At 39.8% G+C, this 103,779-nt stretch overlaps 2 protein-coding genes across 2 annotated transcripts; one reads left to right on the top strand and one right to left on the bottom strand.

Annotated features, from left to right (window-relative positions):
- Nucleotides 1–27,060: 27,060 nt before the first annotated feature.
- Nucleotides 27,061–65,353, top strand: COL6A6 (collagen type VI alpha 6 chain). The gene is made up of 37 exons (XM_010222920.2): nt 27,061–27,148; nt 28,165–28,764; nt 29,429–30,052; nt 30,753–31,304; nt 32,112–32,660; nt 33,088–33,672; nt 34,595–35,170; nt 36,402–36,751; nt 37,791–37,869; nt 39,310–39,455; nt 39,548–39,640; nt 40,178–40,231; nt 42,306–42,377; nt 42,531–42,557; nt 44,484–44,528; nt 44,766–44,819; nt 45,071–45,133; nt 45,474–45,539; nt 46,540–46,593; nt 47,576–47,611; nt 50,809–50,871; nt 51,676–51,738; nt 52,084–52,146; nt 52,697–52,759; nt 53,209–53,259; nt 54,226–54,261; nt 54,371–54,433; nt 54,635–54,697; nt 55,304–55,339; nt 56,170–56,206; nt 56,716–56,727; nt 56,853–57,340; nt 60,502–60,592; nt 61,239–61,910; nt 62,643–62,736; nt 62,973–63,241; nt 64,932–65,353. The coding sequence occupies exons 1-37, from the start codon at nt 27,076–27,078 to the stop codon at nt 65,102–65,104; spliced, it is 7,035 nt and encodes a 2,344-aa protein (XP_010221222.2). The 5' UTR covers nt 27,061–27,075; the 3' UTR covers nt 65,105–65,353.
- Nucleotides 65,354–81,087: 15,734 nt separating this feature from the next.
- On the bottom strand, nt 81,088–102,536 carry PIK3R4 (phosphoinositide-3-kinase regulatory subunit 4). Its single transcript, XM_088521119.1, has 19 exons — nt 101,795–102,536; nt 100,401–100,534; nt 99,639–100,221; nt 97,709–97,843; nt 96,699–96,920; nt 95,781–95,954; nt 94,818–94,963; nt 92,679–92,882; nt 91,675–91,876; nt 90,992–91,191; nt 90,188–90,398; nt 88,222–88,387; nt 87,359–87,523; nt 86,014–86,225; nt 85,612–85,743; nt 84,347–84,447; nt 83,274–83,362; nt 82,705–82,813; nt 81,088–81,727 (listed from the first exon to the last, which is right to left on the bottom strand). The coding sequence occupies exons 1-19, from the start codon at nt 102,522–102,524 to the stop codon at nt 81,557–81,559; spliced, it is 4,086 nt and encodes a 1,361-aa protein (XP_088377245.1). The 5' UTR covers nt 102,525–102,536; the 3' UTR covers nt 81,088–81,556.
- Nucleotides 102,537–103,779: the final 1,243 nt, after the last annotated feature.

Raw genomic sequence — 103,779 nt, 5'->3', positions numbered from 1 at the left:
TGTGTGCCCCTGTGCTTCTGTTTCAGGATGAATTCCTGCAGGGTGGGAAGGCTGACCTGGTCTGACAGCTCTTTGTATGTACATGCTCTGAGAGGAGTGTCTTCAAGGCAGTACCCTAGAATAGTTCTTTCTCTGAATTCATAAACTGTATTTGAAGGTTTGAACTAGGTTAGTCTCTATTTTAGGTGGTATTATGAAAGCTTACCTCTGCCTGATAACACAGGCTGTCACATACCATTGTTTTCATTAGATGTAAAAATGATGCCTAGAAACTCACTCTGAAACCTGTCTTCTGAAGCTTGTGTCACTCTTTCACTCTTTCTGTGCTTCCTGAATAGGAATTCCGTAACAGTAGATGTCCAAATACAGAAATACACGCACACACAAAAAAGGGGATTTTAGTATCTAGAGCTAGTGTTATCATTCTATTTTATCTTTCTTTTCCTCTATGCTTTAGGGACAGTACTAATATCAAGTGTGATAATATTTTGAATTAAAAAAAAAAATATTACTTTCAGAGACATGCTATATGGGCTGTTCTTGTAAGCTTTTTGATCTCTGCTTGCTGTTGTGCGCCTGAGAGGTTGTATTTGTGTTTTTTTTTCCAAGTATGTTTTATGCTACTTATCTAACAGCAAGAAAAATACAAGTTATACTAAAGGTTTTTTCTCAGTGAAGACATTCTTGTTCAATATTCATTCAATTGCTCCATGAAAATGAGCAAGGAAGTTGGTCTGCTTCAATGTGATATTCAGACATAGCAGTAATGACTAACTCAGCTTAAAGTTGATCTGTGCATCATGGCTTTAGATTAAACCATTAACAGTAAAATGAAAATCTGAAATATTCAGAGTGAGATGAAGCATAAAAAAGGAGACTGAGCTATACAGAACAACTCACTTATGCTATTAACTTTAAACTATGAGTCATCAGTATATTGCCTTGTATGATTTTTTTTCTTTTTTTTTTGTATCTTTCACTTAGAGATAATGGTCTTTATGTAAATATAGATGCCAGACATGCTCGATAGCTGAAGCTAAGGTATTTCTTTTAGTTAAAAAGGACTCAGAAGTTAGTTTGGAACATTATTATTTTCCAAATTTACCTTCTTTCCAAATTTCCAATTTTCCAAATTATGTTCTTTCTCAGGGAATAAATGACCTGTATGCTTCTGCCTCTTTCTAGTCCCCTGTATAAGTCTACAATATGGTGTTAAATGTGTAAGAAGTGGTATGAGATAGTCAAGACATCACTACGGGCAAGAGTTTACCTGCAGCTATTGATTTTTTGCCTTTTGGTAGCATTTTAGTTCTGTAGCCAGATGGAAAGAACATACTTAGAAGCTAAGAACAAAGGAAATAATTTTTTCTATCAGTGTCAGTAAATTCGAGACATTTGAATTCTTATGTCTCTAGTTTGTTATCTTCCATGATACTATACAGAAAATGTCTTCCAGTTACTAAAGTTATTAAATATCACATGAGGTTGCTATTTTTGTAAGAGACTGTAATGCAGTAATAGTATGTTGGCAAAGTTACTAGAGCTGGCTGATGGCGAGGAGCACCATTGCTTCAGTCATTAAAAAATAGGCTCAAAGAAGAGTTAAATATTGGGGTAATAATCCATTCATAAGCCAGAGAAATGCTTTCCAAGAGGCAAAAATCTGATTACTGCCAGTGATGCTGACTGGTCTCTTCTGTCTCTTGCTGGGAGAGATGCATTACAGTTATTGGGCAGTGGCTTGCTCTAATAAATACTGGGGGATGTTGTTCCTATGTGCTTGTATGTGTTCAAACCTGCCAGTCCACCCTGCTGTTTTGCATTACAGTGTTTTCTTCCTATTCACTTACATCCCCTACTCTTGTTATAATTCCTATTTCTACATTCCCAGTAGGTCTCCTGGACTCCTTTATTGCCCTATTTTTCCTTTCACTGGCATAAATACAGAATGCATGTTGAAGTCCTGTGCCTCGTTTTTTACTGCCTCTGGTGAAACTTGTCCCGAGTTTGCTCTTCCCCATCTCCTACCACTTTTCTTATTCCTGTCCTTTCTTTTATCTTCCTCCCCTCCTCTTCCTCTTTTCCTCCCTCCTCAGGATTTTTCTTCTTTGTGTCTGCCTTTACTGTATATGATGTCTTTGTATCTTGCTCCCTCTTGCTCCTGCCTTTTTGCAGAGGCAAATTGAGAAGAGAGAATCTAGGTGGTGTTTTTTCTTTCAGTTCTTTGCTATTAATAAGACTGAATCAGCGCATTATCATTTGGCTTTTCTCTTTAAGAAGCTTCTGAGGCTCTCTTCCTGAGGTTCTCTTCCTACCTTACTTGATTTGCTCTTCTCACTGTGTTCTGCACTCATGCTGGAATCGTAGATACCTGCATATTGATGGTGGTTCTTACCTTAGTTACACCAGGTATGGCAAAGTACAGCAGGACCATGATATTTCACCACTGTAACATAATAAATTATTTGGATCCCTTTTTGATATTTCATGTTATTATTGAATAATCTTTTATTCTGAGTTGAGACTGTAGGCTTATAGGTTGTCCAGCTTGACAGGGAACTAGGTAGAATTCTTTTATACAGGTGAAGGATAATATTGGATGGATAAAAGATCTGTGCAGGCTTTTAGACCTCGAAATGGGCACCAGAGTCACAAGTTAAAGGAACTAAAACAGTTCTTCAAACCACGAGTGTCTGTTTATGGTTCAGAACATTGCTGAAAATAAATGCTTACTTCAACAAGATACTTAACCACATGCTTGCCAATGGTTAAATTGATATCGCAGTAATTTACAGAAATTTCACCTGTATTTTCATCAGCTGTGTAGGAGCAGCTCCTTATATCTGTGTTTGTGCATCTGCTTTGGTTGAGTTGTTCCAGAATAAATTTGGTTAACTGGTGATTGGAGTTTGTGTGTGTTCCCTAATGCATAAAATGTTGTCCTATACAGCCTACGGGGTGTATTACCAAATAGTTGCCTAGCATTTATTGCATTTTCAGGGTTGAATCATTACCTTCATTATATTAAAGACTTTTCACTTTCAAAAGAATTTTTTCTTGATCGAAGGCTTGAGAATCAGACCACATAAACTTCATTTCTACTAATGATAACTGTATGAAATGAAAGTTTTATTTTCAGCTGTTCTTCTAGTGGCTTCTTTAAGTGTGCGTGCAGGATCGTAACTATTAATGTACTATAAAGTACTTTTATTGGTAGAGCTTTGAATATCTGAAACTCCTTCTGTTGCACCACTAGATGGCCCTCTTGTTGTAAGATTGGATTAAAAACTTTTGCCTGGTTAAAGCAACACGAGTTAACAATTAGATTTTTAGTTTGGGTCTGGTTTAGTAACTGCTGTGGCTGAAGTCCAGGTTCATTTCTGTTTTGAAGTTTTGTAAGATACGGAACAGAGGCTTAGGGTTGTTTTTTTTGGAGTCAGAGTGGGTAGAAGATTTGGGGATTTCTCATACCCCCAAAGAATGGAGAAATGTCAGCATGAGAAAATCATGTTAATTACTTAATTTTTGTTTTTGTTTGTTTGTTTGCTTTTTGCAAAGTACTATGATTCTGTAAAAGTGAAGAGTTCCTCTTTTTACAGTTCTGGGTTACTGGCTCAGAAATATCTTAAGAGGCTGTAATTTTGTGAGTCTCATTGGTCCTGTTAAAAGCTTATGGTTATAACTATGCAAAAAGAAAATAAATGTTGGATAAGTATTTGGGTGGAAAAGTATTTGGACATAAACAATATTCTTTACCTGCAGTTGTTAGTAAGTACAGTACTTTTGGGACTTGCTTCTGCAGATTCTTTTGACTCTATTACCTGGGAAATAATAATAATGAAAAGGAAGACTTACGTGAGTCTCATGTGAGATACACTTTGTCATGTGAGTAGTTTTAAAGTGAAAAGCACAAATGATGGTGTAGGAACTATTGCATTAATTAAGAGAACTTTATGTATTGCTTATATATATGTGTGTGTGTATGTATACATATAATATAAAAATAGAAGGCATGGATCATTTCAGTCTGATAAAATCTTCTAAGAGGTTTTGCAATGAGTCATAGCAGGGTTGTATTCCTCAATCTAATCAATTTAATTATGTTTAATCATCATAGAGTTGTAGGAAAGCTGTCGAATTCTCAAAATTTTTGTAGTCCTCTCCCATCTACTTATATTCTTAAGATAAATTGTATTTTTTTTACAAAGAACCCTCAAAACTCAGTTCATGTGAAATTCAGTAACATTTTAAGGAAATGTACTGTATTGACCAAGCAGAACCAGAATTGATTTTATGCTTTCTAAATGAAACTTATATAAAAATATTACAGACTGTAGTAGAAGGAAGAATAAAACTTCTGCTCAAGGGCTCATACATATAAGCTATTCTGTGTTAAGACGGCATGAAAGGAGTATTGAATTCAGGTGAAAATGAGTCTGAAGTCAAGGGCATTGTTGCTGTTGACTTTGTCAGGGACAAGACCGCTTTCTGGAGGCTAGGAAGGATCCTGGGAGTGATACAACTGCATTTGGGAATCAAAAGACTGGTTGGAATCATTAACGCTAGAACAGATTGATTAAAGGTATTTCTTGGAGTGTTTCGTGCCATCTCTGGTGACAACGGAGTTTTTGCAATATAAAGGAAATTTTCATTCCTGTGTTGTCTTTCATTTACTTATGTTCAGAGATGATCGCAATGATTCTGATCTGCACTAGCAGTTATAGTATGCTGGTGAGTGTGCTCTTTTGAGTTTATTGGCATGAACTTTCCTTCAACTTCGTTTTTGATTGCACTCAATGTCTGCTTTTCAATGTTAACTTTCACCTTCCGGTAACTGGATTACAGTAGATCTGTACGTGCAGCAGTGTCTTCATAAAAGCTAGATTGTTGCCTAATGGATACTCTATTCTGCATTTGTTGAATTAAGCGCTCATGAAGTGCTCTGGAGCAAAACCTAGGTTCAGTGATAGGTTCTTACAATTTATAACCCATTTTACTTCTAAAAATCATCATAAATACTCTTTTTGACTTATTTTTGACTGCTTTCTCTTGACAAAAAAAACAAAATAAGTGGAGGTTCAAATGCATTTCTAATCTATTGAAAAGGATTTTCCCTAAGGAACACAGGGTTACTTACAGGATAGGAATTTCTTTTTATCAGAAGCAACTCATAAAGTGTTTATGTTGTCTGGTGTCTTGGAAGAAAAATAATGTGATAATGATGTATGCTTATTTCTGGAAAAGCTAAGGAAATGAAATAAAAACTCTACAACAATTTTCTCAAGCGCTGGGTTTATTCTTCTATTCTCAGGAATAGCACTTTGTTTACTGAAGATCATAGTTTGAAATCATTTTTTGTGGGAAAAAATCCAGGACAGTTCAGTAACTGTTCAAGCAAAAGCACACTGTATTTAGATTTTTAAACATGAGAGTTGGTACCTTCCCTTTAAACAGGACATTTCACAGTCGATGTTGACTTGGTGTCATAACAATGTTAGCTTAGTTCAAGCTGAGCACGTTTGAACTGCTTCTGAGTAGGTCTTCTCATATCTTTGACATGCATCTTTGAGTTCCCTAGCTCCTGAAACTGCACTATGCATGGCTGCAGCTCTGTGCTTCTAATTCTGAAGCCTCATTTGTTTTATATTCACAAGTTTGCTCTTAAGAAAAGACAAAGCCTTAGTAATAGGTTTTACATGCATGGCATTTAAGGCTGCAGTAGATAAAAGAGATAATGTGGCTTGTCTAATTAGAAGACCTATGAATTATTCACATGACTTAACCAAAACACAGTTAGAGTAGTTGATGAAATTTAAGATTCCCCACTGGCCTGCAGAGTTGATTGAAAACTCTAGTTACCAAAATTTATAGGACTTTTTCTTAGGAATTTGTTTGTTCTTATTTGAGGCTCTGTACCTCTTTATGTATCATGAAAGCATCTTTTACCTTATTAAGTAAACCCAAACCTCTGCTTCTGTATATCTGTTCTCTAACTTGAAGTTCTGCAAGGTGATCCTTGGTGATCTCCCCTTAGAAGGATTCTTAGTTAACAATAATTTGAATAAAATCTGCATAAATTTGAATTTAAGCAAACAAGTTATTCAGTGAAGTTATTGCTGAACTGCAAGACTTACACTTGTGAGGGGCATGGCACTCCAACCTTTTTGTGAAGATTTAGAAAATCATACAAATGAAAGGGAGAGTTTGAAGATACATAGATATTAGATTATTAAAAATAAAGGAAAAAATATTTAGCCTCAGATTTGTTAGAAGGCAACTGACTAAAATTTAGTCATCACAACAATGATTATTCACTGATTTTGCTTTAGTATCTCTAGGTGGATGTTCATGCTGAAGGTTCTGCATTGAAATAGCACCACTTGCACTTCATACAACAGCCAACAGTAAAAATAATGAGGCTGTAGTGGCACAAATGTGGATGGGATGGTGGACTTTATTCAGCTGTTGCATATAGCACACTTTTGAATAATAACACAACATTCAAGAATAGTTGTTCATGTGCATAAGTGTTTACACAGCTGGAGCAAAATAAAAAAAAATCCGTGCACTTCTGAATCTCTTAACCTAATAATAACTCTTCAGCTATTAATAAAACAAGCATGCCAAAAAAAAAAAAATCCAGTCAGTTATTCAGATGAAAAGCCAGCCACAGCCACCATTCTTTCCTTCTGTAAGGCACCAGAATCTCCCTTTAGTCCTATGGGACCAGTGTGCAGCATGTGTGATAAATTTTACGCAAGGCTGAATCCAGTATGTAGTGAGTTTTATTATCTTTCTCATGACAGGGTTTCCACTTCAAACTGCCACTGAATTAGTAGGAAATATTTAGTCTTCTGAGCATAAAATGGAGCAGTACAACAGGAATTAATTAATAATGAGAAAACCTTACCTGGGAGCATCACTTCCAACCTGTCTGTCATCATCCTATAGCTTCTCCACATGGAGATGATTTGCATATTTTTGTTGCATTTCAAGTTCGCATTCACTATTTAATCCATTTGGTATATATTTGTCTTTCAGTGACACATGTCTCTTCCAGAAGACTGACTGTACAAAAGGCTGATCTGAAAATGCCCATCTCAGCTAAGACAATTCCTGCACTTTATTTTCTAGGTACTGCAAGCAAGGAAGATGGAAGAGAAAGTAGTCCAGAAACCAACACAGCACCTCCATCCTTGTTGGTAGATGATTGTTTCTTTGTTTTACTGCCTAGAAACAGACAAATTGAGGGATGTTTATATGCATTTTAGAGGTGGAACAGAGCAATCTGGAAGGTATAACAGTTGAAGAGAAAATCTATAATTTTCAGTACAGAAAATAGACTTTAGTACACTGTTTTATAAGTGCCTCTTCCACGTGTTTTTATAAATTAGGTGCATATTTGTGACAGTGGGCATAGCTTTGAACTCTCTGCAGTTATCTTTCTTTACGCAAGTTGCAGAAGAAATACTTGTGTTCGTGATGTCAATGAATTTGATCCTTGATTGATCATGTATTGCTGTTTAAAAAATATATTTTTTCCCTTTCCTGAAAATCTGTGTGGGCCAAGTGCTACTACAAAAGCTGGTCTCCTTAGGCAAGTATCAATACCATTTCATAAAAATGGGTGTTGCTCTTTTGCAACTCTGCAAAAGAGGCAACTCTTGCTTTTCTGAGGCAATCAATTAAACAAGGATGCTGCAGTAGAGCTGTGTTTTATCCAGAGGTTTGGGTGTCTTGCTTACCTTCGTGTCACACTTCTGGCATTTGGATAACAATCTATAAAAGTGTGACTGTATAAAAGATACAAAAACAAAGCAGGATATTAATACTCTTTCAGAGTTTTCCCATTCTCCAGCAGCTCATGAATGAGGGACTCTTGCAGCCAAAAGGTGGCATCTCTGTCTTTAATGACCTTTGATATGCTTTAGTAGCAGTTTGTCCACTTGTCACTTGAGCCTTTCTGAACTATTAGCATTCACAGCATCCTGGTAAAAAGAGTTTCTCAACTTAACTACACAATACATGAGCCTATGTTTTCTTTGCTGTTAACCTGCCATCAGGTAGCTTCATTTGATACCGTATCCTTGTGTTGGAAGAAACATTGTTCCCAAGCTGCTCATTGCTTTATAGATGTCTGTCGTATCTTTCCTCAATTTTTTTTCCTTTTTTTTCTCTCTCCTGGCTCAATAGGTTAATGTATGTGATTATTTTTCATTTAGAAATATTTCTATATCTTTGATCAGCCCTTTTGCCCCTCTCTGTGTTTGAGTGATCTGTTAAATCACTGCCACTCTTTGAAATAACAATAACTTTGCTCCACTGGGAACATAGCAACTTGATGACATAGGAGAAAAAAGCAAAAGAACACATGGGCTTGGTAGATCTGAGTTACCAGGTTATATTCTTCTGCGAAGAGACAGCTATGTAAACATATGCTCTCTCTGTTTCTCTTATAGCTACCAAAGTGTTCTCTGACACCCTGTGATAAACTTCAGCTCTTCAATAGATCGAGATATTCAAACCAAAAATGTGTCACAAGAAGGGAAATAAAGAACAAACATACTCTGTGGTTAGTTGGATGTTAGAAGCTTATAGAACAATAGGGGTAAATCAAAAAAGAAATTAGGGTGCACAATTCTGAATGCTTTATTTACTTGATTAAATCTCATATTTATGCATTAATTAACTGGGAAGTATTTCAGTTTATATAAGGGAGGTCAATAAATCACCCATTCCTAGGAATATGCAAAGGTCACTTTGCCAGATGTTTCAATTTCCTTTCTTTTGTACTAAAACCAGTATTTGCTGGAGGAGAACGAAATGTTTCTGTAGACAATGAGGGGGATTTTTCTTTCTTAATAGCATTCTCTGGTTATAAATCCTTATTACTGTCACTAAATTCCAAAAAGTGTGACAGTAATGTTTAGTTTCAGTAATTACCTATCTCAAAAGCTAAGAGCTAAAACAGGATGTATAGCCTTCAATTTCAGAATATTTCTTTAGCTGTTCAAATTATAATACTTTTACTCATGCATTTTCTGGTTTGAAATACTTAGACTTGTTAACATTTGTAGTAGGACACAAAATAAAATAGAGATGTAGTTTTTTAGATCAGTGTATGTGCCTCTAGATAGTTCATTCACACATTCTGACCAAGACCCAAAAGACAATCACATACTCTGTGGATTTAAATCTGTTGGAGTGAAAATGTAATGATAGAGGGCTATGCTAGGACACTGCATAGGTAAAATGAGATAAGTTTTCCTCCTAAGCTTGAATTTGATCCCTTCACAAATAATCACTCAAAAGCTGTATTGGGCTCTAAACCTAAAATGCACCCTGTCCCTTCCCTCCCAAGTGCCTGTAAAATTTAAAAGCCAGTCAGGTGCATTAGGATAAAATCACAGTAAGTAGTCTAGCACCAAGGCTTTCCTAAGATAAAATTTCATGAAAAGGCTTGAGCTGATGAACAGTTTGCTGCTGCCAAAAAGAGAAGATCTCTCTTCCTGCTACCTGTTTCCATGTTTTCCATTTGATGGCTCTGCCATGTGCTGTTGTGCTGTCACCACTTACTTTGTGCCAACCCTTGAACTTGTTACAATGAGCTACTTTAACTCACTAGAATGAGTGAGAGAATATGAAGATTGCCAGACTTTTTTCTTTTCTCTATTAGCAAATTGAATTGCTACCTGTGGTTGCAGGTGAACTAGTGCTGGTGAGTGTATGGAACAGAGTAGAGAGTGGAAATGAGTTCCCTCTATTTTAAGGACATCCTAAAATCTGGCTTGACCTATCTGTGAAACCATACCTTCATTGTTTGGACTGCCTATTGCTTCCCATCACCACCACCTTTTTGCTTCCAATGAAGTAGATAAAGGAAACTAGGCTCCTAAGAGATCTAGTGTTATAAGCAAACAATCTTAGCAGCCCTGTAACAGGATTTTGTGTTTTTTTTTTTTACTCTTATTTGAGAAGTTAAATGACTTTAGCATAATCAACTAATGAAATTAGATCATTAGCTCTAATTAGATCATTCATTTAAATGCCAGCAACCTAGTGTTCTGCACATAGATATTTTTCCCTTCTTCCTCCTTATTTTGACAATGCATATTCTCCGTTGGCACTACCATGAGCCAAACAGTGCCAGTGCAGGGAGGGAGATGGTGGTGTTTGTAGGTGACTCAAATCAATTTTTCTGATGTGTTTTTATGCATGTACTTTTTATTTCCCTCATCTTCCCTTACTTGACTTACCAAATTTGGTTTTCCTAGTGATTGAAGATTTCATGTCCCCACAAGATTAAGGAAGCACCTACATTTTGTCCTGCCATTAATGTGCTTCTGGATGATGGTAGTTCAGCTTTTTTTCAGGGCTGCATGCAAGTAGAAATGGTTTAAATGTTCACTGGGAAGGGTAAGCATTTAGCAGTGCCAGTCCAAGACACTGATGAGGGACTAGCAAAACGTTACAGTATTGGTTACCCCAAATCAGTTGTTCAAATAAAAAGTACATTAAAATAGAAGCAATCCAAAAGTGATTATTTAGTCTTTTGCAGCTAGTGATAGATTCAACTTTAGAGAAGGATTGTGGATGAGCCTTTAGTATATTTTGGGACAATGGAAAGTAAATGGCAATGCAACAGGCTCATGAAACAAATCATCATAACCCTTTCAGGTGAGAAGTTTGCCTAACAGGAATTTTTTTGATTGTTTATAGTTTTTGGTGTCAAATTTATTTTAAAAAGCTTTGTAGCTCACTCATGTTGCCTGTTCAGATCTCTATTGCTTCCCTTATTGTTTTGTAGGAGACTCTGGTATTTAGTGAATAATAGGAATTTGTGCAGTTTGTTTCTGCACTCTTGACTGTGGAGAGTCAAATGACAGTGTCTTGTCATTTGTAGCAAAAGAGGAAGATAGCTTTTCCATTATCATTTAATTCACTCTTTTTTTCTGTTTTATGTTTAGGGGTTATGAAATGAGATGAAACTAATTCATGGATTAGGAGCTATAGCACATGGAGTTTATTAGCTGAGCTTAATGTCGCAGCTCTGACTAATAAACAGCTACTCTTGGAGATGTTTATTTCATATTTAGATTTAACTGCCTAAAACAATGTAATTGTGGCAGACTAAAAGAATCTGCCTTCACATGGCATTTGTACTATTGCACAGTGTAGATGTAGAAGTTGTTGAAAGTCATGAAATATTTAAGCTGTGCGCATCTGTGCTTATTGTCAGGTGCCCTCCTGTGCAGATCTCTGATGGGAGCAGGGATAGATTCGCCAGGAGGGGTGGGCTTTTCTACTAAATCTCTTTTCCAGTGAAAGTAAACTAAAAGATCTCTCTAGCACTGGGAAGTAGTGTGGCCGGTAGGCTCACTCTTGTAATATTTGATCATTGCCGGTAGCTGACCTAGTATGCATAAGTTTTATTTTTTCCTTCTAAAAAAAAGGAGATTACGGGAAAGATTGCAGCAAAAACCGTTTTAAAAAGTCAGATCATTATCCACAAATAACTGTGGGATTGAGGTCAGTGCTGTTTTACTGCTTCATATCCCCAGAGACATGTTGGATAGGAAACAAATTGCATAAAAAGCAAAATTGCTGCCTCTCTTTCTTGAGACAGCTGATTGCTGTAAAACAGAAGGAAAAAAAAAAGAGTGGGTTGTCAGACTGTATGATACATGGAGGATTTTTCCCGGAAAAAAAAATATTACACAGCTGTAAGTCACAGAAAGTTGGAAAAAAAATTAAAAACTAGAGAGGTTAATTCAAGGTTTTTCCTTCTTCTATACACTGAACAAATAGCATATTCAAAGAGAATGTTCTCATCCTTTTCATGATTTAAGTCAGGATCCCCTGCTAGCCAGTCTTACAGATTTATCAAGTAATCTTATACATAGGATTTAAATAACTTTATATTCTACTGTAAAACAAGCAAACAAACAAAAACTTTAAGTAGTGCTAAGTGATTGAAAACAGGCTTATTGTGAACCAGGCTTATTGTGAAATTCCAGAACTTTTGCAACAAACAGTTGAGATGTGGATTTGCTTAGAAAGTAGGAAATATGGCAGGTTATCAGATGGCAGATCCATTTGTTTTTTTGCAGGTCTGCAGTGTGCAATTAACCATCTCATCAAGCTGTTGTGATCTTCTACAGTAGTTTTAAGAGTCCTGGTTTCTGGCAAGCATATCTTGGTATGTAGAAAGTTCCTAGTGACTAAAGCCTCAGTAATTTTTAATTTCTTTTGAAAAGAAATTACAGTATATGTAAGAAACCTATATTTTTTGCATGTGTGTTTTCCCCCTCACAGGTGCCAACAGCTCCACATATCTGTATCTTTGAGTGTGTCAATACATAGTGCTGAGTGTATTGACTTATACTCAGAGGTTGCTATTGACAGCACCTGGGTGATTCTTTTTTCTTTTTTCTTTTTCTTCTTTTTTTCTTTTTCTCTCCAGAGCTGCATGACATGTTTATCACTTTGTAGAGAGCCACAAGCCACATCCGAGGTAGCTCTGAGGGGAAGAGTTCTGTGAGTGAATGCACAAACTCTGGCTTACTCTGCCCTCTAAGAAGTGAGGTTGTTGTAATTGCAGTCCCACCCCTGTTATCTGGTACATTTCTGTGACTAGCACCTGCCTTTCCCTTGTCCCCGGAGCTGGCTTACTTGACATGCTGAGTGTTAAGCTAACCTTAATGTTCTCTCAAGATTCATGAACATTATTCAGGTGGCTGGTGATTTGTTCCTTTGAGTTGTGGGTATGTATGATATATGAGCTGTCTGCATTGGAGATGATGTAGCTAATTCTCAGTTGATAATGCTTTGTGCAGCAGCTCCGGGGACACCTGAATCAGTGGCTTCCTGATGAAATAGAGAGGCCTCGCATGTCCCATGCTTTTCTCTGGTGGTCCTTCTCTCTTTTTCTACTTGAGATCACACAGTCCTGACCCCTTTCCCTTGCACTGACTCTAGCATTTGTCAGAGAGCTTGTCATGGGAGACAGGAATGACAGTACCTATCAGAAGCCGTGAGATGTTGACACCATCTGCCTTCAAGCTGATCTAAGTAATCTCTGTTCCCCAAACCGAACTGCCTCTGACAACTTGTTGTCTCAGGGTTTTCCCCTTTGTAGCTTGGCAGCAAACTGGCTCACGGAACTGATCAGGTAGGGGAATACTTTATGCAGAAACAAATGTGATGTTTAACTGTGAGGCTACATGGTGCAGCTTTCTGTGTGGCTATGTGAGCACTTGTGCTGACATAGCTCTTGAAGACAGAAGTGAGAAGGCACAGCTGGGAGTGGGAAGGGAGGAAGAAGCTATTTAGATTAGCACTGCCCTTTGAGATGTCGCTTGTCAAGCAAAGCCCTCCAAATTGTTTCCAGGAACCAAATCTGTGGATGAGAAATGCACCTTCCACAAAGTGTTCATGTAGATTAGTTTATAATTGGGAAGGAGGAGAAAGAGGGGCTTAATGGTAGTAGCCTTCACAGAAGTTTGCAATTGTAGTGCCATCTCAGATGCTCATGTAATCTTAACCAAACAAGTCTCTCCTATTGTTCAACCTGTATCATATTTTTGTTCTAACAAGATTCCTTGCTTAACTACATGATTTTGAGAGGGGCATAGACTGATTTATTATTATTATTATTATTATTATTATTATTATTATTATTATTATTATAGTGGGAGTCACAGAGGGTTTGGTTAAAGTCTCCGTTTTTCAGGTATTGAAAAGTTACACAGCCTTTCATTCTAGTCCAGTGATTGTTCCTTAAACAGGCTACCATCTTTTCAAGTTTCAATTTGATGCTAAATTGGTGGGACTAAGGTCAGACATTATTATGGAGTTGAGTGAACTTTCAGTCTTAGATCTGACTTGGAAGAGACCACCAGTGAAGTCAAGGAGACTGGTGTTCTTGAAATGATGCTTTCTTGAACACATTCTTAGAATTTGTAGTAATTTGTGTTACTTTGGATTGTGACTGTGGTACAAGAGATGTAAGAGCTGAGATCAGAATAGATCTTCTTGCACAAATACATAGAGTAAGAAATCAAAATAATGGCCCTAGTCTTGCTGGTCTTCATAGATATCAGATATTGTGAGCATAAATCATGACTGATTCTGAGTTAGTGGCATCAGAAATGACTGGGAACATTATTGGCAATAGCATGGCAAGATTATTTCGTAGTTGTGCTAAGTGCTGTTCATGTCATTCTTAGAAGCTTAACGAGCACAGGAGGACTTCCAGAAAAAATCTATGCAGGAGCCTTCCTCAGCCTATATGAAAGCTGTATACTTTAATATTTTATGACAAGGGAACACTGTCCCCTGCTTTCAGGATCCACAGATGCAAAACGTTACGTTTATACGGCTGCTGAAACAGGCATGTGTTCAGTAAACAATTATTGCGCATGTTTATTACTAGAACAAGAAATAAAAGCAGATCCTTTCACGCTGCCTGTACAGCACTGCTTTCTGATACCCCAGCAGCAGAAGAAACAAGATTCTTCTGAAAATTTCCTATAGAATAGTTGCCCCAAACCAAAGGCCTTCCTATCTGGAAAGAGCCCCTTTGCAAGAATGGTCTGACAGTGTGCTAAAGCTACCCAGCAGCACAGTCAATCTCTGAGAAGTGCTGGAAAAACTCTGAGGAAATGGTTGGAACGGCCATGTTTTTCTGACTGTTTTATAAAAATGTAGCACTGAAACAACTCCAAAACTGTCCTCCAGTTCATTGCTTTTATTTCTGCATATTTTGGTTAAGATAATATTTATGCTTTTAAGTTTTTAGGATACAGTTGCAGAGCTCATGTGTTCAAGTAGTTGAAAGAATAAGTGACACATGACTTCTATCAATGTAAACAACAGATGAGCTTGTGTTGAGAAAGCTAACCATTTTTAGTTTAACCGTTTAGGATTTTCACATATTCATGCAAGTCATGTATCTCTTGTGTGTGTATATCTCGAGGGACACACATGAAACTATGGGAACATAAACTCAGTGCTTCAATTCTCCTATCTGCTTAACTTCTTTCAGGCATTGTGTTTTTAGAAATAGATAATCCTTTAATTCCCTCCTAAAGCACTCAAAGAGTTTTGAAACTCAGGAATACAATGCATATTTTGGCTGCAAAGATCTGGGCTTTCTTTTATTAGCTGTTGATAACCTTATTATTTCTAGAAACGTTCTGTGAGCTTCAGTAGAACATAAGCAAAGCCTTCTTTTCTGTGTTACTCCTGTGGGAGGGTTGCTTTTGTTTTGTTGCTTTTTGTATGTTGCAGCATGTGGCTAACACATTCTATCCTGAGACTAGAATAACTAAATACGGAGTGGCATGCCAGGAAATCTTTTTCAAATGGAATGTTTGATGAGTATGTTGTATAAAGTTGATGCGGGACAACAGAACTCCTGTGAAAATGATTCTGAAGTGTTGAATCTATATCAGATTCCAGATTATGGAATCTCTGTGCTGACTCATTGAGAATATGGATATTGCATTCACATTTTGGGAGGCAGATCTTTTCGTTTTCCTGACACATGAAGAGCTAGAAGCATTCCTTTAGAAGCCCTTCTGCAACTGAACTGGACCAAGCACCTCCAGAAGCAAGAATATAGTGTGTAAAGATACTTGCTTGTGTAAAAATTCTCGTCAGTAAATAAAGACATATCATAAAGTCAAACAGAAAGGTTGGCTTGCAAATTGTAGCAGTGCTCAAGGGGGAAATAGTGATGCTATAGTTATTCCTTTTCTGTGTGTATGTGTGTGTGGTCCTAAGGAAAAGTTTGCACTTTTTGTAAATGGTGCTGTAGAGACAAAATTACGTGGTTGGCTCCTTGTGAATATGTAGTATAAACCAGTGTTTAATTCCATTATCTCAAAGTATCTTCCCACACAGCTTTTTGACTATACAAGAAGAGCTGGCTTTATGGATTAAAAAAGATGTAGCAAAGGAGGTTATCTCTACAATTCTTCCCTGAATTATGGTGAGAAAAGGAGCAGGGTTCTGAATGAGAAGAAAAATCATCATCTCAATTGCTGCCTCTACCAAGGTATTCCCATGTAACACTAACAAATCACATGACAGACTTTCCACAGGAAGTTACCAGCTGTGTGCTGTCCAATTTCATATGCTGGTATCTGGCTTTATTCAGCTGATGCCAGTAAGAGATATGCTTTGAGCCCTATTTACTCTAAAATGACACATTCAAAGTTGGACGTATCAAATTAGCAGATATTTTTGTTCTTAACATCTTGGTTCCTTCTCCTCCCTCTGCAAAAACGGAAGGAAAAACTTCCTTCCATTGAATTGCTGTTGTAAAGTAGCATTACAGAATAGCCTGCAGATGCGTTAATAATGTCTCATTTTGGGCAGGATTTGACTAAAAAAGGCCTAAAACCACTCACTGAGCAATGAAAAGAACATATTGAACAGTAATTATGCTGCACCTGTTGTAAGTACTCAATGAGATAAGAATCTTGCGGAATAAATGATCATGTCATTAAAGAGAATATCACAGTGTAGGTTCACAAGTTTGGGTAGTAAACTAAGCCTAACATATTTGCAGCATTTCAGCTGGAATGTGTGACTTAAGTTTTGCATATATGTGTTTCACATTTTCTAGGTTTTCAACAAAAGGAACCTGGGAAGAAACAGGAATTTCTGGAGTATAATCTGTGGCCTTCCCATCTCTCTATATGGATTATTATCATCACAACCATTTCACAGAAGAAAATAGAGTAAGTTGGAGCCTAATGCTGGGCCATAATATCCTGTATAAACAAAATGCTCCTGGGAGAGAGTTGCCCATACTTTGACAGTAGGTTTCACAGGACATTTCCCAGGTGCAGAAGAATGGGGAAACTTTGGTGTCTCAGGATCCATTCCAGCCTCTTGAGACACTTATGGTACAGGTTTGATACCCTTTTCCCAGGCTTTTAGACAATTTTCAGTTTAAAGACTCAGTTTCAGTTTAAGACTCAACAGGAGGAGGAGAACAGGAGTTTACCCCACTTACAGCTTCAAGAGATATGTTTCAAGCTGGCCACAGATGTGATTGCTTTCTGGCACTTTCTGTATTACCTCTAAATTATGGCTAGAACCACTGTTATTCAAGCCGTGCTCTTCATTCCTTGGTATCATTACTACCATTAAGAATTGGTTGCAGGAAGACACACAGAGAAAGTGCTATGCGTACTAAAAATTCTTAGAACAAAGGGGAATACCATGTAAGCAGCTCTGCTGCTCGTGACTGAGGACAGGGTGGGGAGATGTTTTAAGTAATTACCTCTTATTACAAATTAGAATTTCCAGAGGACAATTACATCTGAACATTTACAGGAAAATTTTGAAGACTTTACAGATATTACAAAAAGATATATTACCTCTAAAGCCATCTACCGTAGAGGAGGGCCACAAAACAGTAGGCATTGCATTGTGCGTGTTTGTTACCTTTAAAATGAAGGAATTTCACAGATCTCAAACATAGCACTTTATCTGTTCTGTGGAGAATAGAAACAGTGTGTTTCACTGGTGTCAATTTTGTCTCCAGGACAAATCACTGCTTCAGATACTGCATTTGTAAAGCATTGCTGCAGATCCTTTCCCTTCCTAAAAAGGGAAGGAAACATAGGAGGACATTCATGTAATGTTAAATATTCACATCAATAGCAAAAGAATGTAAGGCTGGAATTGTGGGATTGGTATTTTTGGCAGTTGAAATAAAATAGGGCTGGCATGAAGAAAGTTTTTATTCCTAGAAAAGTATTCTGGATTTTCCTGTGAATCAAAACTGAAAGTCTAGTTTGTATCAGTGGCCGTAAGATGATGTTGTCTTTGGCTAGCAGTTCAGATGTTGTAAATCACTTGCAAAATCTTATTTTACATAAGACCCATCTTGTATTATCTTGTATTTCTGTATAGAGCTCTGTATAATAAACTTGGAAATCTCTGCACAAAGTATAGTATATTAATAGTGTATGCATTTTGACATATGCATTATCTCTTATATCTAAACTGTGCAGAATCCTTCTGGACTGAAACAAGAGCAGCAGTATTTGGATAGAGCAGTCCGAGGGTAACAAAACTTTAATGCTGTCATGCAGCTGTGTGTCCCAAGGTTTTGACCTTAGAGCAGTGTGCACCTAAATTGCAACACAGCAGGGACTCTGTGGTCAGTTTATGCTTCAGATTTCTGGAATGTGGTTTTGCAGCCCTATAAATAAGGAAAAATTATCATATATACTACTTGGATAGTGCTAAACAGTAAAATCCTCTGACAAAGTCTAAATATTTGTAATGAAAATGTTTAGTACAGAGCCATTAGATTATAAACAAGAAGGAGGAAAGGTACTGAATATAACTTGTATATGTGAAATAATTGGAGACAGTGAGGTATGACTGCATTAATCATACTGACAGGATACTCAGTCTGTTGTCTGAATCCTCTTCTGTATATTCACTGATTCAAATAATTTTGCAACCTGCTATTCAAAACCTTATATTTAATAAACCCAATGAGAATCGTGAACAAGTGGACAAATCTTAGTTAGATTAATGCCATGCTGGTTTTGTAGTTAGTTACAGTGAGTCACAGTTGTGTTAAATCCCCGATGAAGTGCACTTCATCTAAAGAGCACTCCACCATCATAAAGACACTTCCATGGGTCTCGGTAGGTCTGATTCCCCAGCTGATCCTGCCATAAGAAAGCCAGGGTCTAGCTCCTCAGCACCGAGGAGGCTTCTCAGAGGCTTCTTGCTGCTGCTTGGAAACCAACTGTGAAACTCCTATAGACTTTGAAAGGGAACAGGGAGGAGTCCCAAACAGCCCAAACTGAGGTGACTTCTCTGCTTTAAGCCTATCTCTGGGACTCTTACTGATCCTTACCTTTTCCTAAGGCTAACTTCCTGGCTTTGAGTTACCTTACTTTTCCTCCATCATTTATGAGGCCTTTTGGATAAACAAAAGGTGTTCAAAATGGTTCAGACTAGAACATGCACTTCATGATATTTTAGGATACCTCAGAAATGTGTATGTCTTAGGTCTAAAACCTCTGCTTTGGGGATATTGCAAAGATGTTTTATTTAGTAAGAAATAATGAGTTTTAACTAATTACACATGACAGGGACTGTGAAGATGGTCTGTGGTCAGGAAAGATAGGATGAGAACTGTTGTTGTTTCAGGTATATAAGAAATACTGCAATGAGAAAAACCCTAGGGAATTTCAGTGGGCACCTTAAGACAAATAACATCTTAATTTCTTTGTTTCTTATTAGAGGATAGATTTCTTTCTTTTGTTGTTGTTTATTTTCTTTTTATCTCAATGAAAGCTTGGTTTAATTTTTAGTTATTTTAAAAGATCTCTTATAACCAGTGCCTAGAACAAGGCAGAAGGGAGGAGATATAAATCACTTCTGTAATCACAGAATAATGGCTTTTCTTTCTTTTTTTTCTGGTCAGATCTTGTGAATTTTTTAAAGCAATACTCCTGATTCTTTTTAGCTTAATGTCTTTCTGCTATGGACAATGGTAGAGTCTGGTAAAGCTATGCATAATTTCCAGCATTAGAATTGATAAAATAAGGTTCTGTTAACCACGTGGTATAGCTGAACTTTTGCATACATGAGGCTTGTCAAGATAACAGTTTTCTTACTTAAAACCTTTATAAAATGGGAACCTGCACCCTGCCACCAGCAGCTGAGACTGCTGGAGTCCTGTTCCAAAGGTATTTGTATTATATGTTAGTGGATAATGTATTGCTGGTTCAAAGTCTTCTGTAACATTAAGCATAAACTGGGCTAATTGTGAACTGTGTGCCAGTGTTGCATTGCACTATTTCTCTTCTAAAGTAAGGCTTTTTATCAAAACAATTTATTCCAGATGAGGCTGGTTTAGAATGCTTATTCCTGTGCATAGGATGCTTTCCCACTCAGTATTCCTGGGAGTGGGAGAGTCACATCTGCCAGTTCTCTTAAGCACTTTTGGCTTTGATGAGAAGGTGCTTTTATGAATGAAATGCTTGTCCTTAGTCCACTTAATATCCTTTTCTAAATGAGTCAGTGAAGCACATGTAGGTAAAGTTCATATTCTTAGCCTTTATACCATTCACATTTGTCTACTTTCCAGTCAAGCAACTGGGTAGGATATTACAGATTATTTTTATCGTCCTAGGGGTTTAGCTGACCTATTTTACAAGCCCTTTCAAATGGCTTTAGTTTCCTGCCATAAAGCTTTTTATTGGACACCTTTCTACTCTTTTCCATAAGCAAACAAACTCAATCCTTGGTATTACCACAGTAGTAAGTGTTTTCTTGCAAACTATGTGCAAAATCAGGGCTAAAGCTAATAACGGCGAAGAGCAAGAGGAGCAAATACATGTCCTGCTCCATAAGGACTTTCTGATTTTTGGAAACTGCCTCTCATGCCAAGGAGCTACTTTGAATTCCCTTACTTCCTTCTAACAAATCCCTCAGCAGCAGGTACGTATTTCTCCAGTCATGATCACGAGAGAAAAGAAAAATGTGCTTGATACATTCATTCAGTGCACTGATTTCAGGAAGGACTATATAGATAAAGTTGTATCAGATATGGAGGTATCATAATCAGCTGGACGATCTGTTAGACCCTTTGGGTTTACGGGATCCTCTTGACCAAAGAGGTGACCTATAATTTTAATATTGGAGTAGGTAAGAACTCCATGAGGTTGTAGAAAATCAGGGTTTATAGTTTTAACTAGGTTGACCTGTGCCTCTTGCAATTTGTGCTATTTGAACCAGCAGGAAAAATACAGATATAATAAATGTTTAGTACTTGCAGAAAAATAACATGCTAATCATTAAGTTCTATTCAGAAAAGAAAACAAGCATAAAAAATCTGTACCAGATACTGAAATGGAGGATCACTGTGACCATACCTCTATGCCCTGCCCCTCAGAATCTGGTTGGCAAGTAAACGTTGATCCCACTATCTGTCAAAAAGACACCAATTCTGAATGATTTTTAATGTCAGTAAATTTTTCTAGTTAGGTTTGGGTGTAGATAATTCCGTGGAAGGAGGGGAGAATCTCATCCTCATAGGCACATCCTTTCCAACTTGTCTTTCTCTTGTCTTTCTGGACAAGCATCTTCTAGATTGCCTGCAAACTCGTGATGTTTATGCTGAACTCCAAAGACAGGTAAATCGCCCACTTGGGTGAGTTTGCTTTTCCTTGGAACTGCAGTTTGAGTCAGTGTCTGGACACGTGGGTGTACTTGGAATCATTAGGAAACTATGCTTTCCCCGGAGATACCTGGCGTGGGTGAAGCTGCAGCTTTCTTGCTGAGACATACCAATGCTATCAAGAAAGATAATGTAAAGAAAAAATCTCACTAGAGGGGAAATCTAACTGATAAAGATGTCCTCATTTACACCTGGCGTGGGTGAAGCTGCAGCTTTCTTGCTGAGACATACCAATGCTATCAAGAAAGATAATGTAAAGAAAAAATCTCACTAGAGGGGAAATCTAACTGATAAAGATGTCCTCATTTACACAGATTGCTAACATGTGGAAAATACTTTATTTACTTTTTGTAATCACATTTGTTCTTCTTCTGGTATGAGTGGCAAACGTTCAATACATGAACATATGAGGAGAGTGGTGAGGTCAGGGGCGGAACCAATTTCTCCCGATTTACTATTTGGTAAAATGGGGAGGTCACACGGGAGGAATCCGGACTTTAAATTTGCTTTAGTGGGAGGGAGGGGGGAAAAAAGAGCAATAACTAGCTGTGAAGTGTGGGCTGACGCTGTCTGTTGTACTCCAGGGCTCAAACTTTTCCAAATGACTTCCTGAAGAATGAAATCTGCATGTAAAAGTTGAAGAAATCCAACTGGAGTGCTTCAGTAGGTAGGACAAAGCTACATGATCACATTTATTTGCACCAGCAGAAATAGAATTGAAGAACTCTTTTCCTTGTATGTACACAAACAGAAGAGGCAAAATGTGCACACAGATGGTATACAGAGTGATGCTACTAGTTGTATGCATGCAACATATTTCTAAATTATAGGTGAAAGAGTTATTTCAAAACCTGCATGCTTTTGATAGCGTGCCTAAGTATATTAACGTTTGACTGTGCTTTTCCTTCTGGCAGCAGAATGGCTCTTGCTCACATGCATAAAGCACTGAAGCAACTGAAGGCAAAACAGGGACATTAGTCCTTTTTTTCTTTTTTTTTCCTTTTTTTTTTTTTAAAAAAAAAGGAAACAAGCAGTCCTCATGAGCATTTAAAGAATATAGGAATGCTGCTGATGTGTTTCTCCCTTTGAGATTTATTGTATACATATTAGCATGTCTCTGGGAATAAATAAGAAGGAAAAATGCTGGCAGTAAAATGGCTGTGGAACCTGTATACTGTTTCCTAAGGGCTTTTAGTAATTATCCTACTGCAATCTCATAGAATATCATTAAAATAGACTTAGATTTTTGAAAAGTGGTATCTTAGCTTTTACGTGTATCTGTATAAATAAGTGTAGTTATGCATATTTAGATAGTCTGTGACAGAATCTTGCATATACTCTGTATGCAAACAATTTTTGGAATTAACAGGTTGTTACTGTAGTAGGTAGAACTGGTAATCCTTTGTGACATGGCATATCTTTTCTGAGTGGATTATTTAGGATTTCACCACCATATCTGAGATATATGACATGAATTTTCCATTAAATCGTTTAGTTTAGATCAGAAAATAATTAAGAATCCAGGTAGGAAGCATAGTTATTCTTGTTTATGCAGTATGTAATGCCTGCTTGGATGCCCCTGTGGTTCCATGAAGGTAAGGCAGAATAAATGCTGTAAGTAGAAAGCTTGTCTGCATGTGTTTTAAAATTTCGTTGTACCTGTATATTTAAAGAAGCTACCTGAAGCAAGCTAGTGTCATCTGCAGCTATGGAAGGGAGAAAATCAACAGCTAGCTAGTATTACATTCATGTCTGCAACCACTGTTTTGGAAGAGCAGATTTGTTGTAGGTGTTTGGTATCTGACCTGAAAAGTGAGGGGACATTCTGAGCCATGAGATGGGAAGAATCTGAAGTAGACAAATAGGGACTATGTTAGGAGGCACAGAAGTAGTTGCGTAGCTCAACAGTCACTGCTTATTGTGTACAGAGTAACAGTAGGAGCCAGACTTGGTACAAAATTTGACTGTGTATGTTACTGAGGAAAGTCTAGCCCCTTGCTAGGACAGCAGCTGCATTTTGCACATATGAGGGAGCAGCCACATGCACCCCTGAAGCATAATGCACTGATGATCTCTAGTTTTGTTGCACTCGTGGTGTTTTGCTCCCTGCATGGGATAGTCTCTAAAGTCTCTTGTGCATTTTATTCTTTGAAATGTTGTACTCCTCTGCATCGCCACAAGAAATAGTCTGTTATTTTAGTGGCGGTAATGGGTTTGTATTCCTGCTGTTTATCCAGGCAGTGCTTCTAAGCTTTTAAAAGTTGCTTTCATTTTCCAGAAAGTGGAGCTTAATCACAGACTTTCAATTTTCATAATACTCATTGCTTCTTCCCCCTTTTTCCTCCACTATTTCATTCAACAAATCATTATCAGCCTTTATTATTTTTTAACATGTATTTTAGGCATATTATAGCAACCATTCAGTTAAGAAGTCCAGATTTGTCCTATCCTCCTCTGAGTTTGCCTTCCCTCTGATCTAGTGTATAGCTAAGATATTTGGCATGACTAAATTGCTAACCTGAGTCATTCTTTCAAGTTAGGTGATTGAATGTTGCTGTCTGTGATGTTTATTCTCTAACAGTGCTTCCCTGAGAGGAACTGGAAGTATCAACACAGCTTTACAGTCTTTCCGGAAGGACAGTGATAAAATGCCAGCACACCTGCACACATTCTTAACATGAAATGCGAACCCTCCAGGGCATGGCCTTCAACTACAGTATAAATTCTCTCCCTGGATAGGATGGGGAAGTAGGGAGAGAAGATTTTTACTTCCATAATTCAACACACAACAGTGATGACTTTTTTCAGCACATTGTGAGAATAAGCATATCCTTATAATTTGTCATCCTCAACCTGCTGCTGATTCCTGAGCCATCATGCAGTTCAGATATATGTGGTGCATCTTTAGGGCCATATAAAAGGCTACTGATAAGCACAAGACATTAATATTGTTGAGGCTCTGCTTTGGCTGGTTTTGAGAAAAGCAAAACCCCACCTTCACCCAGACCTTGAAAATGTTTCCCCATGAAATTTGAGAAGAGGAATGTGTGCATTAACTTGTTATGCTGTAGCCATGGCTTGAATATTCTTCCTCTCTTTAAGGATTCAGTTGTGATCCTTTCCCAAGAAGAAGAACTGGCTGTGTCTGAGCCTCTGGTTGCTTCTGAGAAGGATGCTGATGGATCTGAATGATTGCGTCCAGCAAGTTGCTGGGAGGATCGCTTGGCTTATTCTTGCCTGCTGTGTAATTTGTGCTGGGTTTGCCTAATTTTGAGACAAGCGTCTCAAACAGGTTCAAACCACAATCTGAGGCAGATTAGCATTTGGATTTCTCTGTATTATGGTAGCTTCAAGAGTGCTCTGTGCAAAATTCTGGTTAAAGCAAGGCGGTAGAACATGAGGATTGGTAACCACGATCCTTCCAGCCTAATATGTCTCTATCGTAGCCAATATATTAGAATAAGATTATTAGGGTAAATGCAGCAGGATGTCTTTTCTGTCACTGAGTCATTCAGTGGCAGTTGAAGATAAAGTCCAAGTTATTTCAGGTGTCTTGCAAAATGTAAGGCCTGTCCCCTGAAGTACAATCTGGGGACTAAAATAGATATTCTTTTGAACATGCCAGGTCATTGCTCAGTAGCATTAAAAAATAAACAATTGTTACTTATTTCTAAGAAAGGAACGGGTATTGAATTGAAGACCTCCATCACGCCAGCTTTATATTCCTCAAAAGCCTCAATCTTGGAAAGGTCAATTCAGAGTAGTTTAGCAATGGAAAAAGCTTCCGAATTTAGGACATGTTCAAAGACCCTGTAGCCATTTCCAAGCTGGCTTGCAAGTTGAAGCTGCACAAGTTTGCATCACTGTCTGATTCAAGAAAATGAATGAGGTGATCTTCCGTTTAGGTGCTCAGTAGTGATTTCACAGGATAAACTGAAATATCTCTGTGCTGCAAAGTGAAACAGCTTACCTTGATACCTGAGCTCCTTTCAACCGTATTTTCTCTTTAGACCTACCCTTAATATATAAGTCGTTTATCTAAAAGTCTTAGCTTACTTGCAGCCTCTTTGTTTGCAGCATAGTTTTCCACCATCTTGTGCAGTCCTGAGGGATAACCTTCATTGGCAGATGTTCCTTGAACCACCAGGCAGCAGTCAAATGGTATTCGTGGTTTGTCCAAACAGTCTCAGTTCTGCAACTTCCTCAAAGCTGTGTTAGGAGAAAGTAAAAATGAATTAAGCAAACAGAAAATGATTCGCAGGGGACTAGTTACAGCACTTTGGATAATAGCTTCTGCACTAGTCTGCCCATGCTTGAGGAACAAGAAGGTTGTATTTCATAAATGCTACAGGCTTTAACCATGTACTGTTGTGCAGCAGCCCTATCTATGCTATATTACAGAGTAACCAGTATCATCACCTTGATGGAGCTGTGAACACATTAAGACCATTTGGGAAAAGTCTTTCATTTGCCCCAGCTTTCAGTTGGTGCCACGAGTGTTGTATGGACCAAGTCTGGACAAAGAGATTTTAGTGGCAAAGCTGTACCCCTAGAGAGGGTGATAAGGGCTTGCCCAGGGTTTTGAGCGTAATGCTAAGTGCCTCACGTACTGCCCACAAAGTTTTGGGAGCATTCGTGCACCGTGGTGGGAAGCCTCCAAGAGGGAAAGAGGGGGCTTCAGGCTGTCCTCTTTGTACAGTTCCTTTCCACAGTGCCCCTCAGGGTGAAAGAGCTTTAGTGTATAAGAGCCTGGCATCCGGGCTGTGGAGGAACGTAAGTATCTGGGGAAAACACTTCTTACATCTGTCCCAAATGCTGAATTTTGCTTCAGCTTCCTAAATGATTAGTTCCTCAGCCTTTCTCCCTAGCCTAGTTTTTGCAGAATCTCTGCTCCCTATAGCAGTGTTCTGGAGGCCTGAGGAAGAGATTGCATGTGATGCTCAACAGCAGGACCTCTGATATGCACAACCACAGAGAAGAAGTCAAACATGAATAACATCTATATCAAGTTATTCTTTCCTGTATAACAGGGGGAAAGAAAGAAAAACATCCTCAGATGCTCAGCTAAGAAGACTTGAAATGCAGCAATGGTATATTTTACTCATCTGTTTTATGTACTTCAGTAAGTGAAGGACATAGAATTAATAAGCACTACACTTGGTTTTGTTTTCCTCCCTGCTAGACAAACACAAGCAGTCTGCTGCTTTGCTACTCATGTCACCACAGGGAAGCATTGGCCTTTGTATTCATGGATTTTGTCAAGAGTATTTCCTTCCATCTGGTAACATTCTGTGCTTTGTGCTGCACAGCTCCGTTTTATTTGGGACAGACTGTGAGGGTACAATTAGGGGAGAAGCAGCTGGAACTAGTCAGAGAGAAGAGAGAACATCAGCAGCTCAGGGAAAAACATATGTAATGTTTTTATATTCATCTATTCCAGCATGCTCAACCTTCAAGGCTCTGGCTCATTATTTCTTTTTGTTCTTTAATCTATTTAGTGTACATATGTCCTACAATTCGATAATTTCAGCTGAATTTTTGATCATGATAAATATACCTGTATGAATCAGTGAAAACAGAGCGTATTTATGTGAGAACAAAGCATTAACAGTTCACTTGGAGTACATTAACATAGCGTTAAGCTATAATGGTTTCATGGTCAAAATCTGTTACACACTTAGGGAAGAAAATATGAATTTAAAGTGCTGTGTTAAATTACATGCAACTAGAAAACACCAATGACTAAGATGCATTTACTCTTTTCCCCCACAATTAAAAAGTTCCTTTTAAGAAAGTTTTGCTCTGTATTTCTCACTGGATTTGTTTCTTTTCCTAGGGATATTCTCAACATGATTGACTGGAAGCCACTAATTATTCTTCTCTTTGCAATCACCTGTTGCTCTATAGATGCACAGCAGACTGGTAATCCACTAAAGAAATGGCTCTTTTTTACATTAAAATCAGTAGTAAAATTACTTTTTTTCCATTTATACCTAATGCTACAGTAATATGAAAAACTGGTAACAGTTTATTCTTTGTATCATTAGAGATGCTATGAAATGTTTTTAGGAAATATATATTTAAAGTAGAATAAGAGAGGTGTCCTAAACACAGCAAAATTAACTGGAACAGTTCATTATAGTTTTTTGTTCATACATGCTGATATTCTGTATTTTCAAAAACAATGAAAAACTCTTAAATACTTCTTATTGTCCTCTCTAAAAGCTTTGCAGACCAAATCAGGCCTTATTAGGAAGACTGCCAAAAGGTGATACTGGACTCACTATTTTGGTAGTCAGTTTTGGAGAATATGCTTGAAGTACTCTGTCCAGTTGTAGAGCATTTTCTGCATGTCTGTCAGTTCAGGGAAAATCACGACCATTTCACTCTTGTCCAAGTAACGTCATATACTTCTAAGAGGTGTGGAAATGTGATACCACTATTTACTATAAGCAAATGTGCTTAGTCCTCATGTTCAAGCCAGTGTGATTTCTTTTCCCAGCCAGTAAATACTAATCATGCATGGTTGCAGTGCATGAGTGTGGAAGTTGTGCTCATGTGAATTCAGTCTCTCTGCCTAAGAAATGGGCTTGCAGATGGACGTAGTCTCAATCCTTCTGTAATATGAGTGGAGGGAAAGGATGAACTAATGAATACCAAGAAGTTACCAGTCTAGATAGAAAAATAAACAGGAGGCAAAATTACCTTTTTCAGGGAACAGGAAAGTTAAAGCATGTTTCTTCAGTCTGCAGGGAAGCTTCTATGGCAGACATCATATTCCTCATAGATTCATGCTGAAGTGTAAAATCGAAGTTTAAAATTGTGGAGAACAAAATATTTGCAATTGTAATTTAGCTTATATTCAAAGCCAAGTATGAGTATAGGTTGACAGTATTTTTTTCTGCAACTCATTAATAACATTTGTTCCCTCTCTACAGCATTTCCAAAACAATATGCTGATGTTATTTTCCTTATTGACTCTCCTGAGACTATGACGTCTTCAGCTTTTGAGGAAGTGAAAGATTTCATCTCTGAGATAGTCAGCCAGCTAGATGTTGGGCTTAACAAGTACAGCATTGGCCTTGCCCAGTTTAGTGGGGTAGGACAGGTGGAGTTTGTACTGAACACATATGAAAATAAAGAAAAGGTGCTTGGCCACATACAGCACATCACTGCGTTTGCTGAAGGCTACTTGCAGACTGGAAGTGTCCTGGAGTTCTTGCTGGAAACCTTTTTTGTGGAGGGTGCAGGAAGCCGGCTCAGAGAAGGCACTCCACAAGTCGTGGTGTTCATCGTACCCTCTGGATCCAGAGATGATATCACGAAGGCAGCTTGGGAGCTGGAAGACATGGGGGTAAAAGTTGTCACAGTTGATGCTGGAAACTTTGGTCAGAAAGTACGGTTGGGAGCCGCCCCCTCCATGACTTACGAAAAGACTGATGAAATAGAGCTCACTGTTCCCAGGCAGCAAAATGTTGTCACCGATATCGAAGTCTCTGTTCAGAAGCTTTATGAAGTTGACTCGACTGGGCCAGCAGGTATGGTGGATCATCAGAGAAAAACCAGCAGCCTGAGTAACTTCTAACCCATTGGTAATCCAGGGCAACTGTTCAAGTAGTTGTGAGGGAAGACCAGAGTGAGAACAGGTGGTGATTATACTTTACAAAGTTGTTGGATTGACCAAGTATTTACCACCTTTTGTTGTCTTGAGGCAATACTTGCCCATGCACAATTTAGCATTTAGCTATTCTAACCGAGAGGTACAGCGCCCCTTTGCTCCACTTGCAATTGCTTTGCTTTTGAGGGGTTGGCTGTGGTGAAATTGCAACAATTTTGCCTAAACTCTGTTTCGAGAACATGGCCATAGGAGAGTTTGTATTTAATGACGGAGGAACTTCCTAAGTGTCCTGGAGTGTTTTGATTAGCAGTCACTCTGCAGAAGGGTGAGAAAAATTATTTGTCTTGCAGAATTCCTTGTAGTGTGGACAATCTAGCATTTATTTCATGACTGTCTTTTACCATAAAAACATAAAAATCTCAGCTGTTAAGGCAGGTAGAAATTCAGATTTTGTGCCTTTTTGTAGTACTGTTCTGCATATGGTCCTTTTTTTTTTTAAAAAAAAAAAAAACCTACTCCAACTGTACCCACCAATTATCCCACAGTGTGATCTACATTAATTTTATCTTTCACTTTGCTTTTAGCGTGCTCCAGTGCAACTATTGCAGATATTGTGTTTCTTGTGGATGAATCCAGCAAAATTGGGTCAAAAAACTTCCAGCTCATTAGGACCTTTCTGTTAAAAGTTGTTAATGCCCTGGATATTGGCTCAAGCAATGTAAGAGTTGGATTAGTGCTATACAGTAATGAACCGAGGCTAGAGTTCACCCTGGACACATTCAAGAATAAACTGGAAATCCTGAACTACCTGAAGAACTTACCCTATCGAGGAGGACAGCCTTACACTGGACGAGCTATTGAATTCCTGAGAAAGATGGTTTTTACTAAAGAAGCAGGTAGCAGGCAAAAACAAGGAGTGCAGCAAATTGCTGTGGTTATCACTGATGGCCGGTCCTTGGATAATTACATTGAACCAGCATCTAAACTAAGGCGTAAAGGTGTTACTGTCTATGCTGTGGGCATCCAGAATATCACAGAGAGTGGCAAACTTGATAAAATTGCAACTTATCCCCCAAACAAACACGTCTTCAACCTGAAGTTTTTTCTACAGCTGTCAAATATTGGATGGAAAATAAAAAAACGACTTTGTAATGAGATTCTGACAAAAACCTTTGTAGCCCCATCACAATCACAGAATCTGAAAGAAGGTAAGAAGTACATAATTCCCATTTAAATATATTGTGCTGCCAGGTTTTGTGACAAGTGAAATACATTTTTATCTATCTCTTTCAGGAATAGCTGAGCCATGCACTTATTAATAGTTTGGGAAGCTAGTCTCATAATGATATTCTATCTATATAAATATAAATATTTATTTATTTTAGTCATAACTAAATTGTATCCTATCTGACCCCCAAAAGCCTATCTTACCATTCTCAAAGTAGCTATGTTTTCAACTGTGTTTATTCCTTTTTCCATTCTTTTGTCTTTACAGGCTGTTGCATTGTTACCATACCTCACCATGCTTACTTTTATTTCTGTTTTTCTTGAATGTTTCATACCATTTTATATCTTTATTCCAGTCCTGATTGCTATCCCATCATGCTTGTTATCTTTTGTTTGTTTGTTTGTTTCCTAATTCCAGCCATGATAGGTTTCATTCTTCCATTTTCTTGTCTGGATGCATTTTATTGGTATAGAGAAGTCCGATCATCTTTAATCTCTCAAACACCCAAGATTTTACAAGCTTTTAGGCTGATGGACTTTTCCCAAACCAAATGTTACTTTTCGTGTTTAGTGACTTACTTGGAGATTGGAATGTAATCGATTAAATTTCTTACTCTTTCTTGAAGTGTCAAAAGTTCTGTAACTTTTTAAACTTTTTTTTGTTTTCTCTCCGCTAATTAGGTTGTAAGGAAACAGAGGAAGCTGACATTTATTTCTTGATTGATGGCTCTGGCAGCATAAATGTATCTGATTTCAGGGACATGAAAACCTTCATGAATGAGACCATCAGAATGTTCCAAGTTGGTGCCAACCTGGTTCGCTTTGGCGTTGTTCAGTATGCGGAAGGGTCAAGGACAGAATTCGTGATTGGCCAGCATAACGATATAAAAACCTTATCGGAGGCAATTAGGGATATTTGGCAAATAGGTGGAGGCACCAAGACTGGAGATGCTTTAAGGTCTATGAAAAGTCTGTTCAAAAAGACTGCCAGGAACAATGTTCCACAGATCCTGATAGTGATTACAGATGGTGAATCGCAAGATAAGGTGGCTCAGTCAGCAAAAGAGCTGAGGGAACAAAATATTGTTATATTTGCCATTGGTGTCAAGAATGCTGTTCAGAAAGAGCTGGAAGAAATAGCAGGGAGAAAAGACAAAGTATTCTTTGTGAACAACTACGATTCCCTGAAGCTTATTAAACCTGACATTGTACAAGAAATCTGTTCAATAAATGGTAAGAGCCTTTCCTCAATACAACTGGATTCCTTCCAAGCACCTAGTGTTAGAATGTGCTCATACAGTTTTGGTTATACTGAAGAGGATGTTGCTACATAAACAGAAATAACTAAAAATTTGTGTGTGAGTGAACTCAGACTGCCAGGTCAAGGCAAGTTACCCTCTTCCAAGGTACAGTTTTTACCAATCACTCAACAAAATGAAATTATACTAAATGACAGCGGTTGAAAGTCCTTAATGTACTCAAGTATAGTAATCTAAGTACTTAATTATGGCATTCACCGGTGCCATTTTGTGAGAACAGATATGGAACACAGTGATAATGCCTCTCCTGAATTGCCTGCAGTCTAACACGAGCATCCTTGTGGTTTTAAACAGATAAATAGTTTAAGCATTACAGGACTTTTTCTTTCGTAGGCAGATAGATTCTAATTTTCAGTACCCAAATCATGGAATTATTTTCTGACGTGTGCAGAATACTCTTACTCTGGGATCATGTGCATACCCCACTGCATCACATACTCACTGGCTTGGAGGAGGATGACCATGCATCGAGTGCCAGAATTCTCTCTCCAAGCACATTCACTGATTCAGCAGGGGGTCATATATGGTGAACAAAGGCATTATCTCCAACAGTCTTCAGCCTTTATTTATATGTTAGCTGTGTATTACCTAGATTTAATTCTCTTTTGGGCAGGCCCATCTGCATGTGCTATCATTCCCTTTGTTTTGGACATTGATACAACTAAGATGTTAAAAGTGCAATTAACCTGAATTAACCTGCTTTTTCTCCTTTATTTCTTAGTTTGTAAGAATTTCAGGGCCGACATAGTTTTCCTGGTGGACAGCTCAGGGAGTATTCGTCCAGCTGAATTTCAGAAGGTGAAGGATTTCACGCAGTCAGTTATGAGCAGAGTGGAGGTCGGGCTCGATAACGTTCGATTCGGCTTGCTGCAGTTCAGCTCTGAAGTCAGAGAAGAGTTCCAGCTTGACAGATACAGCAGCAAGCCTGACCTGCAGAGAGCCGTCCAGGAAATGCGACAGATGAAAGGAAAGACATTTACCGGGAAAGCACTGTCCTTTGCTGCCTCTTACTTTGACCGAGGCAGGGGAGGGCGGCCTGAACTGAAGCAGTACCTCATAGTGATCACTGATGGGAAATCCCACGATCCAGTGAAAATCCCAGCCAAGGCCCTACGGGACAAAGGTATCACCATCTATGCCATTGACATGCTGCAGGCAAACAATTCGCAGCTTGTGGAGATTGCTGGAACTCAAGACAGAGTGTTTTTTGAGAATAACCTTGACTTCCTGGGAAAGAAGATTCTCTTTGAAATTTGCAGTCAAGAAAATTGTAAGTGATGGTGGTAACCCACTTTGTATGTTCTCTTTAGTTCAATTTTGTCATTTTTCTTGCTAAGTCTTCATAAGGACAGGTTTTGCTTTCCATATTTATTATGGAACCTAACATCTCCTCACTCCTCCTGGTGATATTACGCAGTTACAGTGACACAAAATGTGCTATTAGAACATGGGCTTTTTTTGTTTGTTTGATTTTTGCTATAATCTCATTATTTTCCTCATGAGCAGATAGGTAAATATTTTCCTTTTTTGTTCAGGAAGACACCCAAGCATTTCTGTTTTGGTTTCCTTCGTGTCTCTGCACTTTCTGGTTTTGGTTGGAATATGGGAACAAAAATCCCTACATAGGAATGGGGGAGGGAGAGAGAGAATTATAACCTTTTTGTTGTTGTTGTTTCCTCTGTTTCCACTTATAACAGTGTGCAAAAGGGCAGAAGTTGCTGATGTCATGTTTGTAGTGCATGCGTCATCTGGCATTACAGCCCTGCAGTTCAAGAGTGTGCAGCGTCTCCTGGAAGCAGTGGTCAATGGCTCAATGGTCGGAGCGGACAAGGTCCGGTTTGGTGCCTTGGTGTATAGCTCCAAACAGAAGGTGCATTTCTCACTTAATTCGTACTTCTCCAAGGCTCGGATCAGAGGGGCAATATTCAACTTGAAGCCTCTGCCAGGCCAGCCCTTCACAGCAAGAGCTTTGAACTTTGCCAGGCAGAGATTTGGTGCGAGCTATGGTGGGCGAGCATCTTCTCGTGCCATCACCAGGATCCTCATTCTTATCACTGATGAACCGACTGCTCTATCGGATAGAGCCAACCTTCCTGCAGCTCTAAGAGCTTTGAAGGAAGATGGAATCAACTTAGTTGCTGTTGGAGTGAGCACAGCAAGCAAAGCAGAATTTCAGGAGATTCTCAAAGATAAAGAAAGATTATTCTTTGCGCAGAGCTATGATGCACTGGAAAGCATACAGGAGAACCTTATGCAGATAGTGTGTGAGAAATCTAAGCCAGGTAAAAAGAATTTTTAACAGAGCTATTATGTTTTATTCTACATCTGCTGCAGCATGTCCAAAACAGGAACAGTAATTAAAATTGCCTGTGGAGACAAGGGGAGGATGGGTGGAAAAGTTTAGAGACAGTTCCCTGTTAGAAATGCAAAGTGCCAAGATTTAATCCTAAAGATGCCTACTAATGATGTGCTTCTATCAGTTATTTTCAAAAGGTGGCTTATACTGGTAATTGTAGTCGGATGTCATCTAAATTTTCTTGAGTATTTTTCCTTCATGCATAGTGGAGACTGTTCCTTATAAATGCACTTTCCACTTCAGTGGGAACCTGTGCCCTGTCATTTTTTCTTGCTGCACAACATAGAGTATCGGCTTCTCTCTAGGAAAGAAACAATATTTCGATCCAATTAAGTGTCACTCTGATGTCTTGAGTAGAGGCTACCAATTGAAATGTTGGGTAGATCTGCTTCTGCAGTGAAAACAATAGGTGACGACTCCTTCAGCTTCAAGGGTACTGTTTTCCTTCGTGATAGTCAGGCAGTTCCAGTGATATTTCCTTGAAGTGGCCATTCAGGCAGCAAGAGGATAGAGCGCAGTGAGTTGGGTAGTTAATCTGACTTTACTTCATTGGTAGGTAAAGTCTGACCCTCCTGAGCTGAAGGTTTGACTTTAGGCATAAGTTCTGTCTTGTGCTCTCCCAGCCTTTTAGAGGCTGCATAAAGAACTGATTTCTGCTACAAGTCAATACTGAGTAAAGGATGAAGGGTTGAAGTAAGATAAATGATGGATTGGCTTTGAATGGCCTGCCTGTGAATAGCTGATGTCACTGAAGTTTTATATGAAAGAGCATAAGTAAAAGGCTAAACACTGCCAAGGTTACATCCTTCACTAATCTTTTTCTTTTCTTTTTCTACTTTTTCCCTAAGTTTGCAGCCATCAATTGGCAGATCTGGTATTCTTGATAGATGGGTCAGAAAGCATATCAGAAAATAACTTTTCTGTCATGAAGGATTTCATGAAGGAAATTGTCGACAGTTTTATTGTTTCGAAAGATGATGTACATATTGGGGTAGTGCAGTACAGCCAAGACCCCCAGAAAGAATTTTCTCTTAAGGACTTCTATACTAGCACCAGCATAAAGGAACAGATCGACAGCATCGTGCAGCTGAGGTCTTCTACGTTCACTGGCAAAGGCCTGAGGTTTGTCCGGAGTCTTTTTGAGCCTGCCAACGGAGGCCGCATTAGACAAGGAGCCTCCCAGCACCTGATTGTGATTACAGATGGGTATTCTGCTGACGAGGTGGACGATGCAGCACTGGCTTTGAGGAATGAGGGTATCCATGTCTTTGCAGTTGGCATAGGGACCATAAACTCTTTTGAACTGCTTCGAATAGCTGGTGGTCCAAAGAGAGTGTTCACAGTGGAGAACTTTGATGCACTGAAAACCATCAAGAGACATATTGTTGAAGAAGTCTGTGAATCTGGAGATCCTCCTAGCAAGGGTAAGCAACATAAGCCTTTTGTTGGGTATATATGAATGTGCATCCAAATGCATACGTATAGTCCTTGGCAAAGGCACCTGACCTAGCTCGGAAGCAATGCAGCTATTTTACCAAAGAGCTCTGCTCTGCTTGCACAACTTGCAACTTTATTGGCTCACACCTTCATTCAGTCAAGAATTATTGCGCTTTTTTTCTATAGTAAGTGGCTTCTGAGCTGAGACAGTCCTCTAACGCTCATGTCACAGCTCCTCAGTGTCTAAAGGCAACTGGTTATCTCTTATGTGTTTTCCTTGTGGTAACAGCAGTTTGCTTGCTGTTCCAAGGATGCTGCACAGACTGGAAGACTCTCAACTACAAGGGAAATAAAGGCTCAGATATGCCTTTCATTAATGCAGGGACTTTTATCCTGTGTCAGATGCTACTGTACTGAGTTTAATCTGACTTGGTGCTGCAGCATCAATCGCCTTCTTCATGTGGAAGATTGGAGCAAGAAACAAACATGCTCTGGTCTTTAAAATTCTACTAAAATTCTGCATAGCTGCACTGTGTAAGGAGTGCGCTGTTTTTCAGATGAAATTGCATGCCTCAGACTTCGTTGCAAAGGTACAACAGTGATTAATGATAATGCAGCTAGACAAACAAAACAAACTTTAGCATAAAACATGAAGAATCAAGGTAGAGAAGAAACTAGACAAGTAACGTAGTTGCTTGGCCAGTGCAACATGATCCAAGGGCAGGGAAGTAACCACGCTGTCTTTGTTTTCAACAGCTGTGCAAGCAGTTCCATAACTGAGGTAGCCCATACTTTACCTCAGCTGTTATTCACAGTGGATACATGATGTTGCATTCTGCTTCTTCCTCTTAGGTTTCTTTGGCCTGTTGCTTTCCATTGCAACTGAAATATATATTGCACATTCACAGCCAATAGCAAAGCCCATAGAAGCATTTGCAAAGGTTATACCTTTGGTGCGGGCCTGATCTGTCAGGCTGTTTTGCCATGTGGGTCTGTACTTATGTCAAGCAATAAAAGTTCAGTCCTCAGCAGCTGCGGGTCGTAGAGGTGCACTGAAGGTGGTGCTTCAATAGCAGTTTATGAAAAGTCTGGATCTCTCAATCTGACTTCTGCTTTTGTGTCTTTTCCTACTGAATCTTGTTCAGATTCCTCAGTTCTGACAAAAGATAATAAATAGCGTATGTTGATGGTTTCTGTTTTGCTCTGCTTTTTCCACAGAATGCGACATAGATCTTTCAATAGGAATTGATATTTCAGGGCACACACAGCCAGTATCCACACTGCGTCTGAAACAGAAATTAACAACGTTCCTCCCCAGGCTTTTAGTCCAGATGAAATCACTGCCCAATATCAGCTGTACTGCTGGCTCTCCACCCAACATTAGGTTCAGGTTTCAAGTGTTGTCACAGACCAATCAAATTATCTTTGACTCTGATTTTGAAGACTATAATGAAGAGATCATCCAGAAGTTCTTAGATGCACAAACTTCTATAGACACCTACCTTACTGCAGACATCTTACAGGCATTTGGAGATAAGTTCTTTAGTGTCACCTCTGATAAAGTGAAGGTAAATTTATGTGTGAGTGTATGTGATTCTGTATTAAAAAACTGACTTTAGAATGGACATGAAATCATAACTTAATCTTCATGAGCAATAAGATACCTTTTCTATAAATTTTATCAGCTATAAAGCCCATCAGTTATAGTGATTATTCTGTTGTTTGCATTTCTTTTATTATTTAATTTTCAGTAAAGTATTTAGGCCTATTTGCAGCATTTTTGATAGAACAAGATTCAAATGTATTCCAGCAAGAGCTTTATATAAGTAAAAACTGTAAATGTGTGTGTGTATATATACACATACATATATAAAATGAGCTAATACCCCTATCTTTTTTTTTCTCACTGTATTTTTACATTGAAAAGATTGCCAGAAAATCACCAAATCCAGATCTACAATTTATTTTTTCCAGCAATCTGTGCTATGTTTGCCTGCTGATGGTGCAGTTCTCCATTGCAAATACAGAGGGTCAGTGTTAGTACCCTTGTTAAGTGAGCTAAGTCTTGTGGCTTAACAGGAAAAAGTCTACAGAGAATGAAGCTGGATAGTGTGGGAAGAAGTAAGGGAAGCTACAAGTCTGTGGTGTAGCTCAGATCTCATATCCCACTGCAGGCTTCAGAATGGATTTTTTTCCAGAAAGGGAAATTCTGCTTGCTCTAAATTCTTGTCTACATTCACATGTAAGAGAATGCCTATGCCATAAGAAAAAAATACTTGAAGGTGTAAGTCAGAACAGAACTGGCCTTCAGCCTAGCACACTAGGAAGGTGGCAGGTAAAATACAGTCAATAGCAATGCTAAGAACTGGGGTCGGCTGGACAAATCCCTCAAATGAGGGTGCTCAGGGAGAAGATGGTTTGGCGTGCTGTTCTCCTTGCTCCTCAGCACTTCTCCTGTCATGCACCCCTTGGGCATGTAATGTACAGGGTGTACTCTATTTTGAACTATCCCATAGCCAGTTTTCAATGCAAATTTTAATTTTTTTAGTGACCCCATTTTTTAGTAACTCTTGCCAAGTGATTTGGTGTTGCTGTTTTTCCTGCCAGGTTCTGTTAATATTTTCGGATGGGCTGGATGATTCACTGGATAATCTAAGAAACACAGCCACCTCCCTTCGCATCAAAGGTATTGTTGCCCAGTGCTGACTTTCCAACCTCCTACTGCCGCTTTGGCTGCTCCCCCACTGCAACTTTTCCACATCTCATGACTCTCCAAGATCTTGGCAGTGCTCAGGTGTCATTGGGAGAGTGCTTGCTTCTCCGTGTGAACTAGTGTTCATGGTGGCCCATAACCAGTGTCTCTTTCAGGTATTCGGGGATTTTCATCTTCAGTTGTACTCTTTGAGCTAGTATTTTTTTGTATATTAAATAAAGGCAGATGCCTTTGTTTTACTCCTGCAGTTTATTTAAGTTGTTTTTCTGATTTGTGTCAGGACCTTTGGCAATGCTGACCTAAAATGAAAATAAAACAGGGACAAACCCTAAGCTCAGGGCAGGCAGAGGGCCTCAGGATGCAATGGGACTTCAAATGAATTTCACTCCAAAAAAATGACTCCTTTTATTGAGTTCCTCAGGCTTGAACCTTTCTGATCATTACCCATCAAACAGAGGCTGTTGGTTAGAGACACATCAGTATATGGTACAAAATTCCTACTGCCTAGAGTGCAGGAGGTGGAGAGCGGAAAGAAAAGGAAAAAGGTTGCCACCTAATAGGGAAAGGGGGACAAGGGGAACAGAGATTTTCTTATGAAGAGAAACAGCTGTCAAGGAAGGGAAAAACTGGCCTCACTTTGTAATATCTCAAGCACCATTTGGCTATTTGTTCTGCTCTTAGGTTTCCATGCCCAAACCCAATTTCTTGTGAAGATATTTTTCTCCAGTAGCAAATATAATATAGACGTTTCAAAGATTTAACTGCATTGAAAGCAAAAATTTAAAAAGTGATTAAAATGCGTTGCAAAAAATATTATAATTCACTTATGAGCTAAAGTGAAATTGTGTCTTTGTTGCCAAAAAAGGTCAAATAAATGGAAACGTAGGAACCCTGAAATCTACTTCTGTAGACATGTAATTCAGTAAATAAAGGCAGACAGAAATCCTCTGAGTCTGTCCTTCAGCTGAAGAAATGTCTTAGACCAAGTGCAGAGCTCTGATTCCCTATTCTTTCCCTACTTATTTGTCTGTAGTTGGGAAGTGGTGCCAGAAGCAAGCCCAAACTTGCAGAGAGCCTGCGATGGTCCCAGGCTCTGGTGTGCCAGTAGCAGCTGGGACAGGCCCTGAGTCAGACCCACCTCTGGCTTCTGCAGGAAAAAAACAACCATCCTGGCACTGAATGAAGTTAGCTCTGAAGCCAAGATTGCAGTCAAGTATAACAACTGGGAACAAATGAATTGGGAAATTATTGGTCTAGATTTGTCTCTCATATGATGTTCTCAATGGCTCGATTTCATTCAGCATGCTCAGTTGAAGCCGTTAGGAGTCTTTGAGACCTGCTTTCATATTTAATCCTTATGTCAGTTAATAAAGTTTGAGCATTCAGTAATTTAAATTTATGCTTATTTTGAAGGCCTTGATGCACTTTTAATAGTTGGTGTGAGCAATACGCAGAACTTGACTGAACTTCGGGAAATAGAGTTTGGCAGAGGGTTTGGATACAACGAACCTTTGAGTGTTGGATTTGCAAACATTGCAAGCACCTTGAAGAGAAACCTTGTAAGTCTATATATAAACGAAAGGAAAAAAAAAGGGAAAACTTGTTTTGTAATTTATTATACATAAATGAGATACTGCTTGTCATTTTTCAGGATATTGTTGCAGAAAGGAAGTGCTGTAATGTTGTTTGTAAATGCCTTGGAGAAAGTGGTAGTCACGGTGACCGGGGATACCTTGGAATGAAGGTAGGAGAGCTAAGATACACAGTGCTTAATTGCTTTGTTTTTTCAAATATTTTCTTTTTTCTTATAAAAACTTGGAGTGAGTATGCAAGTGCTCGCAACCTTTATTAGGACAGACAATTAAGAGACATGCTCTACAAACATTTATCCGCTGCATATTCTATTGTACTACTTAAGTACTATTAAGTTTTTATAGCTTCAGCTTAGAATTTAATTACAATGTATTACTTCCTTTTCCAAGCCCCTAGGAAGGCTATTTAATATGAGTAATATCCCAGTGAGCTCTGTTAACCAGACAGTTTCCTGAAATAGTGTACTGAAATATTATTGATCATTATGTAATTATTCTTTTCACAGTCATGTCAAGGGTACAGGACTGTCCATGGTGGTTGCATAAATGCAATAGGTGGAGCCTGCTCTTCCCAGCATAACCAGATCTAGTTTTCACCAAACCTTTTCTGTCTGTAGAGTAATCTGATACAAAGGAAGCCAGCATGCTTGGAGCGCAGTGTGACTTAACTCTGATTTTCCTGTCTGCAGGGAAGTAGAGGTTACAGAGGATCTCCTGGCCATCCTGGTGAGGAAGGTGGCATTGTAAGTAAACACTGTTACTTTCTGCTAAAATGATATTAGTTGGTGCCTGAATCTGTCTGCACTTACTCATTCAGGGATCATCAGTAATAACCCAAAGTGTGTCTAAGCAGCATGTATCTGAAGGTAAATATATGGGCTCAATTACACATGCGTCTGTATCTCACCATAGTTAGTGATAGCCCCTATTCCAGAATCAGAATTGGTTAGACAGAATCATCTTACAGTGTTTTATCTGGTGTATTTACGGCCAACTCCTATACTCATTTCTCATGACATGCTGTAGCCAGATTCGGTGCTGACAGTTCTCACAGAAACACCATCCCTTTGCTTCATAGCATGAATGCATATCTTATAACTGGGTAGCAAAGTTAAGTTTTGTAGCATGTGATTATTGTTTTGATGTGTTTCCCAAATCCTTTGCAGTGACCTAATCCTGCCATAAACTTCAGCATAATGTGTGTAAGCCAAACTCCAAGCCATTGGGGATATTTCTTCCTCTTTTGCTTCTAGAAGAAAACAAGCAAAGAAAATTTTTCCGAAGAATAAGAGGCAGTTTCCTTAGCAAAAAACACAGAAGTAGATTACAGTACTGCAGTCTATAACTTGACCATCAGTCCTGTATGCAGGGAAAAGGCCTGCAGATGAGGAACAAGCCTAGGATTTCCTTCTGTACATGAGTATCCGATCCACATTGCAGTGATCCCTGTTCTCCGGGTAGATTGGCAGCTAACCCAAAAGTGTTCTGGTGAAGTTGCTTGGGACAAACCAGCTGTCTGTTCAGAAGAAGACAGTAGTGAGAAAGGACATTTCTCATGTGAGATTCTCAAGGTAGCACATTGTGACCACAGTTTAACACTTTCACTGGAAATGTGTTGCTACATGAACTATTTTCACAGAAAACTTCTATTTTTAACCAGGGACCAAATTTGCTAACTGACATAATGAAGTTTCATACAAGTGATTTCCAGAATAATGTAAAAATATTTGTCTTGCTTACTCAGGAACAGAACTGCTTTTACAATCCTTTACCAGATAAGAATGCCATGGCATAGTTGAGAATTAAAGTTCAAACTCTAAGATTTTATTTATTTATTTATTTTAATGTAATTTTTTGAACACATTGAAATGCATGTGTCACAAATTTTTCACCACTGCATTTTGACTTGAAAGAAGATTCTAATTCTTTTTGCGGTGTTTGAGTTGAAAATAATTTTGAGTATTTGGCAGGGGGAGGAATTGAAATTCTGATTTTGGCATTCTGAGAATGTAGGACAATCTCGTGCAAGAGATTCATCAGCAATGTTTCTGTCATGTATTTTCTGGTTCCTTCCTCTTGCTTCTCATTACTGTGGAAGGATGAAGAAAGAGAAGTCATCTCCACACTTCCAGAAACTTCCTTCAACTTCTGGAAGTGAAGCCAAAAATGAATTTCATATCGAACATTTCCCTATTAAGGGCTAACTTTTCTCCTACTGAAAGAGTTTGAAGTGCCCAGAACAATCGAGTGTAATAAAATACATAACAAAAAGTAGACTTTGCTGATAATAAACTAGAAGATAAGAGAGATTGAGGGAACAATGTTTGATGGTGTTGGTTTATCATGGATTAATACTCGCCTAAGAAATTCATATTCCCTACAGGTTTATCTTCTTTTGCATATTCTACGGGTTCTTTTAGTGGGATCTGAAAAATCCTTTCAGCTGCTTGGAGATGTTGCTCTTTCTAGTGCTTTTGGAAGTTTCAGTCCTGAGAGACAGGGAATAGAAGCCTTCAAGGATCAGTGAGCAGAGGGAAGGCATTCAATATTTGGCTAAAAACAAGTTACTGAATTGTCATACCTTCAAGCACAAACATTTCCTTCAGAAACTGAGCAGACAGCCACAGAGCAGCTCAGACTAGTGTGGAGTAATCTCTGCAGAGAATAATTCGAAGTCCTTTAAAACCAGTATAAAAATTCCCTGTTATTTCCAGGTGCGTCCTTAGTGTATTGAATGGTGATACTTAATCTTGCCTTAATCTTATAATTAGTGAACAGCTTTGTGTGGATGACTTAATATTCTTACTTGCTCTTCAGGGAGAGAGAGGTCCAGTCGGTTTCAATGGGACTCAAGGAGACAGAGGATGTTCAGGTGTCAGAGGTTATAAGGCAAGTGTGTCATTTAGAAGAATGTTTTGATCTTGTTTCCTGTAAACATGTTCTTGGTACTGAGCACAAATCACTGTGTCTTCCTGGAGGGTGGATAGGGAGTTGGACCCAAGCCTTTCACCAGATTTCATCCATGTTTTATTTTAATTTCAGGGATCCAGAGGCTATCATGGAAGCCAGGTATGCGATCTTTAAATGTGGCTAATTTTCTGTAAGGAGAACAAGGCTCTGCTCCCTGCTGAGTTGAAGTGTTGAAGAGACAGAGCAGAAAGGGAGGAAAAGATATTGTGACTATTATTTATTGTGGATTTGGGCATCATTTTCACTGAGTCGTTATTGACACTTTTTTCTTACTCAAACTTCTGTCAGCTATTTTTTGTTAACCGTAGTTCTTGCAACTCCACTGATTTTACCTTTCAAACATATCTGCTCACCTAAAAGTTGTTGTCAATAATTTGTTAATACAATGTGCAGTCTGGAAGAGAAAGATCTTAATAACAATGTTGGGTTGCAAGCCAGAGTAGTGAAAATAGAATTGGCATTATATCGTGTGTTGATGACAAAAACCCCCCTGAATTTTTGAGGCTCCTAAATTTGTCCTAGACAACATTTTCTCCCAAACCTGAGCAACTACACATGCAGGAAAGTTCAGAGAGCATTTTTCAGTTCTGTTTGAAGCACTGCCCTTTACAGACTTCATAATCTTCTCAGGAATTTACTCCATCAAATTTTATTTTCTAATCTTTTCCCTAACTAATTTCTCCTTTAAGTATCTGAAACAGAGCAAAAAATGCAATACTGAGCTTTTAATACTATGAAGTTTGGCCCAGGTTTGCTGAGGTTTGGAAAGAGGGAGGAAAATTTAAGACTGGAGCAAAACTCATGATTGCGTACTAAGTGTTCAACATTTTTCTGGAATACTTAATCAAAAAGTGCTTGTTTGTGAACATCAATATCAAAATGTGCAGCCAGATAATTTTTCTGGCAGTACATTCAAAACTCTTGTATATAAATGAAATTTCTCACAAAAACTCTTGCTGGGTATTTATGTCCACTTCAATTTAGCATCAAAAATTACAAAACCGTTGTTATCTGTAGGCTCTGTCAGAATAAGACTCCAGTTGATTTAATTGCCATTTAGAACACAATCTTGTGCCACTTTCAGTGATTTCTTAATCCGGCTTTTGGACACTAAAATGGTTGTTGTCCATGCTCATTTCATTCTTTATTACAACTAAGAACATCACTGTTAATTCTTCTATTTTCATCCTGATAGAGAAATACTTCAAAATATCCTGAAAAAATGAGCAGTATTTGGCTATGTCTGAAACATTTTTTGGGCATACATTACTGAAATAAATTTCTCACAGCTTCGAATCTGTTCAAAAACCTCTTTCTTCATTTGCACAACAAGTTAACATCATAAAGTGGGAGCTCTGTGAGAAACTGACTTCTGATGGTTCAGCAACCATCGTGATTTGTTTCTGCAGCAAAAGGAGAGGTCAGCAGCCTGTTAGCATGGGAATGGGGACTGTTGTTTACACGGCACAAAAGGCAAGATAGGCTGACTTCATTTTCCTTCCTCCCTTTTCCTAGATCAGCTAGAAGTAGCCCTCTGCGTTTTATATTTCGTGTTTGCATTCCTAATGTTGTCTTCTCACACATGTGATCTCAGTACTGTAATAGGTACTACACTGAATCCAGGAATAGTTTGGCTAATTGGACTTTGTGTGTAACCTTTGGAATAACATTGTTCTAGATTGTGAATGTCAAAATCAGTCCTGGTGAAACCAAGCATCACTTTTCTGACGCAGTAATGGAACTGAATTTAAAACCTGGTAGAGACCTATAATTTTAGTAACCACTGTTCCTAATATTACCTATTCTTTGCTCAGAATTATTTTAAAAGTCAATAATTCTTTACAATTTCTTTTTTTTTTGTTTAATTATTATTCTTAGCTATTCTTGCTAGCCATTAATAATCACTTTCCTTAGTGAAGTTTCCAAAAGCAGGTGAACATTTTTCCTTCTCTATAAAGACTTTCTCCTTGTTCAGAGAGACCAGTTTCCTGATGCTAATAGGATGTTTCTTGCATATTGCGACAGGGTGAACATGGTGAGGATGGAATCGATGGCATTGACGGAGAACAGGTAATCTTTGCTTCAAACATGCAATGCAATTAAGGAGGTTTACCTCAGGGGTTCAGAAGTACAGATCGTGGTGCCTTTGAGTGGACTTTGAACCAGAACAAAATTCAGTTGTTTAATGTTTGGAATTGTCTATCTGGCAGAAACTGGATCCTGATGGACAATTTGGGAACCACATTTGTAAGAGGGAGCGTACGTTAATTATTTATGTTTCTGTTTTTTCACCCTTTGTGAGTCTAGGGAGAACGTGGGTCTCCTGGTGCTTCTGGTGAAAAAGGCAGGCCAGGAAGACAGGTAAGTTATCCTCTATGGTAATGTTTAGATCTCATGGAAGCCACTGTCATCTTTCCAAAATATAATGCCAAGTCTGCCTTGTGACTTGTTTCTACCAGATGCCTGTCCTCTAAAATAAAGTGGCTCTCTGGTATAAAACAGTGTAACTCCATTGCCTTAAACATATCTGTGTTCACTTCTCTGGCCTTCCTGTACTCCAGATACTGTCTCTACCTGTACCCTAATTGCTTGTGCTGTCTTTGTGACTTAAGGGCAGGAAAGGCCTCAAAGGAGAATCTGGGGAGCGAGGAGAGCCTGGTCTAAGAGGAGATCATGTAAGTGTGCTCCTGCATTTTTGGCAGACTGAAAAGACTTTCACTGCAACAAATGCTGATTTCTGCCTTGATTTTTGTCATGGGCTTACCTGAAATGTGGTATGTTTTGAAGAGTTCCTCATAATCCTGGGCAGCACAGAACTTCACAAAGGGTATGCAAAAGGTGCCAGGAGTTTTGAGCTCTCTAGCTGCAGATGGGCTGATGTTTTGATACGTTGCTTGGAAGCAGATGTTTAAGCCAAAGTTGGCTAAGTTGGCAAAGTTGGCTGCTAGTTGTTTCCTGATTTTATTTTATTATTTTTAAAAATAAAATGCTGAGCTTTCTGCTTGACTTTTCCAGGGGGATCCTGGGATTAGCAATAATGTTCGTGGTCCCATGGGTGAAAAAGGAAACCCAGCACAGCAGGTAAGCATGTTGTTCTGCATTACGAAGACAGAGGATTTGGATATTTGCTAAGTTTGCAGGATGGTGCATTGCTGTCCAAAGACCAAGCAGATCTTTTCTGTGATTTTGTGCTCTTTATTTAGAGCACACATGTCTGCAACACAGAAAGTTTTGAGAAATCCTTGATACTGTAAAATAAATAATTAAAAAAACTACTGCAGTGAAGGCTATGTAAGTATGCTGATGAGGTAGACTGACAAACTGGGTCAGATCTAAGGGAAGATATGTTGCAGTTTTTGCCTGGATTTGGTAAATATGGATATTGTTTTAGAAGAAATTGGCATCAACAGATTAAGTGGCTTCTAGTCGTGGATTACAGGGATTTTGTTGAAAATGTTTTTGGAAGAAAATGCATTGGATGTTGACACGTTGTACATATTTTATTATCTAACTACTCTTTCCTTGGAGGAGCAGATGAACTCTGTTCTTGCCCATATTAGAATAAAAGAACTGTTACATGTGCTGTCTGAATTTTATGAGATGTTTGAACAGTATTATAAGAAAAGAAATATAACACAAAAATCATAGCCCATTTTACTGTCATACTTAGCTTCAGAAGAAGAAAAACAAAAATGATATGCAGTTGAAATATAGTATGCAGATGACGCTGGAATACACTCTGGCAGTGCACATCACTGCTTTCTGGTCTGTCTGTCTTGAGAAGTGCAATTGAAAGACTGAAGTCAACAAATGTAACGCCCCAAAAGCCTTAGCCAAATATCAGATGTTAGTATCTGATGGGTTAAAAATTTAAAGCAAGTTTGATCTCTTTAATTTTTTTATTTATGAAGAACTTGCAGCAAACAAGAATCAAATGCTTAGCATAATACAGCTGATTGCAGTGAAATTACTGAGAACTATTATTAAAGGAAAAGAATCAAAGAATCCTAAAAATGAGATTGTGCAAGTACAAGAATAAGATAAAATATTTAAAAACTTTGTTCATTCCTTTGCTTTGCAGGGGGATCCAGGACCACCAGGACTCCGAGGAGGGCCAGGTGGTGCTGGTGTTAATGTAAGAACAATATAGCATGTAGTCAATACAGTGTGCAAGTAACCGATCCAAGAAACAGTGAAGTTCCCATTGATAAGACCAGCTTCCCCCCCCCTTTTTTTTGATACCATAGTTAAAATAGGTGAAATGACAGGCAAAAAATCTAAAGTTCACGAAGCAAAAAATATTTGGCTTCAAGTTTAGCAGCTTGTGTGTATTGCAATGGATAATTTTCTAATCAGGAATATACTATCAGCAAAAAAAATCCAAGTCTGACTAATGTGGAATTCTAAGTCCAAAACTTGGTGATGAGCCAGCCTTTTCTGTAAGCTTTAATTGCTTGAAGATTTCAGCATAGGTAAATCTATCCCCTCTTCCTTTCTGCATCTCTTAGCAAGTCCATCTGAGTCTATATAAGCTCAATGGCTGCTGAGCTGCTCCTTTTAGTTTACTAGAGACTGGGAAATAGGAAGACACCTTTTGTAGTGCTTTAGAAAGGATCCTAATGCTAATGTCTGGGATGCTGACCACTCCACAGCCAGGCTGCAGAAACATCCTAAAAGACTCTAGTGAAGCTGAGATTTAACAGTCGTTTTCACTAGTGTTGCTGAGCAGTATGTGAGGGAAGTAGTGCTGACATTTTGACTCGGAGGGAGGAGAGGGCTCTTGTTCTGCTAATTTTTCATTGCCGTAGGGGCTGTGGGATGGGTAGACACTTTCCAGAATACTGTTGGGAGCCTATGGGTGGTTTGGAGTAGGAAAGTTCCTCTGCACTTTTTAAGGATCTAAAGATTTTTGTTTGATAATGGTACTACTTATTCTAGGTTTTATATCCCCAATTCACTGTTTCTTCATCTTTACCTTAGACAAATGGGATTTTTTTCCCTTTGTTTGAAAAGGACATCTGATTTCCATGAACTGAATATATATTCATGGCTATAAGCAGATGTTGTCCATATTGCTTGATGTTCTGGTTGTAATCTCTTGTGCCACTTCCTCCTAGGGTGCAGAAGGTCGAAGAGGCCCTCCAGGCGTAAAGGTGAGTGGCTAGCACTCACGCTCCTTATCTGCATGCAACTACATGGCCAACCTGAGCTTTTGGTCTTCTTAAATGGGAAATCTCAGTTTGATGCAAGATACTGAATTCAGTCTGATTTAACAATCAAAAGTTAGTTTCAAGCGAAGACACCTTTTTCATCTCAAGTGCATGTGCTAGAGAGCCTCCTGACTTGGCAGCTTTAGAATTGGAAAGGACAATAAAAGCTTGCATAGTTTCTTTTACCATTAAGGCAAATTTGGAAACATAAATGGAAAGAGATGGTCACTACTGGAGAAAACAATGAGCAATTAGGCTCCATTTCTGAAGCACAAGGCTGAAAGCTGGAGAATTTGCTCCTCCTTCTTTACATGCAGATGTGCAAGGACACAGACCCATATATGCTAATACTCTTTTGAAGACAGTTTACATTTATCATTACATTTTATATTTTTAAAAAATAGCCTTCTGATATTTCTCAGACTGTAGGTTCAGTCCTGTGTGGTGGTAGTATAAGAGAGAGGAAGCAAACTGCAGAACAATATTCTTAGGCAAAACAAAACTTATGCTGACCTTGATTTTTCAGAAAACAAGAATTCACAGAATTTGTCTGGGTTTCACAACAGGGACGTTTGCAGCATTCATTGGAAATTATGACTTGTTCATATGCAAAGGAATAATGCATATAGACTAACACTGTTCAGCTAAAGCTTTTTTCCCTACAGCTTTTCTTCAGAGGATTAAATCATGTGATTACTTTATGCTGTCTGTTTAGTTCTAAAAAAAATAATTTCCAATTAAGAAATATATATTTATGAAAGGTGGATTTTTGTGACTGAGAAAAAGGAAGAATGATCTTATATTTTAGGCTTCTTAAATCCAAACAAAATCAATCCAGATTTGTGTGATGTGCTTTGCAGTATCTTTGTCCCTGGAAAGTCGTGCCCTGTGTTGGAGTCTGGGGAGCGGGCAGAGTTGTAGCTCCTGAATAAATGTGGAAGCCAGTGGTCAGTAGAGCTCCCGCACAAGCAGTCAGGGCTAAACTCAGTCTAGATTTACAATAGGTTAAGTCCCTTCTTTCAAGTCATACTGATGCAGTTCCAGAAGTCCTGATACCAAAGACAAGACAAGATGGAGTGCACGCAGTCCTTGTCTCTGACCTCAAGTTGTAATTATTTCAAAGTCTGAGCCAAAGCTCTGTGGCCTTTCTCAGAGCTCACAGTATGGCACATATTTGGCCTGTACAAAGCATCCTGATGCTGGTCATCTCATAACAGTTTGCTCAGCTTGTTGTGTTTAGTGTATTCCTCACGTTTTTGGTTGAGGGCAGTGTGTGAGTTGAGGTCTTTGCTATTTTCTTAATCTGGCAGCATGTACATGACTTTTCATTAAACTTTTGCATAGACTGAGTGCTTTTTCTGCAGCAGCAAGAAACATTTAAGCTGAAGGCCATAAAAAGGAAGCAGAAGATAACAGTTTCAGCAGCAAGCAGACCAGCCGGGAGAATCTTTTACAGAAATAGTATTTCTTCAGCAACAGTCTTCGACTTGACTTTCATTTCTAGCCTCTTGCTCCTCTCCTGCAGTTTGGAGGAAGCAAAGTTTTGCTTTACATTTGTCACTGCCTTACTGTGTGTTGTAGCCAGGTAACACAGGATTTGACATTGCAAGGTTTTCGACATTGCAAGGTTTTCCACAGAGAAGTGACGGAAGAGAAAATCCAGCAAATTCCTCAAACCATGCTCCGGTCCCATCTCGGCTTCCAACCATGCTAACCAGCATGAGTTTAAACCTTACTCTGAAATTTCTGCCCTCAGTGGTTTCTGACAAGCGTGGTTTGGATTTCATTTTGAGAGTCTAGATCTTTTGCTGTTCAGGATATCTCAGGTAGGAATAAAGCCCAGAAGATTTTGATACCACCCACCAACAAAGGGACAGCACAGTGCTTTGGCTGCTCACAGAGGCAAACATAGCTTGAAAGACTCTGACTTTTTTATAGATAGTTTCCTATTGCACAAGTTTCTTTGCATGGTTTCTTTAGATACATTAAATTAAATATGAAACAACAATCACTCCAGTGATTGAAAGGGAGCAATGTGTACTCTAGGTCTGATCCAGTGTTCATAGAAGAAGCTGGAAAATATCTATTGTGAATTATATGCAGCGTGCCTAAGAGAGTTTTCTTCTCTTTGTCCCTGTTTGCATTGCGACCAAAGTATTCTTCTTTTTGTGAAAATCTGTTTCTAATGCAGTTTTAAAGCAGGCGTAAGTTTGGCATCAGTCTGCTGTAACAGCAGACTATTCTGCTCTGTTCAGATAGACAGTAGTCTATTGTAACAGTATTGCTACTCTGGCTTTTTTTTTTTTTTTTTTTTTTTTTTGGGTTAATATCTCTCTCATTCATAGAGTGCGGAATTAGTGGGCACAGCCTTTTGAATATGTTTTTCTCCAAGATATTCTTTTCAGAACTGTCACCTTCCCAAGAATCTTCAGGCATATGTTAATCATCTCTTTAGTGAGACCTAGAATATCTTGTTGCTAAGCATCTCTATTTTGCTCTTATCAGCAGAACAGAAAACATTTCTTACGGATGTTAGCTAAACTCACTCGTGCATAGTTGGACACTTCTAAGGAGCTGAAGAGCTGGAGAAGTTTTTTTTTTTTTTTTTTTTTTTTTTTTTTTTTTTAAGATTTGGCCTTATTGAGTGACCAGAGTAAAAGCTGGGAAATACAAAGACACTTAAATCTGGAGTGAACTGTGAAGTTCATGGTTCACATGGTTGTCCCCCCTCCCCAAATAGTTCTCCATGGATAGGCTGAAGAGGATCAGTCTTTGTGGCCCTAATTTATTAAATTCTCTACTGTGGCCAAGGACAAAGTTAGTGGAGCAACAGCGCTGACACCAAGGTGGTATATTTTACACACATTCAGATGGAAAGGAAATAGAACTGACCTCTCCCACTGTGTATTTTATGTTCCTCGCAGATCCTAAATTAGAAAAAGAGTTTCTTAGTTCTTTGCTTTTTAACTGACTTTTTTCAGCAGAGGATGCTGCCTGAAAGCACAGAAGGCCTTCTTGCTATCTGTTAATATTCTGTGCTGATATGAAATGAGTGTCTGTTGATGTACACATCTCAGGTGCTAATTTGTTTTCTTGTTTTCATTATTTTGTTGTTTATGTGTCTGTTTTTGTTCTGTCAGGGTGAGCAAGGAGATCTGGGGGAACCAGGCTACCCAGGAGACTCTGGTTTGCCAGGTCCACAGGTAGTTAAAAGAAATCCTGAGTTGTTTTTGTATGTTAGCTATGAGGAAAATAAATTGGCAGTCTTAATCTTTTGTTTTTCTTTCTACTTCAACTAAAAATATTACGAGGAACTTTCTTCACTGGAAAATTTTCTTTGTGACCCTGGTGAATTAAACATGCCAAGTTTCTCCTTCAGTTTATGCAGGTGCTTATACTTATACTTTCAGCTTATACTGAAATTGAAAGAGGACTGAAAATATAAGTAAAATTAATTTCGTCAACACTTCTGTAGTTTACAGGATATTTTCAAGCAGATATCTTAAATGAATTTTTTTTTAGAAATAATGAGCAATTAGCATATAGCATAGAATGTGTTGCATGACTGAATCCACTGTATTTCCAGGATACACTGAAATGGTGAAAAGGACATTCTGATTGACAAATGAAAAAAACTTTGCATTTAAAAATTTAATTGATGAAGTAATTTTGAAGAGTGATATGACTGTAAGCTCTTTAGCATACCTTTCTGTCTTAAGATGCTCCATCCACTGATTGCACAGGCGCCTGGAGCAAGTCTTGGTGGTTTCTTGACTGTGGATTGGTTATGTCACCCTTGATATCTTGGGTGGCTAAGTGGCTCCCTGAACATGGCTACCGTGCAGTGACAATATCAGCTGCTTCACATTAACATGTCCCTACAGCTAAGCAGCCATATCCTCTGCAGAGGATCTTGCAAAATAGGGATTTGCATCCTAGTCACTGCAGCAATCTAATCTGCAATCAACATTTGACTAACTGTTTTTTTAATGACTCTTTTACTTCAGGGCCCAAGAGGAACACCAGGAGTCAGAGGACCTCCAGGACCAAAAGGCATGCCGGGCCCTCTGGTTGGTTTTAAATAACATATCCTTGCTGTGCACCTTAGTGGTTTTCATTTCTCAGTGTTTGTATTATTCTTCTGATTAGTTGGGTTTTAAAACCTATATAAACAAGGAGAAAAGGATATTTTTTCAATATAACATTTATGGAAACTAATGGGCATATGAAGAAGTTATTTACTCCCGATCTGGATTATGGAAAATAACAGCCTTGAAAATAAATTTTGTTCATGTGCTGTATGTCTACACTGATATGATAGTAATTCCAAGTGGCAATGAACCCTTGAACTGAGTGCAATAAACCCTTGGGTTTTTCATCATGTATCATCACTGTATTGATATTTTTGATTGCAGGCTGATCCGGGACCCCCAGGTCTTTTTGGCTCTGATGGGAGGCAAGGTGCCAGAGGAAAAAAGGTAAACCTTTTTAAAGTACCTGATTGCAGGAATCCTACAGCATCATTCATTCAAAAATCTGAAGCTTGGTGCTGTTTAGGTTTGGGGTTCTTGTTAGAAGAAAAAATTCATGAAGAAAGTGAAAAGCAAAAATAAAGAACCCAAGAGAAGAAAACTTGGGAAGGAATAAGGAGCGCAAACTGCCTGAGAAATGTACTCTGCTCTTAACAGATTCTTAAGGCTGCTAGAATTCCAATATGAGTCCCACTTCCATTAATATAACTTTTCTCAGAAAATGCACTCATTGTGGTGAATTCCTAGTAACACTGGGAGTTTTGTTGAGGGATTTAGTTGGCTCTGGGCCTGTGGGATTTAGCTGCACAAGTGCTCAACATATTCTGATTTGACCAGTGTTTTTCAGTGTCACTTTTAAGAACTGTCCCCCAAACATGGTCTGTCACAGAACACTTTTTGTTTATAAAATGTGTGAGCACCCTTCAGCTGAACAGATAAATGCCCAAATGCTGCTGCCTAAGACAAACTAATGGTTTTGCTGTTTCAACTGTGACAGGGTGAGCCTGGTGACCCTGGAGAGAAGGGTGTAGTGGGACCAGCTGGACAGAGGGGCATGCCTGTGAGTCCTTTTATCTTCATTCAGAACTACTGTGATTTAACTTTCATCCAGCTGAGTTGATACAATCCATTCCCTCTTCTTTTGTTTTCTCTTTTTGGTATGCTTGAAATGATTTTGCATTTGGTTCTCAGTTTCCTTATGAATATGACATTCCCTACGGACTAGAGAGAATATCTTTCCACTCAGATTCCCTGTGACAGAGAATATTTGAGTGATGGAATATTCCCACAGTGCAGAGGAAGCATGGTCTTAATCCATGTTTTCTTTCCACAACTTTTGTCACCATTTGCCACTGGATTTAGAATGTGTTGTGACAGTTTGTCCTACCCAGTCAGCCTCAAGAGGCTGGGCATAAGCATTGTAATGAGAGATTTTTAGGCTGTGAGGGAATTGTATGTACATCTAAGCCTTTATTGAAGTCTAATTGATGGTATATTCACCCTGTGCAGGGCATGGATGGCAGAGATGCCTATGGTCCTGAAGGAAACAAAGGAGCAAAGGTGAGTGCACAGCCAGAACATCTCAGTCTCTGTTCTGCAAGGTCATTTCTAACATGACCATCCATATTCATATCTGTAATGAATATGGATCTTCATATTTATATGTACCCCCATTCTTAAATATATCTCTGATTTGAATGACTCAATGACCCTCAGTAGGGTGATGGTTGATCATCTGTTTGTTTAAAACTTCATTTAATCTTCATTGCTGTTAAGTTTGGAAAAGAAATGTAGACTGTGAGCAATATTTTCTGGATTCCCACTGTGAAAAAAAAATATTTCTGGATTTGTTACACTAGATTGGATTGAGAAATAGTAAAATCTTTAAAAGAATGCTTAACATTTCTTACTAGAAATAACTGAGTTAAATAATTTCTTTTTTTCTTTTTTTTTTAATAGGCCTTCTGTTTTTAAGCTGAGCTCTTATTAGATTGCTCTACTTGAAGTGGACTCCTGGAAATTAGGAGTGCATTTTTATTAGCAGATAAATACTTTCTATTCTGATCCTTGCTTACTTCCCTGCATTAGGAAGTATCAGGGCACTCTGAGAGCCAACTACTCCCTAAGGAAGCCAGGAGCCCAACATGGTAACAAGCCTGGCAGAGGCAGCCCTTGCTGAGTTCTTAATGCTGTGTTGTAGTTATACACTGAACCTGAACTCTACTGTATTTTACTAGGAGGTGTAAATAAGTAGGTTTACTAGGAGGTATTTGATAAAACACTTATTTGAAAAATGGCATCTGTAAAAATTCTTATAATTCTTTTCTTATAATACTCTTGCTTTAAATAAGCAGATTAAAATGGTGTCATCTGATGATAACATAGGCTTTAGAAGTAGCCACTGTAATTTGAATGCACTGGAATGTTAAGATTAATTCCATAATTATTTTTGGATTAAAGAGAGTGTACGTTAAGAAGATCACAAAGTCCTAGATTCTTATGAAATCTTTTCATATTTTTTGGCAGGGAGAATCTGGATTCATTGGATACCCTGGTCCACAGGTACAAGAATGGGCCTGTGATTGCTTTTTTTGGATGTTGTCTTACACTATTTTTGAGGGTTTTTTTTTTTTTGGTCACCTTTTCTATAAACTTCTCTATTAATTTTCAGGGAGAACAGGGGGATCCAGGTGTCCCAGGAACTAAAGGATCAAAAGGAGTTAGAGGTAGAAGGGTAAGAATAATAAACCTGTAGAGTCTCTGAAGAGTTCTGTAAGTAAAATCCTGAGATCCTGTGTGTTTCCTGGTCAGCAAATCTCTGAAACTGGTTCCAGCTCTGACCTTTCTTGTCATATCATGTGCAGCACATGTTTTCGGTGCTGAAAATATGCCCCTGTAGAGCAATTATAAAGAAAATTGTTATTTTTATTTTTAGGGTAATGCTGGCACACCAGGTGCCGTCGGAGATCCAGGAGACCAAGGGCCACCAGGACCTATGGTAACGTGTTTGTATTTTTAGAAGATTGGAATATTAAATTTACTCTTAGGTTAATGGCATATTTGTAATGCTTTATCTGTGTTTTGTTTCTCTTACAAAGATCAGACAATGCTTTATTTTGAAAAAGGATGTTTGCAGTACTGACATTCACATGCAGCACCTGAAGAGAAGGCTGCAGAGTAGCCAAAGCCAGCTAGGTCTGCTGAGCAGTTGTGGTGGGCATGTGGATTACAGGATTACCTGAGGCTGAGGAGCTGTGGGCAAGAAGGGTTTCAGGGGCTGAAAGGAACATAAAGTGCAGTTAACTGAACCACTGCTTTTTATACTAGCAGAACTTGCTCACTTGAAGGAATATCCAATTCCTACTGATCCTCAAGAGCAGCAAATACAGAACATTCATAAAAACAGGAAGGAAGCCCTGCTGATAAGTAGTCTGCACCTGTATCAGGAAGAGGTCTGCCAAAATCCATGCTGGGCCCCACATTTCATGTTCAGAAATGGTTATCAGGGAAACATTGTATGCCTGTATTTCCTTTGGACTTTGGAGCTGTGATAGGAATACATTATTATAGGGTGATTTTCTGGGCATGTTTTAATTTTTTTCAGGGTGCCAGAGGACCAAAAGGCACCATTGGAATGGAAGTAAGTAATTACCTTGGAGCTAACTGCACACTGCATGGAATTAACAGTCTTAGTTTTCTTTCTTTTGAAGCATAGACCGCAGTGAGCACCATTAACAGTTAGAAAATAACATCTTTTTCAAACATGTGTCAGTGTAGAGTAGGTCCTTCTGCTTACAAATAGTCAAGGAATGAAAAATAATTGTGAATGTGGATTTGCTCCATGTCCAAACTTTGACAAACTGTTTGATTGTAAGCATTGTGTCTGTTATTTCTTTCAGATTAGTTTACCTACCAGCTCAGGCTTAGGCTCACATTTTACAGTCAATACTAAGCCTTTCTTATGCAGCCTTTCCTCAGCCATAGCTGTTTTCACTGGCAGTAGCAGGTCAAAATTTCTCCAGAATCCTAATCCCCATATAGGGTGAAGATGCCTGAGCAAAGGCTCCATCTAATCTTTACCTGGACAGCTGCCTGCAGGCAATTCCACTGTAATTATGTTCTCAGTCAGAGTAAGTTGCTTTAGAGCTTCTGTCCACAGTCCTATGGAGGTGCCATTGCCCTGTGACTTCCTTGTGACCTTCTAGATCAGATTATCGAACAAAACAAAAAATGGAAAAATGACTGTTTCATTCTCTAGGATGTTGTTAAGTGTCCACAGAGCATCTCTGAAAAACCCTCAGTTTCCATAGTAGAACAGGCTGAAGTCCACTGTACTATTTGAAATAGAGAGGAACTGGGACGTATGTTGGGGCACAAGGATTTGCTCTTCAGCTCAAACCAACAGTAAGAGTCCCAGCCTGGGCTTGACTGGGATTATCCACTAATTGCTTTTTGGTTTTACTCCTGCAGCCTTGTGAACTTGTGAATTTTACACGAGCAAATTGCCGTAAGTAGGGAGCATCCTCTTCTCTCTCTGAATCCATTTAGTCATGGATGGAGTAGCCTCCACTGGAAACCCCTTAGGCTTGTAGGCTGATTCTGGCTCAGGCTGATGGTGTTTAGTAGGTGTTAACTGTGATGATGGTTCAGCAGGTGTGTAAGACAAGTTTACACCTTTTGCCTGTTTTTCCTGTCAATTAGTAAAATACTAACAAATTCAGCTGGTCCTCATTTAGGCTTGAATTATTTTATTATTATTATGCCAAACCCTGACTTGGATTGTTCATTCTCTCTCAGCCTTCTCTACTCATCAGAACAGTCTCTTTAAATCTCATCTAGTGAAACTGCACTATTTTGAGTATTTGATTGTGGAGGAGGATAGTTATTCCTAACAGACAGATTCTTAGAGTTGTCTGAGCTGTAAATCAGGCTATTTAATGAAAGCAGGGGAATGTGTTACTCTTTTCATGAATATGAGTGCAAAATAATTTATTTCTCTCCCTCTCTCCATCCCAGCTTGCTCATCAGGTAAGCCCATCAGACTTCAGTATGTCTTTTCTTTCATGAACTTGAAGAAAAAAGTGATGTTTGAATTTTGGAAAGGCTTTCATTCAAAATTTCAAAATTTTTTTTTGTTTTGTATCAAAATACAGACACCTGTCCAGTTTATCCAACTGAAGTGGTGTTTGCCCTTGATATGTCCGAAGATGTTACTCCAGCTGCATTTGAAAGGATGAAGAACATCATCTTGTCTTTGCTCAGGAACGTTAAGATCAGTGAAAGCAACTGCCCAACAGGCGCTCGTGTGTCTGTTGTTTCTTACAATGCCAACATGCGCTATCTCATCCGCTTCTCAGAATTCCAGAAGAGCCGCTTGTTGCTGCAAGCAGTCCAGAGGCTACCGCTGGAGAGATCCACTGGAAGACGTAATATTGGGGCAGCCATGAGGTTTGTTGCCAGGAACGTCTTCAAACGGGTTCGTCAGGGCATTCTCACAAGGAAAGTTGCCATATTTTTTGCCAACGGTCCATCGCAGGATGGTGATGTCATCAACACAGCCGCACTCGAGTTGAGTGCCTTGGATATCACTCCGGTGGTTATTGCCTTCAGTGAAGTGCCGAATGTGAGGCGGGCCTTCTCAGTAAGTAGCCTGACTCTAGAAAACTGAAACTCTCAGTGAGAATCCATCACCTGTTTGCTTAGTAGCTATCAGGATTTGTTTGAAGCGTGCTCTCAGACTAGTTACTTTTCCAGAAAATGTTTAGGCCTATCCCATATTAGAAAGAGGTGTAGTATAAATTACTATTTTAACGAAGGAACACCGATTCTTTCTGCACATGAATTATCGATGACTGGATGTTTTAGGCCAAATCCTGTAGTTTAAATAACACCAAGTTGGTTTCAATGTGTTTCTTATGCAGCATTCTTTTCTGAACTTGTGATATCTACTATTTAATTGCCAAACTGTGGCATTAGTTTCTAGGAAGTCTAGAAAGTCCCTCCAGTATTACCTAGTACTGGAAAACTTCAAATACAGCAGTTTATCTCCCCCAAAGAAAACTAAACTGAATAAGACCCCCTTTCTTAGCTACATTGCCATTAGAACAAAAGAAGAGAGAAAATCTTTTGTTTTATAATAGATTTCATACAAAAAAGATATTAAATTCACAGGTTAGTCAGTTGAATGTTAATAAAAGAATTCTAGTGATGTACAAGAAGGAAAGTCATTGCTTATTAACTTGGTTGCCTTTTTTTTTTTTAACTTAGTAAGAGTCTGAATGCATATAATAAGGCCATCTGGTAATTACAAAGGTGTCCAGTTTCACAAAACATTTTCAGGATAGAAAGAAATTTAAAGTTGACCCATATATGCCCACTGTTTGTGGAGAACAGTTTGATCTAGTATTTTAATCTTGCGTTTTCTTTTTTTTTTTTTTTAACTTTAAAATATATATATATATATATTTGTATTTCTATATGTACGTGTATACATACACATACAGCAGTGCTGTATTGGGATTTTTTTTCAGACTTTGCATTGATATCAACAGGCTGAAGTACGGATTCTGTCAAATCATTCTGACTCCAAATTGTAGTATCATCCAAAAGCTGGTGGGTAGATAGTTCCTGGGCATCCCCATAACAGATATAGTACAAGAATCTGAGTGTACAAATGCGTACTGTGTTTTTGGATAATCTGAGAACTTCAGCTATGCTGCACATGAAATACAGGGTCATTTCCTCCATTCTGGCAGACTTTTACTGCTCTTTGTGCAGAAACAAAATGAACATTCAAAATACAGATTGTAGGGTTTTGCCTGTTTTTTCTCAGTTCCTTAGAAGTGTTTATGCCAGTGCATTTCCTTCTATCTGTACCATAAGCAGCTCATTCAACAGTGGGAATAATGTGGCTTGGATCAGTAATGCTTCCCTCACAAACATGAAGAATGAACATTCTGGGTCTTTTGTCCCATGTGGATACACAGTGTCTAAAAATGAAGAGTACAAGTAAACAGGGATACACTTAGCTTGTACCAGGAATGCACACACTGGCAGGATAAGGCAACGTTAATTCAAAGTTTATAAATCTCACCCTTGCTGTGTTGCTTTCCAAAATGAAAGAACATACAGGTTTGCAAACAAACAGAATAGTCCCACTGTGAATTGATAGTTTCACCCTAATTTACTGAAAATGTCTAAGTCATGATTTTTACTCCAGGAATTGCATAAGTGAACAACATGGAATTATAAACAGCACATGAATATGATAGAGGACAGAGGAATATTGGGCAGCAGGAGCCTGGACAGCTTCAAAGCAAAGCTGAGAGCAGCTGCTGGGAAAGGCAAAAAATATCACCACCTAGCTCTCTTTTCTGATTACAGTGGTGGCATGGCAATCAACCTGCCCCCTGCCACCCAAGCAAATGAAAGAACAGTTTTTCTTTCAGATGCCCTTCTGCCCTTTAAGTTCCAAGGTAGTTTAGTCTTCATGATCTTTACACTGGCCTGATATATATGGTTAGCTTGCTTTAGGAGTCTCATATCACTCAGCAAGTCATTACCAGTCTTAGTTCCTGCCTAATCTGGGATCTAGGAAAAACAGAAAGCCAAAGTATAAAAATGAATGTGGACAGAGGTCTTAAATGCAACACTGTGCAGAAATAGCAGAATTAGCTTTGTATGACCTTCTGTAACAGCCTTAATGCAATACACTGGCTAATGAACTGTGCTAATATTCTAGTTCAATGAACTGGGACTAGTGTTACCATCATCTCAGTTTAAAAAAAAAGCACTCAGATTCTGTAAAATAGCTCTGAAAATGCTGCTTATTGGAACTAACACTGTAAAGAAAAAGAGGCTAGAGGGTAGAGATAATTATTTTACATCCCTTCAGACACTACCCCAAGGTCTGCCTGCAGACACACTCTGTCAAAAGATTACCTTACATCTGGCCTTTTGAGCTCTTACAGGATTTTCTTAAAAGAAAAGAGTTCTATTAATCATTTCTCTTGTTAAAGGGAAGGTTCACATGAGAACTTGTTGCTGCACTTTGAGATAATGACAAGGTCATGCCAACGGTATCATCAGCAGTGTGAAGTGGGAGCTGCCTGTGAACTCCTGTATAATCAGCAGTGTGAAGTGGGAGCTGCCTGTGGACTCCTTCCCTGCAATTAGCTGCCCAACTCTACCCTGCAACACAAGCTCCAGCTGCCCCAAAGTGCAGCCCAGACCTGCACCTACTCACGTTAGCTGTTATGTGGGTCACTACCTCATCAGAATACTTGGTCTTCTGGTGAGGATCACTTTAGCTCACACAGACACATTTGCATTAGCAGCTGCACTAACTGCAGTCTGTAGCACAGTGTAGAGATAAACCTGCAGGGATGAAGAGATTTTCTTATTTGCAGCAAGGGAGGACTATGTAAAAGCAGAGAAACCCACTATTGTGACTGCTAATACACATCTCAAGCGCACAACCTTCTAAGCTTCTCTGGCTGCCTGTGTATTTCTCAGAGAGATTGAACCTGCTGTTTTCTTTGCATTCTCAGTGTTTAGATTTCTTCATACATCAGGTGCCAATGTTAATTCCTGTAGTGCTCCAGGGCAAACAGAACAGCAGGTGGAAAAATCTTCTGTGTAACTGTTTGCCATTACAAAAGCAGTGAGACCACCAAAATGGGGACAGTGACAGTGTCCATTTCGACAGAGAAATAGTACAGGTATTAAGTGTTAAGAAATGAGAAAAGAAAAGCCTTCATCTTGGGTATTTAATGTTACTTTTGTGTCTGCTTTAAAACACAGATTGATGATACTAGAAGATTTCAGTTATTTGTTTGGGAAAGACAACAGAGTGAAAATTTGGAGAGCATCACATATTGCACCCTTTGCTATGGTAAGACATGTACAAACTTGAACATTTGAACTGTTGTATTGGTCTTTTTATCCTTTAAATAACAAATCTAATTGATTTCAATGAAATAATTCTTCAAGGCAGTGTGGGCAGAAAGAGTTCCAAGCTTAAAACTGCAAAATCTGTTTAACTGGGTCCTGACAAAGCCATGAAAAATGAATTACTGTATTTGGCATTTTCTTTATAAAACACAAGCTCTCAAAATGGCATTGTAATTCTGGGAAACCAGGCAGATCTACTGTAAATTCTACAATTTGAAGAGAATAGAAGCTGCCAAATGATATTAATATTTAGGAAAGCTGAAGAGTTGTCTGAGATTTAAAAAAAAAAAAAAAGTCAGTGTCCTTTGTCCTGTTGAGGTTTCAATAGAAGAAAATTACTCAAGGGAACTCTTATATTTTAAGTCTTACTTTAGGAACACTTTTTGCTCTCATGTCTGAGTAATTTCCCATGATATCACAAAATCTGATTCAGCAAGGTTCATCCATTGTTTCTTAAAATAAAATTTCTGATTGTTATATTGAATTTTAAATAAAAAAATGAGAAGTAAAATAGAGTTTTCTTTCTAAACCATTACCTTTGTTGTACCTTTTTAGTAGTTTGTTGCCTATTGGCTCTTTTTCTCTAGATAAATGCAAACCAAGTGCCAGCTGTGAAGTTCCCATTCCTCCTCCTATTCCTGTGGATGTGGATATTGCTTATATCATGGACAGCTCTTTCAGCATCGGCAGGGAAGAGTTTCAGAGAGCCAAAGACTTTGTGCACAACATGCTAGATCAGTTTGTCATCACCCCACAGCCACGCGAGTCACGTAGTGGCACCCGAGTGGCACTGGTACAACAGGCCCCCAGAGGCTTCCTGCCTGGCAGAAACCAAAGCCCTGTGGCCCTGGAGTTTGATCTAGTCACCTACAACAATAAAGATTCAATGAAGAAACATATCCAAGAGTCTGTTCAGCAACTGGAAGGGCCGTCAGCCATTGCTTCTGCATTACAGTGGACAGTTGAAAATGTATTTTTTAAGGCCCCCAGGCAAAGAAAGCACAGGGTCATATTTACAATACTTGGAAGCCAAACAAGCGAATGGGACAGAGAGAGGCTGAGAGAGATTTCCCTTGGAGCCAAGTGCCGAGGATTCACCGTGTTCACTTTAGCGCTTGGCAGTGGTGTGAGTGACAGCGAGCTCACAGAGCTGTCCAGCTCCCCCACAGAGCAGCACTTACTGTCCCTGGGCAGAGTTTCAACATCTGAGCTGGCCTACGCGCAGCGGTTTAGCCGGGCCTTCCTCAGTCTCCTGCAGCGTGAGTAGCATCCAACTTAGGGGAAGAGTGAGAAATACAGTTTAGACAAAGGTGGTCTGTGTATCCACTGCCATTCGGTTCCTAGTCATAATCAAATTAATTGCTCTTTCATCTGTAGTTCAAAGCAAATGCTAGACACTAATGGAAGTACCAGTAAGTACAGAACAACATATATATTTATTTTAAGACTTAGCCAAAGGCACTATTAAAATATAATCTCCATTAGTTTCAATTTAATATAAGACTGAATTAGGCTTTCATTTGTCTTCTGACTAGTAGCAGGTCTGGATTTTACTCATCTACTTAATACCTAGTTGATCTGAACTTAACCTCTCTTTACTGCAGTTATTCCTCCTCTGTAGAGCAGAGAAGGAACTTGTGAACTTTCCAGGACACACACATGCAGATGAGCAGTTCTTGGTTGTTTTAAAATAAATCCAAGATAAACATGAAGAATGAAGATATTGCCTATTTAAAATTCCCATTAAAACACGTACTTACAGGCACCAAATTTTCCATAGAGGGACAAATAGTGTATTGTGAAGACTGGATCTGTTATGTTATTTTTATTTTCCTGGTCATAGTACCAGTTGTCTGTTAAGTGTCATATGTTATTTATTTGAAGGATACATAATGCACAAGAAAAAAAATCACATAGTTCTTTTTTATCAGGCTTACTGATGTTTGGAGGACTTTAAACCTCAGCTGTTGCTTCTTGTGCTTTCCCCATAGAGGAAATGAACAGTTACCCTTCTCCTGAACTTCAGGAAGAGTGTGAAAACTTAGATCGGGGAGACACGCAACAGCAAGTATCCGTTATTGAACGGTAAGGAATTGCCTGTTAAAGTTATTCAACATGTATGGGATAAAACTGTGTATTTACATTTATCGCTCAATATAGAATTTTCTCCTGTTCAGTTAGCACTTACCTTCCAACTATCTTTAACAGAAGCAGTAGCAGGACCAAAGAAGTGTTTCATACTATTCAGAAGGAATGATCAAGGTAGATTTTTCAAGGCCGTATTAGTGCTTAACCCTTCCTCTTTTTTCCCCCTTGTAAAGGGTCCCTTTTCCTGGCTCAGGTGAAACTGATTACAGTCATGTTTTGGAAGAAGTTGCAACAACGGAAAATAGAGCCCTGGAGGAAACCGTAACAACTAACACACAACTGGCATCTGCGTTGCCAGGGATAGAATATGATTATGAAGAGAATGAGAATTTCGCAGAAGAAAATGGTGAAGAAGCACCACAAGAATATGGAGAAGCTCAGGAGGAGAATGAGGAAAACCTAGAGGCAACAATAGAAACTACAGCTGCCTATAAGTTTTATGGTATGATTTTAAAGCATGAAAAGATCTTTGAATTCAATAGAAAGACTCTCAGTTGCAAAGGGCTCATTTCCATGTTTACTCAGTGTGGGCTATATCCATTTAGTAAATCTTCCAAAGCTTTGTGGTGCCATGTGATCATACTCAGTCCAAATCTATATTCTAGGAGTTTCTAACTAAAGGTAAAAATGTAGATATCATTTAGACTTTAGCTTTGATTTACAACTTTTGCAAATAATATAACATAAATCTGTAATCTCCTTTACAAAAACAACTCATGGTATTAAATCACCTAGTTGCACTTTTGTTACTGACTTATTCCTGCTCCTAACTCAGCTCAGCTTGGAGGCTCTAAGCATCTCTGCTACAAGCTATTCCTCCTGAATGAACTGAACTCTCTACTACATGTATCCTACCAATATTCTTCATGGTTTTTACCTTGCCTACTATTTATGTGTATTTCTTATTACACGTATTACAGTAGATACAGAAATCAGTTATCTTACCAGCATTCCTTTAGCACTATCAAGTTGTTATTGTTGAAAAATCAGTGGTTTCTGTATAGCTTTTGATATGATTGCTCATCACTACAGCTCCATCCCTCTGTTTTTCATCTCTCCCCAAGCAGAAATGATTCTGAGGACAGTCTGGTAACCCCATTGCTGATACAGTGGCCAGTGCTTTTGCACAGCTGTTGTAATATCAGATCTTTAATTAGGACCTGCTTTAATTTTTGGAAGTCCTTACATCGACAGTAGTTGCTTGGCACATATAGAACTGGTCTAGCATTGGCCTAACTCCTTGAATCGGTGCCCTCCATTAACCAGTGTGCGACCTCTGTGGTCATGTAGAAAATTCTGTAGCATGAACATATGCTGCCATTTACACTCAGCAAATAAAATGTCCCCCATGGCTAATAGGCTCATTGTTGTGCAATGTAAGATGCTTAGAAGGCAGGCATAAATGAAAGTTCTCAATCTTAATTTATAATTAGTGCACCCCAAATGTACTGCTAAAACCATGTAGCACAGTTTTGGAGCTTTCCTTTCCAGTGATGTGCCTTTTTCTCAGTATTTTACTTTCCTACCTTTGCTTTCCTTTTGATGCCCTACTTCTGACTTCATTCAAATAACTCGGAATTCACATCATCAAAAGCTGATTACCTCCTTATTTACTGAATACCAGACTGCTGCAAACAGTGCTACATTCACCTAAATTTTGGCAAATTTTTACAGTTTATATGACCTTGGGATTTGGCTTAGATTTAGTTATCCACATACGCTCATTTATGAAATTTTACTGAAGGGTACTGGGGTAAAAACTTGGATTAAAGCAGAGGGACATTCTGTAAAGCTTGAAGAGCAGTTTGTGCTAACTTCATTTTCCAATAGTTTTAGAAGAATTCTATGTTAGAAGACTAAGCACCTCTCAGTTTTCCTCGCTTTCACTTCTGTTGAGGCCACTGAGAACTTGGTTGTTTCCCTGATTCCTTCTGGTCAAATCAATCAGAGAAGAGCCTCATGACCCGCTTTGCACTGTGGGAGTATGGGTGGATACACAGTGAGTCTTTGAAAGACCTTGAACACTGACTACTACTCTCATGTGCCCTGAATGTTATTTTTAACTGAAAATCCAATGCTAAGAAAGATGGCTCTTTCTTTCATTAACTCTGTTTCCTATTTGCCTTTTCCAGATACATGTGACCTGCCTCAGGATAGCGGAGAATGTCAAGACTATGTTCTGAAGTGGTCCTACAACAAATGGCAGAAAACGTGTGATCCATTTTGGTATGGGGGCTGCGGAGGAAACAAAAATAGATTTGAAACAGAAGATGAATGCAAAGTATCGTGTATAGAATCTTTTTAGTGCAGAGAGTTGAATTACTTTAATTCCTCAGTTACACTACTAGGATGATGAAGAGAAGAGCTCAAAAGGAAATGCTTAACATTAACTGCATGTCTCAGAGATTTCAGGTGAGAGAAACACTTGTTAGCTAAGTTTTTATCTACCAACTTATTCATGAAAATAAAGTTAAAACTATTGCTCAGTTGATCCGATGTAAAAGAAGATAGAAAGTGAGAAACTTGCTTTCATGGCCAATAGTGTATTTTTAAAAGGGATTAGAATATAGAAACTTGACTTTCTTCCATGAACACCAAATGTGCACTTTCAAAATGTTCTGAATAAAATAAAATAATACCTCATTTTCATGAAATGATGTTGGATGGAAGAAAATAAAGTTAAAATGTTTTAATTTGCTTGCATTTATCTTGCTTAGAGAAAGTACCAGAAAGCCTTTCTCTCAAAGGACGTACAATTGTCACAGCTTATTTTGCATTGATGTAGAGGATTTTTCTACCTTAGAATCATTCTCAACTTTTCTTCTTCTTTTTTTTTTTTTTATAAGTAATCCAACATGTGAATAAAATCATTCCTTTTGAAATATGTGTGCCATTAGTTCTTCAAACAGCTGTCATCATATTTTTATAGGCTGGCTCCTCACCTGTAAAACAGTATCAGTCCCTTTCCTCTACTGCCAAAGCTTAGGCAAGTTCATTTTTGCCCACCTCACTGGTCACGTTGATGCTAGAAACAGGGCGATATGCTCTGAATGAGTGATTTTGCCTTTCCTACCTGGCATGCACTTTGCTCTTGGAATTTGCTTTCTCATGAAGTGAAAGAAGAGAGAAGGAAGGAGCCAGACAGTCTCTGAATCAAGTAGCGAGTTGGCTGGTGGCCCTGCATTGCAGTGCTCCTCTGCAGCAGCTCTGCGAGTGATCAGGAGCTGCTCTCTACACCCAAGTCTCTCACTTGAAGCCAGAGGAAAGATCCCAATGACTTTAGAGGCGGTTGGCATAAGTCCTCCTTGTATCAAACTTGAACACACTTCCTAGAGAACAGATGTCTCTGTAGTATATACCCACTATTTTATGGGAGTCGGATAGTGTTGAGAAGCATGCTGAAGACCCATTTCTGCCCAAGCTATTCCTTCCTTTTGGATGAAGGGAATATCTGTTCAGGAATATCTGTTATCAATTCAGTTTTCAAGACCTTAGGATTGAGGATTACTTGCTTCCAAGGTCCCCTCCCTACACCTTTTATCTTGATATTAGCTCTGGAGTGTGTTTAGGGGAAGGTGATCATCAATTCACTTGAGAAATAGGGTATGTGGTTGTGAAAAAAAAAAGATTATTTGGTGTCTTTCCTTAATTTAGACTCCTTCTAGGTACAAGCAGTGTGTTGCATCTTCCCAAATACTTGTAGCCTGCACTGAACTGAGAACATATGAACAAATAATTAACTTGGATCTATTGCAAGAGAGCGCAAGGATTCCACCATACTCCTGAGCCTAGCAGACCCTGAGCTCCTCAGAAGACCAGAACATTGCTATACCGCTGCTGGAGTTTCTTAAGAGCTGATGGCTTTATGTCTATATTTTGTTGCCTTAATTTACACTAAATATCCAAATTTGGGGGCCAAAGTTGGTCTAGAATCAGGCAGCTTAGAGCAGTCTCCTAGTCAAGCAAATGTGACAGGAAGCATTGCTGGCAAATACAGTTATACCAACATTTATTCCTATTATTCTTAAATTGCCTTAAACAAATAACGGTGAGAATAGTTAATCCAATTCATTGAATCACAGCTACAAATTCTTCTACGTGCTCTTTCATGAGAACCATTTCTGGCCTGTTCAGAAGGCTCAGCTTCTGCCAGCTGGTTTGCATCCACAAGTTGATCTGCAGACCTGTATTGGGAAAGAAGCGTCAGTCTCCTGTATGCTGAAATGGAAGCAGAAATGTATGGAACTTGCTCACTGAGTCCTGGAGACTCTGGTGTGCGTCAAGCTGGCCCATTCAGGGACAGAGATGATTATCTTTGGTGGCATCCTGCAACATTGACCACCTGTTGTCCCTTGCACAAAAGGTCTTCATTGAAAGCTTTGAAAGTGCTTCAGAGCAATCTGACGTGTCTCCCAAAGTGACTGCAGCAGAACACATTGACAGTGCTTCCTTGCAGGAACAAGCAGTTGCAGGAAAGATGGAATGAATTCCCAGGCTCTCCCTTTGGAGAGCAAGGGGTGAATAATGTTGGCAGACAGACAGAATAGTATGAAACACTATGAAATCTTTTTTTTTTCCTTGTAAGAACTGATCACTGCTGCACTCCATAATGGCTCAGCCAAATGGTCAGTGAAAAATAAACACTTATTTTTAGTAATAAATAAAAACATCAGTAAAATCCCGAGGCTACATTCAAATGCAAGTTATTTTATAAGCTTAAGAAAAAAATTATCTCTCAGAAATGTCATGCCGTAAATCCACATAACTTCATGAAAGCCAATAGAAATTGCCCAACAGATGTTGGCTGAAGTCCATGAATGAAGCTGATGCAGCTTACGTGACTACTGCCCCAGCTGCTCTTGGATCTAGGGTGCATTCTGGGCTCTCAGTAGCTTGGCAAGGATGAGGTGGAGCTGCAAACCCAGAAACCAAGGCTCCAATTTACCCTCAAAGTGCAAAATTCTCTGAAATCCAGGGAGTTAAGGACTTAATTGGTGCTATTAATCCCATCACTCCATGGAATTATCTTAAAAAGGATCATGTTTTGCATCCTACAACACCATCCTGTAGCAACCTGAAGTGGAAATAAAATCTGAGAAAGCAGATTGCATTTAAAAAAAAATCCCAACTCTAAAAATTGTCTACAACTACATAAATATTTTTGACTAACAATAAAGGTTCTCTCTAGATGTGCAAGACAATGCTTTCCCATTAGAGCATCCACTTTAATCTTAAAGTGTAACTGCAGCTCTCAAGTGTTGTCTGTATATGACATCAAGTTTTTGATTTCCAAGAAGTCACTGCAGTGTTAACAGATGAATTACAGGTTGAATTTTATCAGGAGAAATTAATGGAAGTTTACTCCAGAAATACAGCATAGCAAGGTCAGAAAAAAAAAAACCCCAGATTGTTAAGAATGTACTCAGAGCCACGGAATGTATGAGCAGCCCACTTATCTTCCCTGACACACTTCTGCGTGACCTTCCAACACCTCATGCCCAGTCAGTCTGGTCAAGACTGGAAAACCTGGGCACTGAGAGCGTTACAGCATTAGCCCCGATCACAGGACATAGCATCAGCAACCTCGAACAGCCTCCAGGAGGTGCTGCCGCAGATTTAAACACGCACAGTTCATACTTACTCTTTCAATGTTACTTGAGATTTCATTGATACTGCAAACTCTTGTAGAGCAAACACAGGCCAAACGTTATGCTGTAAATCTACAGACAATGGTCCCTGGAATTTTGCCTACGTGTGAAGTAGCAGTAGGAGACAAGAATAACAAGTTACATGGAACACAGTATCCCAATTCAAGTGGGACAGCAAAGATTTCCTATAAAGGCCAGATGCCAAAATTTCCAGATCTTGGACCCAGAGATGCCCGTCTTCCAGCCATCCTGGGCAGTTACTGGTCCACTGACTCTAAAGAGATTTTGTCAACATAAGTTTTTTGAGTGCTTTTCTTCAGAAGGCAGGGATTGAGAGCTAGCTCTTGTGGGCTGTCCTACAAGAGACTGTGCTTTACCATTGTGGTCAGGAAGGGGAAGAAATGTGTCTTTTCATATTTTAGAGAAAAGCATCGAGTTATTTAGAGCAGGACCATTTCCTACATTTGCTTTCATGAGACTTTTCATGATGCTGTTTCTAGGTGCTGCTCACACCTTTTGCTCCTGCTGGGGATAAAACAGTATTACTGCTCCAAGACTGAGTGCTTCTACCTAGCAAAATCACAGAAGCTTAAAAACAACTCAAAGGCACTGAAGTTAGCCTGGATAGTAGGCAGCCCAGCTGCACTTTGTGCTCGTTCCTACTAGCAGACAATTAATTTCCCATTAAGTTGTTCTTTGAAAACAACTATCAGCTAAAATGACTATTGAGATCCCATGGAATGAATAGTCATTTTAGCTGCATAGTTGTTTCAAAGAACAACTTAATGGGAAATTATTGTTGCTAGTAGGAACGAGCACCACAAGTGCAGCAGGGCTGCTATATCCCAGGCTAACATGCCCTTGGAGATGTTTTAAGCTTCTCAACAGTTATAGTTTAACCAGGTTAAAGGAAGCCTCCATCTCAACATGCTGCATGATCCTCTCTCATAAATGGTCCTCTTCACCGAGCTTTTCCATACTACCAACAGCAGAAACCAGCCCCTCTGCAGAACCTTGGGTTGGCTGGGGCCACCTGCTAAATAAATGTCTCACAATAGTGATCTCCCTTGCCCAAAAGCCTAAGTTAAAGAACTGAGCGAAAAGCCGGCCGGGCATGATGACCTCTCTTGCTCCAGTTGTCTCTCCCACCCCTCACAACACATGGAGGAGGCTACCTATGAAGAGACCAGGTGGTCATTTCAGAGCAGGGACACAACAACTCAACAACAACTCAACGGGCCTGGTAGTCAGGGGTAAGTATGATAGCTGCTGCGTGAGAGCTGGTGCCTGGGCTGAAACCTTTAAGTTTCTGTTTTCTGATATCGCTTGTATCCAGACTGGACATTTCCTATTCTTGTCACATTTACCAGAGCAGACAGATCAAAGCTTGAGAGAAATATTTGAAGGATAGCTAAAGACTTTCTGTGAAGAACTGGAAATGATTTCTATGATTTATTTTTGCCTGCTAGCTGGCAACCAAACTTGACTTTAACAGTCTCACCCCTTGTTTTGTGGTTGATCATGGAGAGACATCAGGAATTAAGACCATTTGTGCATGAAGAGAGCATTAGAGACTTCATAACATCTAAAAAAAAAAATGGTTGTGAGCATGATGCACCTCTTGCAGTTGTTGTTATTGGGAGTGACATCCAGTAAAGGGGATATCGTGATTAGCAAAGGCCACTGAAACTGTTGTCTAAATGTCACTTCACATGCTGCAAGATGGAAAGCCTTCCTCCATGACTTCTTTTACATAGTTGAAAAGTAGGATTTGGGCTTGTTAAAGGAGTTTTATTGCCTTGTGCACCATAAGTGGTAAACTATTGAAGGACTCCATTTCAATACTACCTTTTCCAGCCAGGGAATACTAAATTAAAATTGGACAGGTATTTTTCTAGGGACAAACATCTGATGCTGGTTGCTAGATGAAGGAGCAACTTTCACGAAAGCATGGAGAAGGAAGTCCCAAATTTCCTACATGAGTCCTAACTTGAGCGAAAGGGCCCAGATTGGAATGATTTTGAGGAAACTCAGCTGTTAATCATTTGCCTTTTCGTCTCTCCTACAGTCAGAACAGACAGTTCATTTGCTCTTTGTGGAGCCTTTTCATCGAAGTTTGTATTTACAGGTCACATCAATCATTTAGTCTTTTTTTTTTTTTTTCAAGCTGGATTTGAAGTATAAGTCAGATGAAACTCTTCAGCAGCTCTAAAATCTATGAAAATGCTGGATGATAAAAGACATAAAAGAAAATGGCACTTTATGATACTTAAAATGGGACCTGAGGTCTTGGCTCTTCTCTGCAGCACAAATAGGGCAGAGCCGCTCGATTGGTACGAGACTTTAGTTTTCACTAATAAAGTGCTTAGTAGGGCCTGTACCCTCTGTGGATGCAGAGCTCTAGCCACAGCAAAAGCAGAGTGACCTTGCAGAGTGCCATGGCTTGGAGAGAGGGCAAGTTGCATGTCGTATTTCTGACACAGCCTCCCTGGTGATTGGCTCTTTGTCTATGGGATAAAAAAGGATCAGGAGTGTCAGGCTCTGCTACTTTGCTCACCCATATATATTACCCCAGAGAGGATGAATACCTACAACAGGTTCTTGTTCTTCTTGAAATCACGGGACATCTTCAGTATCCTTGCCAGAAATTGCTGGTTAGTATCTTAGTATCAATGTTCTTAATTGCACAGTAATTAGAATGTTGTCCTATATAGAATAATCGATTATATGGAGTAATTATATTGAACATATATGTATAGGCTTGTTATAGAAACGGAACTGCTAACTCTTTACTGTTCTCTTGAGCAATCAGTTTGTGGTTTGGTGACCAAACAGATAAATCACATTTTAGAGGCTGCACTGCTGCCACAGTGGGTATCATGAAGTGAGAACACACTGCAGCCAACATTGTGGCTTTGACGGACTAGAGAGAAAAGTGCTTCCACATGTGAGTTTTCTGTAAGTTTTCTGTTATCCCAGGCTGCCATAATTAAAGTAGCAACTGCTTCTCATTTTCTGTTTCCTTGGTAGGTGTTTTTTCATCTTTTGTATGACTCAATGCCTAATCTTTTGTCTGCACAGCCTTTCAGATGGATTCATTTCATCGGGAAAATATCATCATAGTTTCTTGAGAAGTTCTCATTTTTATCAGAAGAATTCTTTTTTTTTCCACTAGGGTGAAGCTGAAGACAAAGAAGTTGCAGGGAAACATGGACCAAAAGGATATAGAGGAAAGCTGGCAAGTACTTTAACGCACATCATTCCTTTATGAATTGTGTTTAATAAAGGTCTGTCTGATGTGCTAATTGCACACTTGCATTGATTTAGTGTTATGTCTTTGATTTTCAAAGGCTGCTAGTCTTGTCCACCTTCTGTCCCCGAGTATGTTGCACACAGAAGCAATAACCATTTCTGAACGCCTTACCTACTATTTCAGATCACTTTTCTTTGTGTCTTTTAGATTAAAAAAAAAGCTATATTAGAAGACATTTTTGTTTTAAGAGAACTGTGATGGTCCTCCATTATTGCTCAATTAATTTTTGTCCTAATTTCCCCAATTCTCCTGTGTTTCTTCCTTTTTTTTTTTTTTTTCCATGCTTCCATGATTGAATATGTGACCTCCTTTCCCGTGACAGGGAGCAGAGAGGCCAGGAGCAGAGGGCAATGAGGCAGGCTGGGCAGTGCCCTCCCCAGGAAGGGCCCGTCCCAGAGCCCCGGCAAGGAGCAGGGCAGGCTGGGGCAGCCGGGAAGTGCCCGAGCCCTGGGCTGCAGCCACCTCACATCCCGCTGGCTCCGAGCGTGGCTGCCGGTGCTGCTCCCTTCCACAGGGAGTCGGAATTCGAAGCCAACGGAAGATCATGTTCTACTCTGGGCACTGCTCTTGGCCTGTTTGGGTGATGCTGAAAAAGCCACTTCCACGCTTTGCGCTGTACCTAACTCCATCTGAAAAACAGGGTAAACATAACTTAGAACTGTTTTTCATATATCTTTGTGAAACCCCGTCAGGAAAACAAGGAACCTGTGCCTACCTTCAGGACAAACTTGGGTAGATTTTTATCTGCCCCCTCTTTTCCTTTGTACACCTGTGAGGTGCAAGATGTTGTTTAGCAGTATGTCACTTTATATGCATTGCTCTCCGTATCGATGATGCAAGGGAAATAAATGATTTATTAATCTGTTTTCCCCCCCACCCCAGGAAAGATAAGATGTCCAGTGTATCCAACAAAGCTGGTGCTTGCCTTAGACATCTCTAAGACTGCCACTCCTGAGATATTTAAATATCTTAAATGGGAGCAATTATAATAGCAGTAGTGAATCATGGCAGAATCAGAGACAGCAACTGCCCAGCGGGAGCCAGAGCTGCTGTCATTTCCTACAAGTCAGTTAACCATGGCCTGCTCTGTGCCTCACAGTTTCATAACCAGAATAAGCTTCTTGTTGCACTAAAAAATATTCCTTGTCAGGGGGCACCCCATGAAGGTCATGCTGGCTGCGCAGTGACATTCATAGCCAAGAATGCTTCCAAGAGCATTCCAAGAGCATTAGGATCTGTCCAAGGTCCCAAAGCAAGGAAAATAACTGTGATTTTTAGCCATGGGCCAGCAGAAAATCATCTTGTGCTAAACATGCTGCCCTGGAGATGAGTGAAGTGGAAGCTATTCCAGTAGCTTTTGCTTTTGAAGACCCACCCCATGTCTCTCAGGCTTTTCTGCTAAGAGATTTAATAAGCTTTTCTTCTTTATGCTCAATAGAGTTGGTTTAAAACAAGAAACCTTAAACATACTAGGTCATACTTATCCCACACATAGCACTGTTAAGCACAGTGACTTATCTGTGTCAAGCTTTGAAGCAAATTCTGCAAGACACCATCTGTCAGTAAAACTTCAGTGATTGATAATGAAAGATGTGGGAATACTGGAAATTTTGTAATAATCTCTTAGCAGACCACAAAAAGACAGTGTGTGTGGACAATAAAGTACATGGGTAACTTTATAAACAGAGGGAGAGGAAATTTCTTGCCCAGTAACCTACCTGTTGTGGCATGTCTTACAACTGTGATATGCTGTGCGTATTCTCACCTGCTTATAAGCATACAAGGCAGATTATGGAAAAGCAGGTCAATTTTCCCCTCAAATTTCAGTAGATGGTTTCATTTTGAAACAGTAAAACCTAATTAGAAAAATAACCTCAGTGTAACCAGTGAGCTTTGTACAGTAACAGGCCGCATTGAGTAAGTATAAATTCCACATTTTATTGCTTGGGAAAGGGACTATCAGGAGAAACTGAAATTGCGCAAAAGGCTTGTGATGGTACAAAATATGTTACTGAGAATTTAAAAACAAAAACAAACTTGTCCTACATATGAGGATCTGCACTGTTTGAATTTATGAAATAATGTTGAACAGTGAACAGAAAGAGAAAACTTTTAAAGTGAAAATGATGTTGCACACTTTATGTAACGTGTTGCTAATGATTGATATTGCCATGTGCTAGGCTTACTCAAGAGCTAACCACAATAATAGTTAAGATGCTAGGAATACTCTGTGGTTTTCCTGTTGTCCAGACTGGATTAGTTAACTCTTGGGTGGATAAAAAGGTAAAGTCTTAGCCCCACAAGTTTCTGACAATTCTTCCAGCACACATGGAGCGTGCTGCAGGTCTCCTTCTTTGGCCCTATTACTAGGTGAGATGATCCTGATTAAGATGAGATAAAACTTTAGTAAAACACATCCACTTTCATCACTAGAGGATACTAGATATTAGGATACTAGAACATCTCAGATTAAGAAACAAACCTTTGCATCTAGAACAGTGGGATTTGAGAGCTTTTCCTGAGGCTTCTTTTCATCATCCTTTTAGAGGGCACTTTCTTAAAAATGAATGAAATGTGAGGATGCAGAGTAAGAAAGAGAGCTGAGTACGGTCATTTCTCCCAAGGAACTCCCAAGAACTGTAAGTTCTACCTTCTTGGCAAAGTGTTTTATAAGCTCTGCCTTCCCAATAGTAGCAAAAGGCTCATCTGCTGAAATTATTTTTTTTATGAAATCGAGTTATGCTATTAAGATAGATGGCTCTTCCCACAATGACACTGAAATCATTCAATCAACAACCTTCTCTTGCAAAGTATGTGGTGAATCAGGGGTGTTCTAGAGACTCTAATTAAGATTCAAAACCTATTCTAAGGTGTTTTCTGACTTTGCTTTTTATCTTTTTAAAAATAACACTCATAATTATTAGTTGCCACATTCCCCTTCACCAGTCTGTTGTGCAAGTGCTGTGAGTAGACTTTCTCCTCCAAGGTGAATTGGTACATACTGAAACCTCACTAATGTATGCATTATTTTTTGTTATTATGCTGACTAGCTTCTGAAAGGATATTCTATTGTGTCATTTGCTGTAAAGAACACATCTGAGGGAATTCATAAATGAGATTTATTTTCATAACTGAATAATTTCATTTAATGCTGCCAAAAGGTCCTACAGGAGAAATGTGATTTATGCATTTATGACTTCCTAGGAAATCATGATTTCATTTTAGGTAAAAAGACTCCAGGTCAATAACACGTACTTGGCATTAAAGAATCTGCTAGAGAACAAGGATGTTTTTCACTGGAAATATAGAAACAAACAGTGTGCAATATGAGTAGCTTTGGGAGTAAATTGTTCTTTTGCCTAATGAGGAATGAAAATGACTTTCACCGTAAGTATACGGAGTTACTGATTAAAGTTTTGTTAATGTTGGTGGAAAATACAAATAATAAGTGATCTTGCAGAAATTATAACATTACCACAGAGGAAGGATTTTGAGAATTTGAAGGAACTATTCCCTCCATTCTCCCATACTTTACAAAGTATAACTGTCTGTTTTTTAATCAAAGTTACCTTTCTGCAACACATAGTTGAAACTCATGGTGTAATGCCCAGGATTATTTTATCCTATTATTTTTGATTCTGGCTTGAATAATTACATAATCATGCCTGCGACAAAGAGCTCCCCATCATGTATAGCATAAGAGAGGCATCACATTAGGTGCAGCGGGACTTCTGTGAAGCACCGCAAAGGGAGACTCACTGTGTTTCTCATTAGGACCGATTTAATCCCATTCCTGTGGTTTCTATTGCAGCTGAGGTGTTTTTGGAAAGGAAGCCTCTTCCTTCTCAAGTATTACACTCAACTCTCATCTGAGATTTACAGATGTGAGACTGAAACCTACTGAATCTCTCTGGTACAAATGTGAAACTGAAACTTACTGAATCTCCCTTGTTTAGTGTATGTCTTGCTCATATGAGCAAGTCCAGTGGGACCTGACCTGCCATTGGCCTTCATGGACAGACTTCACAACAGTTTATTCACAGGTTAGTAATACATATAAATGCATGGAAGCAATACATATGTATAAAGGTATGTATTTAAATGCATGTAGGGATGTTTATGAAATAGGTAAGAAATAGGTAAGATTAAGAGTTTGCTCATAATTTGATTTCTTTTTTGCTTCATTGGTACATTTTTTATTTTCTTTTTAAGAAGAAAGAACTGTATTAGAATCCAAGTGTTGAAGTAATATTTTAAAAGAGGACAAGAAATCTGCTATCACAGACTCTTAGTGGTATTTCAGATAGGACCCAAATTGCAAGAGGTCTCTGCATTTTAAAGGAACAGCAGTCAGCTCAGATCCCTTCCTTGGCCTGTACTTTTGATTTTTTTTTACCTGAAGCTATTGTCAGAAATGTTGATCGTGTATTTTCTATATGATGATCTTTCTGTTTCATGCAATTTTTTCCACACTTGAGAATGCAGAATTTCCACTGGGCTCTGTTAGCTGAGGACCTAACATAGACACACCTGGATCCGAAGTCTTCTGCCACTTTCAAAACAAGGGAATTTGCAGGAGCCTTAGCACTTTGTGCTGAGGAAATCATGCAAAGTTGTTTTTGGTTATGTGTATCCCAAATAAGACTTCTAGTTTTGTGCCTATATGTTAACACTAGAAAAACAATTTTAGCCTATTTGATGTCATAGTTAGGAACAAGTCCATATAAGATTACCAGAACTGGGATATAGACTCCGTGTCCACAGTGCATGCCTCTGTAAATGGCACTTCTGGGGCAGTTTTCTTACCACACTGATGCGTCATGAGCAGCAATAAGAAGTGCTCTAGCAGCACTGACCAACCATCTTTACTTTTTGGTTCCAGATGGATGATCGTGGCTTGTTTTGGGTGCTAAATATTCATGTTTGGCTTTATAATGAAACCTTACATAGATTTAATCTCTGCCCTCTGTGCTATGGTAAGATCTATTTAATATTTTAAATCGTCCAAAAAGGAGAAATACTGTATTATTTAGTGTTCCTTTTGTGTAATGAGATAAGAGAAAGGGCCGAGGTTTTCCTCTGGCTCTGCAAGACACTGAGACAATTACATGCCCTTTTTCTTCTTACTGGTGTGTTGAATTCCCTTAATAGATTTCCTAGGAATACTGCATTTCATCATTATTTGCAATCAACCCATCATCTGCATTGTCAGAGTTGCCAAATCCATTTCAAGGAAAAATACTTAAATTAAGCTTCTGTTTTAAGCTTCATCATCAGATGTGGTGATAAACAGCTGGAGCCATTAACTCAGTTCCTCTGCCTAGAGGGAACATCTGCTTTCCCGTTCAGGGAATGTGGATCCTTCTCTGACCAGCATGCCTTGTTATAAAGAAATGCATTTATTTTAATAGTATCCCAAAAGTAATGTTAATTAAATATAACAGAGTGAGTTTATTAAATTACCTTCAGTTTTAATACCCTGAATTAAAAAGTTGACTACTCTTTAAGAGGCTGTAGTAGTGGCAATTGGTGCTTTCTTCTGTGAAACAAGTGATCTTCCCAGACTGGTGAGAAGAGATGAGGCTAGAGCCTATATATAGTTACCATATACTATATATATTACTATATATAGATAAAATTAATGAGTCACCTGAGTTGCAATCATGTTTGGATATCAGGCAAGGCCTTCACCCCTCTGTTGTCTCCTGAGCTATCTTTGAGCGGGCTGATAGATGCTGCCACATGGGGCCGGAGGGCACGAGCTTCAGGCCCGTCCTCTTCCTGGGGGGTCACCAGGATTCTGGGTTTGTCTCTGCAATTTTGCAGTGATGTAGTTGAACGCTTGATCCTGCCCTCGTGCCTGGCCACGTGCAAATGTTGCGCGTTCCTGCGCATGGTGCCTGCCAGCCCTTGCCTCATACCTATAGCCTAGTGCCGTAAGGTGGCTCACAGCTGAGCACTGAAGGGTTTCCTAACCCCCCCAAAACCCCCCCAGAAAAGTACATGCTTATCAGTAGTAAGAACAGATAATGTTAACCTAACTGACTTGACTTGGAAGCATACCCAGAATGCTCATGCAGTCCTTTGCTGCTAGAAGTAGACCAGAAACCTTCCACCTCTTGAGCGTTTGCTCTGATATCATCTCAATTGTCTCCATCGATGCTGTCCTCGGGCAGTCTAGAAGTCCTGCATGAGCTGGTGGCAGTTCTCAGAAAGGCAGGAACAGCTTCCTGCGGAAAGGGAGCTGAAGCTTCCTGAGCCATCTTCCTTCTGCTGATGCAGGAGGATATCTTTTCATATCCAGGGCTTTGTCTTTTCATATCCAGAGCTTTGTATCTGTAAAAGTCAGTAAGTCACAGACATGTAGCTCCCCTATAATTTGACAGAAATCCTTAGACTGACAATGGATATTGGGTTTTGGATGAGTGAAATGGTTCATGTTGAGTGATAATTCTCAGTATCACACAATGAGTACAGGCTGATTTCTTTTCCCTCGGGTTTCATAGAGCTCATATAGGTATTTTCTATGTATGTGTCAGACTGAACAGCTCAAATAGTTGTGTTATAGTTATTAGTCTGAGGAAGGGCTTTTCGCTGGCTGGATTAAGGTAAACCATCCTGTGAGGCTGATTGATTGATTGTTCCCTGCTTCATCTGAGCTCTTCAGGTGGCAATGTAGAATCCTAATGGAAGTACTTGGTTCTCAGTGATCACTCTGCTGTTTTCATACTCCTCTCACTGTGACCTGTTCTTACTCATCTTGCATGTGAGCTTGCCTGCAGTAAAAACATCTTGCCTTAACTATCAATATGCACCAGGCGGGGCCCTGGATGCATTTTGTATTCAGTACATGTAGAACAGGGATCTCAAGACAAGAAAATCCTGCATTTGTGGGTGCTAAACTCAGGATCTGTAGGCTATGCCTCTAATTTATGTCAATGCTTTCAGGGTGAAACTGGTGAACCATGGGGTGCTGCAGGGTGCTTAGGACAACAGCAGTATTTCCTTTCTATTAACATTTGAAGGTCCCATTGTACCTTGTGGTTGGGTTCATATTGTTTTTGCAAACTACAGTAAAAAAAAAATCGAAGTTCATCTGGATTGTTTGACATTTTGTTGATTCCAAAAATAGTCTCTGCTCAAACTCAAATCTTCCAGTAATGATTACGGACTCACAGACTGCAGCAGCATGTGTCTCCAAGCTGAGTCCAGGTCTGAAAGGGTCCAGCTCTGAAAGGGTCCAGCTGCTATTTACATGCATTATTTGTTCTTCTTTCATTCCACAAAAGCTGTCCTATAGAAATGCCAACCAACCAGCAGTAAGAACTTTTGTGATCCCACTGGTCTGCAACTTTAGAAGTCACCATAGGACAACTCCTTCTCTATTTATGGGTGTCATGTCTTTCTCAGGTTTCTCAGCTGTAGACTCCTGGTCTACTTAATTATTCTTTTTATGGAAACTGTTCCATTCCAGTGACAGACCTTCCCTGTGCCTGTCATAGCTGTATTATGTATATTTTTGTGACTAGGGACAAGTGCTGCACATGTTATTCAAGGTAAAATGGCAGTATGGATTTGTTCATTGGCGTATTATCCTGTTCTTTCCTCAAAAATTTCTAGCACACTGATACTAAAATCATTTTTCGTAGGGCTGTTATAACTTAAGCATCTTTTCCCTGAATAGGATTAAGCTAAGAAGTCATTCAGGACTGTTCATTATAAACACAAAGCTGGGCCAAAACTCTTTTCTTTAGAAGTTGTACCCTAGAAGCCTGACAAGGTTTCTTGAGAAGAGAGATGCTGTGTTTTTTTTTCATTCCATAATGTTAGTGGATATTGCCAAAAGCCACGCTCCCTGCATAACAGGGACTGCTCCTTACAATTTTTAAGCTTCACTGCTTGACTCAGCGAGTACCCTTGTAATGATCTGTTGAAAAGAACTTTATAACATTGTAAAGAGATAAGCTTACAGTGCAAATGCTTTTATATTGCAGCCATCAGTTCTGTGTCTGATACTAATTAGAACATCTTACCTCAGGCTTCATGTGGTATCAGTGGATTACAGTAACTGAAGGTAAGACATGTTCTACTCCTTACGTCAAACCATTTTGTCAGCGGACAAAAGCACCAACTCACCAGTGCAGCTCCTTCCAGGCATACAAGGACCTGTATAGTTATTTACATACATTTATCGATGCCAATGGACACAACAGCGGTGCAAGCTTAATTTATCACCCTTTCCCTTGTTATTCAGCAAAATAACTGGACTAGGAGAAAACCTGACTAGCTCCTGAGTTTATGCAAAAGGCAGCAGAAATATTTAATCTCATATACAGTACTAGTTCCTCTATACCAGCAAAAAATCCCTGTCCCATTCTCCCTTCCCCAAGCCAAACATATCTCTGCACTGTGAAAAGCAGAAGAACATGTGCAGCACTGCAATGCCAGGATGCTGTGCAGAGAAATGCCATGCTGCTTTTGAGCTCACTTTTTCAACAGGTCAAACTATGATCAGCTTTCCCTGCTGCACTAAATTATCCAACTAATGCATCTCTACATTAAATCAGGGGAAAGGAGTCTCTAAAAGCAGTTCTACTCAGTCAAGTCCCATTTTTTCCAGTGAACTCTAAGAGTCTTTTTAAGCAAGCAATGTATTTCCATCTTTGTCTTTTCTGGAGATCCCCCTTCACAAATTAAGGGCATTCCCTGCTCTGGAGCAGTAAGCTCCCATTTTTCCCCAGCTGTCCTTACTGAACATGTCAGATTAGTGCTGTTTGTTGGCAGTGACCTTCCACCATGGAGAGAGGGCAAATAGCCTCTTTGAGGGGTAAATAACCTTTATCCATTTAACGGGTAACACAGAAGGCAGGTAAGGAATAAATTACTGTATAGCATAATGCTTAAGACAAGAAGAAGATGTGGAAGTGTGAGTATCTGGACCGGAGGGCAGAGGAATGGTGGGAATGTTCACCCTCTCTAACTTAGACCTCCAGGGCTGCTTTTCCTATGAACACTGCATGGTTAGGAAATACAAGCTTTCAGCAGAAAGTATTTTGGCTACTTTTCATATCCATACCAGAGGAGATGGTATGGTATCCATACTAGAGGAGATGGCAACACCACCCTGCTCTTGGAGGCTGCTCTAGGCTCCCAGGACACCCGAGGTCAAGCATTAGATTCAGGTTTACAGCAAGACACATGAAATACAGTTTGGGATTTGAGAACAAGTTAAGCTATCTCAAATTAGAATTAACAGCCCAACAGCTCTGGCAAAAATGAGGAACAAAACAAGGAGCAGCAGATTTAAACAGACCCAGACCAAACACAGAAGCTCAAGTGGACTTTATTATCCTTATTACAATATGCATGGACATTAGTGCAACTGGCTCTTATTTCATTTCTCAGATTCAACATAGGAAATGTCAGAGGTCGAAGCAGTTTTACCAGCTGTTTGCTTTTTTTTTTTTACACATTTATAATCTGTAACATGGGACTTCTTTTAAATCATTTTCTGAAAGAATCTTGAAGAACAATGTAGTCTTCATTAGGCTAAACATTTTCTTCATAAACGGCTTGGTATTTCAAGGAAATGCTACAGATACCAAATATCTTTAATAAAACTAGTGATTAAGAAGTGCCTTTATCAGGGTGGCAAGATAGTGATAACTGCTTTTATCATCACCCTTACAGTCTTTCAAGTCCATTCTATTCCATGATCTGGAAACAGTCCTCAAAAACTTCATTATAACATCATTTCTTTATTACAAATATTTACATACATATATTAGTGCAGCTTTTATTTCCATACTTTAACAATTCCATCCCTTGATGCAGTTACTATAAACCCTTGAGTGGTCTGGAAAGTTGCAATATCTGTAATAATATCATGATGTCCGACGGGGAGAGATTCCGGACCCCTCCGAGGGGTCTCATCAGTGGGCCCCAGTTTCTGCTTGTTTTGAATTTCCTATGCAGAAACAAAAATCGAAAACTATATTCAGAAGGGTGAGCATTTGTAAAGGCAAACAGTCCCTCATATGTGCCAGTGTAAGACCACTCATATTTCTGAATGCCCAAAAAAGAAAAGGAGAATAAACAAATAAATAAAAATCTACAATGACCCTTTGATGGTTCTCTTGGGATTACTCTTTTGCTCGGTTCTGTCTCTCTCGTAACCTAGGTATTGATTGGAACCGACATGACAGCTGTCGCATCACAGTTATATATCATTTACTTCAATGAGACAATAACTATAATGATTTGATATTCTTGAATAAAAAAGCCACAACATTACATATATTTTGTCTTTCCAAGGCATTTTTTTTGTTTTTCAAAAATGGATTCTATAACAGGAATATGGATTCAGAACTTCACATGAAATGCTTTCTACTATCATAGTCCATAGATAAACCCTAATGGTCTGGACTCTCTCGATTTTTTAAACTCTATAAAAGGGATGAATTATGTGAAAACTTATCTAGTCCATCTGTAAATTATGGAGACAGGTAAAGATGTTTCAGTAATTTTTACAGCATCTTTGAAGCAACGTTACTTCAATTACATTGAAACAAAACATTGTTCTGCACAATAACTAGCAAAAATGCTAGGTCCAGAAGTTATTCTGAGGGTTGTGCTAAAAACTGCTGAGTTCCTCTACCAAAATATTGTGGTCTTCTCCCTGCAGATGTATTGCAACTGTATTGCTCTAATCCTGCTTAGCAGACATTCCAAAGATGGACCAAAGTCCAAAGTTTTAAGACAAACAGTATCCCCCAAAAAACATACGACTGGCTTCTGCAAACAAATATTTGGTAAGTCTAATTTTGTCATGAAGACAAAATTTTTTTCTTTTAAAATGACTTCTTCCTAAATGGCTCAAAACATAAATGCCGACAGCTAATCCAAAGGGTATCCCAAAGGTTTCTATCAAAAAAAGCAAAATACCTGAACCACCTCTGTGCCCTCAATTATCTTCCTGTAGTAAGAAACAGACGGGCAATTGGAGCTTCCTGCTACAACATACGATCTCTCAGGATAGGCTAGATCCCAAAACCTAAAAGCAAGAAACAAAGTGAAGCTGTGGTGCTAAGTTTGCTCTCAGCTTAGTACATGCTTTTAAAAGCTGTCACGCTTGCACAGTGAGTGAATGAGCGAGCACAGACGCTATGTGCTTCCCATGCTCCGTGGAAGAGCCAGATGAGGGAGGTCGGCATTCGTAGGAGGCTCCCGTGGGAGAACTTGCCTCCCTGCTCGCCACGACGCCTGTCAAGGGCTTCATGCCCTGACACGGCTGCCCGCTCTCCGCAGAGAGGGGCCGGGCTTTGCGCTGCTGTTGCTGAGGATGCAGTTCCCTCAAATTGCTGGTGCTTGCTAACGAACACGTCTCCCAAAAGCCAAAGCAATGACACTGAAGCTTACTCAGGCAGTGCTTGGCAGAATTAAATACACCAGCAGCGTGGGGCTACACCAAAAAAAGAAACAAACCACCACCTTGTTTTTTTTTTTATTATTACCTTATTTTCATGTCTGAGCCTGCTGTCAGTAATATCGGATTACCAGATGCTGCACTACAGTATATCCCATGGATGCTGTGAGGAGAAGGCTAGTAGGGAAAAAAGATATTCATTTTTATTCTTTAACATAATCATTCCATCATTTCTAAAATGTTTATGACAACGTGGCATTTCAAGTTAACTTAGTTAACAGGTCACACCTTACTACATGAAAGGTGAAATGCCTCCTTTCGTTCTTTAAAGTTCACAGAGCAATGCAACAGACTTAAGTCCTCATAACAGAATTTCTAGGATTCCAAAAGCCACCCCCACAATGACAAATGGGAGAGATGATTGTTTTTAACAGAATGATGCAGGTAAATCATGTTGAAAGGTAGAGGAAGACTCACACCTTTAAGCTGTGAAAGCATGAAGGATGGCACACAAGAGAAAACAAGTTGAATTGAAATTCCCTGTTTGGTTTTGCAAAGTGAGTGACCAAAACAAACCTGCAATCTTTGTAACTTGTACGAACTCAAGTTTAGGTAAATGACAGATCTGCATTTATAACATTTACAGAAGAAAGTTGTGGTTATGTTTATCTGTGTATTTGTGTTGTATGGAAGATACAGTTACCTTCTAAAAACAGAGGAATTTCACTCTCTGAACTTACAGCTAAGTATGACAGGAGTATGAAAAACAACAGACACTTAAAATTCCCAAAACAGAGAGTAAAAGCAAGCACAGAGCACCATACTGTGAATTTTGTGTTTGCTAAAAATCTTTACAGGCTCGATTGGCTCACTGATTTTGTGAAAGCACAACTGGATACGTCAAATGAGCATCACGTGTATATTCCACAGACAGTGAAAGACATCCACAAAGATTCAGGTTATGCTGCAGGTTCACAAAAGAATTTTGATTTTGACAGCAAAACGCAATTATAGTGCCAAAATAAATCCCAGAGCAAGTTTCTACTGCCAGACTGACAAGGCCTAGCACACAGGTAACTGGGCTGATGCACAGCATAAAGACTGAGGTTGTTTTAACCCAGGATGCAAAACAGAAAAGCAAAATTAAAAAGGATCCCAGACCTGCAGTTCTGAAAGAGGAGGTGCACTGCTGGCCCACAGAGTGAAGCGTCGATCACCAGTTTCCATATCCCACATGGAGACTTCATTATTGCCTTGAACAGCTACAGGGAAGACATTGCCAACACACACGAATGAAATGCATATGAACAGTTCCCTCCCTGGGCAACCTCTCACCCCTCTGAGGGTAACGGATGGTCTGTTCAGCATGAGGGAATTTGGAGGTGACTCCTGGGCAGTTTAAGGGAGCAGTGCAAGCTTATAGACTTTGGTTGCTACAAAGAAGTTTCCCATCCACGTGTCATCATATACAGGCAATGAACAGAGCGTATACAGTCTGTTAAAGGGACTGTTCGCAAACTTAACACCAACCTAGCACGTTTTAGTAACATCCCCAAATGGTAGACTCTGTCACTGGTTTGTCCGTTAGCAGGGGTGAGCAAGCATAGAGATGTATGCATTATATTCATGGCTTCTTTTCCCTCACAAGAAATATATTTAGTTCCTATGATGGTTCATAGGTTTGACTCCTTGCTTTAGTTAGGAGCAATTTTAATTAAAATATGAAAGCTGAATTACTCTCATTTTGTAGCAACTTTAGCAGCACTGCTCTTGCAGGATTACTTTAAGCTATTTCTCCATTTCAGAATGGGTTCCTTATACAGCCACATCAAGTACTTCCCAAGAGTAGCACAGCAGAAAACAGTGCCACATGCAGCGAGGATGAACAGCTGTGAACACACCAGATGAAGAGTCTTGGGGGATTAACTAAAGCTCTAACCCAGAAAACAGCTGGGTTAGATTCAAGCAAGAGCTAGGCAAGGAACAGCCTTTCTGTTTTTCCACCATTCTGAGGCTCAGTGCCTAAACCCACTAAAGGCGAGGGCAGAATTCCCATTAACCTCAATAGATTTTATGAGTTTAGGTTCTTTTTTTCATAATATTATATCCTGCAAAAAGGATGTGGTAGATAGCACACAGTGCAAGGAACCACGTAAGATTTGCAATGCCTGGACGATAAGAATCCTAAAGTCTGTCATCCTCATGAAGGCTTCTCTCTCTCTCTCCCTCCTTCTCTCCTACTTTTTTAAGCCAGGAAGGGCACAGTGGCAGAACACTATTATGAATGTTCCCTCTTCCCTCTCAAGGAAAGCACAAGCAAGACAGAAAAACCAAAAAGGCCCCAGCTCTGGCAGCAGAAGTTGAAACAGAAGCTTCTTTAATCACAACCTTTGACAACTGTTAGGTAAGTTGAAGATACCTCTTACCTGCAATGACCCAGGACTGATAGACAGGATGCATGAGCAGGCGTCTGATTCGGGCTTTGGAAGGATGGAAATGGCTGGAGATGGGTAACTGAAACCTCATGTCCCAACATGCCATGGTGCCATTGCTTGTACCTGATGAGAGAAAGCCCTCAGCACTCACGGGGATAGCTGCACACGTTTTCACATGTATCCTTGTGTTCTGCTCCTATCTGCCTCACAAAGCTCCGAAGCAGAATACTGCCTGCAAGTAGACTGGGGAGATTTCCCTCCCCTTGCTGGAGAAAGGCATACCCCCTCTGCCCAGACACTCAGTTAGATCCAGCAGAAGCTTGAGGTACAGTTATTGTAAAAGAAACCAAATTGGGAAAAAAAAAAGCAAGCTGTTAAGAAAGTGCAGCTTACCAATACACAGCCAGCACTGGTGTATGTCCACAGCAAAAGACGTTATGAGGCCTAACTTCAGGTCATGTTTCAGTGTCCAAGCGTTGCTGCTAGAGCGCAAATCCCATCCGACCAGAGATCCGTTAACGGTACCATAAGCCAACACCGACTGCGCTCCTGAATTGAAGTGGTGCATGTCTACCACACACCCATCGTCCTTCAAGTCTAAGGACCTGGGTTGAAACAAAGAAATTAAACTAGGGGGAATAAAATATTTGCTTCTTAATACTCCCCTAAGTAGCTAATGCTCAACAGCATCTTCCTCTTCATGGCCTCTGCCAGAAAGTACCTTCCACCTTTAGTACCCCGGATCTTACGCTGCCTCAAACCTCTCTGCCTACAAGACCTGCAGGCTACTAAAATGCTGAAAGCAACTCTGCAAATATCAATACAACTCCGTGCCCTGGGTTTCCCAGCGTGTGTCAGATGTTTCTGCCAGATTCACACTCCATCAGGTTTGCTAGATACTTCTAGCTGAAGTTTGTGGGCAAGAACAGCGCATGGCTTTATCTTCTGCACTGTCGAACTGATGGCACTGTAATCACTTACAGCATGTGCAAATAGACACCTTCGGGCATGAATCCAGTGCGCACTGAATGGGATATACCTCTGGTTTGCAATTTCCATGTCTAATATATTTGGATTTACTTCATTTATGAGCTTAATCCTAAATAAGATAGGACTTTGGGGACTCTTTTTTAATGTTTTTTTTTTTTCCTCCTTTGGACAGAAACCAAACCAAACCAAGGTCTGCAAGGTGGGTTCCTAGATTTGATAGGAACCAACCAGAGTGGAATATTCAAATTGCTCACAGGGAGAGTGAGGTTAAAAAAAAAGTGTTAAATCATTCCCAAACTAAAAAACATCGCTTCCTCCATATCTTTGGCATTTCCCTCCCATTAAGAGTCTGGGAAAAAACTTGCAGTCCTAAGGCCAAACTATGTGATGTACATTTGTGAACACTTACCTGCTAATCTAAAAAAGAACCTCAAAAATATTTTATAAATATTAACACTGTAACAGAGGGGTAAGAAACTACTAAGGCCACTGCATAAATACAGGAATTTAAAAATATGCCAGATTCATTGATTCAAGCCCGTAATTAGTCCAGAGATGCAGTAAGTATCAGTAAGCTAGAGCTATCAATCCCTAGTCCCATAAGATGACTGCAAATATTCTTGATTGCAACCTCCCCTCCCAGCCTAGCATCAGCCAGCAGGAATCCTGGAAAAAAAAGACACACTGACCAAGGGCTATAGTAACAGCCCGAGCTCTGCAGCGAGATGTAACCACTGTGAGTGTATACCTGCTCTGTATTGGATGAATTTTAGGAGATTTAGGGAGCTTTGAAGCTTCAATCCCAAGAAGCTGGATGGCACCATTATCTGAAGCTATAGCCAAATAATGAGAGCCTTGGCAGAATGTCAGGGTCTTGACATGTCCTCCAATCCGAGAGTATGTCAGGATGGATCTAAAAAGAAAGGGAGGGTGGGAAAAGACAGAGAAAGAGAGAGAGGGAAAATTGGTTTTGTGGCACTCTTAGAACATTATTTCTCTTACATGCTTACTTCAAAACCAACAACTTTGAGAGCTGTGAAAATTATTTTCTAAATGCTCCAGAATCAGAAACAAAGCCCAGGGTGCCTCTGCAAGCTTAAATGTAGAATAAAAACTTAATGCAGATCTGTATTAAAGTAGCATCCTGCAGTTACCTCTGTTTCACTGCCCTGCTGTCCACTGCCTCTATCAAATGTATTTTGAGACAAACATCCTCTTCTCTCAAAGATATTTTTCAGAGAACTGTCAGCCCCTATACCATCCATTGTGCTTCACCCAGCAACACAGCTTTCCTGCTGCAAATATCAGTGGATGAAGTAGTTAAGTATAAGACTAGTTTGTTCAAAAAAACTCACGTGGCTTCAAACAGCAATGCCAACATATCTTTATACGCATGTAAAAATTAATTCAAAAAGTCTGCAATGTGAAATAGTCTCCTTGGTGTTACAGTTAGAAAAGATCAAAAACTGCTAGTGAACACGATCTAATGTTTTACAGTTGCATGCCGAGACCACCAGTATATTTCATTATTGATATCTCCAGTGTATACACAACAGTGATTCACATTTTGCTTCTAGCTCCATTTCTTTTCTATTCAAAAGCAGCAGCTACCTGGTTGTCGTAGTTTTTCCTTCCATTTTTTGGCTGTTCCAGATTTTCACCGTGCCATCATTTGAGCAAGTGGCAAAAATGGAATGTTCATCAGAGACACGAATGCGGTTCACAGCAGACTTGTGCTCGTGCAGGTGAGCCACCAGCAGGCCCTTGGGACGCCAGCCTGCAGGGAAAGAAGCACAACAGTAAAGTTTGGGAAGGATTTTGTAACCTCGTAGAACATAAAAACTACCCTGATCCTATCTACTAGGAGATATATTGGGATATGGCCATCACAGTTCCAAAGCACAGAAGGTACCAGATTGGCAAACTCCTACTGGTGTGGAAGGCATTTAAATGTCTGCATTGTTTAACTCACCACCTGAGGGCATTGCTGCCCTTTTTCATCTTGTTTCTAGTCACCTGTTGCCAAGTTATTGGCTCCTCCAGTGACTGTGCTTGGCAGAGCTCCTCTGCTCCCATCATTGCTGGGAGTCAGGGGGAGGCTCTTCCCTGCTTGCCGGGGGTGCAGCAGCAAAGCCGCGTCTGGAGGTGCCGCGTCGGCTGCAGCTCGACACGTGGGCACTGCCACTGCTCTAACGCTGACGCTGGTAGTGGAAGAGGAAGGGAAAGCAAGATCCGCTCAGATGAATCCTGCTTGATCCAAACCAACAAAGTCACTACCTTTTTATGTTAAAAAAGGTAACATTTTATCAACTGAAGGTAAAAGACTATTTCCTACATTCTAAAGCTTTTGCCAGAACTGATTGTTTTGTTTTGTTTGTTGCTTTTGATGTTTTTTTTTTTCTGGATGAGTTAAAGCCTGGTGTTTTCTCACATATATTCAGTGAAATTACCAAAAGTCCTTTAGAATTGGCATTGCCAAGGTACTTGTGCATAGTTTTCCTGTAATCGGCCCATGTAGGCTTCTGTGCTGCAAATGACAGTCCCTCGTATCGCCAAAACATACATAACCAGCAACACAACCTGGATTGACTGTAGAGTGCTTAAGTGACAGACTCAGTGTTACATTATCTGGTTGGATCATTTTTTTCTGATGATTTTCTAACTACTTCCCTTAAGAAGATGTGGTAAGAAGATGATGCCTAGGGGGGTACACTGATACTAGATTCACCTTTTGTTGACTTTAGCATTACTTTGTTAACTACTGCAAGCTTTGTTGGTATATGTCTAGCTCCCAACATCTGTAGTTTAAACACAGGAGCTCCCATTCGTGGAGACATCAGATTGCCATCTCCATATGGGATATCATGGAACAAGAATGTGGATTGCAGAAAATGCTCAGGACTAATTGGGTAAATTCCAGTCTCAGTTTGGTGCTTCAAAACTTAACTTGGGCCATAGGAAGATGCCCGAGATCTCAAGCCCAGTGTTTGCTCCTTTTTGGAAGCGGAACAAGAGGTAACAATGTCTTCTCTTCCTCTCTGAAAGCGGCAGTAGCGTGAGGGGGACATATCTTCTGTTGGTGGCTGGGGACCTGTCACCATTGCTGGCGGGGGCTTGCCCCTCTGTAAGCAAGGGCAGATCAAAGAGCCCAGCCTGGGGCATCTGCCACACTGCAAGACAACCTGGCCAAATTATTACAATGGTTACACAAGACGTCTGAGAATTTGGAATGACCCCCAGCAAAATCCATTTCCTGCCCTCCAGTGTGGTGCCCAAACTGAGTTACAGAATGTAAGTGCATGGTCCTGCACCTGGGGAGGAATAACCCCAGACACCAGTACAGGCTGGGGACCGACCTTCTGGAGAGCAGCTCTGCGGAGAAAGACCTGGGTGTCATGGTGGATGATAAGTTGACCATGAGGCAGCAGTGTGCTCTTGTGGCCAAGAAGGCCAATGGGATCTTGGGGTGCATTAAGAGCAGCATCTCCAGCAGGTCGAGGGAGGTGATCCTGCCCCTCTACTCAGCTCTTTTTTTTTTTTTTTTTTTGTCTAGTAACCTCAGTGACCTGGGATTTACCTGGAGGTGGGGGTTTACTCTCCCACTCCGCATTCTCCATCATCTGTTTCGCAAGTCTTTCTGCATTACATTGCTCTCGTTTTTGCTGGATCAGCTGCTGAAGTTCAGTTTTGCAAGTGGTGGTGCGTAACTGATAGGTAGAAGGGGACGCAGTACTGCTCAATACCTGGATAGTTGGCTTCCTAGATTGAACAACCATCCCATCGCTGGCCTGTAAGATAAAAGCACTTAAAAATGCATACATCATATTGTACGCACATGCACATGTGCAGATAAATCCTGCTCTTAAAATTATTGGGTCTCAGTAGGTAGGTTTCTTTGTTTCACTCATGAGTTAGCACACCAAAAAAAATGGTGTTTGCAGAAGTGATTGGCTTGAACATGGCTATACAATAGCAACCCAATTAGATTTCAGAGCCACCACGATGCAAAAGGGATGTTTTGCTTGAGTTTGTAAAACAATCAAGAATAGTGAAAAATATTATTTAAAGAAAAAGGTAACTACCTCTTCTACTCTGTTTACCTAGTCTGTTTGTAAAACTGCAACATGCTGTGCACACCTTGATATTATAGAATTGCTAGAATTATTGCTCTTAACCCTGACAGAGTGGCAATTTAGGTCTTGAAAATAACAATTTGAAAGTTAGCTACTCTGCTGAAAAAAAAAATGCCAGGGCACAGCACAGATGTAAAATAACCTTCAAATAAGACAAGAATACCATGTCATTGTAGTCCCATTTTTAATAACTGATTTTTTTTTCATTCTGAGAAGCAAAGACAATAAATTTCAGACAATAATTTTACCTGTGGGGAGGATGACAAAGTGGCACAAATGCCAGCTGAGGACTCTGACCGAAGTGGTTTCCCTGCCTGGTTGGCTTCAGGATCAGTAGTCTGCACATGTCCTTTGGGTATGGGCTGAGAGATGTTGGATGGTTCCAAGGATCCAAACATGCTTTTCCATTCTTCGTTTACATTCGAATCTTGCTTTACATGTTTTCTGGCTGTAAGCAGTTGAGGAAAAAAAAAAGGTGGAGAATAGACGTAATCATCACAATGTTCAGTTAATTTGGTCAAGACTTTCAGGGTGCATTCAAGTCCAATCATTACATACCAATTTATTATATATATCGTTAATAGATACTCTTATGCTGGACTACAACTAGTCCTGTTTGTCACAACCAGCTGAACGATCTGCGCATGCCACTACTGCCCATGGAGTCAAACTATGTTAGATTTCCTTCAGAGGCAAATATTCTAATCTTTCATTGATTCACAGAGCATGCCAGCTCCTCACATTACAAACAGCAGCAAGCTATAGAGAAACTGTGCCTTTTTATTATTGCAAACTCAATAAGGATGGCAACAATGCTAATAATTATATAGACTGAATTATTTAGAACATTTGCTAAGTAAATTAAAGACTCTCTGACCCTAAAAGACAGACTATACTTTATTTATCCATAAGGAGTACAAAATATACCAACCACGTTTGTCATCAGGCTCCTGCTTTGTTTTAACAAGATCCACTTGTCTCCCAGTTATTCCCAGAGCTGACAAGTCAATCACTCCTTTCTGAGTACTGTCATGCAGGTGGCTCTGATCCACTATATTGGCTTTAGCTTTATTTGATTTTAACATAAAGTCTTTCAGTGCTAATAGTTTATCTTCCTCCTCCTCAGTCATGCCCTATAGGATAAGAGAAAAGATATTATTATTTCTTTTTGAACGAGAACATGCATCAAACATGAAGATGTATGAATCAGTGTGATAATGACTGTCTGAGAAGTGAGCGAGTGCATCCCTAAAACTCAGTATTGCAATCCAGCATTCATGGGAGTCTTTCTGGGAGCTGCTATGGTGTAAGATAATACTCTTCCTCCCCGGAAGCAAGTTTAGAAATGGTGCACAGGCATACAGCATTTAACTATTAAATCACTGTCCAGTGAAAAATACTTCTTTGCCTGCTGCACCAGACTTACAGTTCATAAGCCATAGGAGGAACCCTAACCCACACAGCTGCAAGTCTTGCCTCTGTACAGTCTCAGTGCTTCGGATGGGTGACTCAGTGCAACTCTCTTACAAGTTTGTAAGCTTTACATCTCCTGTTGGCCTCAACACTCTTAATGCATGTCTAATTCTAAGTCTCTCAGACTCCTCTCCAATCCACTGCATATCTGTAAAACTCATATATCTCAGATGTGCCAGAAATTTGAGACATATAACCAAAGTGTTTAAAAAACAATGTGTTTGGGGAATCCAGATATGCAGCTGCCCTATCTCTGGCAGATCTTTTAAGATTCTTCCTTAATTTTTCAACTCTTTCTCCTATAATCATTTACTGAAATCAGGGAAGTCAGTGGTTCACACGATCAGAGCGTGGGGCTGCAGCCCCTCCGAGCAGTGCCCGAAAGGTTAGGCTCTGTGCAGACAAAAAGGGCCCAAAGAGTCTCAAGCCTGACTTTTAATGTACAAATTAAGAAACAGTCACTTGTGAAAGCAGCTTCTTCAGCAGCTGTGCAATGGCAGGGTCCTCTGGTGGTGGGCAGTCAGGGAGAGCTCCACTCCTCTTCTTCTGACGCATCTGAAGGTGCCTGAAGAGGCTTGTGATATCCTTTGATCTCAAGACATAATCAAATATGGAACGGCTGACGGGTTCTTTAAGTACACTTAGCAGGACTATTTCTTTATCTATCTGCAATTAAAAAAAGCAGTAGTCAGCACGTAATCTAACAGTGAATGCTGTTGTCTCATATCTACAATGGCTTCACTTGTTTACTAGCTTCAAAGTTAGTAATTGTGAGTAAAAAAACAGTCTCTTCCTCTGAAGGCAAGTTCTAAAAATCATTTTTATCTTCATCATAAAAGAGATGCTTTCAAACTCACAGTGAGAAAAGTCATTCTAGAACTTCAACCTTCTTGCACGTGATTCTGGCAGTATCCCAGGTTCAGTTTCTTTCCAGGAAGCAAGACCTTTCCCTGTATTGGTCATATGACATTTCCCTTTGTTCTCCTCCCTTCTTCTCACAGCAGGGAATTTTAGCTTGGTACTGTGCAAAGGGTGTGTATGAGATTACAAATTATACTGCTGGTGCAATGGCTATTTCAAACTGTCATGATTTGACCTACACTTACCCTGTAGAAAACACTAATTGAAAGAGATCTTTCCCTGTGTCTGTCTGCTTACTGGGTTTCCTCCTATAAACACAAGAGCATAAGGATGCTCAAGTATGTAACTAAGTAATACTCAAAGCATATTAGATTAGTAAACAACCACAAGAAACTAATTAATTAAGTCATAATTTAAAACTATTAAATCTGAGGGAGTCATTAAATATTGTTTGTTACTATTACACAAAACAACAGGTTTCTATTCTAACGGTCTTGATTCAGTGCCTATTTGTGTCCAGAGAACATGTCTGGAGGTGAAATCTTGCCCACAATCCAGATTCTTTGCAGCCCTAACATTCCTTTCAATATACACACACGTTTAGTGTTTCATCTTCTGTGTTTTGAGGGCAGGTCGTAAGATGGTGGCAGTGGTGGGGAAATCCATATTCATGGGACACACACCAACTTGCAGGCTCAGAGTTTAACTGCTAAGCCTAATTTGGCCACAAATTATGGCCACAATATCTGTACACAAGTCTGAATGCTCAAAATAATTACAGGAGTCTTAGGGAGGGGACTGCAATTCTTTCTTCGCAACAGTGAGGGAAGATTACTACAATTTGCTCCTCATAACTGACTGGCCACATGAAAAACAGCTTCAAAATGAGTTCAAATTGGGAGTTTATTATACTCTTACTCAATGTTATCCTTTACTTTTGTACTATATTTTGTGTTTTACAGCAATGAAAAGATTTTAACGGAGTGGGAAACGAACAACCAATATCTAAGATGTAGCAAAAGTCATCTGGGAAGATGCAAACAAGAAAAAACATTTTAACACAGTTGAACCTTTGTGTCTGAAGAAAGTGTTAAAGACATGGTCCTTTTCAATGTACATACTGCAACTGTGTCTGGTTTTCTCTCTATTTCATCAGCCCAAAGATGCTAACACATATCCTAAAGTTCCCCCCACAGATGTCTATATAATAACGTGCCAACGTTAGGCAGACCATGACTAAGCACGGGCCGTTGTGCAGTGACTTAACTCATCCCTGCCAAGTGCTCTTGGCAAAGGGCTCACGCACACAAACACTGCCGCAATCACAAGTGTGGCAGTCGCTGCCCAACAGACTGTCTGGGTTTCTGGGTTTCCAGGGGGTCAGACACACAGTTAAGTGCGTTAGTGGGGCACTGTAGTGCAGACAGAAATACAGAACACAGGCTCTTGCACATAGATTACTTATCTCCTAGAAAAATAAAAGATTGTATTTGTAGCACTTTTCACAGCAAACTTTTCATGCCTTTTAGACTCCTATAAACTAGCATGATGCTGCAACAGGTTGCTTGCAAACAAGGCAGAGAAGCCACATCTATCAGTGTCTGCTATCAGAAATACAGAAAATATATTATCCCTAACCTTAATTAAAAAAAAAAGTCTAATATTCTTATACTCAGCACCATGGCCAAGACAAGAGTTATGACTGGTGAGAATATACTTACATCAGTATTGAAGTGTTACCTGTATTATTGGCTGTGTGATAAAGGGATGGAGGTATGGCATTAGCTTGCAGTAGACATCAGCAATATTTAAATATTGTGCCACGACAGTGATAAATCCCACCGCACCATAACGTATCCAAAGATTAGGGTGGCATAGGAAAGGTGCTGAAAGAAAATCAGGCTATTAAAACACGTCATTCAAACTAAACAGACAGAATCATCCTGTATTTGGCAGCCTGTAATATCCTCCTTTCCTTCCCTAGGATTATGTACAATTTTTAAGGAAATTCTTTATTTCTTCTTACCCTGCCTGAACAGCCACTATTCATATCCTAAGAATATCATTAAGAGTTCTTGTCAGGATCAGAAATGCATCAAAATCAGGTTACTTTTAAATAGCTGTTATCAAAGGACTGTCATGAGTCTGTCCAATTTTGAGGGCATTTTAAAAGCCATAACATTAGGAAGAAACAGATCAAGTATCAAAAGACGAGTTGGTCTTTTCCATAAATAAGCAGTAAATCTCATGCATGTCTAAATTAATAAGCTTGATGGGGAAGCAGGGGAGACCAACTCTGTATTCAAGCTTCTATTACAGACTGTGTATGAGTTAAATGGGATTTTATGGTGCCCCTCCAAAGGCTGACAGGTAAGAGAAAGTTTGCAGGTTGTGTGTCTGAATCACTTCCAAAAGTAACCAGCAATTTCTCTTGATTGGAGGTTGACATGAGGAATAAGAAAAGAACCAAAACCAGAAGATTGTTGGACTTGAGGGGAGGGGAGAGAGTTGGTCTGGGAAGATAATTCCAATTCGTTCCATGAAAATGATTATTTTAGACTCCTAGGCACTAACACTGCCAGCCAAAACAGTTCCTTACCACAACTCCCAGTAGATTCAAGAACAGTGCTGTAGGTTTGTGCTTTATGTACTATTTTGTTTCTTAATTAGAAAAACAAGCTCGTCTCTGATTTGCCAACTTACCAATATCACAAGCAAATTCATAAATATGGGGCTTTTGCAAGAGCCCTAACTGACACATACAAGTAAGAGCATTGAGGGCCTTATAAATGACAAATTCCTCAGCATCACTGAGACCTTGCTGAAGCAGAGGCTTCAGAATTGATGAGCTTTGCCAGCCAACATAAGCAGCAACACCTGAAACATAAAGAGAACTCATAAAAATCCATAGTAGCACTTCCTTGCCTTCCCCAAAGTTTAAAATTAATACTCTGCACAGCATAACACGAAAAGTTAAATGATGTAATAACATTACAATGCCTAAATCTTCTACACTTGAACATAAAAAAATAAACAAACAAACTGTCTTTGAAAAAGGAGGAAAGTGCTTTCCATATAAAGCCTGGCCCATAACCATTTTTTTCAAAAAAAATCATTAAGCTTTCTGAACTAATAATGAGGTTTTAGAGCACTAAAATCTTATCAAATTGTAATTTGAGCCTATACTGATGCATAGTTTTCATCATACAAACAGTTCAAAGGACTGTGCACACATATGAAGCAATGTATCTACTAATAGGTTACAGAAGTGTCAGGATTTGTCATAATTTAGCTTTTTCAGAAGTAGTTGAGCAAAAACTCCAAAAAATATAAAATGAAATAGCATTTATACTTTTTGAGGTTAGCCTAAGCTAACTTTAAATGCCTCAGTCTCATTATTATTAAATACAGGGCCTATGTAAAAATTAGATATTTGTATTTACAGTGTTTTTTGCTTCATCCAAAGGAAACACTGACATCCAATAATTCAGCTGTGTCCTTAATTAAAATCATAGAAATCTTTATAAGAAAGGGTTTTTCTGAGATTATTAACAGTTTCAAGGATCTATAAAAACAGAATTAATTATATAACTAGCTGTCTGGCCAAAACCAAATACTTACCAACTATGCTGTCAAAGAAAGCTCCCCGAAGGTGCCAGTCATTCTTATCGTTTAAGAAAGTGATCATGTGAGACAAAAGAACATCGTTGGCTTTTTGGCGTCCAAAGAACACGCAGAGACGTGTTATCCCATTTTCCATTAGCGTCTGTTTCACAATATTTTCAGGGTCACTTAGCAAAGTGACAACTTTCTGCTGGACCATTTCGTGCAAGGCTTGCAGCTCTGCAACACAACCGAGCGGATACTGGAGAAACAATACGTGCACATACGTCCTACCCGCTGCCAAAGGAGTTAACCTGAGATGTCACCAAAAAGTATCCTGACTCTATAAAATGCACCACAGCAAAATCACAAGAAGCCCAAGGACTGGTTCACAAAAGACTTCAGACTTTTGATGCAGGAGCTAATAACAGAGGCAACACAAGGGAGGTTCTTAACACACGAAGTAAAATTTTCAGATGTTGCTATCCCAGCTTTGCTGGCAGATGAACATTTGCTCACAGCCTATCAAGAGACAAGTTAATTGGCTAGGTCTGTTCATTAGTCACACGAAAAATTTCTTTCTGCGTTCCAGTTTCTCATGCTTGGTTTTAAAAGGGTAAAAAGAATAGAACTATTCAAACTCTTTTCTTTCTAACATCATTTCTTTCATCTTCCAGCTATTCGGAGGGATGCAGGACAGCACTTCTCAGAAGTGCAGTCTGTACAGTGGGGCTTGCTTTCTGCCACAGCTAAGCAAATGCAAACAAGCAACACCATAAGGGAAGAAACTTGAAGGGGATTTCCCTTTTTAAACAGGTACAGGATATTGAAAATTATTTGAAACATGTCTTCTCCTCACAGATGGAGCATGTGCAGATTCTTAACAACTATAACTAATCAGAGATCGATCCACTCAACCCACAACAAAAATGACATTTTTAACAGCAGCCCTTCTCAACTCAGAAATTGACTACCACCCCCCAGGAAACCTCCAGTAAGCAGCCCAGAGTAAGTAGAAATGACATTACCTGTGTCATAGTTATCGCTAGGGTGAGATGTTTCATCCATTTCTTCACCATTTGGTTCATTTTCCATATTCAGATTTTTCAGCTGTACTAATTCCAAAAATCTGAGAGCTGTTTCTGCCAACAATGCTATGTTTTCTGCAAAGAAAAACATTTTAGTTACGACTTTTTACAGCAGCCTGGTGCTCCCTGGGTAATTATTTTACCAGTGACACCATTACTGCTGATAATACCAGGAACTGTGGGCAGATGGCTTTGAAATTACAGCGCATACTCTGTCTACTTCAGCTCTAGCTCACTATGTCTCTGGTCCCAGTGAAGCTGCCAGATACATCAAATTACACAGTACTTGGTCATGTAAATGAGTGGAAAAATTAAAAGGACATCAAATGTAATGACAACTAGTTTTAGTCATCTAGAATAGCTCTGGATGTCACCTAATGCCAGCCTAAATGATTAAATATCTTCACGGAACTTAAAGGACAATAACCCAAATTAACTAAGATGTCACCGTGGCAGACTGCAACAAAAACAACACAAAAAGGCACTCCAGGATACGTATTTATTTCCCTGAAGGATAACAACACGGTTGTTCCTGAGGGCTGGTTTCCAGTTTTAAGATGGTTCTCCCCCACCTCTTTCCAGACAATTATCTGGCACAGGCTTGCACTGCTTGGAAGCTGCTGAAGCAACAGACTCTATGGGTCACGCCACTGCCGGCACAGGAATCATCCTGTCAAGGCACAAGGCCAACCTAAGCAGTTGTTCTGAACCTCATCCAAGGCAAGAGCAGGTGCCAACTAGGGTGGTCTTGTAAGTCACCAGTTTGGCCACTTTCAACAAGTGTGGTGTCATACAATTTCATTCAAGGATTAAAATACATATAAAATTATACTAAAAAAGTTTTTTTTACATATAAAGGAAAAGCTCCTTGAAATGAAGGCAGGCCATATTCAAATGGAACCATTATTAATTCATAGTCCATATTACTGCATATCACTCCATATTACTGCAAATATTTGAGCTGCACTCGGTAGAAGAGTATTTGTCTAAGCAGGTGCAACTGAAGTCCGTTTGTACTGAGCTCTTTCTCTACTTGAAGAAAAATGTTTTTTTTTTTTTCCTTTTTTCCCCATTTCAGTTTAGTTTAAAAGTACAAAAAAGCATCTGCTAGGATATAAGCCAGCCTCACATATCAAATAATAAGATTTCTGTCACTGAATACCAGGTTTCATTTTGCAGGAAAATAACTGTGAAATATAACAACACACTGCTGTTCTAAATTAATTTTATATTTAATCACTGCAATCAGTCGACTCTAAATAAACACTCTGAGCTAATGAAATGGCAATTTAGATAAATTAATAAAAGCTGTGTATAGCAGGCAAGCCCAGAATGCCCCGTTCACACCCTTTGATTTATGCACTCTTGTTTATCTGGCCTTGCTCCCAGGAGCACCGGGCTCTACTGCTCCAACCCCTCATCTCAGCTGTGAGCAGATCTGCAGTGAGCTGCGTCCAGGTCCCGCGCCAGAACAAATAGGTACATTCTGCAAGCTGTTTTCACAAGCAGAACTACAGAGAAGAATGAATTTTAATTTAAAAACTCATCTAATAGAGAGGAAACTGCCAACTTCTCAATACCCAATTGTCTTACTTGCTTTGGGTACAGATCTAGATTGGAAACTCATTCCTTAATATAAGTCAACTCACATGGAGTACTAAGTTGCTGCCACCACCTACACCAGTTAGCTTAAGGCAGCACAGGTAGCTTTACTTGCAGCCACTTATGAGGCTTCTGGGAAGATTTACTGTAAAAAAAACCCCAGCAAACTGCATGATGACATTGGGCAGTGGAGAACACAATTAGAAAAATACAGGGGGAAACCCAGCAACAACACAAGATCTAGAGTTTTGGTGGGGTTTCCTCTTACCAGCATACGCAAGTCGGACGATAGTGGCTTCATCCTGGGCCAAGTGTGCGATGCCTGGCAGAATGTACTCTGGGTAAATATTAATATCGTTGCGTGGCACCTCTTTGACGAGAGCAAGAACTTTAGTTAGTGTCCTCACGGATTCTGCCCTCACCCTGGGCACAGGGTCGTTGCTGAAATGTAACAGATAAGGAGTAATACGATCCAGCAGAATCTCTACACTTAATCTTGGCGCTAAATGAAGAATCAGTTCCAAAGCAGCCAGTTTGGAATCGCAATATTTGAGAGTCTGTAAACAGGAAGTTATCACAGACACTAGAATAACCAGCCCATTCTCTTTTGTCTCTCCCTCGGCTTTCTCTGTGCGGTCATGCCCACAGAGATTGTGAATGATGTTGTCCAGATCTTTACGTATGACCAATATACGCTCATCTGCCGATACAAACGTTTCCTTGGCAAACTGGGCCATGTAAGGCTGGAGGAAAGTGTAAAATATTTCAGGAAATGCATTGTTACGTTGTTGTTTCAAATAATCTTCAGCTGCTAAACGTTTATCTGGCTCGCGATGGACCATCTGAGTCACCTTGAGAAAGGCAGAGGTAGGAGGGAGCAGGAGAAAAAGGTTAAAGGTTTAGATATTTGTAATGCAAATAGAAAACAAGCAAACAAAAAAACACGCCAAAACCAACAAGTAATCTATCACCACATAGGTGAAGTAAACTACAACCAAGCCACACAAACTGCTCTGCAGTCCATTCTTACCAGTTCTCTGATACAACGGTCTTCAATTTTGTTTAGGACTTGATCAGGGGAAAAGAGGCCATTTCTGTAGGCCAAAAGCTGAGATAAATCAAACAAGGGTACGCCTTCTGTGAAGAGCTCTGCTATTACGCAGCCTGAAAGAAAGAAAGGCAAAGATATAAGGGGATTATAAAACAACCACTTCACCTCTGCTGTCCGTATGCAGAGAAGAACATACCTCACATGACTCTTAAGTCAATTAAGAATAAGGCAAAGGGGTTGCCCAACCAGCTGGAGAAAAGGGATAGCACCTCAATCTCCAAAAACTGACTTTTGTACTCAACACCTGCACTTCTTCCAAGTATTCTATTTTAAACATGCCAACAGCGGAGGAGTTTGCGATTAGGAAACATGAGGCAGTGACTTCAAAAAGGAATCCAGATTATTGTCACATGGAAGAAGAGTGCCAGAAAACCAGCACAGACCAGGCCTGAGGTCAAAACTAGCGGCCCTTTTACAGAAGGTAAAGAAATAACCTCAGCTTCTGTGGAGATGCTGAGACGGCAAGCTCACAGACACCGTGAGAAACAATGAGGGGGCCAGATGCAGCCCCCCTGTTGTGTACACGAAGCTGGACACACTTCCCCTCCAAGCACTGCTCCCCCAGGCTGCTTGGTTGTTCCCAGCAGTCAGCGCCTCACTACATCAGTGAAGGTTGCCTCTGTGGAGCAGCTTGTAAAATAAAGTAAGCATTGCCTTCACATTCAGACTTCCAGCTACTTTTTTACTAAGAGAACAAAACTTACAGCTTTCAAGCCTAGAATTCAAGAAGTGCTCCCAAAATAGGCCTATATCACATATTTGTGAGTGGGATTATAGCGACAGGGGCTTACTGAGTTATCTGACTCCCTGCCTGTGAGATAAACGAAATGCGAAGGGGCTGCTAAAGCTGATATTGCCAAATTGCCCCGAAAGCCGAGTTAATTCGCAGACAGCTGGGCCTCAGGCAAGGCAGCAACAGGTTCCTGAAGTGGATGCCCTCCTGGGTCCCCCTCAGGAAATGCACTACGTGTCCTCAGCACCTCAACTGCATGAGCAGCATAGGCTGTGCTTGTAGCACCACTTCTTCCCCAGAGCAGAGTTGTACCAAAATAGGATGGCTCGTGCTCTTCCTGCTCAGCTAGCGTGGTGTTGCACGTGATTTCTGCAGCCTATTGTTGGGTTTCTGCTATTTCTGTGAATAAAAGATTCAGGGTTGTCATACCTATACTTAAAATGAGGAAGTTTTTCCACATACTATTCTCTAAGCCCACTGGCGAAAACAAAACAAAAACAAAACAGGCAAACAAAAGCTTTTCTGCACCATGATACCCCACCATAAATCACACACAGATCTTTCTGGCTCACTCAGGTACCTGCAGAAAAGATATCCATTGCACGTTTGAGCTCCCCTCTTGTTCGCTGATTGCTATTTACCAAGTCTACCAGCGGCGTTGAAGGATCCCGCATGTTTTCCAGCTCCGTAGCAAACATACTGCCGTCAACAAAGCGCTCGGGAGCGATGTAGCACGTTCTCCTCCGCGAGGTGTCAAAGAAATAATTGAAGTCGGCGGGATTGTCTTCAGGGAGATAAGTCGGCTTAAAACTGGCAAAGTCCGTTAGGAGAACCCAGTTCCAGCTGGTCACCATGATATTTTCAGTTTTAATATCCCCATGGCGGACTCCGGATTTGTGTGCTTGGTCCACCGCGGTAAGGATCTGGAAAGCTATCCACCTTTTCTCAATGTTATTTAGGAATGGCCTGGTACTAATCCGGTCGTAGAGGTTATCCCGCACGTACTGCCTGAAGAGCATCGCGGCCTTCTCAGACAGAGTGGCCTTCTGGAAGGGCAGGCAGTTCTGCGCCGAGTGCAGCCGTATCTTCAGCTCCTCCAGCTCCTGCTTGTAGCTCGTCAGGGGCAACGTGGGGTCCTGAATCGCGAACACCTTCACCACCACGAGGCCCTCGCGGTGCTTGGCTCGGGCCACCTTGAAGAAGCGGGTGCTCCCCAGGCTCTTGTCGTACTCGAAGTCGTGGATGTCGGAGAAGTAGCTGTCCACCGAGAGGATCTGGGACGGGGCGATGCCAGCCAGCTGGTTCCCCATGGTGGCAGCGGGACGCCGCCGCGCCCGGACCGCTTGCGGAAACCTGCAAGAACAGGCACGGATCTTCACGAGGCCACAGAGATTTTCCCCTCGGGCCCCACGCGGAGGCCGCCGCTCCGCGGGGCAACGGGCAGTTATGGACCCCCTCCCTCCCCGCGGCCCCGCGCTCACCGGCCGCGGCAGGAGCGGCCGCCCCGCGGCCCCGTCCGGCTCCCGCGCTCACCGGCCGCGGCAGAGCCGCCACCGCCACCGGCCGCGGGATGCAGCGGGCGGGACGCGGTGGCGGAACCGGCACCACGCGGCGGGCGGCGCCGTGAGGTCACATCCTGCGCCGCCCCTTGCGGCGGCCGTTGGGGCGGCCGTTGGTGGCGGGTAACGGCCGCGGCGCTCTGCCCGGTCGCTCTGCCGTGTCCGCACTGCGCGGCTCGGGGGTTGTTGCCCTCCTGCTTTCCCGACTGGGGTGAACGCAGCAGAAATTATGGGAACGCCTGATCCAAATCCTCCAGAAACTCGTTCCAGGATAAAGAGAGAACTGTTTTCCGAAAGAGAAATGCCCATGGAAGTACTTCAGTATCTTGGGCTCCTGTGTTGTGCTCTGTTTTTGTTCGTTTTTATGATATTCATTGGAAGACTTCTTCATATCCTTTTAAAATTTATACTAAAAGCATGCTTTAATTTGCCTGTCCTCACCTTTTGGCTTCTGAATTTAGCCAGAGCTGCTGTGTCTTTCTCGTCCCTTGTTTGAGCAAGCGCCTCCACAGTAGGAAAGACATTTACCTGCACCTTCCCCAAACAACGGTGCTCCGCTTGGGTGAGAGGCCGTGAGGCCAGGCCTCACCAATGAAGGCCTGGCCTTCTGCTAGGCAGCTTTTCTGCAAGGCTGGTGGACTGTCTACAGGAGCTCATAAGAACTAAAAATCAGACTAATACCTGTGTCAGTTGCGTGGTGTGTTCAGGCAGTTTTCAGGTTATTTTTGCCTTTTTTTGTGATGACAAGCTACGTACTTGAGGTACACATGAATATACAAGGCACAGCACATCTACTTCTACAGGCATGGTACTGATGCACCATAAATTGTGTGGATCACAAAATGCTGGCAGGACTTCAGGTGTGTTGGTAGAGCCTGTCGTGGGTGCATTGGGACCTCCTTTAGGTGGTGCAAGTAGGAGGATATGAAGCCTGCTTCCTTCTCCCAAAGCTCAGGAGTCTTTTGGGAAACAACACCTAAATCATATAAACTCTTGGCAGTAACAG

Source organism: Tinamus guttatus, unplaced genomic scaffold (assembly GCF_059628265.1).
Source record: "Tinamus guttatus ecotype Peru unplaced genomic scaffold, ASM5962826v1 Tinamus_guttatus_pri_ptg000115l, whole genome shotgun sequence".
NCBI lineage: Eukaryota > Metazoa > Chordata > Aves > Tinamiformes > Tinamidae > Tinamus > Tinamus guttatus.
The sequence above is the reverse complement of the archived record's forward strand: the minus strand, read 5'-3'. Positions and strand labels throughout refer to the sequence as shown.

What these genes read in the sequence shown, in the direction of transcription:
- COL6A6 (XM_010222920.2), top strand. Translation starts at nt 27,076, where the DNA reads ATGATTGACTGGAAGCCACTAATTATTCTTCTCTTTGCAATCACCTGT. An exon ending in CAGGTGTCAGAGGTTATAAG is followed by an intron (nt 42,378 to 42,530) that starts GCAAGTGTGTCA and finishes TTTTAATTTCAG; the next exon opens with GGATCCAGAGGCTATCATGG. An exon ending in ATATTGCACCCTTTGCTATG is followed by an intron (nt 60,593 to 61,238) that starts GTAAGACATGTA and finishes CTTTTTCTCTAG; the next exon opens with ATAAATGCAAACCAAGTGCC.
- PIK3R4 (XM_088521119.1), bottom strand. Translation starts at nt 102,524, where the DNA reads ATGGGGAACCAGCTGGCTGGCATCGCCCCGTCCCAGATCCTCTCGGTG. An exon ending in ACCGTTGTATCAGAGAACTG is followed by an intron (nt 100,222 to 100,400) that starts GTAAGAATGGAC and finishes GCCTTTCTCAAG; the next exon opens with GTGACTCAGATGGTCCATCG. An exon ending in TTTCTTTGACAGCATAGTTG is followed by an intron (nt 95,955 to 96,698) that starts GTAAGTATTTGG and finishes TTTATGTTTCAG; the next exon opens with GTGTTGCTGCTTATGTTGGC.